This window comes from Mytilus trossulus, chromosome 14 (assembly GCF_036588685.1).
Source record: "Mytilus trossulus isolate FHL-02 chromosome 14, PNRI_Mtr1.1.1.hap1, whole genome shotgun sequence".
NCBI classification, from domain to species: domain Eukaryota; kingdom Metazoa; phylum Mollusca; class Bivalvia; order Mytilida; family Mytilidae; genus Mytilus; species Mytilus trossulus.
The window spans coordinates 5,360,268-5,504,446 of NC_086386.1; the positions used below are offsets into that span (position 1 = coordinate 5,360,268).

The 144,179-nt window shown below is 31.5% G+C and overlaps 4 protein-coding genes and 2 long non-coding RNA genes across 7 annotated transcripts in view; 3 read left to right on the plus strand and 3 right to left on the minus strand.

Annotated features, from left to right (window-relative positions):
* The window catches only part of LOC134696329 (uncharacterized), a 5,095-nt gene extending 63 nt beyond the window's left edge, over positions 1-5,032 (minus strand). Inside the window, exons 1-3 of the long non-coding RNA XR_010102932.1 lie at positions 4,981-5,032; positions 821-957; positions 1-126 (exon numbers count right to left, since the gene is read on the minus strand). The exon at positions 1-126 is cut by the window's left edge and continues 63 nt beyond it. This is a non-coding gene — a long non-coding RNA (uncharacterized LOC134696329). The remainder of the gene's footprint in view (positions 127-820; positions 958-4,980) is intronic.
* Positions 5,033-64,732: 59,700 nt separating this feature from the next.
* LOC134696714 (uncharacterized) lies at positions 64,733-65,832 on the minus strand. Its single transcript, XR_010103002.1, has 3 exons — positions 65,720-65,832; positions 65,177-65,216; positions 64,733-64,798 (listed from the first exon to the last, which is right to left on the minus strand). It is a non-coding gene; the product is annotated as an uncharacterized LOC134696714 (long non-coding RNA).
* Positions 65,833-66,626: 794 nt separating this feature from the next.
* On the minus strand, positions 66,627-78,794 carry LOC134696938 (putative carbonic anhydrase-like protein 2). Its single transcript, XM_063558906.1, has 7 exons — positions 78,728-78,794; positions 71,864-71,911; positions 70,368-70,504; positions 68,769-68,960; positions 68,120-68,215; positions 67,600-67,666; positions 66,627-66,796 (listed from the first exon to the last, which is right to left on the minus strand). The coding sequence occupies exons 1-7, from the start codon at positions 78,792-78,794 to the stop codon at positions 66,627-66,629; spliced, it is 777 nt and encodes a 258-aa protein (XP_063414976.1).
* A 19,581-nt stretch (positions 78,795-98,375) lies between these two features.
* LOC134696075 (uncharacterized) lies at positions 98,376-105,493 on the plus strand. Of its 2 annotated transcripts, none has more exons than XM_063557662.1 (2): positions 98,376-98,456; positions 103,154-105,493. In XM_063557662.1, exons 1-2 carry the CDS (start codon positions 98,450-98,452, stop codon positions 105,061-105,063), a joined length of 1,917 nt encoding a protein of 638 aa, XP_063413732.1. In that variant the 5' UTR covers positions 98,376-98,449; the 3' UTR covers positions 105,064-105,493. The 2 variants fall into 2 exon arrangements, with proteins under 2 accessions (XP_063413732.1, XP_063413733.1); XM_063557663.1 differs by having other exon boundaries at positions 98,381-98,466.
* Positions 105,494-131,203: 25,710 nt separating this feature from the next.
* On the plus strand, positions 131,204-133,172 carry LOC134696939 (apolipoprotein D-like). Its single transcript, XM_063558907.1, has 3 exons — positions 131,204-131,282; positions 131,996-132,088; positions 132,961-133,172. The coding sequence occupies exons 1-3, from the start codon at positions 131,204-131,206 to the stop codon at positions 133,170-133,172; spliced, it is 384 nt and encodes a 127-aa protein (XP_063414977.1).
* Positions 133,173-139,767: 6,595 nt separating this feature from the next.
* The window catches only part of LOC134696325 (apolipoprotein D-like), a 9,145-nt gene continuing 4,733 nt past the window's right edge, over positions 139,768-144,179 (plus strand). Inside the window, exons 1-4 of the mRNA XM_063558047.1 lie at positions 139,768-140,029; positions 141,034-141,164; positions 142,027-142,112; positions 143,685-143,777. Coding sequence (XP_063414117.1) covers positions 139,901-140,029; positions 141,034-141,164; positions 142,027-142,112; positions 143,685-143,777 — 439 coding nt within the window. The 5' untranslated portion in view covers positions 139,768-139,900. The remainder of the gene's footprint in view (positions 140,030-141,033; positions 141,165-142,026; positions 142,113-143,684; positions 143,778-144,179) is intronic.

Consider the following 144,179-nt stretch of genomic DNA (forward strand, 5'->3'; position numbering starts at 1 on the left):
AATTTTGATCTCGTACAATGTATATTTATAAGATAAAGGTCCACCGGTTATATAAAATGGTTTAGTATTGGTATTATTGATTAACAAGGATAAAAAATGTCCATTGTTTCTAAAAAGGCCATCAATCTGAAATTGAAAAAAAGATAATCTGGTAATGGAAGAAGTTATAGGTTACACGACAACATATTTGTAAAATTTGCACAGGATATTAATTCATTTTAAGATAAACATCCTCATTTACAGATGCGGCCACTTTCATCTATGGAAAAAACCATCTGAAAAGTGACGATTAATGGGCATATTTGATAGATTTTTTCATCTTTAAGCTTGAATCAGAACGTTTTAATGACTTTATCAGTTAAAATCTTTCACAGAAAGTAATTAAACCAATTAAAACAGACACTTGAGTGTTTAAAAAGTGTTCTAAATCTTTCGTTAGATGAACATTAAATTTGAGGCCCAAATCTGTCCTTACCGGACCTACACCTTTGACAAAAAATTAAAATGAAGCTGTTGTAATATAAAATATAAATATACTGAAACGTGTATGATTGCCAAAGAGTCAATAATCCATCAAAGTTCACAAAGAGTGGATATTAGCCATTAAAGTCCGGAACACAAACGATAAAAAAACTAGCCCTTTATTGCTACAACTTTCGGGTAAAAACAAAGATATCTTTTCATATAATCCCTTATTAGTAATATATAAAGGTCAGGGTAAACACTTGTGGTCATGGTTATATATTTATAATGTTCACATGGACCATTCTATTGTTAGAGAGACTTCTTTTTTGGAAAACTTAAGTATAGTTTTACTTACTTGATATTGACTTATGTTGAGATGTTTCATATGTGGATCGTGTACTAATATTTTAGGATCAATGTTAATTGGTGATTGATATTTCCCTTTATTACATATACTCCAATCTGGATTATGGATTCCCCAATATCGTGGACCTGAAATACAAAATACTTAATACAAATGATAATTTAACATTTTTTTCAGCACAGTATATATTCAAATACTGAAACGAATTTATCGAAAACATGTGTTACAATAAGAAAAACATACGAATTATGTATGCCTCAAGGTAATCTTAAAAATAACTGCAAGCTACGCAATTTCGAATATTTGTGTGACCGTGGAATAACTTATTGCTAAAGGTCTGTTAGCTTTGGTGCTGTACAGTTCATGAATTGAATTAATATTGGTGTTACATAAACCAAGAGCCAATTTTAAAAGCAGATGTTTCATGAAAAATAATCATGAGTCCTCACAGCCAAAAACGTATTTAACTGAAATCTGAACAAAATCGCTTTAAAGTACTCGTAGAACTATGGATAAAATCTACGATTATTGAATGCATGGCCACGTTAAAATACTAAAACAATATTTTTTTCTAATCCCTCTTATGTGTAAAAAATAAAGGTTTTGAGTATGTTTCAGGTCAATGCAGAAATGGGTGTTGGATGTGTTGGTATCAACATCATAACTTTGAAATATTTCAAAAGTTATGATGTTGAAATCAATAATTCCATCACCCGTTTCTGCTTTGACTTGGAACATACTCAAAAGTGTTCAATCTTACTGTTTAAAATATATGTTCATAATTCCTTTTTTTATATTTTATCTGTTTACAATTCTTATTTCAAACAATAATTATGAACATATATTTTGAACCGTAGGATTGAACACTTCCAAAAATGTGAATTTATAACATATGAAAATTCAAAGGGCATAGAAATGTTGTTTGTTGTTCATCTTAGAATGAAACTTCTGATCCACGTTATTCAATTTCTTTGATAGAAGTGATGACATGAGTGTATCAGGCGTTGGCTTTACTTTTATGCTATGCTTTGTATAGTGTGACATTTTATGAATGTTTAGCATTTGTTTATAGCATAGATGTATTTGTCTTGTGTAACCTTTGTCAATAGTCGATCATTATCAAAGGAAAGATGAATCACCTGTATCAAGGGTTCATGAAGTTGTTAATGCCTTATAAAATGGTGAAGATTTGTTAATAGGAGCAATCATAGACAAATATGCAGCCCCATGGACGTAATAGAAGACAAAGGACAACCAGCCCATAAAACTTCAAATTGCTCAACAATTACCATTTTTCAGTTTTTCATGTTCAGAAAGATCTGATGCATATTGTAAGACATTGTCATTTGCTTTTGTTTCTATTGTTTTATGTGCAATAATATTCATCCTATACGTATAATCTGCCATTTCTGATAGGTCATTGCATTGTCCTGTATGGTTTTGACATTACAGCGCCAATCGTGTAAATCGTTTCGACCTAGTTTGTTTATTGCGTTTCTTTATAGGAAATCAATAATCATGCTATCCGTATTAATTGAATGCTACCATTAATAGTAAATTAATTGTTGACATTGTTATTTTATAGTCTTACCGCTACATAAATCAATTAATCATTTCTACTGAATAAACTTAACGCCAAGGGAAGTGTGTCCTTATGCAATCATATCAGCAGGGATAAGATATACCCAATTACAGTAACACAAATTATATTTGACTATGTAAATATCAGCATAGTGTAATATTTAATATTTGTCAATTAAACATATTAAACATATGATGTTATTTCGTGCACAAAGCCAACAAGGTTCAAAAACATTCATTTCACTCTAACGCAAACAGTATCACCCAACAGAATAGGTGCAAAGGAATTACGTTTGATGTTTCATGAAGTAAAACCAATTTGATGAATACGACTCAAACAAACGCATATATTTAACATTTTCAAATACCAATCTGAGTAATTATATAACATGAGGAGTAAAATGAACAAATAGTAAATCGCGAAGGTAGTGTCAAATAGGACTGTCATCTTTCTGGTACATTAACTTGTACAAACTAGTTTTGACCTTTGATATTGGGTTCAGGTCAATAAGACATATACGATATAAAAGTATTGCTTGCTGATTCAAGTAACGTTTTACTCCTCGCCTTCGTCTTTGGTTTTAGGTATGCCATGGTATTTTTCGGGGATTGTGCCACTTACGTAACGGAGAATATAGTTCATAACCATTTAACTGATTGGCTTATGGCGCTTAAAGCAATACAGCTAAAAGCAATACAGGTTGAGTTGTCACAACGTCAAAGAAGCATGTTTTGAACTCTGGATGAACAATATATTTGGTGATATATCTATATATTTATATAATTTATGTAAAATGTATACAAAATTGATAAGCTCTACTAAAAATGCAGACCAACTGAATAGTATATAATACGCACACATAGACGCAGGACATATTTTAAATAACAAATATCATTTATCCGTAAGATTGCACAAATGGAATAGCTACAGTGGTCAAAGAAAAAACGTTTCGGATCTTCAAATGATCTTTAAATAAAGTAACCACACAAGCTGGAAGGGATAACGTTAACGAGAACACCTAAAGAAAAAATATATATACAGACAATGACACATAAGTACATTGTTCAAGAACACGAAAAAAAAGGAACATGATATAAATGTATTTATAACAAAGTCAAATTTAATATAAAATAGAAGATGTGGTATGATTGCCAATGAGACAACTCTTCACAAGTGATCAAAATGACACAGCAATTAACAACTATAGGTCACCGTTGATGTTTAGATACATTGGCCAGTTATGCAAACTCTGAAAGCATGTATTTGCCACCATTTTTACATGTATAAGTTAAACTGATAATATAGGGAACAATAATTTAAAAAATATATCAACCTTAAAAAGTGCATTTATAAACCAATAAACCAACTTGATAGATAGATACACAATCATCAGACAAATTTTATGAAAAGAGATGATAAAGAAAAGAAACTGACAACAAATGAATGAAACACTTTACGAGATTAAACGGTATATTAAAGAAAGTTTGTCTGCTAGTCAGATGTTTATGTAGTACGATACAAGACTATAATAGAATAAAAACATTTGTACGATAAATTTCCAGATATGGTCTGAAACTATAATTGATGCTATAATAAGGTAAAATGCTCTCAAATCCTCTATACTTTAATGTTGGGCAAAATGGAGATTTTATATTTTGGTACTGTAATCATGGTAATTTAAATTTCATGTTTGTCCTGAGAGAACAAGGTTAACAATGTTCAAGCAACTATTGCAACAATGAACACATTGTCTGAATGTATAGCAAATTTGCATGACCGGTTGTTTTTTCACCATGACCATGAACTTGTTAAAAGACGAAGAAATCTATTGTATCAATTACCGTGCACACAACAAGTGGTCCATCAATAACCTCTTTCTGGTACCACCAACAGCACATATTTAATTATATTCAGTTTGTATGAACACTAAGTTATTGAATTTACGGACTAAAAACCCTTTTGTCTTTAGTTTTGTGTCAGGCAATAACAAATAATTACTCTGTAGAAGAATTCTATTGTATTTGAAATTAAATATTTCAACAAGATTACTCATCAAATTGGTCTGTGGCACGTCCATAGTGACATTTGTAAAATGAAACAAGATTTAATTACACATTGGAGTACTTGAAAGGTAAATTGGAGTCAGTGAAATAATTCATTCTTTAGACAATGCTATATTGATTGATTGATAGTTATATTGGTCGTTATGTTATGAGATGTTTTTTATTCGGAACACATACAATAGTATAAATGTTATACATGAATTTAAATTCATATCATTGTCACTTTCAATAACTATGAAAATTATGTTTTATATCTTTATCAACTAATTAAATCTGTTATATCGACCTTTTTGTAATCAAAATTTGCTGTTAGTTTTAAAATTAAAAGGCATATAGGATGAAGATAACATTTATGTGTGTTATCCTGAGTTTCAAATAGGACCACATAGGAACATGTATAATGCATAAACCGAGTCTATTTGTACTTTTCGAAACATTGTATTCGTTAACGTGTTTTTCACAAATAACTTCAATACCAGATTGAATGTAGATAAAGAAATAGTTACCCGAGACACCACTGTATGTCCACCACTCTGTCCAAAGTGTACCAAAGGCTGTAAAAAAGTAACTTTATAAGTTAAAATGTAAATAAAAAAGAAGACAAACAAGGATTGATGAAAACATATTTTTTATTTATACTTGATTAAATAATTCAATTTGAATATTTACTCTAATATTTCATAGACAAACGAACACAAGCATCAACCAATAGAAATCGAATGAACTCAAAACAGAATAAGACAGAGATTTTAAGAGGGTAAAGATCGCGCACTCCAGACAGGAGCGTAAACTGGGCAGTTAACTGCTCTCAATTGTATCAAAAATTGTTTGTACAACATTATTTTGCACATTAAAGGCAATCAGGTGAAATTACAAATAGTTATCAAAGGTACCAGGATTATAAAAAACTGGTATTGAAACTCTAGATTATTTACTTCTTCGCCCATATATCATCGTTAATAATCTGAATCAATGAAAACATAAGTCGAACATTACCCTATATATGTGTGTCTTGCCCTGACATAGACGAAACAGATAATCATTAATACAATGACATCTTTTAAATGTGTCCTTTTTATTAATTGGTTGTTATAGTTAACAAAGGTACCAGGATTAAAATTTTGTAAGCCAGACGCGCGTTTCGTCTACAAAAGACCCATCAGTGACGCTCATATGTGTCTGAGTAGAAAGTTGATGAACCAGGGGTATGTCAAAGAACGTCTCGTCCTTTTTCTAAAAAAGTTCATCGGAAGGTACCAAGACCTTGTTGATAAATATTCCGTATCAACTTCTCAAATAATACACGATGGTCTTGATGTATAGATTCTGCGTACTGATGTTGTGTATCATCTTAACAACATGTTTTATTGTTCTTTTATTTGTTTTTGTTCTATTATTAAGATTACTTTTACTGTTGAATGGTTTTATGTGATATCCGTTTGAAGTGGCTCGGTACTTATACATCTCGTCAATGTGTTTGTATTGGCTTTCATTTTTTGGTGATTTGTTTTGTATATGTGACTCTTTGTATTTCTTTTGTGCTTATAACGTGACTCTGTACTTTAAAAGATCACGTCAGTATGATATTTGTCTATAATATGTCATTATGATATATTTCTATTATGAATTACTTGTATACGTTGAACCACAAACGTCAAAATCAATCAATGGCGTAGTGGAATTGACAATTTTTGGATTCTCATAAATTCTATGTATAACTTTTGAACTAGTTTGAATCTCGGTCTATTTCTGTAATTTATTCTTACATACTTTTGATTTTTTAACTCTGTATGCGTACATTGCCTATGAAATTTTTTTTTTAAAATTGTTTGTATGCACATTGAACAACAAATTTATGTGACGTATATAATTTTTCTAACGTCAGACACTCAAATCAATCCATGTGTTCTTAGACAGTAGATGTTATTGTGTCCTGTTAAATTGTTCCCTTTAAAAAGTTTTGGATTCTCATATATTCTATGTATAATTTTTGGACTAGTTTGAATCTCGGTCTATTTCTGTAATTTATCTTACATACTTTTGATTTTTTAACCCTGTATGCGTACATTGCCTATGTAAATTTTAAAATTGTTTGTATGCACATTGAACGACAAATTTATGTGACGTATATAATTTTTCTGAAGTCGGACACTCAAGTAGATCCATGTGTTCGTGGATAGGTTTTTGTGTCCTGTTAAATTGTTCCTTTTAAAAGTTTTGGATTCTCATAAATTCTATGTATAACTTTTGGACTAGTTCGATTTCTGTAATTTATTCTTACATACTTTTGATTTTTTAACCCTGTCTGCGCTCATTGCCTATGTAAAATTTAAAATTGTTTATAATCCAGGTACTTTTGATAACTATTGTATGCACATTGAACGACAAATTTATGTGACGTATATAATTTTTCTGACGTCAGACACTCAAATCAATCCATGTGTTCGTAGATAGTAGATGTTGTTGTGTCCTGTTAAATTGTTATACGATGATGACTGATGTTCCCATATTTTGACTATTTTATTGATTGTGACTGTTTATTTAACGCATCATGTAAATGTAACGGAATTTGATGAGACTGTTATTAAAGTGAGAGGGTTAGCGCTATAGAACCAGGTTTAATCCACCATTTTCTACATTTGAAAATGCCTGTACCAAGTCAGGAATATGACAGTTCTTGTCCATTCGTTTTTGATGCGTTTTGTTTTTTGATTTTGCCATGTGATTATGGACTTTCCAAATTGATTTTCCTCTGAGTTCAGTATTTTTGTGATTTTACTTTTTTCATATCAAAATAGTTATAAACGAAACAAATACAAAGTTGAAGAGCATGAAGGATCCAAAATTCCAAACAGTTGTGCCAATTACGACTAAGGAAATATATGCCTGGGATAAGAAAATCCTTAGTTTTTCGATAAATTCAAAGTTTTATAAAGTTTTTTGTTAAGTGCTTCAATGCAACCATTTCCATGATTAAGGTCCTTATAAACTAAAATACTTTAAATATCCAGAAATCAAGAATATTGCAGGACATGTTGGAAAAGTAAAATTATGTATACATTTAAGTTCATTGTTTAAGCTAATTCAAAACTTGTATAAGCCACATATGACATTATATTTGTCCACTGTTTGAAGACTGCTGATTCTAAGACGATATGTCCTTCATGAAAAGTATTAAAATTTTGAATAACAGATTTAGTGTTCATATAAGATAGTTATATTGAATTACAACGACTGGTCAAATCCCTGTATACCAATATGAGGTTCTTTACAGACAACATATATATCTAATTAACTCTCAAATGACTGCCAAATGAAGTTATCTATATCTTGTTTAAGATTTACCTTAAACATCATTGGATATTATATTTACGTTACCAATATGAAATATATTTAAGAAAAGACAGAGTCTCTACTGAAAAGGATTTAGCTGAACATTGTAAATTGTTGACCCGACTATGATAATGCATTTAAGGGATAACAGAAATCTTTAAACATGTTACATATCAGTACAAAAGATCACAATAACAATGCGTTGTCTTGTGGTTACGCTTTACGCTTTTATCGACACAATCAGCTCTTCCTCTCTACATATTAGAACACACGCATTAATGTATTTATATGCAAAGATTCATTATAGTATGACAAAGATTTAATACATTTGCAAAATCATTGCACACAACACGAACGATTGACCAAAATAAACCCGACTCAACCTTGGCGAAAATGATATCTGTCCTAAGGAGAAGTATAATTCCTGCCCACAGTTGGTACCCTTCGTTTTCAAATTATTTTGATTCTCTTAAAACTGCATTTAATGACTAGATATAATCCGATTGAATCTTACCAGTATACGATATATCGTTTACAAAAATTGATTACAATCATACCACACGTCCTAATCAAAGCGTTATGTTATGAACAAACAGTTATTTGCTTTACTGCTTCACACTATGGTTAGTACTTTTCATTAGAAATCTACCCTGGAAAATCATAATTTAGAAGATACAATTTCTTACGTGTATATCTTAACGTTCTTGATAAAATAAGATTTGACACAGACAACTAGGATACTACACACCAATGAAATATACTAGAACTAGAAAATACATGAGTGTATACTTAACAATGGGGAACCAATACAACCACAATATATTTCAGATTTTCACAGAATGTTAATAACATTGATCATCAATAATACCAAAGATCATCATAGTTTAAATATGCAACGGGTGCGAGAAACAGTTGCGATACAGCGAACACCATAAATGACCTATTTCTATTCAGTTTGAAGAGTTTGAAGAACATTGTAGTTCGAAAAACACCTATCATGAAAACATTTAAATTTTAAACAAGTAAGCTTTATTTATATATGGATGTGTCGTATACAAGGTTTTCAGACTAAAAATCAACAAAGCACTCTGAATTTACTACATAACATGGGAACAGTGAATCAATGTTTTTCTTCTCTTTAATACGGGAATAGTAATAAGACACACAACAATAATCTTCTTAATTAAAATTCATATTTGAATATTAGAATCCTTATGTTTTTAAAGCGTCCGTTAACAACACAGAAAAGGAAGTAAATGTTGAAAAAAACCCGCATATTTTAATAAAATAAAAAAAAATCACATTACTACACGTTGAGTAAGTGCTTCTATCCAACAAATGTACTTCAGATTTTGATTTTGTTTTGGATATATACTTTGTAAATGCAAGAAAGGACCACGCATTAGCATGACACAAAACACTATATTATACGATTATAGCGATTATATAGCTATATATAGAGTCCTTCATAAGTTATTTATGTACCTTACTATATTCTTGTTCTTTAATTGAGTTATCATTTCCTTATTATCTAAACTCTCCCTGCAATGTCGATACAATGTAACGTGTTCTAACTAAATATCCGTAACAGTTCTTAATGACTTGGTGTTGTTTTCAAAGACTTGACGTTCTTTAATATTACAGCAATAATTGTCTGTTTCGTGATAAATGGGGAACTCACTTGCTGTTCATTGAAACGAACTTCCGATTAGAGAATATAGCAATTAAAACGATTTCAATAAATCAGCCTAGTGTTTTTATTTTTGTATTTCTTATTAGAAATCGAATTGGGTTTGCAGTTATCACGGAAAGTTACTGATTTCGAAACCATGTTCGTGTCAAACTTCAAATCTATCATATATTTTTCATATTTAAACGTAAACTCGTGATGGTATCGAGCAAACATTTGGATTTTAGTTTTCAAACAAAATACAAAATTATCAATCATGATGAAAGTAGTCAAGTGAGCGTTAAACAAATGTAAATACTAAAAAAAAGCATAATCAGCAATCTTCGTAAGTGGTATGAATTTTAAATCAATTTATAGAGATGCCTTTGAAACTCTTTAATGACTTATGCATGGATATCGATACCAGTTTGTACTATGGTGTCTTTGTTTGTTTTATCACATTCCACATTTTTATGAAGGTGTAAGTACATAATTTTATGTTGTATTCATTGAATAATGTCGGTTTATAGATTTCGAGTGTTTTTTATAAATTGGTATATGACAATGAGTAATAATTAAGTTCTTTTGGTGATACATGTATACAGCTGTATAACCACAAGTAATGATTAGAATCATAATAGTAGAAAACAAGTGGATTTTTTTTTACATTTGTGACATTTAGACGTATGATGCTATAATAAATTTTGAAGATAAATAAATATGGACCCATGATAAACTGGTTTACCCCTCAGCATGTTCTGAAGTTATTATTATTTTTTTTGCCTTCAAATAAGATATCTCATTTTGTAAATGACTTTGGAGGTTATGTAAATAGCTATACATGTTCTTACTTTCCATCGCACCCAGTTTTACTTCGTTTTAGTTCACGCAATTTGATTGTGTTTGCAATGGTATGTTAAACTTCTACTATAATGGAACAACTATCGGAAATGTTTTTATGAATTTCATATGGACGGTGAACTTTCGAACTTGTTTGACCATATCAAGTAATCAAAATATTTTTTGAATAATACATGCCTTTTTCCGTCTAAGCCTTGTTATAATCCCGAGATCTTTACACTAAAGGGCATATAGTCGATCGACCTATAGTGACAGGGCAGAGTATTTAAAGGCATGAACTAATCTATTCATCATTTGTTTGTTTGCATTAATAATGATGTATCATTTGTAAAAACAAATATCGAACACTAGAATAAAAACTAGAAAGTGCAGTTCAAGTAATATAACAGAATAGTCGAAGGGTTTCTTTGTTTAAACGTAAATTGTTGCATCAATTCTATAATAAATGAACCATTCATTATAAGATAAGGTTTCTTCACAAAACGCAATTAACTCAAATCGTTCACTGACCACAGTCCTAACATTTTAAAAAAATCTGTTTGGGGTCTATTGTTTCCCTAATGGTAAGTTCGCCTCTAATAAAAACCATTGCAAAACATGGTTAGGAATTGACAATCCCGTTGCAAATACGATATATGAAGGAAAGGATACTAGAGTCTCATATCTCCAACTTGATTTCACGCTGGCTGCACAAAACGAGTAAAAGGCAACGAAAACATGTCTGTCGATGACATGTAATGCAATGATCGCCCATATGAGAGTAACACAATTATTCATAAGACTTTGTATACTTGAAATAAGGTTCAATTGGGTAAAATTTAAAAAAGGATTAAATCGATTTTTTTTTAAAATGGTAACCAATTGGAATTTGGGAATATAAACTCCTTTTAATCTTTCAGACAAGACGTAAAAGGGGAAACATAAATGAATGTACTTAACACAAAGTTTAAAAGAACAATGTCTATATTTACTTAGAATTGGTGTAGGTGTCAAATTTTCTACAAGATGATCATCATCGGAATAATTGGCCACTTATAGTTACAGTTGCGACTAAATACAGTTTTTTGATGCCATTTACACCCTTTAACAGACACATTTTAAAACCACATGCCAAGCATTTGTTTTTCATTCAAATCAAATCTGAGAATGATATGCAAAGGTTATAAAGATAGCAGAATATAATCACCCTCTAAAATATTGGAAACACAATATGTAGATACATGTATATGGCTTAATTAAGCAGTAAACTTGGAATATGTACGATAGGAAATTTAATGTTTTCGAATGAGATGACGGGACACATTTGAACGTCATGTACGTATCCCTTTTGGCCTATTAGTCCTCACTCCTGGGGGATCCATATTATAAAATGCCCTGTACCGAGTCAGGAAAATGGCCATTGTTACATAATAGTTCGTTTCTCTGTGCGTTACGTTTCGGTGTTGTGTCTCTGTTGTGTCGTAGTTCTCTTATATTTGATACATTTCCCTCAATTTTAGTTTGTAACCCGGATTTGTTTTTTTCTCTATCAAATTTATAAATTTTGAACAGCGGTATACTACTGTTACTTTTATTTACAAATATACATATAGCTTGTGTTACTTCATCTTCCTAAATGTCATCACTTTTGAGTAATACATTTTTCGCTAGGTACAAAAGCGTTTTACAAGAATGAATCTACAATCTATTATTTCCTGTTAGGTATTCCAAACATTATTATGACACTTCTAAATACAAAGTCAATCACAGTAAATTGACCAGATATTGCAATGACCTCTGTAAATAAAATAAGATCACCAAGGAGTCACTATAGAATGTGGCTGTAATAAAATAGATACAACAACATTCTCCATGATTAACGTTCTGTAGTTAATCGGACTTTTATTGAGTTAACATTATGAGAAATGGGATTTTACTTCTCAAACATACGTAATACGATGTTTACGATGTAAAATAGGACAAATGGTGATTACAGATTTAAAGGTAGAATATCGTTTTAATTGATTTTATCATAAAATTAAATGTTACTGAATGGTATTAGAAAAGATACATTTGAAATTCTGTAAATTACTTTTAAATCTAAAATCCTCAACACCAAACTATATGGTTTACGGGGAACTAGGTCGCCATAGGTTGACATAGATATAAAAATTCGAGCAGTATTATTTTGGGCAAATTTGATATCCGGCAAACAAGCAAAGTTTTCCTGTATATTGTATCAACTTTCTCGCCATATGGACGTTCATTTTAACATGCAGACTAAATGGATTCTTTTTGTCAAAAAAATATTTCAAGATTGTGGTTTCTCATATATATGGGAAACACAAAATTTTATAGATAAAGATTGGTGAAAAACTGTAATAAAGCAAAGACTGTTGGACCAGTTTCTTCAGAATTTGAATTCGCTAATTCAAAATTCGCCTAAAGCTATTAACTACAAAATTTTTAAGAAAAACTGGGAATTTGAGGAATATTTTAACATTTTGAACTTTAAAGATGCCGTTGTTCTTTGTCGATTTCGAACAACCAATAACAAATTGCCGATTGAAACAGGAAGGTGGTAAAAAGTACTGAGAGAAAACCGTGTTTGTCATCTATGTAAAAATCGACAAATTGGTGACGAATATCACTATCTATTGGAATGTACTTTTTTTCGATCAAAAACGTACAGAGTATTTATCCTCCTATTTTGTGCAACGACATAATACATTTAAATTTTTGGAACTTATGTCGAGTACACGAAAACCAGTCCTGAAGAAACTTTGTTTATTTATAAAACATATTAATACTTGTGTTTGTCCTCCTGGCTAGAGACTTCTGTAACCTCTCTCCTTGTTTTGTATATATTGTAAATAATTATTGTTGTTATCTCTGTACTGATGTTATGCATTGGCTTTATGAGAATAAAGATATAATGGCTTTCGTATTTGGTACTACCATTTATATCTTATAACTAAAATGTTTAGATGATCAGTATCTCTTAATATCTATTTCACAAGTATCAATGGAGATAAATGTTTCCGACAAATAATATTGATTTTACTCAAAATATTAAATTTATCATTTTTACTGATATTTTTTAAAATTAACTAAAAGAAACAACCACTAACTGCAAACAGTACCACTATTGTAAGACAATCATTAAGGTTATGTAAGTTCATATGATTCCTAAGTCTTATACCATTAATGCGTATTCTATAGGTAATAGGATAACAATGGTAAAAGAAAAGTAATTAAGAGACTGATTATTTATTTGGATTTACTTCAGTCAAGAAAAAACTTTTTATTAGATAGATACTCGATATTAAATGTTTAAAATTTTAGGACTTAAAGATTTATAATATACGAGTCTTACCTGTAACTCTCTGAAGACCAACAACTGAAAGAAAAGTAAGAAAAATCCCAAACTCTTCCATGATACAGTTACACTTTCATTTTAATATATCCAAACAGTCAATTTATAGAATTGAGGAAAATAAATGTTATGTTAACAAGAGACGATTTGTAGTGTGAGAAAAATTAATCATGCAGAGTAGATTTATATGATATTGTTAATCAATAAATCCTTATATGGCTTCTTTGTTTAATCAATGCTGAAGGGGAGGGATTATAGTAACACGCAAATCAACATTGTAAACGTAGCTTTACTAAATACATTCGGTATTACTGTACTAAGAAGAAACTAAACACAAACTGCTATGAAAGGCTCAACGAAATTAAGCTTTCAAATGATTGCTATAAATACACTTTAATGCGATTGGCTATGGATACATCAGATGTAGTAGGTAAAGGTAACATAACATAGATGCAAACTGTATTATCAAAACAATCTCCATAAAATCGCAATGGTAATCTAAACGTCCGACACCGATCTAATGTACACAATAGAAAAACAATTTGATACCGTTAGAACCGTCGTAATGTGAGATAGTCAAAAGTTGCACATATAAATTACTGCGAATTTTTTGTCTTCAGCATCACTAAACTTTCTGGGAAAATTGACCGTATCAAACATATAACACATAACCTTTAATGAGCTATTGAAGTCATCTATTTTAAAAATTGGTGATGATGGGCAAAATTGTTTGCCCTGTAACATAGAAAACCCCTCAGGAGTCTGGACATCTCACACAATAGTGAAATACCTGATATGACAACATCATAAAGTAAAATAAATATGTTACTATTTATTTATTTTTTTAAATAAAACACCACTTGTTGTTATATAATATTTCTAAGAGTCATTTGGTAAAAAATGTAAACAAACAATGTTTTTTTTTATTAAAGTTGTAGTTCAAAATCTTAGATACAGTTGTGGATCACCAAGTCACATTATCGTCCAGTACATTTTTTTGATATACTAGTATATCAAAATGGCCAGATACATATTTATTATGAACATGATGTCTTCATACTAAAATAGAAATGATTGCGTATTCGCATATACCTTTTCTTTTTGAGGACATGTTACATCGAGAAAACACGCTTTCAATTTTGACAATTTAATATTATTAATGCATCTGGTTCAATAACATAAATGTTATCATTTTATGTTCATCGAGCCATAGTTGTATGCCAAATTTTAAAGAAATCTGTGACATAGCCCATTTACTTAACTTGACCTTAAAGAAACGATTTGATCTGGAGGTTATTTTAAATATATATTTATTCTTCCACTAAAGCTGGCGAGTGAATACATATTGTTTGACAAGAGTTCCTGTAGTGGAATCTGACAATCATTATCCTTTTTTTCCGAATAATCTGCAAAAATATGTATTCCTTCGATGTGACGTCATGAACCATGGTCGCCTTTTTGATGACGTTACAATAGGAATTTTGATGTCAGTTAAAAAAAATGTGATTTCATTATCAAATTGTGAACTTGAAGCAATTCTGAACTGCGATAATACGAACCACTAATTGATTAAATAAAAATAATTAGCAGTTTAAGAAAAGGATAAATCAGATAAGAATATTATTAGAAAAACAGTTGTTAACCAGTGTTCAAAGTTCATAAATCTGTAGAGAGAAAACACATATGGGTAACAAACTTAACCAAGGGAAACACATCAACTATGACAGAAACACAAACGAACAACAACAATTAGACTGAAGTGACCAAGTCCAAAACCCGCTTACACACATAGAAACGAGCAACCTGTATAAACAATATAACATCAAATGAAAATTACACTAAATTAATGACGTTAGCCCAATTTATATTGATAAGGTAAAATTTGAAAGTCAAGGGATGAATAAATATGTGATTTTCAGTGATTGAAGATCGCACGCTTATCAACTTTTGATTTTTTTTGCCCAAATTTACCGAATAGTGACATTAATAAACAATATCGACAGACCACTTATAAATCTTTACAAATAAGTGTATTGAAGCTCCATGATTTCCGTTTTTACAGTTGTTCATGTGTCCCCGTTCATTAATCAAGCCTTTACTTAACAGTTGTTAAATGATGTTGAACTACATTTCCCCATAAAGAATCAGTTTTGATTATTCAACTTCCAGACATTCTTTCATCACGACCCCTCTCCCCTGCACTTACGCTCTTCGATGGCTGAAGTTTTGACAAGATCTCTCATAGTTAAGGTCGCTGCATACGGAAGGTATCGGTTTATAAGTGTCTCGATGTCAATATTTCAATATCAGTATATGTAGATTTGAATGGTTTTACACTAGTAATTTTGGGGCCCTTTATAGCTTGTTGTTCGGTGTGAGCCAAGGCTCCGTGTTGAAGGCCGTACTTTAACCTATAATGGTTTAATTTTTAAATTGTTATTTGGATGGAGAGTTGTCTCATTGGCACTCACACCACATCTTCCTATATCTATTTGATAAGTTAAAGGATTTTCTTTCGAAAACAATTCACGTTGAATTCTTTTTGAGTTAACTAAGCCATTCAAGTAAATAAAACATTTAAAAAAAAATCTAAAATTGCATTTGATCTTAATTCATTTACATTTTGAAAAACGCATCTAGTACAGTACAGTTTTTACCATTAATGATTGCGTTGGTAAATTAAAAAATGTACCACCGCAGCATTTGTCGTCATTCAATAAACTAAGCGTATAAGTGAGTACACCAGACGCGTGTTTCGTCTTCATTGTACTCATAAGTTGCGCTCGACAATAATAACGCAGAAGCAAAATCAAAACGCAGTTGAAGAGCATTTGATAATCGTAAATTCAGAAATGTAATGACTATGGCAATCTTAACAAGATATTAGAAAAACCTTAGTGGTTCGAATGAATGGTGATAAAATGTATATTTGTATATTGTAAATCTTGAACTGATATCCTTTTACTTTCTATAAAATGTTCATTTTAAAAGGAATATGGTGTCATATAAGTTGTATAACTAGACTGATGTATTCATTAGAAACAATCTAATGTGATCAAACAAAGATAAACGTCTAGAAAGTTTGTTCTTTTTATATTCATAAATGTTAATTAAACCATTATGCGGTAAAAGCGCTGTAAAAATGAACCAAAGCGGGATTTGTTCACGTCTTTACCACTATGTAGCAGACAACACGCAACATTTTTCTACAGAAGTACCCATTACAATGTCTGGCGTACTAAAATCCTTATATCACGATATTATGATGTCATTTTTTTTTTATATCTATACTTAATTACCTTATCATCTTCGCATTTGATAAGGAAATGTACAGAGTAACTTAATTCTCAAGTCATACGGGACTGTTTAGTCTTAAGCGGTACTTCTTGCAAAAGTCTCGATAATTAAATGATCTAAGCCATTACTGTATGAACCTGAAGGAATAAATATGTTATACAATAAGTGTCTTCTACACTTGAATATATGCATATTTTTAAAGATCTATTAAAAATATCTTTTGAAATTGATTTTGATTATGAGATTAACATGTTCTCGACTGTAGAGTTTATGACTTGATACTATGTTAAAGATACTTTCCATTGTGCTAAATGATGAGTTGTCGTGTGGACGTTTATATTCACATCTAAAATAACTATGCCACTGCATCTTATTCTGAAATCTTGAAATTTTATCACTTGCTTATATTCAAAGAATGTTGGAACTGTTTTTAATTGGAAATCAGTTTATATTTAACGATATTGTATGTATCCTTTTGGCTCTGATACATATTAATTTGCATCGTTTTAAAAGGGAGAGACATGTTTAAGACATGATAGGTTAATATTCATCTGTATGTTATTTTAGGTAAGTTAACAATAGATCTCTTAATTGAGTGAAATATGATCGGTGTGCTCTCTCCGTAATAAATGTCAATTTATCAGAAGTCGACAACAACAAGAATAGACGAGTGATATATATGAAGAGCAGGGAGGTGTAAGCGACGTCTAATTATAGCGCTCACGTTATACTACAATACGTCATGAGTAAGCCATGACGTGGTAAAATTAAATCATGATATAAATATTTCACAAAATATTACAAATCTAGAAAATCACTTACACCTTTAAGCGTTATCTTCACAAAAACAATTGTCATTAAATATTAATGGAATGAAAATATAGGTGAGCATAATTATGGATTCGAATGTAAATGTGTTTGTGGGCAAGACATGTTAACGTGTCTCTTAAAACGGTATTAATATAATTTGATATTTACCCTGTATGCTGAGATAAATGTCTTTTATAATTTGATTCCCATTCACATTTGGAACCGACATTCCCATGAGTGTACTTACAGGGACTTGTTTTAGGTATAATGTCAATTGGATTTTCAGTGTTGCTGAATTATCTTCGATTTCTAATTCATAAAATTATGTAATCGTTATAAAACTATTGATGATAATAACTTATCAAAAAACATTGTTCTAAGACTGGTTTTGAAACGTCTTTCAATGAGAGGAGAAAAATAAAAAACGATCATTCAAACTCATTTATCTAATATAAACATAGTAATGACTACAAAAGAAAAAGCTCAACCAAACAATAGTACACAAAACACAGCATAGAAAACTAAAGACTGAGCAACAAGAAACCCACAAAAAAGTTGGGGTCATCACAGGTACTCCGAAAGGGTAACCAGAACCTGCTCTGGATGAGATAATAATCATAACAACGTATATAATTATTATATTGAAATAATAAGTGTTTAGAATCTAGAGCTTGTATATTGACTAAACACACATCTGTGGCAGAAGGTATTGTGACCGAACAAAAGTTGATGTCCTCTGTGTTTTGTGTCGTTAGTAGACTACTTCATCGACTCATTTCCTAAATATCCTTTTAGTTACTTTTTTTTGTTTTTTGTTGTTTAAACATTTTATAATAATGTTGTATGGTTTATCTTCAGCTGGTTATGTCGAAGTCAAAGTAGTTTTATTCATGTACGATACAATACATAAACAACTTTCGAAAATCATTGCCTGCTTTCGTTGAACATTGTAATACTGTTAAAGAAAAGATAGGTTTGATGTTTATTAGTAATGAATATAGTCAACTGTCAGTTTATAAAGAAACAAAATCCTTCTTGACGCCATTTAATGATCATATTATTGAAATTGTAATTTTTTGCAGCACATTACTAGTTCCCTTAATTACCATGACATGAAACAGATGAACTGGCAATAGAAATATCTTAAAGAATATCTAACTAGCAATGACATAATAAACATAGAACACACGTATGGAAACAATGAATTTGCGCTTTAAATGTCCAAGTTCAGATTGCAGTCTTCTTTCTCTGAAATCTAGACGCAAAAGATAAGGAACTGTATATGACTTTCATGTGCATAACGTGTAAATTTGGAATCATATGTGCATAGCGTATGAATCTTTCTGAAAGTATAATGCAAACTATTCGCAGAAAGAACAGAACATTATGGTTAAGTGCATAACTAATGAAGGAACAAAAGAAACAGCCAAAACTGTTAAAGTGTTTCATGTAAATTTAATACTTTTCTCATTTTATCTTAAATCTAAACAAAACATATATCGTTCATCTCCTATCAAAATGAAGCACTGAAATCCTTTTTGTTTAATTGGATCATTGAATGGCATTGCAAGAGCAAAGGAACCAACGGGTTGTTGCAGTTAGTAAAAACATTTTCTGTTAGACCTGGCCCGAGAACACAGTTATTTCGTAGTGCATTTCTTTTAGACAATAAATTGGAATTAAAAAAATCGCACCTGCTCTTTCTCAAAAATATTTTTACAGTGTAGTGTACCACCAGTAAGACAAATAATATCAAAATTATAGAAATTCTCCCAGCTCTAACTAAAAATATTGACAATTCTGTGTTAAGGGGGTGTAAAATTCAGTTTGACAGCTTCAGACGTGATAAAATTTGACCTTTTAGAACTGGACCAATTCACTACTTAACATAAAGTTTCAGCACCCAAATTTTGTTGACATGTAATTACATCCCACTACTTAATATTTCATGCATTTAATATAAAGAAATAAATTGGGAAAATGTATTAAATAAAACATGCAAGTTATACACTGTTTACACTAGGGACTATATTCGTAGACAACGAAAACCAAAGGACGATAACTGTGTCCTTGGACCACCTATATTTAAGCACAAAAGTTTCGTTAAGGAATTATATTATCGTCTATTTCTTCAAGTATTTGCTTTTAAATAGAATAATTGTATATAAAGCATTGAAGTCGAATATACTGTGGTTACTATAAACACGTTTACTGCCAATTTGATAAGGGTATCGTGTTGCCAAGTTTTCAGTATAGTGCTCTGTTATAGGTTTCATTTTTGTCTGACAAACAAAGAGGTACATACCCGTCGTTTAGTTGTAAATAATTTTCTGTATTTGCATTGATTTTTCAACTGTTTTAAAATTCGTGCAGACGTTTCACAGAGTTTTAATTTGTACATTTTTGATTTGTACTTGTACAAATCTTTACAAAATCCCAACAAACAATTTTAATATGCATATGATAATATTAAGTAATGTCTAGTCTATTAAACACATCAAAGCGTATGATCTTTTGCAATTAGCTCAAATTTACAGCAAAACAAACAATTATAAGTAAAACCGTTCTGGCAAAAAAGACCATGACGAGACGTCGAACAAATCCGTAAAGTACTACATGAAAAACAACAGTTTAGGCAACGCGAACCCCAATAAAATCTGAGGGTTAGATAATTAAAACATCAGGTATTGTTATTTATTATATAAAAAGAAGATGTAGTATCATTGCCAATACGACAACTCTCCACAAGAGACCAATATGAAACAGGAATTATTATTAGTTGGCTTCAAGTACACCTATAGTTACATAAATATTTGCTGCTAACATAATGTTCTAAAAGTTTATAAATTAGTTGTCATTTTTTTATTTTTTTTTATCTCAGTTTTTATTGCAGATTGACAGAAGAGATCATAATTGAAAGACCAGAAAATGCCCGGTAAAGCCAATCCACAACAAGTTAATTGAACAACTAACAGCAAAAGACCAGTTGTGTTTGAAACACAAGTGCTTTATGTTTTGATAGATATAGTTAATACAAACGGACTTTGGATGTTGTGCTATTGTTTATTCCTGGAGTGATATACATGTCCTAAGTCAGGAATCTGATGTACAGTAGTTGTCGTTTGTTTATGTAATATATACGTGTTTCTCGTTTCTCGTTTTGTTTATATAGATTAGACCGTTGGTTTTCCCGTTTGAATGGTTTTACACTAGTAATTTTGGGGCCCTTTATAGCTTGTTGTTCGGTGTGAGCCAAGGCTCCGTGTTGAAGGCCGTACTTTAATCTATAATGGTTTAATTTTTTAAATTGTTATTTGGATGGAGAGTTGTCTCATTGGCACTCACACCACATCTTCCTATATCTATTTATCTCAAGCAGGCATAATTTATCTTAGTGTAGTGTCGCATTGAAAGTAGTTAATACTAGTGAAAGTATTTTCCTATAAAATTCCTGAATAAAGAATCGTTTGTAATCATATATCATTTCTAACGTCTACTGCCTCTCTTGGGTAAATTACATTTGTAGGATTAATTTACATTTAGATAATTAGCTGTCAAAATTCTTAAGTGCAACATGAATAATGCGTTTATTTTTACAGATATATCAAAATCTAATTCTTTATAACCAAATAAATGACAATATATTATATCGTGGCCCATCTTCTGTGTATGGAAAGTGTAAACAAAGTAGAAATATTGTGTATCTTAGGTGTCAAAATTAATTAAAATATAATCTAGTGGAGGGATATATTGAGTTATGGCAGTACTTAATATTGTGCATACTATAGGGCGTACTAAAACGTACAATTATGATGAGTCTTATATTTTGATAACTTATTTTGTGTTCCCTTGAAATATATATAAGGCCACAATATGCGAAAATTTACTTTGTCGACATTTAAGAATAATACACAGCTTGTGTTTACCCTCTAACATTCTTCTTGTTGATGACGGTGTTTTTATGTGTCCCGTGTTACGTTTAATCTGGCTATTGTGTCTATTTGCTTATCGTGACCCCTTTGATTGAATATGCATGGAAGTTGATTCATGCAAATCAGCAGTCGGTAACACTGTCGCGAACTTGGTAGCGCGTCTTATATTATTTGTGCAATTTACTTATACATTTTATCTTGGTGGTACATTCAAATGGTTTTACGGGTTCTGATAACGTGTAAACTATTTGTCTGAGTTATGTGTTAGTAGCAGGATACCCCAAAACAGTAAACACTCATTTATCTTCTTCATAATAATTTGTAGAAAAAATTTATCAGAAAACCAATTTTACATTCTCTAATTTTGTGTTTGTTTAACCAGAGCATGGGCACGCAGGAAACACTTTAAGGGACAATTTTTATTTTACAGTGAAAGTTTGTTCTAAAACACTTCAGTTGCTCTTTCCGTTACATTTTACGAACTAAATCACAGATTATGACGAACCATAAAGTTCAAGTTACGACTTAATTAACTTGTTCAAGCATAGTTATAATTGAGTCAAAAACAGTTCATATCATCATTAAATCTTTTTAGAGTTTTGGTTTGTAATTATATTATATTTTGTACTGTTAAGATATCGGTTAAGAAAAATGAATTTCTAGACACACGTTAAGACACTAAATCGTACAAAAATGCAGGCGTCTGCTTTCACTAGTATATTGAAAAAGTTATGTAGATTCATTTTCAAGTATTGTAATTGGTCTATAGAATACAGTATTATTTCACCTCGAAATTTAATAAAAGCACATTTCCTTGCATTGATATTTACCCTAGATTCCATAGTCCTTCATCAAGAACAAATGGGATGAAATACTATAACGAGTTAAATTACTTCAATTTGTAAGAGGAAGTTAACTTCCTTGAAGGTTGGAATAGTTCCACCTCACACGAAACCAGTTATTATTGTAGTTGACGTTTAAAATGTCACAGTATTTGAAATCTATACTGCATTACCGATGACTGATAATTTAATTAGACCTTGTCACGACATCATGTCAAATCATTGAGGAAAGATTTGTGACATTACCAGAAACAAGACATTATTGGATGTGGTTTCAATGAAAAAAGTGCATGTATCTAATGCATGAGGAGAAATTCTATGGAATGATTGTAAAACAAATGCATGCTGTAATTGTATGCATGATAACATCTACTAATGTGTCCGTGGAAAAACCAGGCAGTGGATGGCACATGACATATTTTGTTTTCAATTATTTTCACCTATTTCATATCACAAATTCATTCTTTCTCAAAGTTAAATTTTGTTTTTTTTATTAACTGCAACATATAAAGAAGAAAAAAATACATAAAAAGCACTGAAAACTCATTGAAAAGGGAAGATAACTCTTCATTTTGTACACCATTTTGTTGCATTGTTAGTGAGCATTAAAATTATTTTCTGACCTAACTACTGTTGATAAAAAATATCTTTGACATATAGATCTTTTGTATGATATAAACATTGCAGTTGAACAAAAAATTCAGTGTGAAAAAAATTATGTTGTGACACCAATATCATAAGATTTGCCTGATATTAACTTGGACATGCACGATAGGGCATTTATATAATTTGATTTTATCTTTTTGACCCGTAAAGGAACGTTGAACTTCCAATATCTTGACGTAAGACCAGTCTATGACTGCCGTGAATTTGACTCCTGGTTAATTTTACTTATTTTGTTTACTTACATCAAGATTTGCCTGCAGGTTAAGAAGGGAAAGGATGAATATGGCAAATATGTGTATATATCACTTCGTTTCTTTTGCAAGTTTTATATACTATTTTAAAGAGGTCGTTGAACAAAAACTAAAAAAGATTTATTATTTAGAAACATAGGGAAATTTGAAAATAATAAAACTTTTACAGCAATCCACTGCCATTCATAATAAAATGCAATACATATTTTTCCGTAAAATTAAAATGAAGAGTGTCTACAGAACATTTGACATTTTAATTTAACAAAACATAAATTGACAACTGTTGTTATAAAAGACTTTACTATTCACCATAGAACTAATATTAGCAGTTTTGTAGCATTTAATACAATAATTCCGATAAAACATTGATAAACGATTTAAAATAAAATTTCTGTTTTAGACTTAATAAGATACTAACTAAAATTCCTTTTATTACAAATGACACTTTAAAGTGTAATATTGAGAACGGCAATGTTTATTCTATCACTTGGAATCGCATTATGACACAATTGTATATGCTAAATTCAATACTGAACTACAATTGCCGTATGTCGGATCGTACTGATCTAGTATTACAAGACTTGTAACGAAATATCGACATTTCCCTCTGAGAAATGGACATTAGTAGATTGAATAAATTAATTGCCTGCTATAATACTAGGGTTTGTCAATTACTTTCTATATACGTAATCCGAGCGCCAACTGTTTAGTTTTTTTTTCTTCACATTTCTGCTTTAGAAAAAAAATATATGTATAGATAAGGGTGGCACAGATAGAAATAATTTATTTTACCCCGGAACCGTTAAAAACAACTTCACTCTGGACAGAACGATGTGTCCGTTTTGATACATTTATCTTATTTCGTATTATAATGTTTTTGCACTTGAATCTAAATCATAAAAACCTACCTTGTCTTCAACAAACGTTTTATCAAGTTTACAATATTTTATCAAAATACTCATTAGAAGTGATATGTTTCGCTGATCTAAATATTTGTTCACAAACAGTATGATAAAACAACACCAAAAAAAACAACCAAAACCAACCAAACCTCAAAGCAAGAAAAAAAAACCGAAAAAACAAAATACGTAATAATTTTAACATGTCAAATGCTGGAATCGAGCGAATAGAGAAATGTTTTATATTGTACATGTATGTGATGCACCTGTCTGATAATTAATCAAGCCTGCTAACGATATGTATGAAGACTCCCTTCTTACAGTAAATGTATAACAAAGACTCAATTAAGAGTATATAATGAGATTGATCAACTATCGACTTGAGATACATCAGTATTATACTCATCAACTGTTGGACTATGCTACGTCAGCATTGTTTTCACTGTCAAAGTATGGTACGGAAGTAATATATTCATCAACTGTTGGACTATGCTACGTCAGCATTGTTTTCACTGTCAAAGTATGGTACGGAAGTAATATATTCATCAACTGTTGGACTATGCTACGTCAGCATTGTTTTCACTGTCAAAGTATGGTACGGAAGTAATATATTCATCAACTGTTGGACTATGCTACGTCAGCATTGTTTTCACTGTCAAAGTATGGTACGGAAGTAATATATTCATCAACTGTTGGACTATGCTACGTCAGCATTGTTTTCACTGTCAAAGTATGGTACGGAAGTAATATATTCATCAACTGTTGGACTATGCTACGTCAGCATTGTTTTCACTGCCAAAGTATGGTACGGAAGTAATATACTCATCAACTGTTGGACTATGCTACGTCAGCATTGTTTTCACTGTCAAAGTATGGTACGGAAGTAATATACTCATCAACTGTTGGACTATGCTACGTCAGCATTGTTTTCACTGTCAAAGTATGGTACGGAAGTAATATATTCATCAACTGTTGGACTATGCTACGTCAGCATTGTTTTCACTGTCAAAGTATGGTACGGAAGTAATATATTCATCAACTGTTGGACTATGCTACGTCAGCATTGTTTTCACTGTCAAAGTATGGTACGGAAGTAATATACTCATCAACTGTTGGACTATGCTACGTCAGCATTGTTTTCACTGTCAAAGTATGGTACGGAAGTAATATATTCATCAACTGTTGGACTATGCTACGTCAGCATTGTTTTCACTGTCAAAGTATGGTACGGAAATAATATATTCATCAACTGTTGGACTATGCTACGTCAGCATTGTTTTCACTGTCAAAGTATGGTACGGAAGTAATATATTCATCAACTGTTGGACTATGACTAGTCAGCTTTATATGTCTAGGGGTATTTTATATAACGTATATCTAAACTATTATGAAAAGGAGATTCTATATGTACGACAAGAGGACAGCACGGCAACGATCATAAAACAACACACTCATCAGGGTACATTTGCAACATGCTGTCTTCGTTTATAGAAACTTTGCTATGCAAACATGCCAAGTTATAAATTGTTACCATTCTGAGATTAGAAGCAACTGTAGATTACCTATTTGAAATATCATAAATCCGTTAAAATATGAATAAAGAAACAAACATAAATCAAAGTCCCAGGTTCAACTACTATGTTTGACATAAGGAAATCCCTATACCAGGTAAGTAATATCAATATAAAAAAAGATGTGGTATGAGTGCTAATGTAACAACCCTCCAAAAGAGACCAAAACGACACAAAACTTACATTTATAGGTCACCGTACGGCTCTCAACAATGATCGAAGCCCATACAACGTAAGTTGTTTGTCATTCATTTAATGTGTTTGAAATTTTAAATTTAATTACAATTTGATGATGAAATTTCCGTTTTGAATTTTCCTTGATTTTTTTTTGTCTATTTCCCTTTTTAATCAAGGTAGGACCTCTATGTAAGTCGCTTGATTTGTTATCTCTATCTCGGAATGGCTGTGGAATCATTTATATCATGAAGACAGTCAAATCTGTTTATACCTAAACAATTAAGATGAACGTTTTGATTTTTTTTTTTATAATAATTATCATTTGAAAAAGTCCGAGTACATTGTATAATATATTTTGAGCAGTTGAACATATATTTACACACACTTGCGCAATATGCGACTGTCATACTATCGATAGCTTTTAGCTTTTAATTTTACAATTTCATTAGGAAATTTCCGTTTTAAATTTTCCTCGGAGTTCAATATTTTTTTGTTTTTGTTATAATACTTTTATCTAAGACTCCCTGTTTAATTATATTGAAATTAAATCTGCTAAATAAGAATCATCTATAATTATAGGACTATATTTCCTTTTGACATATGTACTTAGTAACCGGATCGCTAAATGTACATTATTATATGTGATCTAGATTAAGATTCATTATGAAACAGAAATTAAGTCATATTGTAAACAGATGGAAATTTTTACGTTGATAGTGATCCTAGATTAAAATCTTAAAAGGGATGAAAATTAAAAAGCAGTGCAAGATTTTAAAACTATATGAACTTGTCTTATAATTTAAAGTTAATACCATTATTGTTTTTTTATTTACAGTGTTGACAGAACTACTTTTATGTAAGTGTCAGCTGTATAATAAATCCGCAACTGCACCTGATTAGCCGTATATTATGGATTTTTGAAGAGCATACTCGAACTACATTTGTATAGAAATTTAAAAAAATCATCATTTCTAATTAAGAATACTTGGTAAAATATCATAGACCGCCTCGTAATTGTTACAGCTGGATTCATTTCTTTAAATGCTTAAAACATAACGAATGGTGTGGATCTGATACTTTAAGTCGAGTAGAACATCACAAAGCAATTTTATCATATATTTGAATTACATATATCTATTTTGAAGAACAGCCATGTATGAACGACAACTGAAATAACTAAAAATGGAGATTTTCAATGTTACAATCTTTCACGTATTTAACCAAAATGCTTGACTTTTCATTTAAATTGTTTTACGTTTGTCAATTTGGGGACTTTATCAAACTATTTTATATCTCACTATTAAACTTTTGATCTCACTATACGTCTAAACTTACTTCTAGAAACCCTTATTTCCACAGTTTTAAACCGTTGACGCCGGATAAAGCTTCTTCTTTCAAAGATCTACATTAGAACCAGTTTACATTATAAAAAATAATAGAAGGTTTAAGATAATTGGTGTTTGAGAAATAAATAAAGGCAACCGGAGTATATCGCTAATAAAAAGTTATTTATCGTTTCAAATGTAAAACACATCAACTATAAGAGGGGGAAAACAAACGGTAAGATAAAAAGACTGAACTGCAACAAAAACAAACTCCATTTTAAGAAAAATGGAGAGTTGAACCTGATTTAATGGCTAGCTAAACCTCCCGTGTCGAGAACGGATTTCCTAATTGACTACAATCTTGTTTGCGTAGACACAGTCCCAATATTAACATGTTTTTATTAACCGCCCCTTTTCGTTTCATTGTCAATCTATATAAGCGACCTACGAAAACTCAGTATTTATATATATCAAATCAAAAAAGGTGTATTTTGCTATAGCAAACAGACGCAAGGAATGTCGAAAGAAAATGGTTAATTATAGAGTGAAATGAAAACAATTCTTTCAACTTTTCTTATTACCTACATTTCATTTCCCTGTTCACTGAATCAGTTATTTCGTAAATATTAGATGTTTTTGTTTCGTTGCCTGTGTCGTTGTTCGGTGTATTTATCGATTTGTACCCAGCTATAAAAAATCCAATCTATTATTAATGATGAGATATGTTGTATCTCAAAATAGAAAACCAGTAACTTCATTCAAGACGTCCATGTTAATTAATTCCCTATTGTATTGGTTACTTTGAATAGTGTACTACTTGGATTTAATGATATTTTTCTTTAAGTAATCATATATGATTCATTTCCGTACGATGTAAACAAATTGTTTTTTCTCCTTTAAATAGTTTATACATGCAGAACTTCAACCTGGAACTAGACTAGCGTTTATATCCTACAGCATCCGTTAACCTGTTGAATTACCCACTGCTTGTCAATAATATTCTTTCATTATCACAGTCTAAAACTTCCAAATATCTTTTTGACAAACATACTTGCTGAAACTGTTTTACAACTTCAATTCATTGTAGAAAACAGTTGACAATATTGATATTGTCACATTACTGTTATATCAAGGCAAATTTGCATATTGAAGTAATATTCATAACCATATTCAACAGTGTCTTAAAGTAAAATAAGGAATCCATGGTTTGTTTGTATTGTTAATTTGCTATCTATTTGATTTCAACATTGTATGCCCCATGTTTCCTTTGTATGACGTTTGTATTCTTTCAATATGGTAAAGAAGGCCTTATGCATTTCTAGCACTTCTAAAATGACCTTTTCTATTGTTTTTTTTCTTTAAATTCTACATTTACTTTGGTATTTCATTTGGTCTATTTCAGTGCAATATTGATGAATCTTATGTAGAAAACGGTATGCGTTTAGCTTTCGATATAATTAGCCTTCTATGATTTTTGTCTTGAAGCGAGTACCATCTTACGTGTTTTCATCGTCTAACGTTTCATTTTTCTCGAGTATGGTGGACTTTTCTTTTTATGGGATTTAGATACGAGTTCAGTAATTGTGTATAAAAATTTTGCTAATGTCAACTTTAACGGCATTGTATGTAACAAATTGCTGAAAGTACACACATGGGATTGTCAATTTGAAATCTGCATAGGAATGAAATTATAAAAGACATTTATCACTTCAAATGTAGAAAAATATCAAATCCTACTAATACCATTAGAATGAAGTTAATATTTTTGTTCTATAAATGCATTTGCATTTCCACTAATGTAATGCGCAAATGTGTTCATTCTTCCTCATTTGATACCAGTAACGTGCATGTGCTTTACAAAGTTAATGATTCATTGAATAATTTTAGATGTGCTATATGTTTTGATAGATTTATACAATAACTTTTTTTTTGCCAGGTTCTGACGTTTACAGTGTGACATGAGCACCACAGGTTAGCCTCTATTACACCATCTGTGTCTACATATAAGTCCCTTGTCTGTTCATGTGGTTGTCGAATCTTCATAAATTGACTTATTTCAATATGATAAATAATAAGCAATAACGGCTTACTTTGTTCTGATAAATGTATCCTTAGCTAACCTTAAATGAAAGACGTATGAACATAAACGTTTTGTTGAGCATTTTGTATTTAAAATAAGTTATATGTTGAAAAAAGAGGGACGAAAGATACCAAAGGGACAGTAAAACTCGTAAATCTAAAACAAACTGACAACGCCATGGCTAAAAATGAAAAAGACAAACAGAAAAACAATAGTACACATGACACAACATAGAAAAATAAAGAATAAACAACACGAACCCCACCAAAAACTAGGGGTGATCTCAGGTGCTCCGGAAGGGTAAGCAGATCCTGCTCCACATGTGGCACCCGTCGTGTTGCTTATGTGATTACAAATCCGGTAAATAGTCTAATTCGGTAGGTCAAATTCATGAATGGGAAGGGGATTGTAGTTACGACGTAAGGAACATATCCGATATCATTTGTATAACGGTTATTCCATAACGGTCAACCAACTCGTGATGGCGTCCGTAAAATTTACGAAGGGATGATTTCAACTTCACCATTTGGAACTCTTGGTTTAATAGCTTCCTTGTGAGCAGTAACCCTCTATCAAGAAAATCATGATAGGAAATGCAAGCACGGGAATATCGTATCAATTGGGAGATATATACCCCGTATGCAGGTGCTGCTGGAATGTTGCTACTTAGAAATGGAAAGTTCACAATTGGAAAGCTGAAATCATCTCTTTTGTCGTAAAGTTTTGTCTTCAACCGACCCTCATTGTCAATTTCTAGATGTAAGTCAAGATATGAAGCCGACTTAACTGTATCTGTAGTATCCTTTATCTCCAATTCGATGGGATAGATGCGATCCACATAGTCACCAAATTTTGAATTGTTTAGTGAAAGAACGTCATCTATATAGCGGAAAGTAGAGTTAAAGGATATTGCTAACTTCTTATCTTTCTTCCTAAGAAGTTCCTGCATGAAGTCAGCCTCATAATAATAAAGAAACAAGTCAGCATGTAGAGGGGCACAGTTTAAAAGTTCATTGTTTAAAGATATGAACATGATTAAAGGTGGTAATGAGTTTTTCTAACATGATTAAAAAACTGATGAATGCTACTGTATTAGAACAAAATAAAAATGCATAAATCATTGACCAGTTTTAGGAAAAGAAAAGTAACCAACACTAACAAAAATATGCTATGTTTGACCGACACACGAATATACAGTTCAAACTATTGAATAGCTGTCAATATCTGGCACGATTTCCGACTCACCTGAAATATTTAAAAGAAAGTTTTGTTAAAAGACACATTACAACTTTAGGTTTCAAAATAAGTTAATGTACCAAGAACTTTCTTCTGTCCGTAATTACAGTATCACTAAGGAAGTGAGATAAAGGCACATGTATATCATCTGTCTAATCTCAACTTTGAACATCAAGCGAAAGAATTTCATAATTGCATCTTATAATTTGTACTCCTAAACTGAATGAACTTTCCTCGTCACTACAACATCTGAGGACTATAGCGGAAATAATTGTACACGTTATTCCAATTATTTGTCATTACTTCGGAACATATCGATACTTTTACATTAGCATTACAGAAAATTGTAAGTGATTAAGAAATGCTTAACCTGTCAATCACTTACTTTCTTAGATGTCTTGGTTCATCAGACAAAGACGTTAGACAGCTGAGAATGTTTCATGTTTTATGATCGTTTTAAATTCGTTCAAATTACAACATTATGTATAACGAACATTTTCTCGTCTAAAATGTGTATTCTCTGTGATTTATAATATGCAAAAACAAGGTGTTGTCTCGGTGTAACATTTCCGTAGGGAAAATGCATATAGTATTTGGAACATAATGTTTTATAGACTTATCGACAACTTAAGACAAAATGCAAACGCAATTGAAAAATACATACAAAAGAACTGTACCTCGGGAAAAGAAAAAAAACGCCAAACAAAATTAGAAAAATATAAGAATCCAATAATGAAAGTTAGAGCATCATAATAAAGGTGCTTAAAATTGACCCTAGAAAAAAAGTCAAGACAACAAATAAATACCAAGATTCAGACAATACTCATTTGGTCGGGAATGGATACATTATTTTCATAGTTGCTACTTCACTTGTATATATATCTATATCAATGGATATTATCTGCAGTTGTTTGAATTATTTGTTATTTCGTTTCGTATTAAATTATTTACGGAGTCTGTTAACGTGTATTATTGCAGTAAACATAAATATGCGACAGTGTCTAATATTTTATGAGATGATACGAAAGTAATCTGGCTATCTATGAGTTAATTTCTACATGTTTGCGTATAAGTATAACGATGTACTTCGCTAAAACGATTTATTCTTTAAAAAAAGACTAAAATCTCTAAAACACTCATCATTAAGTAGATCCTACGCAATGATACCATAACATGCATAAAAATGATAACTGCTATAATTAAAACATATCGAAATTTTAATGTTTTCATTTATGTGTTTCGTGTGGTAAGTTAAAACCACAAGCGATTATTTATATAAAGAAAAATATACTAATATAATAAAATGACGCTTTAGGATCATAAAGAAATATGACATGTGAATTCATTCGTTATATTAGATATGATACTTGTCATATCTCGAAAATTAACCGACATCTTGTATTACAAATATGCATTATGCATCATTTTAACATTATATATAAAAAAAATAACATTTGAAGTGCTCAAAAGTTAAATTTACCTAACGAATTAATATTGAAAACAAAAACAGCAAAAAAAAAAATGCTATTAGGTTTAGAAACACTGAAGAACACAGATTAAAATAAAATTGAGAATGGAAATGGGGAATGTGTCAAAGAGACAACAACCCGACCAAATAAAAAACCAAAACAACAGCAGAAGGTCACCAACAGGTCTTCAATGTAGCGAGAAATTCCCGCACCCGGAGGCGTCCTTCAGCTGGCCCCTAAACAAACATATACTAGTTCAGTGATAATGAACGCCATACTAATTTCCAAATTGTACACAAGAAACTCAAATTAAAATAATACAAGACTAACAAAGGCCAGAGGCTCCTGACTTGGGACAGGCGCAAAAATGCGGCGGGGTTAAACATGTTTGTGAGATCTCAACCCTCCCCCTATACCTCTAACCAATGTAGAAAAGTAAACGCATAACAATACGCACATTAAAATTCAGTTCAAGAGAAGTCCGAGTCTGATGTCAGAAGATGTAACGAAAGAGTATTTTCTATACAATTGATCTTGTACAAATAAAAACAAATCACCACAATCATTTGTACATTTGAATGCCAACTGTAAAAGTACTGCTCCTAGGGGCGTCTTGATTGACTAATAAGAATTGGATGAACTGTTGTTGTTGTTTTACAGAAAGTAAATATAATAGACCCTCCTCCCTAATTTATGTGATTGCCCGTTTTACCTGAATCTTGAATTTTGTAACACGGTCGATTATAGCGATTTGTCATTACTGAGTTTCTTACAAAACTTTATCAGTTGCTTATTGTACTTAAACATGCACTCACTTATATTCAACATGCTGCCTATATTGTCAATGAATAGCTTAAGACACATTTGTTCGCATGCGTAGAAAGGATAAAAAAGATTATTCTAATGCTGAATGTTTTATTGAAATCATGCATACGATTGAGAATGTTTTTGTTTTTTGTGTGTGGCTTGTTTTTCCATAACAAACCATCGGGAACTTGGATATCAACCCTTAATACCCATCATGATATATCAAAGGAAACTGAAAAATAATATCAAAACAAACAAATTTGCAATGAATATACAACAGCATTCTTACTGAAACAAGTGTTGCTTCGCTTCGCTTCTCGCCGACCCTTTCTTGTTTATTCTTATTGGCCACACCTTCGTTTTAAATTAAAAAAAACCTTAGTAAATATGTTACTTCACGTTTCATCATATAGTACATGTTTTTTATTACACAATTCAAAATTATTTATCCATCGGTCATATTGAACTTGCAATGAAGTTGAACAAAAGACATATTAAGATTGTTCAATACCTTGACCTGCAACTTAACATTGAGTATGTATGTCGGGGGAGGCAAATAAGATGATTTCTTTTTTCTCATCTCCAGAGCTTGCATTTATCATTGATATTTTTTATGAAAGGGTTTCTGATCAAAAGGTACGTAGCAATCGAACCTTTGACTATGAATAGGAAAGTTTCTTCAGTCATCTGTTGGGAACTCCTTTTATGGATTAAATGGTGCCATATTTACTATGAAGTTTCGATAAAACTTAAATCCTACAATGGCAATTTTATAGGCAGTATTGATTTCTTCTACAAGTCAAAAGACAGCCCAGTGCTGCACATATGTATATGCATCGACATTATGTACTACACTTTTTTCATGGTGGCTCTATCGATGTTGGTTTATACTGATTAATAACATCGAAATGCGACCGTGACTTCATCAGTTTTTTTTCATAATTTGAAACTTTAAAATATTATTTAGAATTAAGTAATAAGGAATCAGGAATAATGTGATATTTTCTATTCGAAAAAGAAACCCCCGTCAAAAATGAGGTGCACTTCTAAAATAATATTTTGAATAAAAAAACACAATACATTGGTTTTGAATACTGTAATCTATTCACAATTCTAGTCTTATACATTTGTAGACTGCAGTTCCCTGAAATAACAAATGTATCTATAAATAAGTGAAGTTGTTGTTAGCTGATTTTTAATTATTTTAATTAATTGTGCAGGCGTTATGACAGTGTGTATAATCTTTACGATAATTTAGGGACTGCTCAAAAACTAGTTTATACCCCATAAAACCTGGGACATAAAGTATTAGCCCAGATAAAACGTATCTGTTCGATGTCAAGCTATACAATGTATATAACCATACAAGTGTTTTTATGCATAAGAAGTCAATGGCCGTTATTTTTAATATTCCGGAATCTGTCTGACTTGTTGACCATTTAGATGCATATCAAAGCCACGAAAGACCGTGCAGACTGATTATATATCTTTGATTCATCGTTTCATTAATATAAATCGGTTATAATTGTAAATTAAGCTCTCCTGTTAATATGTCCATGTTAATACACCAGGGAAAAATATGGTAAAACTGAATACACAAAACATGTAACTATCAACTGATATAGTAGAAATAAAAAAACAGTTTAATTGAATACAAAAACATACAAACTTGGTCTATTTCTCAGAATCTAAATTGCTTCGTCAAAATTTTAATAGAAAATGATAAATATGTTGCTGTGTTATCAAACTGTATCTACACGAGTCTTAGATTATCTTCTCATGTTTGTGTAAAAAAATCATGACAAAACGTCAATGTTTTATTCAATTCATGAATATCTTTTATAGTTTATTATAAACAACGACAACCATCGAAACAGAAGCGCTCATAACTTGATTTGGTATAGAAATTCACCTTCTTATCAAAATTCATGCAATGAAAATGGTGATTTTGTATAGTTAAAGAATTAAAAACATCATGTTTTAAATGTCAGGTGTCCGAAGCGCGTTTCTTGGATTATCTTCATTCGGCATGCTTAAAGTCGAATACTTGAAAGCCAAGGACGTACAAGTGCCGAAATAGTTGAAAAGCTATATAACGAAAAAGAAACTACACATTACCAATGCATTTAAGATCAAATTTGCCAGAGTATAGGACAGAGGATATTATAACCTTAATCTCTTCATAATATCAACGAGTAATGAACAGGCATTATAGGAAAAATCATGTCAGAACCGCATAAAGACTAATAAGCTGATGATATCGTCGGTTCACCAACAAAGGTTGCACAAATGACAAATTGTGATCTAATTGATCGTTAAATATTTGTATCATTGTATATAACCTAAATATGTATGAGGGGCTATACCACAACTACTGTATTTTGCACCGAACGTATCTGCATTTTAAGCAGTTGGTTCAAATAAATGTAATCTGGTATAATCGAGTCTAACTTCAGATTGTAAAAATTTAATTGAACCACCGTTTTTTTAATTAAAGAAAAAAAAAAAATTCCATAGCATCCTTTTTTAAAAAAAATATTTCAACGTTAATACACCAGGGAAAACACAGAAAACGACCAACACATACAACAAACATTTAATAAAAAAAATACATGAATAGTAATGCATATTTGTTGTAGTTCTACACAATTATAAATTACTTCATCAAAAGTTTAAAAGCAAATAATGAATATGATGTCGAGTTATCGTTACGATCTACATGAATGTTGAATTATATTTATATCATGTTTTTATAATATAATCATGACAAAACGTCCATGGAACAATTTTCAATTCATTTTATGAATAACTGTTGTTCATTTGAAAATGCAATCATTGACATAGAATGCTTAAAAGTCTTTTTGTCATTGAAACTAACATTGTTGGAAAAACATAGCTAACTCGTGTAGCGACTACATGGACTTAGTACAATGAAAATTTTGATGTCAAGTATTCTATTTTTAGGACAGTTTCAGTTCCTCATTTAAGTTATTTTTTTAAACCATGGTTTTATTAATTGAAATACATAGCTATCTTATATCCCTTAAACGTATCTAAGATGTCAATCTACACAGTGTAGCTAACCATAATTAGAGCATTTGTTTGACAATAGACTAGTCATTGCAGTGTTTTTATATAAACGTTTGACCATTTAGATGCATATCAAAGCTAGGAAAGAACGTTCATATATTTTAATAAATGTAACATAGAATGGAAGGCAATTGTAATACATAACATTTGTATGTTATAACATCAGGAACGAATCTTAATTACAGGTTTACATTAAACAAAACTATTAAAATTATTTAAACTATAGTTAATGAGAAGAAGAGAGTTGAATTGAATTTGTAAAATGCTTATAATTTGAATTTGTAAAAACAAACTAAATTAATATTGATTGCTTTATCAAATTTTAATTGAAAATAAACATCACTGTTGTGTTATCATAAGCATCTGCATTGCTATGTTTTCTGTTATTACTGCAACCTGATACCTTTAATGAAACCACAGTGTTATAAATTTTAAATATTATAAAGGAATAGTTGCACAGACTTCTCTTATGTTGCTATTTCAATGTTGGTTCACGAGGGAATAATCATACATGCATGCACACAACAGAAAACGATGAAGAGATACAGTATAAATTAATAAAAAAAGAAATAATTGAATATCAAAATAATGCATATTTGTTGTATTTGTCAAAAATTATAAATTGCTTCATCAAAGTTTTAAAGGAAAATGATTAATATGCCGTCGTGTTATCGTTATGATCTACATGAGTGTTGAATTATCTTTATATCATGTTTATATAATACAAACGTGTCAGAACATCAATGAAACAAGTTTTCATTCAATTCCTGAATATCTATAGGTCATCTGAAAAGGCATTCATCGACACATATAACGCTTAAAACTAATTTTGTCATTGAAATGAGCATTGTCAATCCTCATGAATCGATCGAATTCGTACAATAAACAACGTGATGTTGAATATCAATAGGTTATATCTAAGTTACGATTCCCTTAAATCGTTTGGCTGTGAGGCTTTTTTAACTGGTGATGCTATGAAATTTTGAATCAAGATGAATGTTATATGGTTCCGTCTTTTATAAAAATTACACAAAAGAAGCTCGTGTCGTGCATACTGAATCGGGGTCAAACATTTTTTTGTATTAAAATGTATAGTGCTAGCAATTCATATGTGTATCTATTTCGGAATAAACGAGCAGACTTTAGAAGGAATCATTTTATTATTGTCAATTTATAACAAAAATTTAAATCTTTTGAATTTCCTATCAATAATTATGATTCTTAATTTTCTAGTTTTTCTTAATTCTGCCTTACCATTTTTAAGTTTTTCATATTTTAACTTTAATGTGCATTATTTATTCATGTTATTTAACAGATTTTGCTTAAGCTTTGACAAATTGTAATTCATATCGTTGATTATTTTACGATGTAATAAATGTATACGTTGAAGAGCTTGTTTTTAAGGTACAACTCGTAGAAATTTGCACATTTTATAAAATGATTCAAGAATGTCATCTTCACGGCCGAGTGTCTAAATCAATCGCTAATAATCGATTGATATTGATAATTTACCATAATTATAATGTATATAAGAAAGAATAACATGCAAGACAGGTACACCTGCATTAGGTTGAAGAATATAAAACATCAATTGTAAACTGTGGGATAGATCTGATAGATCTGATATGCTACTGTCTATAAAAAAAACGTCAATAATTTGTTGCAGAGCACATGGAAGTCACCCTAAACAGACGATCAGATTTAACGTCCCGTTTCTTCTAGAAAGTAGTTACGAATCATACATCCCGCACAGTCAAACGGTAATCTTGCTTTGTCAGGAATATGACAGTTGTTGTTTATTCGTTTAATTTTTTTTATCCTTTGATTTTGGCATTTGATAAGGGACTTTCCGTTTTGAATTTTCCACGGAGTTCAGTAGTTTTGTGATTTTACTTTTTGTTTTGTAATTGTTTGATGTTTGACTGGGTGAATACCAAGCCACATTACAATACTTCTGTTACCCTTGGACTGACAAAATGTGGAAAAGTTTATAATAACAATTAATTATTTCATTTGCACATATGAAATGTATACATGTTGATAAAACCCATGTTGTGTTTACACTTCTCGGATATTCACTTAAGTGGAATGGTTTACAACCTATCTAAACAAGTTCAATCCACCATTACCTACATGATAAAATTAGAGAATCAAGTCTGAATATGACAGTTTGTTTCCGTTCGTTTGGTGTGTTTGAGCATTTGAGTTTCTTTGGTATTTTTGGTAATTTACTTTTTAATATTTACAATTACATATCATAGACAAAAGTTATATAACGAAATATAAATTGTACCTATCTCTAGAAAATGTTGCAACAGAGGACAACTTAAGTTAGTAACTCCTTAAATGCAGGATTTTTCTGTCACGTTTAATACATTTTAACATCATCATTGGCTTAAGAGACTTGTGAAATTCCCAGCTCCAGATCTGCTATCTTACATTGTCTGTTGTGTTAATTTAACGCTTATAATTGTACAAGAATTTCCACTTAAAGCTTTATGCTGTCTGTATTATCGATAGTTCTTTTGTTCATATCTCCCAGGTATACGTATTCAATGATATAATAGAATAATGATATCTGTCATTGTATTTCTATTGTAATGAACACACAGAGGAATATTGTGTTCAGAAATTTTCACCGAATTTAAAATATGGTAAAACATTCTTAGTTGGTTTTAAGATTTCGACGACTCATCTGTATTTCCTGTAATAAAGTACATATCAGGCAACTTTGTTTGGCTTTATAAATATTCCGATTTGAGCGTCACTGATGAGTCTTGTGTAGACGAAACGCGCGTCTGGCGTACTAAATTATAATCCTGGTACTTTTGATAACTATTAGGCAAGGTGCGCGTAGTGAGAGTCAACATGTAGCTGCCTTACATAGACAACAACTGTTCAGTGTCCTTTAATATCAGCTGTACATGTACGAAGCTTAGAAACAGTTGTAATTCGAGCCTTAGCGAGCTATTACCTCCTGTTTCGATTGTCTTCATCATGCAATTAATTTTGTATATTGATCAATATTATTTTGTGCCTTGAAAGAAACTAAACTCACATTTTGTGCATTTATTTTCGATTTGCAATCTCTTGAGGCCCGCCTAGTAATATTAAAATCACACATTCAATTTTATCATAGGTATAAGGACATCATTCGTAAATATAAGTCAACATGCAGACGTCTTTAACGTTCAGGTATTTCACATCCATTTTTTTATGGAAATATTCGATATAAAGCACAAAGGTGTCAGTATTCACCTCAGAAACTAACAAAACCTTTGAATAGACTTATTAAGAAGGGATATAGCTACGAAACTGTTGTCAAGTCATTAGAGATTGCATATTTTGGAGTTAATATTGATTCACTTATAGGGTCTTTGCATCGGAACTAAACACATTTATTCAAAAACAAGTTGTTGGCATGACACGGGTTATGTTCTTCTCATATATGTTATAATGGTATGATACTAAACCCCTAACGGCAAGGATTGTGCCTGATGTTCATATGATGAAATCCTCATCTTTTAGTCAGTTTAATTGAAGTCTGGAGCTTGCATGTCAGTTAACTGCTCGTATTCTGTTGTTATTTATGTATAATTGTCATTTTGTTAATTTTCTTTGGTTACATCTTCTGACATCAGACTCGGACTTCTCTTGAACTGACTTTTAATGTGCGTATTGTTATGCGTTTACTTTTCTACATTGGCTAGAGGTAAAGGGGGAGGGTTTAGATCTCACAAACATGTTTAACCCCGCCGCATTTTTGCGCCTGTCTTAAGTCAGGAGCCTCTGGCCTTTGTTAATCTTGTATTATTTTATTTCAGTTTCTTGTGTACAATTTGGAATTTAGTATGGCGTTCATTATCACTGAACTAGTATGTAGCTGTTTATGGGCCAACTGAAGGACGACTCCGGGTGCTGGAATTCTCGCTACATTGAAAACCTGTTGGTGACCTTCTGCTGTTGTTTTTTTCTATGGTCGGTTTTTTTTTCTTTCACATATTCCCCATTTCCATTCTCAATTTTAATTAACTGTTTACAAAATTTTGAATATTTTAAATACTAAGGCTTTTCTACCTCAGGCATAGATTACCTTAGCTGGATTTGGCAAAACTGTTAAGAATTTTGGTCCTCAATGCTCTTCAACTTCGTACCCGAGTGTCACTGATGAATTTTCTGTAGACGAAACGCGCGTCTGGCGTATATACAAAATTTAGTCCTGGTATCTATGATGAGTTGATTCACATGTAGACGGGTGTGCAAATAAATAATCTTGAATAGTCAACAATGAAATATCGCTCAATGTGAATTATTATCTGTTGTAACATAATAACTATTTTCAACAGTAAAAACAAATTACAGAGCATTGTCCAATTTGAAAAAAAGAAATGTACAAGTTGTCCTACGCACCAGAATTTTTAACTGATCTTGACGTTCACTAAAAATTCATTGTGGAATTGACATGGTAGATTTTGTTACACATGTACACATTCAAGTTTTGAAATTGATGATTGTCGTCGTATACAATAATGCTGTTTATGTTTGTCTGTTACCAGAACATTGGTTTAATTCTTATTGCTCTAATGAAATATTTGAAAACAAACAGAACGTATGAAAGTAATCATTAATTCGCATAAGGTAAAACGATACGTCATTTGAAGTCGACTGCAATACACATTCTAAGTTCACGCAGGTTCACACAACATTCGTCAACAGCAATATATAAACGTAGTCCGGCAGTGGGCGGAGATTTAAAGCGATATCTGTATTGTACAAGATACAGTATAGCGATATCTGTAGGGCTGTATCTGTATAGTAAGACACACAAATTCAGGATAAATATGTATCTTTCTGTAGCAGTCAAGATTTTTATATATTTTTTCCGGTATGACAAACATTTCTGAATAAACGTTACCAGTATTACTTGCCTTTACTGTATATTTCAGCATGTGTTATTTAAGGAACGGGCGTCGATTAGATACCGCATCGGGTTTCTTCATTCTAAAGTCTATTTGACGTTTCCCCCTTTTTTGTGATGGTGTTGTCAGGCTTTCTTTGAATTATTGTTTTGAATTGCCAGCGTTGGTATCTTCGTTACTTGTTTATTTGAACTTGAACTAACGTAATTGTATACCTTTTCGGGAAGCGCTCAGAGCTGAGACCAAAAATGCAGTTATTAATATGTGTAACATTTATCAAAATTATTAATATTTGTTTATCCATCGCGTTTGATAAACTATATTAATTAAAATAATGATTGGAAATTGAATCCCAGTCGAGTAATAACTTAAATCAGTATTTTCTATAACTTTACTGGATACCTCAATGTATATGTTGACTTTCACAACATAAAATTAATTGTATAATGATTCAAAGCATTCGATCCCATAGAGGTAGATATTAGTCGATGGTTTGTCACCTGCAGTGCATAATTTACTCATAATTGATGAGTATTTGATAAATATTGTATCAGCACAATTTATGTATGCCTTTGTCAATAATTGATTCAATGTAAATGACAAAACCGAGTAGATAAAATAGAAGAAATTATATATAAATATATGGTTGTAGTTACATATTTAATATTACAGTTAAGATAACAAATGCATGTCACAGTAGAGGTACATGTATATGTAGTAGGAACATATATTATATACTTGCTTTGAAGCCTGTTGTTTGTTTTTTTGTGATTTATTAGTGTTTAACGGAACCTTCGAAATGAAAGCAATATTTTGCAATGATAGAAACACGTGTGCTTAAGTCCAACATTAAGAAAAAAAATATTGATTATCTTATAAAGAATTTCGAAAATGTTTTCTGCATCATAAACTTGTAAGATGTATTTTAAAACAGCCGTAAGTGTAGAAAAAAACTTGTTAATACCACGATTTCCTGGAAATCCAACTATTTGTACTATTGTTTATATACATAGCAATGATATTTTTTTTAAATATAAAAAAGAAGATGTGGTATGATTGCAAATGAGTCAACTGTCCACAAGAAACCAAAACCAAAACCAGACATTAACAGTTATAGATCACCATACGGCCTTCAACAATGATCAAAGCCCATACCAGTATTAATAATAATAGCCATTTTGAGGGTTATTACTTTTATTTAACTGTCTTACTCAGTTGTTGTTATTGTTGGATGCTGAATATCATACTTAGTTTTTCGTTTGTTGTATTGTTCAAACATCAGGCTGTTGGTTTCGTGATGTGTGCATGTTTTCTGAGTGCCTTTTAACGCTTTCTTTACGTTATGGCTTTTGAAACCTGTTGAAGGCAAATGAGGACATTTAGTGTCTTAAGTGTACATTATTTTGTCTCAGGTGGAAATTTGTCTATTCAAAATCATAATGAGTAATTCGGATTGCGCGTGTCAAAATGAATACGTAGTCACGTCATTGGTTGGATTGTTATTTGTAATGATTTTATTTACAACGTTTTGGTGTACTCTTTAAAAGCAGGATCTACTTTTGAAAACAGGATCTACACATGTAACATGCATTATATATAGATTAGACCGTTGGTTTTCTCGTTTGAATGGTTTTACACTAGTAATTTTGGGGCCCTTTATAGCTTGTTGTTCGGTGTGAGCCAAGGCTCCGTGTTGAAGGCCGTACTTTAACCTATAATGGTTTAATTTTTAAATTGTTATTTGGATGGAGAGTTGTCTCATTGGCACTCACACCACATCTTCCTATATCTATTAGAACCTGTTTTTTGATAGAATGCTGGATATTGATATCTAAAACATTTGGTATGTGTGATGGAAGAAAACAGGCTTTTGTGTAGTAAGGCATCGGGAATTTATGATCACTTATGATACAAAAAAAAAGTTGTTTATTATATTGCTTAACCCAATGCTATTTCTCTTGGGATTATGTTTAGGAAATAAATTATGGTATAACTAGTCTTATTAATTAATCGTCTTTGATATTATTTCCAAGACAGATGCTACTTCTTGATATTTCCAGGCTAAAGTACACAGTTGTTTGTCTTGTCTTTTTGTTCGTTGTTTTTTTGCTATGACCTTGTCAGTTTTTGCTATGACCTTGTCAGTTTGTAGTCTACTTTAAGTTCGAATATCCCTTTGGTATCATCCAGCTTAGAATTAAAATTTATATAAATGAAACGAAATGAAAGCCTTCATCTGCGCTACTATAGATTGGAAATTAAATATTGCATGTTTATTTACAACTGACATTTTGTGAAGTCATAAATTCATATAAAAGTTCACCACCATCGGTTAGTAATAATATTAGAGGTTTTGTTAGATTGCAGTACACTTATCCATTGACGTATATATATACAAATGCAACATTTCGGGTTTTTTTTCATACAAAATGTAACAATGTCAATGACCTTGACTGGAAATTAATGTAAATTATTCATTTGTATTATGAAAATAACTTTTTCTGGTCTGACCATAAACATTTGCAATTGATGTATTTGCAAATAACATAAAATTGTTAGCTTCTATCAAGATAGAATATTAAAGTGTGATGTGTTTCTAAAAGTGGCCGTAGGTGTATTATACCGTGACGTTAATACACTTGTACGTTATTAATGTCACCAACACATGCACAAATGCGAGGGTGTATAAAAGGAATAACCTTGCAGCTACTCTTGCAGGTACACAGATGACAGTTGTGATGATTAGATTAACAGAAATATCAATCAGATTCCTCATGTAGGTGTTATTATATTTTGTAATGTCGCCATTGTCAGAACAGCTGGGGAAAACCTCTTAACCCGCGGTGCATGTAAAACATCAAAATTGGCTCAAAATCTTATTTTTATGAAGAATTAGAAATATGAAGTATTGTTAAGAGTGTTTGGTGTTTAACAATATCGTTGTTTTTTATATGCCTCTCACTTTATGCAGCCGCTTAGATATACCAGTTACTCGACGCAGTCATACTGTTTAAACCTGTCACTAAAGGTAGCCATTTGGAATATGTATGTTACATCAGGCAACCGTTCTGAATATACCTGCCACACAACTCAGGACAGCCTTTAAAAATATGTATGTCGCTCCAGGCGTCTGTTCTGAATATTCCTGTCGCTCACGAAAGCCTTTAAGAATATGTATGTCGCTCCAGGCGGCCGTTCTGAATAAACCTGCCACTCACGACAGTTTAAAGTTAATAATATGTATGATACTCCAGACGGCCGTTTTGAATATACCTGCCACTCACGACAGCCTTAGGAATATGTATGATACTTCAGGCAATCGTACTGAATAAACCTGCAACTTACGAAATCCTTTAAAAATATGTATGATACTCAAGGCGGCCGTTCTGAATATACCTGCCACTCAAGACAGCCTAAAGTTAAGAACATGTATGATACTCCAGGCAAACGTTCTAAATATACCTGCAACTTACGAAATCCACTAAAAATATGTATGATACTCCAGTCGGCCGTTCTGAATATACCTGCCACTCAAGACAGCCTAAAGTTAAGAATATGTATGATACTCCAGGCGGTCGTTCCGATAATACCTTTCACTCGCAGTAGCCTTTAAGAATGGGTACGTGACTTCAAGCATCCGCTATGTTCAAAAGTCATGAAATACAATGACTTAAAAAAAAGTAGCTTATTTGTTATAATATATTTGGACTTATCAATGGTTTCAAAATTTTCAACTGATGGTGTTCACATTTAGCCATTTGAAAGGGTGGCCAGAAATATCATGCTCAAAGTTGTAAGTAAAAAAGAACTCAGAGTAAAATTTAAGCTTAAAATCCTTGACGAGTACATGAATATAAAAAGACACCACAGCCCAAAACTGAAGTCTTTTAGTTGTATTTTTGTCTACTTGTATGTTCTTCAATGTTAGTTTATAACATACTATAAAACGTCCGTCCACCTTACAATTTTTTTTTTTATTAAACTATTAACAATTCATGAGCTTGCTATAATGTATCAACACTTCGTGTGTATTTCTAGACCAGACGCCATCTACATATCCATCGCAATGACCTTCGAAGACCTTCGACAATTATCATATGGCCCTATGTAAACATAAAAAAATGATAAAAGTAGATAAAATCAAGTGCAATCTGATTGTTTCCAGGTCGGTTTCTTTCCTAATATACATTTTAAAATATGTGTAATCTTCTTTATGTGCCGGATCATCCAACGCAATAGCAAGTTTTCTCCCTTGTTTTACTTTTCGATGTTAAGATACTTTATTTTAAATGTATAAACGTGATACATACTGTCTACCATATGCTTAAAATATGCACGTTAAGTTCAAACTAAAGGAGTATTGATTGAAATTGGTTGAATTATTGATTTGCACGACAACGATATACAAGTGAGTTTTTTTCATTAATAGAACTAAACTGACTTCTAATAGCGAACTATATTTTTTGCTGTTGTCCGCTTTGATAAATGTTTGCCACAATACGATTGTAATTTATGCTTTTGTCGAATGGATACCTATTGCTTCCTTAACATCAAGTGATATTTTATGGACTGCTTCAAGGGTATCAATGATAGCAGTATAGGAAAAAAGTAAAATTACAAAAATACTGACTTTAGAGGAAAATCAATTCGGAAAGTCCATAATCACATGGCAAAATCAAACAACAAAACGCATAAAAAACGAATGGACAAAAACTGTCATATTCCTGACTTGGTACCGGCATTTACAAATGTAAAAATGGTGGATAAATTATGGTTTTATAGCGCTAACTCACTCACTTAAATGACAGTCTCATCAAATTTCGTTATATTTACATTGATGCGTTAAATATAGAAACACAATAAATAAAATAGTCAAAATATGGGTACATCAGTCATCATCGTATAACAATTTTAAAAGGAACAATTTAACAGTTCTGAACACAAAAACATCTACTATCTTAAAAAAGCGTACAATGATGTAATTTATGAGTGGCCGTTCGTGTCATTTGCGCGAGATTCTAACGCGTTATTTTGTTAAACTAACGCGTTTTTATGTTAAACTAACGCGTTATTTTGCTAAAATAACGCGTTATTTCTTCATTTTAATGCGTTATTATACAAATCTATCGCGATATTTCATTTTTGCTTTTACTTTAAAATATTATCAAACTAACGCGTTAGTTTTCACTATTAACGCGATATTTATGAAAACTATCGCGATAATACGGAAATAAGCATCAGCCAATGAGAGATTTTGTTACTTCTATGTTTTGGAATTAATGCAAAATAGCTGGAATCCACGGAGACCGAAATAAGTTTTTACAAAGAATTAAAGAGACAGTCGATTATTGCTTGAGATTGGGATCATCAGATATTTTAGAGACAGACAATCTAACCAACATTAACTTCAGGTCAAAATTTGAATAATTTTAATTGATTTCATCGAAAAAACAATAGTTTGATGTGTAATATCCCTTCGTCCGGCAGTGCATTCGGCTCAGTGGTTGGGGGTTAGGGTCTGCTAACAGTTAACTAATAATAATAATCAATTTGTCTCCTGGAATAAAATCTTGTGTTCATATTTTTGATCATACCCTTAAACTCATTCTGTTATATAATTCAGAGGTATGGGGAGGTTATATTGTTTCTTGTAATAAATTACAGTCTTCCTTATTTAATCTTGAATTTTTTTTTAAAAATCTTAAGTAAGAGAGTCTCCATCTTAAATTTTCTAACTTTATACTTGGTGTACACAAAAGGAGTGTCAATTTTGCTGTATTATCAGAACTGGGGCGTCTCCCCTTACATACATTATGATATTGTAAAGTCAATTGTAAAATACTGGTATAGATTTGAAAATCTTACAACTGAATTCAGTCTATTGAAAGATGCTTATAATTGCAGCCAAGAGCTTCAAAAATCTAACATAACTTCTTGTTTCTCATTTGCTAAAAAAGTATTAGAAGTTTTTGAAATTTAATAAACAAGAAGTGAAACATTTCGGACAACATACATTTTTGAACATATCTAGCAAATTAATTCACACTAAATATATAAGCAATTGATATGCTAGCCAAAATAAAGCTTCTGATGGAAAAATGTTAAATTATGTGAAATATAAGCAGAATTTTGGTTATGAAAATTATCTTTCTTTAATTAAGGACTTTGATTTTAGAAGATCTATATGCAAATTTCGTATTTCTGCTCATAAGCTTCAAATTGAAGTTGGACGTTTTTCAAATATTCCACGAAATGGAAGAATTTTCTAAATATGCTCCTCTGGCTGTGTTGAAGATGAATAGATATAGGAAGATGTGGTGTGAGTGCCAATGAGACAACTCTCGAAATCCATTTTTTAACTAAATGTGAACATTTTAAATCAGATAAAGATGCTCTCTTTGAATTTGTTTGCCAAAGAATTTCAATTTTTTCTATACTTGATAATCAGCATAAATTTATTTATTTATTAAACTGTGGAGACAATCAGGTCCTTAATGATGTTGGTAAATTTATTAAAGTGAATATGAGTTAGTAAGTGTATTGTTACTGTATGTAAAAAAAATGTTTGTATCTATGTATCTATGCAAATCAATTATCTTTTTCCTTATTTTTGTATTCTCTGTATGCCCCTTTTGGGCCCTTAATTGGAAATAAAATATGTTCTGTTCTGTTATGTTCTGTTAATGTTATCTCCCTTGTCTCTTCAGATTCAATCTAGAACCGTGCTTGTGATTGGTTAACATCATTGTACAAATATCAAAAATTAACGCGTTAATTCCAATAATATATCGCGATAGATTACATTTGTACAATATAAACAAGTATCGCGATAGTTTTGTATAATAACGCGTTAAAATGAAGAAATAACGCGTTAGTTTAGCAAAATAACGCGTTAGTTGTACAAAATAACGCGTTAGTTTAACAAAATAACGCGTTAGTCGTTAGAATATCGCGCAAATGACACTAACGCGTTATTTTGTTAAACTAACGCGTTATTATGTTAAACTAACGCGTTATTTTGCTAAAATAACGCGTTCTTTCTTCATTTTAACGCGTTATTATACAAATCTATCGCGATATTTCATTTTTGCTTTTACTTTAAAATATTATCAAACTAACGCGTTAGTTTTCACTATTAACGCGATAGTTATGAAAACTATCGCGATAATACGGAAATAAGCATCAGCCAATGAGAGATTTTGTTACTTCTATGTTTTGGAATTAATGTAAAATAGCTGGAATCCACGGAGACCGAAATAAGTTTTTACAAAGAATTAAAGAGACAGTCGATTATTGCTTGAGATTGGGATCATCAGATATTTTAGAGACAGACAATCTAACCAACATTAACTTCAGGTCAAAATTTGAATAATTCTAATTGATTTCATCGAAAAAACAATAGTTTGAGGTGTAATATCCCTTCGTCCGGCAGTGCATTCGGCTCCGTGGGTGGGGGTTAGGGTCTGCTAACAGTTAACTAATAATAATAATCAATTTGTCTCCTGAAATAAAATCTTGTGTTCATATTTTTGATCATACCCTTAAACTCATTCTGTTATATAATTCAGAGGTATGGGGAGGTTATATAGTAATTTGCCAATGTGAAGACTTTTCATCAGACACTACATAACGTGAATGCAAGCAACAGTTTACTACTGTCTTCTTGGAATTCTCATGTTTTGTTAAAATTGATGTCTCATGCATTGTTCTTGTCATTTCGTCCACACCTATAACTGATTAGAAGGTCATGATTATAAATACTAAAATGATCAATGCGTTGTTGTTAATCATAAACAAAACATATCTTAATTAACCTTTCGCAATTTCTGCGTCTTATCGATAACTATTCGTATATGTGCATGTAAACACCATCTTGATCTTAAATTGTCAGTAAATCAGTCGTTACAAAATGTATGTGTTATAACTCTCGTATACAATATGAAATTCTGCCATTTTTTCACCATTGGCTGTTTGTAATTTATAGCATTGGAGTATTTTCTACAAAGTAATTGAATTTCAGTCTATCTTAAGATTTAAATTAGGTTGACAGAGGAAGAACATTCAATGTTGAGTCAGAGGATAAAATTATATAGAATAAAATGAAGTCAATTATACAGTCAATTCATCATAATATAACTTTATTTCAGTTTGTTTCCCTGAGGATGTATATTTAAAATTTGATATTGGCAAAATAATATGATAACTATAATTTCATTTGATGGTTATTTTAATTACTCTTTGGTGTTTTTGTACCTTTCTCTGTTAATTTATTACAAACTGAAAACAGATGTGTTGATGATAAATAATAAAATGTAATGCTTGCACCAATGTATTTTTTATGGAATCCCTATATTACAAGCTATAAAATGTCGTGACTACGGATAGTAGTAGGTAGTAGAGATATGTTATTGGTTTGGTCGTTTAGCCCTCCAACAATATTAAATGAGGCCATTTATATCGTCTTTGGTAATTTTTTCGTGTATTTTAAGCACGGACGAGAAAAAGAAATTGATCGACACATGGACAAATAATTTAGTTTTGGATGCAACGCGTCTTCTGATTGACTGACATTGTTTAGTTTACCAGCCCATAGACATAATTTAGTCATTATTTCTTTACAGACATAAAATATATTACAATCATTCCTTATATAAAATATAAAACTTCATTGACGATAGTCAGATTTTTTATGAAGTAATTGCAGTATTTGAAATAAAAGTTTTTGTAAGATGATTTTGTATCATGTCTGATATATTGATCGGTCAGTGTTTTAAATCATACTTGAATTAGTAAATGCTTGGAGATCATTGCTTCTCTTTTTTTAAAAGAAAAAGAAAAAAAAAAAACAATTACAGCTGTAATAAAAATGATAAACCAAAATAAGTATAAAATATCGAATGTAAATAATCAAAAATTGAATTGTCAAGATGCCCGTGCTCGAATCATACGAATAGTTAACATATCTATAACCGAACACCTAGGATGTTGTAACAGCTTCGTTTGTACACCATGCTTATGCAACATTTTGAAGAAGAATGGCAAAAGAGCCATAACTGTGAACTTATATTGCAACATTGTGAGCAGATTTTTGTTTTTAAAAAGAACGCTATTGACATAAATATAAAAATAAGTAACTATCTAAAATGATTTGCTGTTTTCTTTAGTGCACAAAAAAACTTTTTTTAAATCGCATAACAGATGTTTTATAACTTCATCGGTCTCTAGTACTGCTTAATAAAATGGCTGCTAGTATTTATGTGAAACTAATTTATCAAACATCGTAGTGTCCCTACTAGGTCGTCTCTAAATTAGCAAAATAGCTGCTGGAAATGTTGAAGATATGCTACTTCGTCTATCTGTTGTAATGTGATCAAAACTTGGCTGCAATGTTTGAAACTGAAATATTTTCCTATGAAATTGGTAGAAAAAAGTTTTCTTTGAAAAATACTTCAGATTTTTATGATACGCAGCACGGCAATACTGTGGAAAATCTTGTTTTTATTTTTTTTAATTCGCATATTCATTTTGAAATAAATGGGAGGCTAACTTAGTGGTTTGACTTCTTATTTCGATATGAAGATTTTGTAACGTTCGAAAATATCATTCCATGTGCAGTTCAGTTGAATATGATTCAAAAGTTGCATAGAATGTAATAATTTCCATATTGAGAGGACATTGAAGTGCATTCTGCTTGATTTTGAAATAAGTGTACATGTTCAACAAACGTAAACTATGCAGTATTTAGAAGTTTCCATTGCTTTCCTCCCGTTCATTTCAAAGGCAAAAAAATGATACTCAAATTAGACAGCTAATTTCATTAAAATCGTTTTAAAATACAATCTATGGCATGATATTCTGTAGGATAACTGAAAACTGCTTCGCCTATAACGTGTTTGGATAAAATGAAATAAAAACTTAATTATATATGTACTCATGTCAAACATTAACCATGATTTTCTTTTATATAATTATGTATATTTAGCCGATAAAATAAACTCATGTTGTTCAGACTACATATTTGAACTACTGTCGATCTACTGATTCATACTAGAGTTGTCCTTCTTCTCCCGCGATATATTACCGATTTTGTTTATAAGAACTGATGTATCATGTAGTAAATTAAACTTATTTTTGAAATAAAAAATACTATTGACACATAATTTCATAATATTTGATACACTATTACAACTCGTTTAAGTTAGTTTGTATTTGATATTAAACTTTAAATAGATGAATTTTATGAAATTGTGCTTTATTTTTTCCAAGCATACAGGAAAATATATTGTAGGATTTTTGACTGTTGCACGTCCTTGTATTTAATTTTATTATTAATTGAAAAACTATAACAATCCCTAGGCATCACCGTACTAGCTACTTATATTTCGTGAGTCTACAGGGAACAGACCCCACAAATCCATCATTGCTTTACATTTGTACACAACGTGTTTCACAACTCATCTGATATCTGCTTTTGTATATATACTACGTGGAAAGAAAGATAACTCATTTTCTAATAATGTTATATTGATGTTGAAACTCACACTTACGTTTTATTTTATTTTCAGTTTGTCAAAAATATGTGTTTTGAATTTGTTTACATGACAATGAAGATTATCATTAAGAGGTAGATATTTTAATAAAATATTTGGCACTTTTTTTTCTTTTTAAACACATCTTCCTCTTCATATGCTTGCATAAAATATATTCCAAAATAAATATACATTTGAACTAATTTTCGTCATTTCTTCAAAAATAAAAAAAAAAAATCGTCTGTTTATTTATCATTCTACATCAGAAAAAATACACTTGATAAATATAACTTAATTTATATAAAAATAAATTCCCGTAAACTTGTTACACCAGAGTAATGAGAAAAAACAACAGTAATCGACGAAAGTTTTACTGTCACCATCATGCATTGGTTGACCAATTGGATGTTTTGGTATCTAAATTCAGAAGGGAGAAGTTGCGTATAATACTCGGTACAGTGTGAGACAGAGAGAACCGATAGCTTGGAATACTTTTGACTGAGTGGAGACTACAATGCGGGTTTAGCATGCATAGATGGAGAAACTTATTCTAAAAACTTATACTTACATGTACATGTATACCTTTGAATATAGGCATAGTCGTCTGATCTGATGTTACAACTAAACTATACACACGTACATGCACATACATGTACATACAAACGCACATAATTAACAATAAATAAACATATTGCACTCAAATATACTAGCCAAATAAGTATGACATGCATTATGTTTGGTTTAATAAAACATTATCTGTTCAGATGTATAATGCCTCCGGATGCGAGATTTTTTCGCTGTATTGGACACCCATTGGTGACCTTTTGTTGTTTTCTGCTCCTTTGCCGGGTTATTTTCCCTTTGACATACCCTTTCCATTCTCAGTTTTTTTTGTAGACATGTTGTAAATGAGTTTAATGGAGCAAGCGAAAAGCAGCATAAACATAGAATCAGAAAAAAAAATTCAGAGGGATAAAAACACATAAGAGGTATTCGCTTATACAATGCATACATGCTTTGCAAACATCTAAATAAAGCACAATACTACGTAGCTTTTATAAGTATGTGCAAAATAGAGAAAAAGGCTTAAATCTAGTTTTGTGGATCGTATACTCATGCAAAAAATTACCTTAACCTTTGACGCGGCCTTGGTGAATATATCAATATTCTAGATGTATAGACATATGTTATTGTGTTACCATTTCGCCGTGAGACATTAACTTTATAATGTAACAATACTTTTCATGGCGCTGTGTGTTTCATTCTATACAATAGTGGATCTCATTTACAATGATTTATTATGTTGTCGTGTGTATACATATTCTATCGCTGATTTGGAGAAAGGGAAGATGAGAAATCACGAATTAAATATAAAACCAAAAATGTACTTTCCTTACGATTTCAATTGTAGCTGCATTTTCCAAATATTTATAAAATGTATTGCTGATTCCTTGACTAAGTGTATCCATCGATTTGATTAACGAATTATGTCTATGATTTTATGTTATTTTATTAAAGAAATATTTTAAGTTAATGTTAATATCTTTATTTGTTCACAATGTGCATACATTTCACACCGCACTTGTTTCTTATAAATGTGAAATCGCCTTTTTTTGGCAACTGCTGAAATTGCACATATATTTTTCCCTAATATCATTGTCCATCATTTAGAGATAATAGAGGCACTAGTATTAACACACGGACATTTTTTATTCTGTGTAATTATAGAGCTTGGGAAACTGTCTGGAGTTTTAATGAAGTGCTTTGAAGTCTAAAATGAGCTACGATTAGAACGTTGACAGCTATATGACCATGGATGACAGACCACAAATTACATGTATTGATCTGGAACACAAGAATTGTAATCTTACGTGGCTAAAGGATTTCTTTTATGGCTAGATACCACCATCAACAATCAGGAGTAAATCGTTAATTATTAACTGCAAGAAGTACTGATGCGGATGAACACTTTTTGTGCAATGGACAATCTTAAACCAAAATTAGCTGTTGTCATTCAAAATATAATACCATTGTAATTTAAAAATTCTCACATTGTATTTGCTGCTATTACTGAACATCAAACCTCATCAGACAGTGCCTCTATGTAAATTAACTCATCTTAGATATCGGGACAATTTACATTTGCGCCAGGCGAGCGTTCCGTCTAAAAAAGACGCACGAGTGAAGCTCGTAAATAAGAGTAAAAACAAAAGCCAAAAAAAGCACGCAATTGAAGAGCATTGAGGGCTAAAATTTACTTAATATTTTGTCAAATACTGTAAAGGTTATCTAATCCTGGGGTAGAAAAGCCTTTAAGTTAGAAGTTGAAAAAAAAGTTTGGGAAACAGTTGTTATTTTATAATTTTGACCATATCAATGATAATTCATGTCAATACAGAAGTTCTGATTACTGCATTCGAAAAATATAAGATGGATACGAACTTGATAAAGGTTCTCGCTATGAATGATTGAAGACATACAGCAATGCAACAGTTATGGTTATTTTCGAACAATGAATATTATAAAACAATAGGGTAATATAAATCTTACAAAAATACACCCATTGAACATACAAAGAAATAATCCAGACAAATCTTATATTTACTTGATACTATTAATATTGGTTCTGGAAGACAGATTTTCCGTAATTGAACTTAAGAAACTGTTAAATATGCCGCCTATACACCAGACATACGTTTCGTTGACTACAAAATGACTCTTATCGCAACCGCGGGTAAATTATCACGTTGTGATTGGTTTAACGCCGTCACGTGGTGACCACCTATGAGACCGTAGGGGGTTAGTAAGTTTCATTGGGGGTCGTGACGCGGTAATGGTGACGTCATGTATTAATGTTGTTGTGTTTCTTTGATTATTTTTCAACAAAACGCAGCAGAAAAAGTCCAGCGTCCGATAAATTCGTTATACGGTTAACTACTGACCCCCTACGGATCCATAGAGGGTGATTAAATTCATAGGGAACTCGGCCTCCGGCCTCACCCCCTATGGATTTTACTAACCCTCTATGGATCCGTAGGGGGTCAGTAGCGAACCATATAACTCATTATATGTGGCGCTTAAATTAAAAAAAGAGAATAGGCCATAAGTAAGCATTCAGGACCAAAGATTCCGAAGAGTTCTGCTGGATACAGCTAAGATCACGTATTCCTTGGATCAAGAGACGACACGTGTATTCTTGTCCTTATACAGTGCACCGATACCGAAATTTCACTTTATAGATATATTTTCATCATATATACAGATAAAATATAATCTCTTCAACAATTCTGTTTTTTTTTAATAAACGCGTAGTCAAATTAAAATTCATTTATTGGACATCAATCTGAGTAAGTCAAATTTCACAAGTCAATTTATTCTTACTAAGTCCAAATACAACAGTTTAACAGAAAGAGTATGAATTTATGTAAGTTATTTGAAAGCGGCAATTAATCGGATTATGATTTATAAATTAAAGTTTGCAAGTATAGTTTATGATTTACAAAGTATACTTTGTAATTCAAAGCTTTCATTTTGGCTAAATAGATCTATTTAAACGGTTCTGTTGTTTAAGGAAATAACACGAATTTGCTTTGGTTATATTAATTTGAAAAGTAAGGATACTGTCATAGTGTATTTACTCAAGACACAAAACCCTACATAAACCTGAAAAGAAAACAAACATTGGAATATCCGTATATAGCGCTGTTCTACATCTCAGAATCAGAGTAAAACCTTCAATCAAAAATTCCCGACTACTCACGGTATGTTAAAATCGACCCCTGTCATACAGAATCTTGGCGATACGGTCGTTTATCTTAGTATTCAGCAATAAAATGTCATATCGACAAATTACTAAATTTAAAGGCAAATTGTCAAATCCTTTTATAAAATGCCCAACAATGTTAAGAGTCTTTTCGGTAAATTTAATAGATGTATACTGGCCCTGGTATATTTTAGTTTGGATAACATGATTTATTCATCAGATTTACTTAGCTTCGAACTGCGAGTTCTTTTAGATCAGTAATTTGCGTCTACAATCTATATTACATGTAAGTTCCGTGTATCGATCTGATGAATCAATTACAAGCCTTTTCAACTTAAGTTTGTTCTAAAAAAAAAAAATTGTTTTACCACTGTCCATGGTCTGGAAAGTTGTTGATATGTTAACCATTTATGTAAGTTAGTATCCTGAAATTCGTTGGTGGTTTCAAATTCTTACTTTTTTTTTATCTTTAAATTGTTTCACATTTTGTTGTACCGGAGCTTTTTTTAATATCGGACTTAACGATATTGGTTTTTACACATTTTTTAATGTCGTCCTGTGATACATTGGCTTATATTTTGTCTCTGCTGAATAGTTTTCTCAGTGGCAATCATAGCGCATCTTTTCATTTCACTAATATTGCAACAACCTGTTTATGGCTTTAACTATTTATTTTTGTGTCTTTCTGGTTGTGTATATTGTTCATCTCTTATATTCATTCAATTGATTTGTTGAAAAGAACGGCGCTGCAAAAATATATCTTATATATCATAGTCTGTTCAAACTATCGATACGTATCTGTTCCTAGATAACATTAACAATTACAACCATAAGAACGTATACTTTAGTAAAACAGTTATCAAACTACGGACGCCTCCGGGTGCGGGAATTTCTCGCTACATTGAAGACCTGTTGGTGACCTTCTGCTGTTGTTTTTTTATTTGGTCGGGTTGTTGTCTCTTTGACACATTCCCCATTTCCATTCTCAATTTTATATAATACTAAACTAGTTTACGTGCAACAAGAGTGGTCAAGGGTTATTTTCATGCAGCAGGTCCAAACTATTTTTAATAGTTGTTTATACTGCAATGCAGGTATAGTTACTCTTGTGTATTGCAAATATACAGAATTGTACCGTTCAAAACTACATGTTTATATATTCCATCCCTAGTGGCATCACACTTTTATTCAACGTTTTTTCATTATTCTCACATCACTCTTAGTCTTAAACATTTCATTGAAGGTTCTGATATTATCCCTTTGAAGTGAAACACGCCTAACAAAGATTTGACTTTAAATAAACTATAACCAGAACTACTACATGTAGTACATATTTTATTTGTTAACGGTTAAACCTAGGATGGCTATACCACGTAGCACTCTTGTTACAAATGTATGAAGAATGATAGGTTATTGTCATTAATGATATTGATGGGATGTTTATTCAAGAGAATTTAGATATTGCTTTAATCAAATAAAACCGCAAATATCGGTACTATATAAATATTAAACAACCAATGTTTGCTGTAATACCATATTTGCTTTCCTGTGTTCTGGTAACAACACTCTAAGTAAATGGATAGGATTTCAAGATCTACTTGTCTCATTACATTGTTGCGTGCGTTTACCAAATAACAACATACACTGATCTCTCAAACAAAGGACTTGATTAACTCAGTAATGTATCATTGCTTTAACGGAAGAATTAACAAATGTACAAATAAAGAAATGCAATTAAAATGACGGAAGTTAACCATCTTACAATAATTATATATAAAAAGCATAACAATAAACAACATGAAAACAAACCATTTATTATTTCTAGATGTATAGACGATTTTTTTGGTATAAAGACAAATCAGTTTTTAGAAGACATCATTTCTTTTGTATCTATATTCATAATTCGTAGTTACATTTATATTAGTGGTGCAAATTAAAAAAAATCTACAACTGTTACAGTAATAATCTGAAACTAGTCTTCTTTTTTAGATTTCAGTTTCATCTTAATGGTTCAGAAATACGGCAAATGCTATCTATTCCAGGGCTAGAAAAACTTCAGTGTTTCGAATAATTTAACAATAAAAATAAACCAACTAAATTCACAGAAAATGAATATAACAATGTTATTAAATTATGTATGCACACTTTAAGTGTCTGTTTCATCATTTTACTTATGAACATGTAAATTAAAGTAACAAATTTTTGTAGTGTTAAAAGTAAAGTTGTTTCATTTGATTTGTACATCTTTATAGATATAAGAAGATTTGGTATGAATTCCGATGAGACAAATCTCCATCCAAGTAACAAATTATAAATGAAAACCATTATAGGCCAATGTACAACCTTCAACACGGAAATGATCAAATGATGGTTCAGACACTTGACGTGTACTAGCTTAAATCATATATGCGGGGAAGATTATTTTAATAATCTATACTCAAGATAGGATTTTCATTTTGTATACATATTTAGATAAAGAGAATGTGAACATAAATTTTTCCAATAAAAAATGGTTGATGTTACTAGTATAGCTAATGGATGTACCGTGCCCATTTCATTTTGATTTCATCCGAGAGTAATCATAATTGTCCTGACTGTTCTTGGACTGTTGATTAAAAAAAAGAGTATAAGCTATAGTGTATTTGTTATGAAAATGACAAAATATGACATCATAGGCAAACACATTTTACACTTGTCTTTCAATTAAAAAACATCTTAATCTGAAGAAAATGTTGTCAAGTGAAACATTTTGTTTATTTCATATCTGTGTCATTTCAATCATCTCAGAATTTGTCTCATTCTGGTCTTCTGTATTCATTGGTTCTGTTGTCGATTCTCCAGATTGTTCTGAGTTCTGATTACCTTCGTTTTTATCATGATTCCTTTCCTTTAAATCTGAATTGTTTCTAAGATCATCTAGCGTACTCATTGAGTCCAGCGTATCAATGGATCCTTTAGTAGTTCGACAAACACTATCCATAGGGATTGAGGCTCCGGATGTGTCTCCTCCACTACTCTCAGATGGTTTCCATTTAAACGAGACGAGTCGTTTGATATGTTGCCTGAACCGATAGTCGAATATTGCATAAATAAATGGATTCGCTACATGATTTACGATAAAAAGCCGCTCAACAATTTTAAGGAAAGAAAACGTAGCAATATCAAGTTTTTCTTCATGTAAATGTTTACCCACTGATTCAATAGACCATACCGGTAGATAGCTTATTGCAAACACTATTGATATGGTCAATGCTACTTTAGTTGCCTTACTCGATATAGCATTTCGTGATGAAATACTTTCTCCCATTTGTTTACGACTCTGGCGGTAAACTTTCCATCCAATGAGTGAATACAGAATTATTAGAGCTAGTGTGTACGACGAAAATAAAGTGACGGCACAATACGTATAAGCAACAGAATATATCGAGGGATTTCTTAATGATATTGCACACGTGTGTCCCGTCAAATTATATCCGAGATCTATTGCCTCAAATTTAGGTATAAATATTTGCGGTGCTGCGCATCCAAATCCGATAACAAAACAAACTAACACCCAATACTTTATGTTCTTGTTAGTGAATTGAGATTTAAGTGGCATACAAATCTTCCGGAATCTGCAGACGGACAGAAGCAGAATTAGATTTGAAGAATACGCTAGAAAAGTCATAGTCACGACGATAAACGTAACACATATCCATTCTGCTGGAAATGAATAGTACTGAGTCACTCGGTTGATATTGAACGGTATACCTATCATACAAAACAAAAAGTCAACAACGGCAAGATTCCAAACAATCGTTCTATAAACACTCTTTGCATACTTTCTCCAATAAATTATCAAGACGACAGCATTCCCAGGTATTCCGATAATTAACATAAGTATAATAAACACTAGAGGTGCTATAAGTTTCTCTGACACACGATGGTTGAAATCATCTATTGTCAATTCTTCTTTCTTTACAGTGAAATTGCTCATTTTGGTCGTAGATTTTGAATCAATATCAAAATAGATTTTACTACAACTGAAAGGATTGACTTTTTATATATGCATGCTAAAAGGCAAACGCATATTACAGCGACAACATGTTGGTTCCGGTAGACAAGGTCGGAACAAGTTCATTTAGAAGAAATATTATTATAACAAATCTTAATCATTTTATAGTTAAAATACAGGACATTTATCTACATTAAATGTACGGGAAATCTTCTGAATAAATGCCAACTGTCAGATAAAAAAAAAATATATTTGATGTTATTATATTTTCTATGTATATATTTAAATGACAGGTGGAACAACACAGGAGGATATGCACCTGGTCTACCTCCTTTTAAAAGTGTTGTTTTAAAAAAGTGTAGGCATAGTTTACTATCAATGATGTACCGGATGAAGAATTACCCTTACAAATGTTTAAGAACAGTTTGAATGCATCAATTAAAATATATATTATAGTTATAGTATTATCACAATAATGAAAACTCGCTTATTATGAAATTCCAACACGCTTCCTATATTTAGGATAAAAAGTAAAACAGCAAAAATTATTGAAAATGTCAAATTTTAAGGACAATGTTACATACACTGAAATCATCAACCAATATGATTTATTGAATATACACATTGTCGTGTCGTCAAATTGTTTCAATACATAGTACGTAGAATAGGTGACCAACGTACCTAGGTAGCGCATCTACAGACATCATTAGCCTGTCAACACTGATAATGTAAGTTCGAAACCTGTTTTTGAATATGTGCACGATTCTGAATTGATCATGATTGCCAGTTTGTATGCAAAAATTAGAGGTTGTCTCCTAGCACATCGACCCCATCTACTAATACAAATACCTGCCACAATTACAACAAAAAGTGCTGACAGCGGGTTTAAACATTATTGATTTATCAAACTGTGGATTGCTGATCTCAGTAAACCTCACACAAGGGTTTTTGTGCATTCTGTTAATATGTAATTTTAATAATGAACGTTCTTTGATTACCATCACCATTTATAACAGTATTCAACTTTTTTTTTTCAAGAATCTGTTATAAGTGAATTTTTGAGATATTTATACCTAGATATAAGATGTGGTATAAGTGTCAATGAGACAATTCTTCATCCAAATCACAATTTGTAAAAGTAAACCATTATAAGTCAAAGTACGGTCTTCAACACGGAGCCTTTGCTCACACCGAACAGAATGAATTAAATACATTAATTAAAAAAACAATTATATTCAAAATATTGAAGTTTTTAGTGTGCTGTTTTTGGTTCACTGAATTATAGTGACGAAAACTGCAGGAATACAGCCAAAGATAATACGATAACGACATTTCCATGACATTACTGGTGCAATGCAAGAGTTTTCGATTACATTCCAAGTCAGTATCATTCAAAAGATTGGAAATAGTTTATGCAATTCATGATACAAAAATTCTTTACAGGCTAATCACAACACTGAAACAAAAAATTAGAAATCATGGCATTTGAACTGTAGACATTTTCTATTTTATTATTTATAAATTTTGTTACATTGTATTATTAATTTTACATATTGGTTGACAAATGACAGAGAGACTCCTTGATATATTCAATCCCTTTAATAACTGTTATTATTTGTGATAATCAATTCCAAACTGTTGTATATCATGACATTTATTGTGGAACGATAATGCATTTCCTCGCGTTATAGGACATTTGTCTGAAAATGATATAACACAGCACAATGAAACTAGCAAAATGTTGGGAATAATGTGACTTTATAGGTCTCTGGAGGAGAAAATATCATTTTTTAAATAACAATCACTGTCAATGTCTATGGTAAGGATCTTAATCATAACAATAGTAAACTTCCATAGATCGCCTTAAATTCTGTATAAAAACTTCCATAGATCGCCTTAAATTCTCCATAAAAACCGAAGGCTTACTGCAAATCATTTCAAATGATTATAAACCACTATAATTTTAAAATAGACATACATCATACACAGCTTGTGTTTGCTGATCAGTGTAGACATACATCATATACAGCTTGTGTTTGCTGATCAGTGTAATGTATGGATTACATACATAACCATTACATCAGCTGGACTTTGTTTATGGTGTTAAATCTGTCCCAAACAGTTTAATATTACAATATAGTACTCTGGAATGAAAGTAAAACGACACTAATTTATCGACCATATGTATGCACATGATGAGTATTGTTTATGGATTTGTATTGTTAAAACTCATACGTGTTGTAAAGTATACCATATGATATAATAATGATCACTTTATTATTAGCTTTAGGGTATCCGCCAATAATCCTAATTAGTAGCAATGCAAACCAGGAAACAAAGCACTGGGAAATAATATAGGCACTTCAATAACTTAATAAATAATCTGGAAGACATGGATTTATCTTTGGAAGACTGTTCTTCTTACTCTGAAAGTAATAACAAAACCATGCATTCAAAAACTAATAATTTTATTTATTTTCAAATTAAGTAACTCATCGTGCTCTTATCACTTTATCTGCCAACACAACAATGACAATTCTAAATCAGAGAAATGCAGAAGACTCCATGATCTAAACAAGTTAAACCCACAAAAAAAGTCGTTAACAACAAACAGGAATATAATAAAAACATTGTGTGAACAAATTAAAAGTCTTAACATAAACATGAACAAATTTATCCCATAAAGAACATTATATTCATCCCCAACTTTGCCCTGTACCATCGCCTTATAAGGTCTTGACTTTCGTTTATAATGGAATTTGATGCGACTGACATACAAGTGTGAGGTTAAACTAGCTTTAAAACCAGGCTCAATTCACCGTTTCTACATAGGAAAATGTCTGTACCAAGTCAGGAATATGACAGTTGTTATTCATTCTTTTGATGTCACCGTGTAGAACGCCACATGCGGGGTGTCGGCTATGCTTGACACGGGGTGGCAATTTCGAAGCGAAGAAAAACTGTCAAAGTAAGTTCAAGTATCAAAATTTCTTTATTTAGAATTTTTAGTACCCTATAATGTACTGCACGGAAGGAACTGAAACACAATCTATTTCCTGCAAGCAAAATCAGTCGTTTTCAGTGCTCTGTTTTTCTCAAACACCTCTCCCTAGTTTTCCGTGTTGCAGATTTTGAGGCTTAATATGCAAATTTCTTGATAAAAATCTACTTTAGACGACTCCCCTCTGCTTCATTTATATAAAATTGAATTCCTATTATGGAATTTAACAAAATACTAGCTTCATAATTAAAATTACCTGGTTTTAACACTAGTTTTTCATCAAAATATACAGTGTCGCTCGGGGTGTCAGATTTTGCATCTCAAGGGGTATAGGCTTCCAATAAAAAACGAATAGATTTGCATATGAATCATGTAAATCGGTCTTTATCTGATCCTTTTTAATTCAAACACCACTGCTATATCATGATAACAAATAAAAAAAACTGAAAGTACTTCATTTTGCCTCTTTTTTAGTCACATAAGACATGTGATTTTGATTTCATAAATAGTTAAAAATGACTCAAAATATTTTGATTTTAAGCTAGAAAATGATTTCCTGTCCTTTTCAGTCACTATCATAGTCAGATAAAAAGTCATTGATGTGGCTTAATGCACCGAAAGATGTAGGAAAATCTTAGACTAGATCTCCATATAAGATTTTGCCGAAGCCAACACTGAACAGTTAAACTCCATCATTAGCTTAACATGTTTTCATCAGGTTCTTCTCAAAAGCGCTTGTGCATGCTTTAAAAACCACTCACTCCGAAACAAAATCGATTTATCTCTCAAATGAAAAACTCACCGGCATCTTTATCATCAAATGAAAATACTGCTTGAAGGGGACCTGAAGCCGACGACACTAAATTCTCAACAATATTAATAAGCGATTCAAAATCTTAAAAAACTTTAAGTATATGGCTGTTGATTTCTATCTTTTATCCGAATGATAAAAGCAAATAAATATCATGGCTTTTCGACAATATTTCTCTTCGGCTTTTCTTTGGGACGTTCAGATTTATGTCAAAAAGAATAACATCGGAACTATAGAAACTGGCTACAGACTTTTTCACGTTATTTTTTTATATTTTATGGGTGGACCAAAAATTATTGGATACATTACCGAACACTTGTGTGAGCGCGGAATGGGCGATCCCCAAGATGCAGGAATTAATAGTGCAGTTTCAAATCAAAAGATACTATCATACCTTATCGCAATAGACATTGATATCCCAAAGAATTACCTCATCGCATGAACCTTGATATCCCAAAGTGTGACCTCTGATTTAGATATATTGGTTCTAACTTCTCCAGGCATTCCTTATCCTGTATTGAATATGTTAGGTAACCAACAAAACTATGAGTTTATGTTATGTGCTGATTCATATGTCTATATCTATTCGTTTTTTATTGGAAGCCTCTACCCCTTGAGATGCAAAATCTGACACCCCAAGCGACACTTTATATTTTGATGAAAAACTAGATTTAAAACCAAGTACATTAAGTACAAAGCTGGTATTTGGTTAAATTCCATAATAGGAATTCAATTATATATAAATAACGCAGAGGGGAGTCGTCCAAAGTAGATTTTTATCAAGAAATTTGCATATTAAGCCTCAAAATCTGCAACACGGAAAACTAGGGAGAGGTGTTTGAGAAAACAGAGCACTTAAAACGACTGATTTTGTTTGTAGGAAATAGATTGTGTTTCAGTTCCTTCCGTGCAGTACATTATATGGTACTAAGAATTCTGAATAAAGAAATTTTGATACTTGAGCTTACTCTGACAGTTTTTCTTCGCTTCGAAATTGCCACCCCGTGTCAAACATAGCCGACACCCCACATGTGGCGTTCTACACGGTGGATGTGTTGGAGCATTCTCACCTATAATTATATTGAACTACCCGATATCAAATGAACGTTAGATTTGATAATGTTTCATAAATTTTCAACTGGACGTGAATTCAGCAACAATGAATCATCATAATCGCATGCATTGTTGTATTTCTGCAACCAGGACAGCAATCAGACACATATTTCATGGCAGTTTTTGTTTCACTATGTCAGTCTTTTTGGATGATAGATGTGTATATTCTATTTTATGATATATTCGTATAGATAATGACAAGATATGTGCGATCAGGTAATTGCATGGTAAATGTGTATTGATTATTGCCCGATAGACGTGTTAAATTATTTTGCATGATAAATGTGCATTGTTTATTGCATCATTGATGTGTCTGGCTTATTACTTGATGCGCGAATTTTGCCACTTGCAAGACAAATATATTTCATGATTCATGTAGACGTGGATATGACGTATTGTTCGAAAAAGGTGTTCAAATTATAGTCTTAAAAAACTTAAGCTTATATATGATAGATTTAACCGATTTCCCAAAATACTTACAGATTCTCTTCACTTTGGACTATCTTGTTTAAACTGTTTATTTACTGAAAAACATAACACAAACACAATATTATTCGAATTTATAAGACGTTATAACGTGTGTATGTTAAACCTTTTTAAATGGAAGCAGTAACGTGCATTTTTAATTTAAGACGGTAATTCCTACAGGAAGTTCTTACAATAACAAAACATATAATGAATTTTGCATTTTTTACAGTGCAGATAAATAACGGTTGACAAAACATGCACATTTGTGTTGCAATGTTTAACATGCGTAAATAGAACATGTAGAATGTCAAGCATCAAAACAAATGCAATATGAGTGAAACTTCATATTGAAACCAATACCACAATAGTATAATTCAATCAACTAAAAGAGTTGAGTAGGTACTTTACCATAATAATATACTTAATCATCTCACCTTCGTACGATGTCAATTTCATGGTATAACAATCATCATCCTGTAAGAAACACGTAAACACCATTTAAATTACATTTGTTCACAAACGTACTCCAGTGCAACAAAGCTTGCTTTATTACAGCTGTAACAATTACAGGTCTCTCAATGACGATTATTTATTGATGAGGCTCTAAATGTTTTAAATGTTTAATTAATGTTCTAATTCCTATCGATATTTTAATCAGGATAACTATCAACAGGATTTAACGATACAAAATAACTTTCAAAAATAACTGACGCAATATCAATACAAGTAGTTATCAAAGGTACCAGGATTATAATTTAGTACGCCAGACTCACGTTTCGTCTACATAAGACTCATCAGTGATGCTCATATCAAAATAGTTGTAAAGCCAAACAAATACTGAGTCAAAGAGCATTGAGGATCCAAAATTCCAAAAAGTTTTGCCAAATACGGCTGAGGTAAGTCATTCCAGGGATAAGAAAATCCTTAGTTTGTTAAAAAAATTCAAGTAAAGGATATCTGGCAATACGTCAACGTACCTTTACTTTTGATTTGATGTTTGTTCTAATCAGTCGACCGTGACCGGATGTTATGCTTCTGAAGTTGTTTGTTGATAGTGGGTGTTGACTACCATTTGAAGTATTAAGAATCCGGAGAGATCGCAGCTGAAGAAAATTAGTTAAAGACAATAAACAGCCGACTCAGTAACTAAAGGAAATGAAAACGCTAAAAACAATTTAAGCATTTGAAAAAAAAGAAGATTATTGTACACACTTGAAGACAAATAAAAAAGGAATCGATAATGTTTTAAAAACGAGTCATGTCAGGTAACAATATTCTTTATGTTGGACACAAATTCATTATCCTTTGGCCTTAACTTAAAAGAGGGACAAAACATCCCAAGGAACAGTCAAACTCATAATTCGAAAATATACTGACAACGCAATGGCTGCAAATGAAAAAGACAAACAGATTATTTCATAACGGTCAACCAACTCGTGATGGCGTCCGTAACATTTACGAAGGGGTAATTTCAACCTCACCATTTTAAAATTCTGTCATCGCACTCGGCTTCACTTGTTTAGAGTTGATGCGATTCCCCTCATGTAAAGTTGAATGTATGCACACGCATTAGTTCGTAGAGAATTTACATACTGCTATAAAGTAGGTTTGATATTCAAAGCAGTATTTATGACATAAAATAAAACATATCCGGGTTACAAACTAAAACTGAAACATATATGTTATGTAATAGGGTTTTATTATATTTCAATACATCAGTAAATTGATTAATTAGAGTTTTTGTTTTCGCCAATTTCTAGCAGTCTAAAAGTAAGATAAAAAGTGACAAGCCAATGTCGAACCAGCTTTCCTTAGTAGTCTTTCACTTAAAGAAAACAGTATGCAAATTCAGGAGAAACAAACCAACCATTATAAATATCAACTTTAACTATTAATTACCTGTGAAAAGGATATATGCAGTGGTTTGTTCAGTATAATCCATGTAACGGTTTCCATACATCCTGGTTGTGTTAACGATCCCTCGTACGTAACAAAATAATCAAGGGGTGGCAAAATAGCATTAACAGAAAATCCATCTATGGCGATTGATGATCCTGTAGAAATGTTGAAAAAGGTTTAATATTGAGCTAAAATCTCACACCATTTTTTTTTATCATAATCCACCATTTTCTACAAAAGAAATGCCTGCACTAAGATTATCTCCAACCGTTTGATGCGTTTAAACTTTTGGTCTTATCGTTTGATTAGGGACTCTCCGTTTCGTATTTTCCAACAAGTTCAGTATTTTTGTAATTTTACTTTTTCGTATCTGTATAAAACTGACAAAAGAAATATATAATTACGAAATCTTTTGACTAAACTATGAGAATAGTATTACTATATGTTTTGTTGCCGTATATAGTGTTGAATGTCGATATTGTGAGGTTGTGGGTTCGTTCCCTGTAATGAAAATAAGGTTGGATATGATCATATACTTTTTGCAAAGCTTGCTTGTTTAGAGCAATGCTTTCTCAAATCCAAAATGTATTTAGACATATACTCCCTTGATTGAAATACGATGAATTATGTGTAATGAACGTTTGAGCTATATTTATGCTATTAGCTTTAATAGTTATCACTTGTATGTATTAATCTTACTTGCAAGTATGGAATAGAAGTTGTCGCTTTTTTTGTCGTCGCATCTCACTTTGCACTTTTGTGAGTTTAAATATTTTTTTTCTGTACGTTGATGTGTACGATTATTTAAATGATTTTAGAAATTTCAACATCGGTCAATTACTTTCGCCTCTTAAGATATTTGTCAGTTTTCTGTTAGACATCATAAATAGAATTACTTGCAATGTTTATGCTATTTTATTTGACTAACTAACACTACGTCCAAATGAACTATGCTGACCTTTGAAATGAACTTTGTCGATGGGTTGTATCAAGGCATCAAAATTAACGTTGTCCTCTTCACTAACCTGTAATTATTAATCAATTTGATATTGAACATTCCGCTTAAAAATCTTATGATGTTCAATACTATTGGTTTGGTACAAGTATATGCAAAAATATCAGTAAGTTAACATTATAAGGATAGAACATTTAATAAAAATATTGTTTTGGTTTCTTTTACTAAAATCATTGGTATCGTTTGTTAATTATTAAACCTTGGCGTCTCGATTTAAAATGGCAATATGTACGAACCGGTGTTCTTAGAAATATTGTTTGAGAACGTTTGCATTCAGGACAATCTACAAGAGCAGTTTCACTCTGTAGAGTTCTTTAAAAATGTTTGAACACGCTGCAATCTACAAAAGTTCAATGCATGTATAGTATGTATTGCAATTAAGGAGTTTAATTGCTTTACCTTTTCTTTTTAAAATACACATTCATTTACAATTGCAAGAAGTGAAATTAAATCAAATACAAACCAGTGCTAAGATAGAAATAGAAGCGATACCATTTGGCGAGTTTAATGCTTGAGTACTGTTTTTGTGAATTTCAGCATTGTAACCATACAACTGGATCTAAAAAAAGAAGTGATGGACTTATTACATTTCTAAGAGGAGAATAATTTTGGCTATTTTGTGTCTTCAGGTTGGATAAGTGAAAAGGATGGTAGATAACCAATATTTGAAAGACAGACAAAATTATATTATAATACGGTAATTTGAAAACATATTTGATTATAAAGCCAATATATATATTGAGTTAAAAAGGCAATGTAAGAATTGAATAATTTTCTCGTATGTGTTGATCATCAAAGACAGACATATTGCAAACATACTCGAATAGTACAATTTACCTCTAAAGGGAACTTTTTACCACCAATAGAATAGTACAATGTACCTCTAAAGGAAAAATGTTACCACCAATACTATGCTCAGATCCTAGTAAAATTTACCTCTAAAGGGAACTTTTTATCGCCAATAGAATAGTACAATTTACCTCTAAAGGGAACTTTTTTATAGTACAATTTACCTCTAAAGGGAACTTTTCAATAGTACAATTTACCTCTAAAGGGAACTTTTTTATAGTACAATTTACCTCTAAAGGGAACTTTTCAATAGTACAATTTACCTCTAAAGGGAACTTTTTTCCACCAATACTATGCTCAGATCCTCTCGTGTTATTATCGCCAAAATGTATTTTTATTTCAAATAAAGTATATTCATAAGACAAAGGTCCGCCTGTAAAGATGAAAGGCTTGTCATCTGTGTCTTTCACTTCAAGTTTTAGATCTCTGCCTGTATTCAATAAAATGCCTTTAATCTGAAAAAAAAACAAATAAGAATGTTAACTTCAATTATGTTTTAAAGAATTCATCAAAAGAAGATACATTTGCTGGAGAATTGATGCAGAAATTTTCTATATTTTCTATGTCCTTCGGTACAAACATCATTGCTTGAATTTTGTTTTCATAAACGTTGTTTACTTTCGTTCTTCTGTTTTTTTTTGTGTCTAACCTTTTCTGACCTTGACTAAGCATGCTTCAGTGGCTATCAGCAACTCTCTAAACAAATCGCTGTTTATGATATTAAACATTTATAACTTAAATTGCACAATCCATGTGGATTTTTTCCTTTTCACCATGAGCTTGGTTATAGCATATTCGCTAGCCCAGTGTATAACAATTCAAGCCCCTCCTCTCTTTGCTCTGCAGATTAAGCCAATATTTGTGATTTATATATGGCGTCATAAACCTGTAAATAAAAAAGTCAAACCAATTCCGACTACATCAGTTTACACCAATGGTTGCACTCGGACTCACTTCACTTTGGAGCAATAAAAATATATGTCTTTAGTTTTTACCGATTGTGTGAGGAAGACACCTTTAATATTCTATGACATTCAAAAATTTGCGCTACAAACATATCCAGGAACTCCAATTAGTTGATTAAGGACATTAAAAGTGTCACTTAATATCGTTCTATGTTTTTGGGTATAGACTTGTTGTACAATCAGCATGTGGCAATTGTTTATGTCAAAGATTCTTTTTGATTTAATGCAGCGACCAATTCATATCAATATTTCATGGATCAGAAATTCTATCGTAATCCACCATGAAAAGAGAGGAGGGGACTGAATTGTTACCTTTGGATAGCGGAGATTGGCTATGACTATAACCAGTTGTTGATGTCGATAGGAATTTTATATCTGCAAATATCTGAAATAATCTTCTAGTTTTCAACAAACGTGTAAACAGTTTTCAATATATGAGCAGTCACTGTGCATATTTTACTGTTGTGTTTTCGTCAAACAGCTGTTCTGGTAAACAAACAAGAATATTTTTTTCTGTTGCAAATGTATGCACCTAAAATCCGTAGATATGAATGGAAAAAAATAATCCACATGCGGTCTACTCAGTGAGTAAATGAAAAAGGAACAGACGTTCATCTATGTCAAGGAGCAACACCAACGACTGTTTTTCTGAATAAACAAAAACGATACTAAAGCGGATTGAAAAAAATATATATATATATATATCAGGTCACTGTTGAATGAGAGCGCGATCGAGTTTGAACCTTGTTTTCTTTATAATTTAAAGACTTTTTATAAAAAAAAATTTTTTTTTTTATTAAAAGAAAGGCCAAGAAAATTTTCAGTACAGGAGCACTGACTACTGACCTGAGGGGTTTTTGAAATTAATGTTTTCAAAAGAATGGCTGATAAAGTTACCTTATTCTGGCTAACATTCAACTGTTTTAAGTTTGGATCATGAACCAAGCTTTTTGGGTCGATGTTAATAGGTGACTGGTACTTTCCTTTGCTACAGATAATCCAGGCTTTATTTGCTTTTCCCCAATATTCGGCACCTGAAATACAATAGAATAATGATAAAACAAATATGTTAACATTATTTAACTGCAATTTGCAGTATTATTAACTATAAAAAAACGTTCTGATAATTTTGAATATTCTATTCCTCTAGACATGTCATAGTGTAAGTAGTGTTGTTCTATGCATGAGTACCGACACAAGTTTTATACATAGTGTTTGTAAAAATCATTAGCTTAGCATAACTTTGGGTATATTCAGATGTAAAACCATCATTGTTTTCTGGTCTGCTTATAACATTTAAAATTAAAAGTCCCTACGTTTAAATTTAGAAAAAATACGATATTTCTCTAATAGAGACCCTTTTTAATTGTTTTATTTTAAGATTTTTAATATTTTTTTAAACTTATTTCAAAGTGGGATGAAAGGAGCAGTGGTCAATGTGCAATGGTATAACATAACGATTGTAAGCCTTTATATAAAGACGCACTTTTGACGTTCTTTTCTTTTTTATCAATATGTCAGCAGGCATTGCGTCCTGTTTTTTTGTTAATTTTACATTAACTTTGACTTCGTAAAAGTTAAAAGTATCACCTTGTCATATTGTATGCTCCATTCTGTTCTTTATACTCCCGCCTAACGCTGCGCAACTTGTACTTATAAGAATACTAGTACTTATTTTAAACACTCCATGCAATGGAGTATTTAGGGTATGGTTAACTTAAGACACCTATCTATTGTGATAGGCAATATAGGGCTATCTCTTGATGCAAGTTAAAAAGCCAAACAAATACAAAGTTGAAGAGCATTGAGGACACAAAATGTAAGTCTGTTTCGTTGTAAAAATAAGCTTCATAGCTATAGAATTAGACATTATTATGTAAAAAATTTAAGGAGAATATATATCGAAAACGGCGTAAACCCCTAAAATGTAAGACGCTAATTTAAAGGCCGAATATATTTAATTGGTAATTCTCTGAAGGAAATTGATAGAAAAAAATCATACTCTGACATTTTTCAATATTACCGCCTTTATTGCTTACAATTTTGTGTTCTATTTATAATATAAGATTCTAATGAAGCGATGGTCGTTGATTTTAGATTCATATGCATGTGTATAACTTGTATAAATGTTTTTCAGCATTTCTGTTAAATATTCAATCATACAAAAACAACGTATTTGTTTTCGATACTATTTGTTACATCGATTAAACTAATGAAGTAAAAGTACAAGGTGATAAAGTCAACAGAGGGCTACTTAACAGAGAATGGTCAAAGGTAAGTGAAGCCTAGTGTTCTTGTATTGTTCTCCGACTAATTAATAAAACATTCGATCCATGATTTCAAGAAGACTCACAGAATAAAATATATGAATTACTATGACAGATCGTATATACCTGATACACCACTATACGTCCACCATTCTGACCAAAGTGTTCCACATACTGAAAAATTGGAAAATAAATGTTAAGTACTATTCAAACGTGCATGATTGATTACTGATATGTAAAACTCGTTCTGAATGTGTATCATTTTAATGCCGTCAAAGGAAAATTGAGAAACATTTAAGTTATTCATATTAAATTTGTGGTTCATGTTCTATCTCTCATTTGTTTTATAAATTAAGCAGTTTCTGAACGTTCTTTTATTCTATAATGCACGGTTGATTAACAAGTGTCTGTTTAATTAAAGCTATGATCCTTCTCTGAAATTACAGATAACGACCACACGGGTATCATCAACTTAGTAATTTTTAAATCTAGAAATTGTTTGGAAACTAAGATTGTAATTAGGTCAGACAAAGGTGATCTCAGAATGATCATGCTTTTGTGTTTTATTTTGTGCAATTATTTAGGAATTATGTAATAAAAAAGTAGTACTTTTATGCCAATTGAATTTAAAAGAATAAATATTTGAGCTCCCATGTGAAGGTTTTTCATAAAACGCTTGGAACGCATCAATTGTAGAGATTAATTCGGGGGCTGTTTATCCTATAATTTTAAATGCATCGTAAATTGGATAGAGAATTGTCTCATTGTCACTCATAATGTTATCTTCTTATTCATAAAGTATTCAACTTATTTATAGCTTCGCACATTGTATATTTGAACCTCTAGCTGAAGACTGTACAATTTATGTTCTTTTCTGATTGTTTTTTGTTTAATTTTATCGTGAGTTTTCTGTCTTATTTATGTATACCACACATATCTTTATTCATTTGACAAAAAGATTAATCTCATTTCAAGTTTAATACTCTCATTTTCAATCTTTTCCGGAAATAATTTGTTTTTGGAATTGCATTAACAATATATATAGCAAATTGTAATATGCATCAATGTATAAATACTGATAAGACGAATGGATATCTCGACAGCTTTATTGTTACACTTTTTCTAATTTCTAATTTTGTTTGTCTTTCTTCGTATAATTTGTTTTATGTAGAAGTCGCATTACCAATTTGTTCGAATATTTCTTCTAATATCAGCGTCAGATAGCAATTCTCATTTTATAAACGTAAATGAGAAATATCAACTTTGAAGTTAGAAATTACAAAACGTGATGGGCAAATCAGAGTTTGTTAGCGTAACGTCTAAGATAAAATTGTTATATTGATTTGGTCGTCTCGTTTAACGAGGGAACTAGTCTTTGTTTCTGTTCTGTCAGAGTTAATAAGGAGCAGAATTATAGACAAACTCCCAGGAGTCTTAACAAGGTAACACAATATATGTACAGTTATGTTTAGCTAAGATATCAGTTCTGTCGCAAAGTTGTCATTCCTTTGACACATTCCTGGAAGATTAATATATATTTTCTTATTTAAAACATTCATCTGTCATGAGTATCTGTGCCTTTACAAATTATCATGCAATGAATTGATTGCACAAATGCTTGACTTGTGTATCCATAGTGTATACTGCTGAAAGCGTAACAAATATAAATGGATAGTGGGGACTACTTTTATTAAGACTGTATTATACGGAGATGAAATATACTCACGTTTTATACTATCGTTAAAGTTGGATTAACATACTTGATGGTAAAACTAGTAATGAGTTCCACACGTCGGTATTACTTCATTACGGTATTATACACAAGATTCTTAATAATGGGAAAACTATAATCTTATTGTGATATTATGTCAAATTATAATTTGGTACACTAAATGTTGAGAAATGATGTTGTAAACTGGTATTTGAGTAAAGAATAATACACAGCACTTGGTGTAATGCTGGCCACTCATTCTTATAAATCTCATTAGCGGAAAAAATTAAAGAAACATAATCTCATGACATCGAATAATTGAATGTAAATGAACAGAAAATACATAATACGGTGTTGTCAAACAAGGTGGGATGAGGCTTTCGATACATACTTCCCACACATCAATGTCCCTCGAAAGTAAAATGTTCTATTTAGGAAACAGTATCACCATACAAACGATTGTGACCAAATAAATTACTGTGAAATGAGTTACAATTAAGGTGATTTATTGATTTTTAGTTGATATACGTCCAGGGACGAACATGTCATGCATGTTTAGTGCGACTTACAATGAAGACCTGATATTTCATTTCTTTTCTAATTGCAGTTTTCTGACAAATATTGAACCATACATATAAAAGAAATCATATCAATCAATGGTAAAAGTAATACTATTACTAGTATGTATATTTGTATGAATCACATACAACAGTAAATAGGAGTATAACTGTATTTTCTTTCTGTTAGTCCGGTCGTCTGTTAGTCTGTCTCAAATTAGACTTGAATCTAGGTTAACAGTTGTTTTGGATTGAATATATGATTTGAGATGTAGAAAACATTTTCATTATGATTTAAACGTTTAAAAAGATATGACATATTACGGTTTTTACTCAAATTATATAGTTCACTGACAAGGTTAAAGTTTTTTTGATTAAGTTTACCCTGGCGTTACTTTAACACTAAGTTTATGCCAAATGAAGATACAACTGTTTTTTTTTCATATAAATACACAGAAAAACTAGAATAAACAAAGAAACATGTAGCTAAAAGTAAGGATTGCGAAATTATAAAGACTATCATGTATTTGAGCGGAGTTCCTGGTTCAACGCTCCGTTTTTGAAATGGCAAATACTATATAAGTCAAAAAGGTGGAAACGTGCATCAACTTAAAACAGACACAAAAAAGGTCAAACGACGGCAACAAATGATAAGCAGTAATTAAAGCCTCTGAATACAAAGTAATAAAGAAAAAAGGAAGAAAAACTTCACAGAAACAAGAAAAAAATACTTTTCATAAAAACAATTCATGGTTAACCAAAGATTGAGTAACATTACTAAAACAATATAATATGTTATAACTTCGTTCTTTAAGTAAATAAAAATTATATTTTTTTTTTTTTTTTTAAAATACATTTATATAGAGAATAATACATGGCAAAATCCGTATCATATGTCGTATCATCCCGAGACATCAATAACAGCCCAAGGGCCTTTAGGCCCGAGGGATGATATTGGTCGAGGGTGATACGGCATGTGATACGGATTTTGCCATGTATTATACGCTTTATCATATATTTCAACAGAAGAGTATTATATTATATGAACTGTTCTCTGATCCACAGCACTGGGTTACCTTCAGTTCTACTTTTGTCTTGTTTCAAAGGCATTAACAGAACTACTCAAATACTTATCCGAAGCATCTTACAATTTGCGTGCTGTTGTTTTAAAAAAAAAATTGTTTATTATTGTACTTATTTGTGTGTTTTGTACTTTTTATAGTTGCATTTAGTGTGCTTAGAATATCAAAACTGGACGTTCGTGACGTCACATACAATATAGAGAACTTGACGTTCGTGACGTCACATACCAAACAATGACATCATTAAAAAAATTGACCTATTTTGAGGAAAATTTTTCTTCTACTTTATGTAAAAAAAAAAAAAAAAAAAAAAAAGTAGGGGTGTGATAAAGAGTAGGGGTGCGATAAAGGGTAGGGGTATGATAAAGGGTATGCGATAAAGGGTGCGCATCAAAGTTGCACGATATGGATTAAACAGCAGGCTATTTATCACATATGCAAAACTACTGTATTTACTACTAAACATATGATAAATATTTATATCGAATGCATTTCTGCTAACAGTACGGATTTCAAATGTATATATATCGGTATTACAGTATCAATCAAAACACACAGTGTCAAATACAAAATGATAATGAAAAACATATCCCCTCTTTATTAATATTATATTTTGATGGATGTCAATCTTTTAAAATTTTGTAACGAAAAATAATGTTAGCCATTGAGCGCACCTAATGCATGCAGATTATTCCAGGAACAAATGTTGTACATACAAACGTCATATGTTTTTTGTATACTTCTTCTCTTTACAATTATTTTTTTATTGACAGATTTTTTAAGTTAAAAATTAAATATAATCTTCTTTTCCAACTGGAAACATATAATTATCTTTATATATTTTCAAATACGTTTGATCCAAGCAGTTGTTTTGTCTTTGCAGAATGTTAAGTACACTTCATAGAAGTCTGTGAAAGTAGATAGCATTGACAATATGATTAATAAATCTAAATGTCATATGAATATATTACAGAATATATATAGGCATGGGTGATGGATACTAAATTGGAAGTAATGACTTGTTAGATGATTTTTGCATGTTTTGTTGTAGTAGCAATTCAATCATGTTTCTTTAAAGGGTAATATGGTATAGAAGAATTAAGCTGTATGAATATCTAGATCAGTATTGAATTTGAAATTTTTTATATTGTGCTATACATTTTTCTAGATTTATGAATTATTCATATTTTGTCATAGTTCAATCAGCTACTCTTAATTATTACGTGTTTGGTCTGACGATTCATAAAAAAGATTGACTAATTTAAATTACCGTTTGAATGTAGATATCGGCAGATAATCACTTGACACTACTACTTGAGATTGTCAGATCCTGAGAGCAGCATTTCCAGTCAGGAAGTACAATGTAAGTGCTTAAAGAAGATGAGCCAAATAGACATTTAAGTCTGGGTTTGAAAACTGGTCATTGAATGAACCTTCGGTCAGTATAATCAAAGCGAACCTGGAACGAAGAGACTTCCACCACTATGCAATTTGGGCCATACATTAGGTCTTTTTATTATTAAAAAAAAAAACACAAAAAAATAACAATTCGATTTAATTCAACAATTAAAAAAAATCAGACGTCTTAATTCGTACACAAATAAATAAACAAAACCGTGATGATTATTGCTTAAATGTTACAATAGTAAATGACATCAATAAAGACGTAACTAATTTTCTTTGGCTTATTACGGGTACTTTTAAAACAAGACCTTTAAACAGATCAATCTAACCCTATCCTTCGACAATTAAAATGTTAAGATAAGTTAAAAACTTCCACAAGCACTTAATGTAATCAGGCATATATGTCACGTTTGCATATTAAAAATAGCTTCTTAAAACAAATGAATTAAATAATAGTTCTGCAATGTCATTTCCCGTCAAAGTCTGAATGAATATTTTGTTAATCCCAAAGCGAAAATAAAACAATTACCAGACCCGATGTCCTGTAGCAATGAACTCAATAATGTTCTGTAAAGTATTATATAACTATCATAAAATGTCAATAACTCACTCATTTGTAACCTTTTAATGAGTTTTCTCTGCATAAAGATGATGATATGCTCATTGACTGTAAAACTGATAATGAAATGTTCAAACAACTTGTTGAGTAAAATCTGTTTAGATAATGTTGTGATTGTTTTATCATAGTTGTCATTCAAATAAACTTAAAGGGTATCTGCAGCTTGGTTCACTTTACAGGAAGTTTATTGTATTTGAATCGTTCACACAGGAAAAAATAAGAATGAGAATCACTATTAGGCCCTGGAAATTGCAACAAGTGTAAAATTCCTCAAGCTTTTCAAAATGTAGTTAATTTAATTGGTAAGAGAAAATTACTTGAGGTCTGACTTCATATCATAACAAGTGGAACCTTACATATTTGAATATTAATTGCTTGCAATTGATGTCGACGCCTTTCCTTAACAAATTGGTATCGCGTCAACCAAATTTTGATAATCTTATGAACATCTACATAATGATCTGTGATAGAGGTTTAATACTTTTTTAACGACTTCTAGGTACCATTAGACCAATAGTCAAATCACAGCGGTTTTACTGATCCATTTACAAGTTGACGTATTGCTAGGAATAATAAATTTAAACGTCAATGAGATTAAAACAATCTTAAAAAACGCATAAAATTCGACACCTGTGTCGCATCAAACATTCAACAAAAAACTAATGTTTATGCCATATGTCTAGGTTGGACATTAGAAAATCGCAATTAAAGAAACATGTTAAATGAACACATGTGTGTATTTCTTGTACTCTATATCAGTAGGATAGCAAACACAAAGAGGAATACAAGCAGTTTGAAATGTACTCCCTCTATAATGCATTCGTGTAAATGCCAATAAACAAATGAACCAAAATAGTTAGTTATACTGTATTAGAGAAAACCTTAATTATTGAGAGAAAACTTACAACATAATCTGCAGATTTAAAAGCGATGTCCTGTAAACGGAGTGTGGCCTAACATGTTAATACTTAACTATTGTTGAATATATAATAAAAAAGGTGGTGTTCTTGACAAGGAGACAACTATCCACAAGAGACAAAACTAACTCAGGAATTAACATTTACGAGTAAAATCATACCGCATAGTCAGCTATTATAAAAAGACCCCTAAAACAATTCAAAACAAAACTAACGAAGACCTCTTAATAGACCGATTGGGTTTTTCTTTGAGTTGTGTAGGACAGGTGCTATAATTTCCAAAATCAAAATGTTAAGTAATTATTTTACAAATCATACCTGTCAAAGCAATCCAACAAAAATGTAATAAATTTATCAACAATCTAACTATTAAATAGCGGAATGTGCCCAAAAATACATATATTAGATAATTTGGCAAACAAATTCGTATGATAAGGTCATAAAGATGTCACAACAATGCAATAAACAAACTGAGCGAAAGCAAGACAAAAATGAAGTTTAATACAAATAGAGAGGCTGCATGAGTATGTTACAGATTGTTCAGTTGACGATTTCAGATTCGTGGAATAAAACAAAATAAAACATATAATAATCAAAACAAATAAACAAGCAAAACAATACGTAACTAAAATACATACATTGTATGTGTTCATACTGAAACGTTAAATATCTATAGGAAAGTGTAATCTAATTGCCCTACCTGTGTCTAATTGAGTATCTATAATTAATGATAAAACTGCTATTTCCAATAATCGCCATGAATCCATTTTAAATATACTTTTACAATTAATTATAACGTAGGAAACTATGTAGTTATAACATTCACACTGTATATTGGATATTAGATTAATTCATATATTAATTTAGTTAATTTCTTAACACTGGTATTTTACCAGCTGGAATCCCAGTGTAAAACCATTAATCTGTTTCTGTAGATTTATATCGTTTAGTTAATCAATAGTTCCTTATATGGAGAGTTTTGTGTGGTTAAATATTCCAATCCTAAACTCGCACAGTTGCGTTGGGAGGGATTAGTGATAAGAAAACACTCATTATATTTAGATTTTTTCATGTTAGAAGCATAAAAATGGATAGTTAACCATTTTCTAGAAGAAATAGTTTATATTTGCAGGATATGCCCGAAGGTACGATAAAATACATTAGCTTATTGAAAAAGTGCTCTCTAGTATTACATGATATTAAATTTCAGAACACTATTATTCCATTTCATTTTGTTATACTATGCAAAAAATATACACTAACCTATAAAAAGAAGATGTGGTATGATTGCCAATGAGACAACTCTCCACAGGAGACCAACATGACATTGAAATAAATAACTTTAGGTCTCAGTACGGCGTACTATTTTGGAATAAAATAATTTGAAAACAAGTCTTATGTAGTTGATTTGTATTTTTACTGCTATGGGTCGTATGACTTTACCTTGTGCAGGGAAAATCAAACACTAGATATCTAAATAAAAAAAACATTCAGATAACATATAAGATAGAGTAGTTAATTATTGTTAAAACCTCATACATGAATTTAGAAGATACACAATGAAAAAAATAACAATTAGATGAACTCAAAAATGCGTCGACTTAAGATTATTAATTCCAATTTAAAAAAACAGAACGATCAGGAAGTATCAAACGAAAAAATTAAAAACTTATACGTCTGCCACATTACTATTAATATTGTCGAAACGGATATACCCCACAGAACCAGTAGTGCTTAGGAAAAGTAGGCAGATAAATCTTAATAAGTGGCACCTAACGTTATGCTCATAGGGATTTAAATATCAGTGATAACATTAATATACTTAGTGTATATATTATTCAAAACATTCCCCTGTATAAATCCTGATGTAGGAATTTCGTGGGGGAAGTTGTCTTCTTGTTTTGTTTACACTTCGTTGTCAATGATATGGCATTTGTCGACTTTTATTCAAGTGAGATGATTATTTAGATATAAAACCAGGTTCATAGATAAAAAAAGATGTGGTATGAGTGCCAATGAGACAACTCTTCATTGGAATAATAATTAATAAAAGTAAACCATTATAGGTCAAGGTACGGCCTTCAACACAGAACTTTGGCTCATACCGAACAACAAGTTTCAAAGGGCCCTAAAAATTACTAATGTAAACCGATTCAAACGGGAAAACCAACGGTTTGATCTATATAAAAAAAACGAGAAACGAGAAACACGTACAAATTACATAAACAAACGACAACTACTGTACATCAGATTCACCATTTTCTACATAAGCTTTTGAGACAATGCCTGCCCCAGTTCAGGCTAAGATGTTGATTTGCCATTCATTTGATGTGTTTGAGCATTTGATAAGGGACTTTCCATTTTGAATTTTTCTCAGAGTTCATGATTATTATGTGATTATTTTTTTTTAAATACAATTTGATGATATATTTTTTTAATATGTATGTTCCAATTTAAGAAAATAACGAGACAAAGATCAATCATCTTTTGATCGACCGTCAAGAAAGAATCTTTTTGTCAAAACAAGCGTAACACGTATACGTTTATGTTAATCCTGGTATCTATAATGAGGTTAAGTTATCTATATACCAAACAACAAAGAAGAGAAGTACTACATTAGGTACAAAAAACAACACAATGACAGGATGTATCAGTACAGAGTCCCTTCAAATGGATATCATCAAATACAGGTTAAACAATTACAGTGATTTTCGGAAAGACCAATTAAAGAATACTAAAACACGTTATCAAGATGATTAACAATGTATAATACATTTTCAAATCACATTTCGTTTTTTGTTCCACATCATATCAATATTTATTTAATCTTAAACGTTGGATAAACCTTTGTTTTTATAATAGAAATGTACAAATCCGTAATTTTTTCTTCATTTGTTTGTTTACTATTTTATTAAAAACTCAGTTATTAAAATCACATGTTGGATTATTTAATTATCACCCAGAATCTAGTATTTTGTTTAACAAAAAGAATACATTATGTTTTGTATATATAAAAAAATGTTAACTTGCAAGGTTGTAGAGAAATCTTTTTATTTTAGGAATTTTGGTCCTCAATGCTCTTCAACTTCTTACTTTATTTGGCCTTTAAACTTTTTTAGATTCGAGCTTCACTGCTGAGTCTTTTGTAGGCGAAACCCGCGTCTGGCGTATGTGCAAAATCTAGTCCTGGTATCTATGGTGAGTTTATTTGTGTATGACATTTTTTACTGATCTCAATTGCATTTTGTTTGATCTTACTTTATATTATTGTATTTATTTTGTGATTTCAAATTGGTCAAACTCAAAATGTTCTTAAGGGGAATCGGAACTACTTGTCTGCACATAATTTCACGCATGAATTACCATGCACTAGAACAGTTTGTGTCGCAAATTCACTATCATTTCGTTATTATTTTGATTGATTGAAAATGTTAAGTTATTGTATTTTTGTTACTAAAAATCATTACCGTTATCATGTGTGACTGGTAAAGATAAAAATGACAATACACACAATTTCACCATTTTCCCGTCAACATTTTAGGTTTTAGGCAAAATATATTTTTTCCATATCGGTGACCTTTATTTTTATTTGCTCATTCTTTGAAGAAATATTTCAGCTTTTGATATCACAGTTTTGGACCAAGTGTTATAAAGCGGTTTTTCTATATTCCAATCAAAATATATCATTACCTCTATTTTCTCTATCAATTCATTGAAAAGTGGTCCCTTTTACATAGATATAGGAAGATGTGGTGTGAGTGCCAATGAGACAACTCTCCATCCAAATAACAATTTAAAAATTAAACCATTATAGGTTAAAGTACGGCCTTCAACAAGGAGCCTTGGCTCACACCGAACAACAAGCTATAAAGGGCCCCAAAATTACTTGTGTAAAACCATTCAAACGGGAAAACCAACGGTCTAATCTATGTAAACAAAACGAGAAACGAGAAACACGTATATATTACATAAACAAACGACAACTACTGTACATCAGATTCCTGACTTAGGACAGGTACATGCCTGTTTAAAATTAATTTTTCGAGCTGAAATGGTCTAGGACCTCCTATTTTTGTCGACCAATTTTATTCACTCTCTGTAAAGAGTAAACACATACGGCCTTCTGACAGAAACTTCGAATAGGCCTTGTCCACCTTTAATTTCATTATACATGTGTATTTTTATTTGGTTTTCCATCTTTATACTGTATTATATATACAAATTAAAAACTGTGTTGCAGTAGTTCAAAATATACAGAAAAGTCAATTTATCAAAACAAAACAATGACCCACTTAACACATAAACATTCTAAATACAAAATGGTTTTCTCAAAGGAACAAAGATACATAAAAAAGTTGTAAACAAATTGTTATTCTAAATTATAAATATTAATTGTTTTATTTTTCTTTGCTCTTAAAATCGAAATCAATTGTCATGGAACAAAACATGAAAGCAAATAAGCAAAGCTTATCAATCGATATACGAGCGTGAAAGGCAAAATACCATGCAATTTATTAACATACTAAATTATTTCAAAGAAACTTTAAGTCATTGCAGGCATAGTTTGTTATCATACTTAAATCTGGCTGCTATTTTGCAAATATAAAGACTGCTAGTTGAGCGGATTCCACTGTTCTGTATATAGTGTTCACTAATTTGTATGCTATTTTTACTTTTACTTACTAGATGTTGTCACACATAAAGAACACAATTTTCTGCAAATGTTTGAAAAAGAAGGGAAAAAAAGCATAAGAGAAACAGATTCCAATACTTAAATCTTGAATTATCATAGGTCTCCACTCTCATCAAGTAAACTTTAATTATTTAAAAAGGTCGGCAAACCTCGGGCTTTAAATATAAAAAAAAAATAACTGTCTTGAGTGGAGAAATATTTTAGCACACTTGTTGCAATTAAAGAATCCATATTTATAAAGTCAACGATTTAAAAAATTAATAAAATATGATTGTTAAACTTTGCTTATTTCATATTGAATGGTTCCGTCTGATTTCTCCTCTTGTTTATTGAATTTTTCACGAATTTGCAACTTACTTCAGCTTTTTAATTTCGTGAACAAATACAATAATACACGAAAACAGATATGTTTAATAGTAGTTTGACCACGTTTCATGGCTAAAAGAATATTTGAACGGAAAAAGGGTTAGTTTTTTAAAAGGAAAAAACTTATCGTGAACAACACAGCGCCTCAAATAACTTCACAATGCAGGAATTTTCAAAACGCTTTTCTTGTACATGCAATATGTAGAACATTTGAAGAGTTGCTGGACTTTTTTATTTCCCGTACAGGGAGCGGGGAACTCCTATAATAAAAGGCATCAAAGCTAGCAAGCAGTTTGGGATTTTTTTTTTATATTCATCAAAATCAAAACGGACATTTTCTAAGAAAGAGAATTAAGGACAAATTGAAAAGTACAGATTACAATATCTACCTTAGTGAACCCTTTACATATGATAAGATGAGGATACCCCATTTCGGCTCTAATAATGCCTTACTTAAAGAGAGACACACATACAACATTCCCCCTAAACTCAACACCTCACATTGACAATAATATATTTAATCTCATAAAACCACATGAATTTGCAGTGAACTCAAGTTTAAGACCCTCATATGAATAATCGTGAACAAATAAAAAGGAAAAAGTAAAACAAAGACTGGTGGTGAATAGTGAGATTATATAAACACATCAATTACTTACAAAATGGATTTCAAAGTCAATTCGATTCAATTTTGTAATAATAAGCCCCCTTTATATAACAAAAAGGACTCACTTCCCAGGCATAATTTACCTTGGACGTATTTTGGCACAAATTATTTGGAATGGATCATCAATGCTCTTCAACTTCATACTTGTTTGGCTTTATAAATATTTGATATGAGCGTCACTGATGAGTCTTATGTAGACGAAACGCGCTTCTGGCGTACTAAGTTATAATCCTGGTACCTTTGATAACTATATTCCCTCTTCTGAATATATAAAACTGATTAGCACAATGTCAAGATGTAGAATTATTCAATTCCTCGTTAATATGATCTCATATCGAAACTTTCCCACTGAACCTAGTTGTGATTAGATGAATTTCAATGGACTCTTTGATTTAGTGAAAAATCATTCGTATCAGACAAACATCATTCCATCCTTCATTTTACAATTTCAGAGTTTGACAGCTGTACATTTCATGATAAAGTAATCTGAACAATATACATTTTACTGGCGACAACAAATATTAGAAAAAGATATACGAGTTTGTTTTCATAATTCTACAGAATCTTTGACTGATTAAAAGCTTTGTGGTGATGACTCGGCGTAATATTAGAATGGGACATTTATTACTTCTGTTTATACATCGTCCATAGCCATTCATTTTCTGTATCATCAAATTAATTGTTTGCCATACAAAGTGTCTTTTCAAACAAAGTGTTTTATCAATCATGTTTTGTTCCTTTATGAATTTAGGAAAATGTGGTCATTAATAGAATGATACGATAGCCTTTATCTTGTAATTCGACTAAATTTGCAAATAACAAAAATCATTACAACATTGGTAAACAAAAATATTCTCTTTTTGTCACTTGTTTTGGTATATTTTCATGGATTGAAATAGAAAAGACAGTTTGTAGGTTTGAAAGGTAGTAAAAATACAAAGCGTCAGTATACATTTGTACAGCTATTAATAATCTGCAATGTCAAATATTATATACTACACACCTGTCTCTGATATTATTGGTGTATTTGAAATGCGTTACTAAAGTTGTATTCATAATATTATCTTTACATGTTATTCAACATTTTAAGTCCTTACTATTGAAACATGTTTGAAATACATTTTATAAAATAAAACTGTAAATGAAAAATTCATTATAAGTATTCAAGTACACTTTGAATGATAATACCTGTTCTTTAAGTCCAAGTAGGCATTAAACGCAGTTGAACTCTTGGCTTATAAATATACAAATTTCAGATGCCAAGAAGTAATTGTATTTGAATCCAACATAGCAATTATCGTAAACGAAAAAAGACGTGGGTTGGATTTGAACGCCAAGAGATACCATTCACGAATCCGAAAGCAAAATATATATCATCTAATTACGTTATCTGCAATTTAAAATTTTCTAAAAACAATAAATATTTAGAGTAAGGCGAAATAATAAATTTATAAAACTACCAGAGATCTTCTATCATTACCATAATTCAAATAAACGACAAATACATTGAAAATGTAAAATATAACTGAAGACAGCACATGCAAAATAATATCATTTTGATATGCAAAGAGAAAACTTTGAATTTGTTCGACATGCTATGTGAACTACTGCGGATTCATTAATATTTGCATGTTCATGGATATTTAGTTTCGTGGGTTTTCCAAAGTCTGCATAGCAGCCTATATAAAAATGTGTCATTCGTTGTACGTTTAAATTCATGGTTCACTTGAAATATCGAAACCAACAAATACTTTTGAATGTATAGTTACATTTACTGTAGAGGCGGTTATTTTTGTCCTAGAGATGTTTACAAAAGAAATCCCTCTAGATATGATTTGTCTTCTAAAAATAACGAGTTATATTTTTCAACCTCAATCTACTATTATATACACTCTAATTAAAAGATAGTTGTCTTATTTGTTTGTTAAATATTCGCTGTTGTTTATTGTAAATGTACCGTGAGTTCTATATATTCTAAAAATGTGTTTTGTTCTTTATTCATTTTACTTTGTGGTTAGTATACTTTCAATCTAGTTGAGAAATTTATAGTTGCTGCATCTATCGGTTTATGAGTCATTTCAATTTTAAACCTCATATATGAAAACAAGGTTACGTCATTGGTTTAATTTCAAATGTTTAGGACCAACGTTTTGTTGTAATTTAAAAAAAAATTAACCAGAATGCATTAGGTTTTGAAACTACAAATTGTAAAGATGAACCAACTGACTGATTGCTTTACTTCCAGTTTTAAAAAAAGAATAGCATAGAAAAGACGCTGTTCTGTATACATATTTGTTATTTATTTTTAGTATTTCGCATTTTCGTCTCTAGTACATCAATTGCATTTCCTGTCTTATTCAATCTTACACATTGCTATTATTTTCTACTCGACATTGGCAAATATTAAAACATCATGTTCTTTAATTTTTAATTTCGTTTTATCACATAAATATATGACAATATACAACATAGCAATTCCAATAATCTATTTCTTTTATCCAATATTTCATACAAGTGTCACATTTCAAATAATAGACCGTAATGGAAACAATTATTAAGCCTTGATATTTGAAGTTGTTTCTGACCTTTCGATTAATTACCATTGTATACAATGTAATTAAATGTTATTACAGCGTTCTTCTCAAATCTAATGACCATATTGTTTTGTCAACAGTATTGTATTTCATTTCCCTTTAATCATAGGCGTTTAATGATAATGAAACCTATAATTAGGAATAGGAATATCATAAACACTGTCCCTTCTCAATATTAGATTAAATATCCTACTTTTAGAAATAAGCTGTTTTATGTTTATTTGATAATGTTTTCTATATAATTGATTGATCACTTTATTGTGTGTGTGTGTATGCTGTTGTTCTTCAGTTGAACTTATTCTTTGTTTGTTTACCTGCTTATTTATGTGATATGTATGTTCAAACATATACAACAAAACGACGGAAAGTTTGTTAGTTCATGCCAGTCAAGTTTAATGTTTAAGCAATGCCACGATTCAGCTATATATTTGGTTGTTCAAAAACATCATTGAACAAAACAAAAGGTGCGAGGAATTCAGACAAATGTGAAATCAATAGCTATAGCCTGTGGATAAGTTTTAATAAAATGTAAGCATCAGATAGAAAAAGCTTTGGGATTTTTGTTGTCATCTGCAAAGCCTTCTCTAGGTGAATTAATTAAATAAATAATTAGTAAACTCAGGTGTTCCATCAATTTAATGAATTTTATTTTGCTCTTAGCAGTAAATACAGTCTATTAATAAAAAAAAATCCATTACACTGAGGAGACTGTGTATCACGTATCGCTATATATTGTTTGACAATGTGGCCATTGATTACTGCACCTGAACACATACAGACGTATTATTATATAGGCAAGGTTTTTGTTAGTTTACCGAATAAGTACGAAGTCTGATATGCAAAATCGAATAATATCCGGGGTTCTTTTTATCATGTTTGGTGTAACACGTTTTTATGATGATATCATGTATATGTTTATTACAACTGTCAAACTAGTGGGAAACTTAGCTAGGTATTAATTTGTGTTAATTTTCGTTGGAAATATGGCAGTTATTTTGGGCTTGTTCCGTTGATTGAAAGCGTTTGATTTTGTCGATAATTGACTTCCCCAATTTGAATTTGATCTGGATTTATTTCCATATAGGATAGTGAACACCATCTTCACATGAGTAGTTGGATTTAACACAATTATATTGTAAATAATCCTATTGTTTTATTTACTCGCATCATATGTCCATACCCTGAAAGCATAACAGTAGCAAATACTAATACTACCTACTCATTAACTATCGATTTTGACATATCATTATATATCATACTTTGTTTGTACGACTTCACCCATCAGAATTAATGACTAGTGTCCATATGAACTATTAACTTCTATGCTATAAATAACTGGCAAAGCAAAGACGTGCACACACACTCATCAGAGATACCAGGCTTATATTTTGTACACCAAAGTCGTAAATGATATTAAAATGTAATTGCTTTAGACATGTACAAGTCTTTGTAATGTTTTGAAATAGAGGCTTTAAGTATATGATGCATTGTCTCTTGGTTTCTCTGTCTATTTCTTTTTAGATACAGCATGCGTTAAAAATAACAAGTAAGAATTGCCTCGATGTTTTATTTTCGTTTAGTGCAACCTTTTCTTTGCAAAATACATTAAAAAAAAATTCGATTTTAATCCATAATCATAGCTAGACCAATGTTGTTCAATATTTACCGTTATTGTATAGCAATATAATATTTTCCACAGAAAGTAACCAAAAGTTAGCGTGCAATAAATTCTATTATTGCACTAGTGCAATAATTCTTCACAATTCATGACGTCATCAACGACAAAACGTTAGTTTATACCAATTTATACTTTCAAATATTATATTGCTATACAATAAAAGGGTTATTGCATGAATATTGGGGAATATTTTCCCTCGTAGAACATATATTGCACTCGCAAGCTCATGAAATATAAAATTCTACTCGGGACAATATTCCCCAATATTCATGCAATAACCCTATATTATTATAGTACATCAAAAAGAACAAGCCAATGGGGATAACGTTCTGTTACATAATATTTAACCAACGCTTACTTCATCAAATGACAAAAAAACCAACCACAAGACTTTTCAGTATTATAAGCTCACATTAATTGTCTTTAAAACTAATATATGTCAGAGGAGACTCTTTCTTAACCGTGATTTATTAGATATTGTCTTCATATTAAGGAAAGCTTATTAGTTACAGATGACAATAAACTCTTATAAGGCATTAAGTTTGACGTTCCATTATATCCTATGCTGTAGGATTCCAATAGGTCAGTGAAAGTTATCTAGTATAGACATCAAATAATGTAATCAGATATGACCAAACAAAACAGGATAATAGAAACAGTCATAATATGTTAAAATAAAGATTGTCATCATTTAGTTGTGCATGTATTAAGAATATAGTTATTAGTAAAGTAACAAAGTGCATATATCTTCACCCCAATGTTTTTATTTAAACATAAATTTCATCGATTTCTGCTGTGTATGAAATTTGACTATACTATATCTTTCGATTATAACCCCATTATAAAAACGAAAATGTCGTTAATTATTAATGGTTCTTTTTCAGAATTGTTCATGTTTTTCCTCAGCAGATTAAAGACCAAATATAGTTTACTTGACTATGATAAATATTACATACAATTATAAACAATTAGTATTTGTTGAGACAATTCTGACTGCCATAGTACTCAAGAAATGATTGGTTTATTTCATTCAAATTACAACTTTATTGAACCTGTTGTATTGGTGCTTTTCTAAATGTTATGTATCGTAAAACTAAAAGCGTTTTGCAAATTTAGATTTTATGTTATCTACTGTTGGGAGTTACTGCTAAGCGTCAGGAGAAATTGAAATATTTAGAAAGTAAAATTTATTCTTCTAAATTCCTTACAAGGAGTAAAGAGAAGCAATACTACTAACAGTTCGAATTGTGTTTATTCTTAACATGCAACATGTCCATTTGTATTATTTGTCATGAATTGAGAAAAGGAAAATCCGTAATAAACTGCTTGATTGGACATAAATAATGTGAGCTGATATCATGGACTACTAAAACAACTACACTTCAACATGAAATTTACAATCAGGGCATCATTGTCAGAACCAGTTAATCGTGCAAATACATCACTAAGACTTTGCTTTTATTTTTTTGCGTTATATTTTAAATCGTAAAAACCCAATTAAGGAAACCAAATTAGAAAGAATAAAAGTAAACAAAGGTGGAATTTTGTTCACTTATGACTAAGTCTCAAGTACTGATTAAAACAAATCAAAAGGAGATTTTTAGGAAGAATAAAAAAGAAGCTGACATTATCCTTCAATTTCACGTTCCGCTATTAGATAATGTCCTCTCACCCAATAATACAAAGTAAAAATTTTTAACACATAAACACGTAAACACAGATACAGTTAAATATATCTCAAATACTTAGGTTACCTACCTATAGACATTGACAATAAAGGTAGTTGGGAACACAGTTTTCCAATTGTGCACCTCCTATGTAATAACATTTCAGTAGTGACGGACCTTATCTGAGTTATTTAACGGTTCTAAGCTCCTTACAATGCTCATTATGATTTCCGTCATATATACTTGCTACTTACAATAAAACTATTAAACCAAATCTCAAGGAAGCTATTAAAGGCTTCTTATAGTGTAAAGGTTAATAATCATCAGATTTGTTGGCATACATACCAAAAGTTACAGTTGAAGTAATTCATTCGAAAATTACGAGTTCGTTGACCGTTATAGTATACGTTGTATTTGTTTTACAAATAACGAGAGCTATATTCCAAATTTGTAACCACAAATTCCTCTTTGAATGTGACAGCACCGAATTAGACTTATTTGAGCAAAGGGCGGGTTTCATATGTGAAGCAGGACTTGCTTATTTTCTAACATCACATAAAATATTCCCTTGCTTTAGTGGATCTGTGTTGCTATGTTTTGAGGTTTCTATGCTGTGTTTTGTATACTGTTATTTGTCCTCTAGTCGTTGTTCGTTTTTTTTGTATCATGGGGTTGTCAATTGTCATCGAATCATTAGGTTAGAACTTAAACCAATGTCATCATGATCAAACACGGTAAGACAAAAACAACAACATAAAGTTAAAGACTGAGCAACACTTTACCCGCCAACAATTTTCACAAATTGAGATTTAAAAAAAACAAACTTATACAAATATTTAAAAGAAACAAAAACAAAAAACAAACCGCGCATATGTGGTTTTTTTGGGGTTTTTTTTGTAAGCAAGACAATCATTATACAAATTTGAGACATATTCTTTCAAAATGCAATGAGTAAAACAAGTTTAGTATTTTCTAAAATTGTGAATTTTATGATTATTTGTCCAATATATATACTTGAGTAAAAAACATTATTTGTATATCTTTATGTACATTGACATATAATTTTGCTGATTACTTTGTAACACATTTGGTGAATGTAGATAGTGTTCAAAATTATTTATGTAAACCAATACCAGTTATTTATAAGACATGTATTACCAAAATAAGACTTAGTAGTCATGATTTAGCTATAGAATGTGGTCGCTATTCTGCAATTCCAAGAAGTAATAGAATAATGTAGTTTTTGTAAAAACGACATTGAAGATGAGATGCATTTTATTTTAAAATGTCCTACTTATCAAGGTCTTAGATCTTATTTTATAAAACCATATTACTGGAGAAAACCTTCTATGTATAAATATATACAATTAATGAGTTCTAATAATCTTAAGGAATTATGTAATTTGGGTAAATTTATATTTCGTGCACAAAAATTAAGATCTAACATGTTGTAATATGTTTAACACATTACCTTCTGCTATCTATGTATACTTTTGTAGTTTATATGTTGTATGCCTATAGTTGTTATGACTTTGGTAAATAAAGATATATAATTCTTTTAAGCTCAGCTTTCCTATGCTCTACAAACAAAAAGTAAATGTGAACTAACTATACGAGTTATTAAATGTATGCAAAGTATTCAATTTTCTTCAAAGAACTTACTGTGTGAAAAAGGAGATTTTTTACCACAAGGAGCTACGTCTAGAAATGCTTTCACTTCGTATCCCAAAAATTAACTACAAGTGAAAATGTATCAGCTTCATGAGTAATCATGCATATTCAAGTTTAAGATATGGTCTGCGCTACAGAAAAAAACTTTACCATTACCGCCTTTCCAAAATCAATTATGCGTATTGCCCCATATGTACTAATGACTGCCACAGTTAGGTACCTATCACTTGAAAGTTCACTGTTTTGAAAATAAACCTAATGTGATGTCGATGATCAGACTCCACAATAAAGTTTATCGAAGACACTGTTAGTAACTTTTAAAGTGTCATAATATTTACGTTCTAAAATAAGCTGTATGTAGCTTATACTACAGAGTCAGTTACTGAAATTGTAACACAACTCGTCTTTAGCTGTATAAGCAAAATTATATGTACTTATATATACAATTTTTATAATACATTTTCTGCAAAATTAAAAAAAATGACCTTTCCTTTTTCAGCCAGAGGCTTATAATATAATTTCTAAGTAGCTGCATTGTAAACTATAGTTTACAGTAAACGAATATCACCATTACATATATCTTGAAGCAGGGAAATTATATTATTAGATATTCTGTTCTTAGTCTGAACACAAACGAGTGTCATTTGGTTGTGATTTGACATCCGTTATTTGTAAGAACAGTTATATATATTATAGATTCTTTAGAAAATTGTTAGGAAAGGTTTTAACTGATTCAAACTATCTGTAATTTGTATATACAATATGGAAATAAGATAATACATATAATAATACCTACATATAAAACAAACAATTCTATTGAATAACAAGTAAACACGTGACATGGAATAATTCGGTTAATTTTCATTTAACTGCAAGGGAGGACGAATAACCCTTAAAATTTACATCAGCGGTAAATAACCCTATTGTTCACCGGCGAAAAACCTTTTTTAGTGTCTAGATTTACACTCGAGTTACCTCCAAAGAAAATAATGTCACAGACGTAAATAAACAAGATGGAAGCATTCACGTTACTGACAGCCCATCGAGAGACGAGGAAATAAGGCTTTGTAAATGAGTGCCAGCAGCCGATGTTATCTCCTATAAACGGTCATTTTCAGGGCCATTGATATTTTACAAAAAGATTCTACCTTTGTTGTACATCTGAGAAATTCTAGATAACAAACATGACATATGTATTTTCCTGAGCTTTTTTAAACGTCAGCTTGTGTTTGTTATGTAAAAAATATAGTGTTCAAAAGGCCCTTCCACTGTTAATTCGGTATAATAAAAATATGTGGCCCCTTAAAATCGATGAATATCCAAAATTGTCAACCCTTAAAAGTTATTTCACTTCGGGCTGCGCCCTCATTGAAATAACCTTCTCGTGTTGACAATTTTAGATATTCACCTTTTCAACGGGCCATAATTGTATATTATAACATTCAAAGTTTGTATAGCTTAAATGTTGTTTATTCTTTAGTTTTCTATGTTGTGTCATGTGTACTATTGTTTTTCTGTTTGTCTTTTTCATTTTTAGCCATGGCGTTGTCAGTTTGTTTAAGATTTACGAGCTTGACTGTCCCTTTGGTGTCTTTCGTCCCTCTTTTAAATGCTAATGCAATTTATGTTTATTTTTGCAACATTTGGATAAACTACTATAATACGGAAAATTAATTCATTACTTCCATAATAATAGGCATTCGTGTTTATGCTATAGCAATACGAAAATAATGTATTAATATTAGACTAATACAAGTTACAATGTTGTTTGAAATATGAACAGCGTTTCCTTCATTACAAAGTTGATACTATTACGCTTTTGATGATATTCATATATAAATTTTATGTTTGCATTGCACTATATAGAATATACCAAACAGTTAGAATATTTATCAGGTAAACATCAACTTTAAATCTGTTTGGGCGACTCATACATATATTTACAGAGAAATAATTTTACACTTCCGCGATATGCAATTTCAGACTTATATTAATTTCATTGTTTTCCCAAATATAATTAAGGGTGAGTTTATCCAAATATATCAAAAATAAGTCATGTCGAAGGATAAAATTAGTTGGTCAAGATAAAAAGAATATAAAAATAAACACCACTTATGGTACCAACATTTTCAATGTGTCTGAGCTTATATTTACCCATTTTATTAGAAGGGATTTTCTGTTTTGATTTTTTTCTCGGTGATCATTATAATTTTTGTTATATAACTTTTTAAATTTTTCTTCTGTGTGTTCGTTCTACTAACCCGAATTAAACAAATGAATTATGCATATCCTCAAACAAATTCTGCATAGATTCATTAGGTTTTTGTATTTTATTACTGACATCAAAATTTCATCACATAATCAAAGACGCCATTCTTAGTTTTTTTCTAAGATTTAATAACAAAGTTGTATAAGTTATTGTGATAGAGTTTGTAAATTAGGTAACTAGTATCTGTAATATAACGTCTACGAGACACTTGAGATCTGATGCTGCAGTATCACAGTGATTGACTTATCTATTCTAATAGGCATTACTGGGGAAATTTCATATGACTTTTAACTACCTTTCTCTATAAATATGCCAACATTCCATAAGGAAACATCACCGCCTCCGTTTCGATACGTTAATTTTCTTTTATAATTATTTGTCGGGTATTTGTGGTTAAAAGAACTTCAATGAAAATGTCTGTTGAAATAAAGCAACTAATAAAGACATAATTGAACAAGACATTGTATTGTGTATGGTACGGATAAGCCAAAACATGTAGTTACCCAAAACACAATATACAATCTAACAAATTGTGTTAACTACACTGGAAAGCGTTATTAGCAAAATGTGTACTCCGCATAAATCAAAATTAATATTGCGCATACTATAAAAATGTATGATACTCAGATAGGTTGTATATTCTGTCTTGGATTACAACATTTTTTGGCTTCTCGGCTTTCCACAATTCTGGATATGTAAAGGGAATCGCGTTGTTTGGTTGCTCAGTCACTAGGTAATGCATTCCAAAATCTTTTGTCACCTTTACATTAATATTTAACAGTATAACAACGACAAAGTTCCATTTACTCTTTCAGATATTTAGATATATATTATATTTAGTTTTAAATGTATTAAAAATAGATTAAGCGACTTTCTTTCATTAACCTTTACAAATATATAACGCTTAGTCACGATACAATAATGAAAAAACTTGGGATAAAAAAGTATTCTAAATTTTAGTCCAAAAAATAAATTTCAGGAAGCAATGTCCTTCGCGTAATATTTATAAATATATTGACCCATTAAGGTTGTTTGATCGCTCCATATCAACAGTTTAAAGTTATAATGCATCATTTCTACAGTTTTGTCGTTCAGAGTGAAGACAACAACATATAATATCTTAATACAACAATGTATTTTGCCTTATTAGGTAATTCATTTTAAATATGGAACATTGTTTGACATTTGTAGGACGGTATAATAATTCATTACACAATTCCAGATACTGAATGCTTTGGGAATAGCACAGCTTTTCCCTATCGAACATATATCATCCATTTACCAATTACGAATTTAACAATTGAACATCTGACAGACTTATAGAAACAATGTACATGATGATTGCTTTAAAAGATTCATTACTATGTTGCAGTACATATTAAAGAAAGTTTCCGATATTTCAAAAAATATCCGTTGTAATGGACAATAAGTTAACGTTAATTTGGTTTCAACAATTTAGTTACAACGTATTTAGTTTTATTTTATCTTTCTACAAGTGTATATTTGTAAACTTTTATTTTAAATTCAACGAATGTTTAGAATTGTTCTGAAATAAATCACCAAGGGGATACTTATATTTACTAGCATATGTAGCTTGCAATACTCTATTCGTGAATCTGAAAAGATCTGCAGGCTGATATAATGATTATACAAAACAAAAAATGTAATGCATGTACGTAACATTATCATATACTTTTAAGCTACAGGCTAATTAAATACAAACTACTTCGTATCATTGCAGCTGCACAATAAGTTTATTTTTGTCATTTGAACGAATGTTCCGCAAATGATGGCAATTTTTTTAAGATCATGTGCAGGGGTTGAAGTCATAAAACTTGGCTCAGTGCTCGGAGCAACAAAAAAAACATGCTCGAAACATGAAATCTAGCATTTTGTTTGGTTGATTTTGATGTATGAGTACAAAAAAACTGGCTCGAAAGTTTTATGACCGCAAGGCCAGGCCTTGAAGAAATAAAAACTTTGCTCAGTACTCGGAGCACAAAAATCATGCTCGAAACATGAAATCCAGTAATTTGATTGGTTGATTTTCTAGTCTGAGTACAAAAATCATGCTCGAAAGTTTTATGACCGTGAGGCCAGGACTTGATATTCCAAAATATTAGGCAATGCCGTCATGTATAAGTGCAGCGACGTAGTTTGCTTTATTCGAGTCAATTTGTCAAGGAAATGCAAGTGACGTTTTACCTACAACGAAACAATAATCCCAACATTTTGTGCGCGTAAAAGTAGTTATACTAACTATTTCATTCAACCTCACATTCTCATCCACAACAAAACCTACAGTTATGACATATTATCGATAAAAATAATGATGGCATTTTATTTGTCATATTGACTTCATCAGATCGATTATCAGCTCGCCCGAGCTTGCTCGCTTGCTATGATTGCTGATACAAGCAGTATCAATAACAAAAATGCCATTATTCTTTTAGTATGTAGCAGAGTAAAGTGATGTAAAAATGCTCGCTAGAAACTAAAGGGCTCATGTGCTGTTGTCAATGTTAACGTCAACGTTGTAATAGACCAACAAGCAATAACCAGATTATCATTAGTCATCTCAACTCGATTGCTTTTCTAACATTCGCCATAACTGCTCAAACAAGAGTATCAGTCCTGTTTCGATGACCAATAGTAATCTCAAATAATCATAAATTCCCTTATAATACTTGATTTAAACACGAGAAATTCATTCAGGTACATCGAATATATACTAGGCAAAACAAGAAACGTAACATTGGTTTTTAATTTGAAAATATCACATATATTAATTTCAAATATTTTTATGATTAAAACTAGTAACCAGAATGATTTATCTATCAAGTTTACTCATTTATAAAAAGAAATTATAGGAAATGATGTGACGTCATTTTCTGATTTCAAACAAATTAACCTGTATAGCGTGGGAGTCGAGTTGTCTTTTTTGTCATTTAGTGTGTCGAACTCGATTGTTAATAAAAGGTTGCTTTAAAAAATTGAAAATGTTACACGTAAAACAATGCCCCGTCTACGCCAAAACAAACTATTGGGATGTTGGCAGCAGAAATGACTCGAGTGCAGGTTGCAAATCATTTTAATGTCTCTTGAAATTATTGCAAGGCTTAAGACTCGTCTTAGAGATACTGGCACAACAAATGATCGCCCCCCGTAGTGGCAGGCCACGTGAAACGACGTTACGTCAAGACAGACACTTCCGCATTATTCATCTCCGGAATCGATTGTAAACGCGTCACAAACTACACGAAAAACCCACGGAAGACATAACAACAGAATATCTGCTCAAACAGTTAGTAACTAATTGCGTCAAGTTGGTCTAAGAGCTCGTCGTCCATCAAAGGGACCTATCCACACGCAGCGTCACAGGATGGCGCAACGTTAAAAGAGGGACGAAAGATACCAAAGGGACAGTCAAACTCGTAAATCTAAAACAAACTGACAACGTCATGGCTAAAAATGAAAAAGACAAACAGAAAAACAATAGTACACATGACACAACATAGAAAACTAAAGAATAAACAACACGAACCCCACCAAAAACTAGGGGTGATCTCAAGTGCTCCGGAAGGGTAAGCAGATTCTGCTCCTCATGCGGCACCCGTCGTGTTGCTTATGTGGTTACAAATCCGGTAAATAGTCTAATTCGGTAGGTCAAATTCATGACAGGGAAGGGGATTGTAGTTACGACGTAAAGAACATATCCGATATCATTTGTGAAACGGTTATTCCATAACGGTCAACCAACTCGTGATGGCGTCCGTAAAATTTACGAAGGGATGATTTCAACTTACCATTTGGAACTCTTGGTTTAATAGCTTCCTTGTGAGGAGTAACCCTCTATCAAGAACATCATGATAGGAAATGCAAGCACGGTAATATCGGATCAATTGGGAGATATATACCCCGTATGCAGGTGCTGCTGGAATGTTGCTACTTAGAAATGGAAAGTTCACAATTGGAAAGCGGAAATCATCTCTTTTGTCGTAAAGTTTTGTCTTCAACCGACCCTCATTGTCAATTTCTAGATGTAAGTCAAGATATGAAGCCGACTTAACTGTATCTGTATTATCCTTTATATCCAATTCGATGGGATAAATGCGATCCACATAGTCACCAAATTTTGAATTGTTTAGTGAAAGAACGTCATCTATATAGCGGAAAGTGGAGTTAAAGGATATTGCTAACTTATAACTTCAATGGACACGGGTACGATGGAATAGGCAAACAAGGAGACAGGTTCTTTTTACAATTTACTCAATTTATTCAATTTATTCAATTTTTCAATTTATTCAATTTACTCATTTGTTTCGATTGTTATTAAAGTACTATTATAATTCATATGTGAAAAACATGATAGAATATTAATTTTTTAACTATCAAAAAAGTTACATCAAAAATATTCATCACCCAAGAACATACAGAATCGTATTAAATGGACAGGAAATCTTCAATGGACTAGCGTAGGTCATCATTATGAAACATTGTGTTTAGTGTTTTTAAGTATGTTATATCTTTCCATGTATTTTCTTTTTCACGTCCTTATAGATTTTGTAGATTGTAGATTCATCGAACACAGTTCAAAGGTAAACATATCTGGGCCTTTCAGTTATCAAATATTGACTGTTCTTGTTTAAAATCTAAAAATACATCTCAATAATCAAGACTATATAATCATTGTAAGATGAGTTTATTTTTAGATATTAATGTCATGTGAACTTACAATAGAAACGAAAGTAAAAATTACACGTATAGGATTTCCAGTCACCAGGTCAGGGTTATAGGTCATCTTTTGTTCAACTACAATGGCAGGTAATTACATGTATTTATTACTCTTTTATCAAGATAACATGGTTATTGTAAGGTCATTTAAATAACTTTCAGGCGAATCATTATTAGGAACGAAAACAGACATTATACGTGAGGGGTATTCCGTCACCATAAGGATTTGCAACCAACATTGCAGATGATGCTTATTTGATAACCCATTTTCCCCATCTAATTCCTGTAACAGTGTTCCACATACGATTCTTCATTAATTAAAAAACCCTTCAGCTTAAACCTTTCTCAAGTTAGACAAATTGCGATCTGCGTAGCATAGCAAAAAGATACTGCTGAATAATAGATGTTTGTATTGTCACCGGAAACATTAATAAGTTTTTTTTTTAAATACATGTTATCGTTGTACTAAAACACAGATCCAAGCCGAATGAAGAGTAAGACAGTACAGGAGGGACAAACTTAAATGAAATTTTTTCTAGTATCTATCTTTTTTAAATGATTATGACGGTCGTCAAAGGCTATTTAGGGAACGGTCATTATTTATCAGCTGAGGGGGTCGGTTCAAATTTGCACATCAAAAAGTTTTGTTGGCAAACCCCCCCCCCCCCCCCCCTAATTTTTATGAACCACACAATGACCCCTCTTACAATTATGTTATTATGTTCATAAGTATGACCCCCCCTAACTAAAATAGAGTCCCTATTAATTAACAGTGGACAAATAACTACAAATATATGACAAGAATGTGGGCATTGACACTATCTGTTCAGAGTATGCATAGTAGAAAGAGATGTTATTTTCTTTGATTTTGTACTGATTTTTTATAGCACATTCTACAATTATAAGTTCATTCTGGTATCTTTCGTCCCTCTTTTCTATTATATAGTATAAGTAGCTTGAACTTATTAATTTGATAAAGATAATGCATGTTAGCAGTCATTAATAACTGATATTCTCTAATCTCGTAACTATTTTAGAATATTTTTATTGGATAAAGCAAAAAACTATAAGGTAAACTACTAATTTCATATTCCCTTGATATTCATCATGACCTTCAATGTTCTTTGTTTAGAAGCTGATGGAACCGATTTTAGTTAATATTTTTCAGTTTAATTCTACTTTGAAAAAAAACCAGCCTAAATACATGAAATATCACATCGAATTTTTTCCAGATTTTTTTCTGAAACACGAATTCTGACACATGCAAGAAGAAAAAAGTCAAAATAAGCATTTAGCATTTAAATGAAAAAATATAGATCTCAATTTAACTCGAATGTTCGTGAATAGAATAAAGGAAAATGTTCCTTTACATTTAATAACTTTATTAAAATTTTAAAGTTTTATAAATGTTTCGTTGATTTTAATTTTCTGATCATATAGTTCTAGAAAGTGCAACTTATGGTTCTGGTCTGTGGTGCTTCAAATATGAACATGCATTTATTTTGGAGCTTATATTTATATATATATATATATCATGTAAATATTAGTTTATAATTATAAGAACTTTCAATTTCATTTCAATGTTGAAATGATTACAAAATCCCTGAGTGTACTGTTTTTTGTATGTGAATGCCATGCTACCCAACAAAATTAAAGGCTCTTACTTGAATCATTAAATATTCTTTTTCTTAATCGATACCTTTGTAACAATTTAATGAACTCATAATATATATTAACAAATGATTTTAGAATGTACACACCTTTTACAGTCCTAAAATGTACATCTATCCTAAGAAATATCATCAACATGATTTTAACACTTTAGAAAGTTGAAATAACATGTTTTATTGCATGTTCAGAAACTTTTCATGTTTTATACAGTTTTTAAGATAAGTCAGGTTGTAAATTTTCACATCCTAGGGATAATGAACCATAACAAATGAGTGATTAGATACACTTTCCTTGAGAGATTAGTCATACTGCTGGTGCTGTACACTATCAAAGATTTTAAAATGACAGAAATTATCAAAGAGATTGCACACTCGACAACAATTTATATACTTGACTGACATAAAAACTTTCATTGTATGACACCCCCCCCAGTAAAATACAAATTTTGATGGCAACCCCCCCCCCCCCCCTCCCCCAGCTGTGTGATATTTTTGGTTATGACCCCCCTAAAATGCACCGTGCCCCTCAGCTGATAAATAATGACTGTTCCCTTAAAGTCAAGTTACAGTAAATGGGCTATGTTACATATTTTAGTTAAAGTTTGCATATAACTCTAGCTCAATTGACTACAAACGAAAATCGAAAAAAACATGCATTTTTCTCAAATATCCTTAGAAATATTACAGATTGAATTCTTTTTAAAAGGTGAATATTTGAATCAATGCACACAAATCTTCGAAAAACCTTTTAAAACAAATTTCTGATTTCTACTCCATAGATTTTTCTTTAAAAAAATACATGTTGTTGATATTTTCCGTTTTGATAATGCAAAATAAAGATAGGGTCACTGACATCGTTTTTAAGGTATATATACCATTCAAAGTTGTTATGAAAAAATCCCACAAGACGTAAAATTAATCGTAATGTCATGACAATAGAGGTCGTAAACAGTAGATGTTTGATGTTTTTCAATCGCCATAAGGTAACACATTGATTGTTTGACAAAAAAGGAAGTTGTTGGCCATTTGACTATTTCCTATTAAAACAGAAATTTACGTGTCAACAACATACGGTTTTTAAGAAAAATCTGTGGTATAGAAATTACAGATACAATGTAAGATGAGTTTTAGAAAGTTTTACGCCGATTAAATGTGCGTTCTAAACAAGTATTTAAGCATATTGAGACATCAATTTGTTATATTTCAGATAATAAAAGAGATAAATGCATTATATTTCCAAATTATAGTTGTCAAGCGAGTCACTGTTGTTTGCAAAATTCTAGCTAAATCTGCGACATAGCCCATTGACTGTTCCTTGACCTTTATTATTTTTTTGGTTTAAGGTTCTTATAATAATGCAGATGCTTATCAAATTTGAATGAAGCTATTAAGTGTCCGTCTCCTTTTGTGCCATCGTTATGATTTGGGGCATTAACACAAAAATGCCCCCAATCATCAAATTAACACAAAAAGTTATATGCGTAGCAAGTGTGTAAACGTTTTCCCAATGTCTGCTTGATTTTAGAAGTCTGTTATTAAAATTGGGAAAGGAAATGGTGAATGTGTCAAAGCGACAACCACCCGACCATAGAGCAGACATCAGCCGAAGGCCACCAATGGGTCCTCAATGTAGCGAGAATTCCCGCACCCGTAGGTGTCCTTCAGCTTGCCCCTAAAAATATGCATACTAGTACAGTGATAAGAGAAGTCCGAGTCCGATGTCAAAAGATGTAACAAAAGAAAAGAAATAAAATGACAATAATACATAAATAACAACAGACTTCTAGCAGTTAACTGACATGCCAACTCCAGACCTCAATTCAACTGATTGAAAAATTATGTCTTCATCATATGAATAGCAGGCACAATCCCTCCCGTTAGGGGTTTAGTATCATACTATCATAAAATATATGAGAAGAACATAACCCGTGTCATGCCAACAACTGTTTTTTAGAAATAAATGTGTTTAGTTCCGATGCAAAGACCCTATAAGTGAATCAATATTAAAGCCAAAATATACAATCTTTAATGACCTGACAACAGTATCATAACTATATCCCTTTTTAATAAGTCTATTTAAAGGTGTTGTTAGTTCCTGAGGAGAATACTGACATTGTTGTGCTTGATAAAGAATATTTCCATTTACAGATTGGATGTGAAATACCTGAACGTATAAGATGTCTGCATGTTGAGTTATATTTACGAATTATTTCCTTATACCGGTAATACCATTTGTAAATGTTTTGACCTGTTTGTGATATCGAAAACCCTGGTGTAATAATTTTGCAGTAATACATAAATTTCTCTCGCTTAAATCTTGAATGTTGTTATTAGCCAGACTTATTTGAATTTATATACCTTTACTTCATTTTTTTAATAAAGGACCAGTTTCATCTTCTAAAATATCGCTTTGCATTCTATTTAGAACAAAAAGTACATAAAGCATTGTTAAGGCCATTTGGTATATAAAATGCTTATTTATACGATACTTTAAAGGCTACAAAAAGTACGACATTTTGGAGATGCAGTTTTTGTCCAAAAACGGTGGCTGTGTTAATTTTTGAGCCATGAAGGTCAGAAAAACTATGGTCTCAAAATACGGTCCATGCATAATATTATGTAACCTTCACTATTATAGAATCTACGAATCGATATGTACCATAATCAATACTGTTAACAGTGTGAAACAAATATTATGTTACCAGCACTACTTACATACATGTAGTTATAGAAACGTTTTAAATTACAATATTTATTTTGAATCTGGTGTTGCCGCCAAATTATTATATATTTTAGAAACTATTTTATGAAAAATTTGACCAAAAATTATGGAGGCATAATAAAGGAGTCATTTAAACTCCAAAACTTCATTTTTTTTATAAAACACACACACGTTTAATAGTTTACATTGAGGATTACATCACGTCTATTTCTATATAAAGTTGTTACCGCATTAGTCAGACATATAAAAAAGAAGAAGTGGTATGATTGCCAATGAGACAACTATCCACAAAAGACCAAAATGACACAAAAGTCATTGTCTTAAATAGACCAACATTGTTGGATTAATTTTGTTTATATACCCTATGTAAACCTACTCCATTTTCATTTGTACAGATGCAGCCGAACAAAAGTCATCAATAGATCTGTATTATTATCTATGCAAGTACATTGTTGGAACAGAAGAACATGTAAAAACAGTCAGAATGATGAACAATGTCAGAGACAATTCAGAGAAGGACGATAATATGACATCCATCACCAGTGGAAGTTTCGGAGAGGGACTACAATTGCGAGGTAGCGATTTAGATATTATGTCTGTTACGAATTATATCGAGGTATGTGAAGACATACATCATGTACATATTGATTTAAATGCTGACAAAGTATATGTTATAATGGAAATGAAGGACACACAGCCAGGTTTCTCTAAGTTACGTCTACTGCACACCGGTATGCAAAGTATCTTTCGATTCTGTGATAAGATAGATAATGATTTTTACCTTTCAAGCCATGTATATAAGCACAGTACAACGAATAGCTGGTTGTCGACTATACATGGGCCATGTTTATCCGATAAATATGGATTCCTTGACCTTGTATTTTGTTTACGAAGTAAATTATGGATAACATCAGGAAGACAATGGTTAACACGATCAAATAGTACATGGCCGTCATACGATGTTAAACAGGCAATTGTAAAACACGGGGTTTTATTTGTACCTATTGGTGTGAAAGGATCGACAAATGAAGAATTAGAATGGCGCATATCATTTTCTGTTGGAGAAAAACTTCTTTTTTGTACATTTACACATACACAATTACTATGTTATGCACTAATGAAAATCCTTCTGAAAGATGTTATTGCGTTAGATATAGATTGTAAAGAACTTCTTTGTTCATATTTCATGAAAACAGTTTTGTTTTGGATAAGTGAGGAATTACCTTCTTCAATATGGAAACCTGCAAACTTGATTCATTGTTTCATGAGATGTTTTAGGAGGCTTATATATTGTGTTGAATACGCAGTTTGTCCGCACTATTTTATTCCCGAGAATAATTTATTTGAGAATAAGATACATGGACACGCGCAGGAAACACTTTTAAAAAGGTTACACATTCTAAACAGTTATGGTTGGCAATGTATCTTGCTGTCAGATCAAATCTCGAATGTCCATGTATTAGCATTTGATATTATCAAGGAATCAAATAATTTTTATGTCAATAGTATACAACAGATATTCACCCCAACTATGGTCACAGCCGAATTTATGAGGGTGGCTTCCGCTTTTCACTTGGAAAAGGTGATATACAACTTATTGTCCTGTAATAGTTCGAAAATCAAATACCTGTATATATATAATATGTCAAGGAACTGTCTTAAAAGTGGGCGTTTCCTACCATTCGATGAGATGTCTGGTAATAAATCAATTTACACACATTATACTAACTATATAAGTACTCTGATACTAAGCACACGTCATGACGCTGTATCTGGATGGCTGATGTTAGCTTCGTTTTTCTACAGGAGCCAACAATACAATAAAGCGCTTCATATTGTCAATCATTCTCTATTGAACTGTTCTCCTGAACAACTTATTCACTTGAATATGTCAGATATTTATTATGACCTGTTAAAATTACATGTAACTAGGCAGATGAATATTGTTCAGTTGTTGAATTTTTTTCGGTTAGAATTTGTCATATTTAAATCAGACTCTATGTTAGTTCCGAAAGAATTAGAAACGGGCGAAATGTATATAATACCTCCAGTAGTATATCGACATTTCCTTCGTTTTTTATGTCATTATCATCTAAGAAATAGCAGGCAATGCCGGGAAGCACTCGAGGATCTAAAGTTAACTATTGCAGAAAACTTTTTTTTCATAAGAAATCCTTTGCCAGAAGCTTACAGTTATTACATCCTAGGTATAAGTTGTCAGTTAGTAGGAGATGAAGAATCTGCAAGACAAGCTTTTATGCGAGACAAGTTTTTATGCGAGCAAGTTGGGTTGTATACAGAATAGCATTTAATACATTGTCATTGTTTGGGTGAATGTGATTATTTAAGAATCAATTGCTCCTTTTTGTAAATATATTAGGAGTGTAAAAGCGTTGAACGAAGTCCTTTTTGTATGAAGAGCGAAAGCTTCATTCTAATAAACGCTTTTACAACCCTAAACAAATATTTAAAGAAATATTCATTACTTATAATTTCATTTTTTTGCTAGGACAGTGAAAATACGATTTCTATCATGTTTTTGTTTTCTTTAACTGTGCACTTTATTGTGGAAAATCATGTCATTATGAATGTTACATTTCATTTTGAAATGGAGGTTGATTTCTGAATGACGCCAGTTTGATGTTAGCCAATCATAATAACGTAATATCAGTGAGGTATACATGTTATGTAATTATTGTTGTTTATCAATATATGCAGGCGACTATTCTTCTAATGTTTTTCTATATAATATATGTAACAGTTGTATTTACTTATTACTTATTGAAATAGTACTTTTTTGATATTATGTTTTAATGTTTAAAAGATCGAGGTAGTATAAACATTATGTTTTTTCATTATTTCATTGTCTTAAAGAAGTTTCCAGTTCGAAAATTCATTTGTCCCTCCATTGTTGCTTTTATTAAAGTTCTTTATGCGTTCTTTGGTATTTAAAACGGGCTAGTGTTCAGGGGCCTGTTTATCGAAAATATCATAAGTTCCGTCCTAAGAATTTCTTAGGACAGGATTAAGGATAAAGTTAGGATCGACTTAGGACACATCTCAGCCTAAGTATTATGGACTTTCCTAATTGATTTTCCTCTGAGTTCAGTATTTTTGTGATTTTACTTTTTACTGTGTTTGTATAAGGTAAATGTTATTTCAAATACGAAAAACAAATCACAACAATACTGAACTCCGTGGAAAATTCACAACGGAAGTCTCTAACCAACTGGTATAAATAAAAGCTCAAACACTTCAAACAAATGTACAACGACTGTCATATTTATTTCAGAACTATATTTATGACATTTGAAAACATACAATTTTCAAATTCATTAAAATAATAATGTATAGGTGAGTCATTATGTACTATTTAATCAGAATACATTTCCTATGGAAATGCATCTTCTGAATTCCCAACTGCATTTGTCATGTTTACATGTATTGTATACTTAAATGGTATTTAGGTGTGACTGTATCTAGCCTCTTTTAAAAAAAAATATACGAAGGGTTTGAGGGCCGCTGATGGCCCCAGAAAAAAAACTATAGAACAAATGATGCAAGATCATGCTTTCTGGTCGTTTCCCAGACCCTTTCTTAATCTGAAATAAATTTCTGTTTTGGTAACTGATTGCAATATTTTGATCTCAAAGCAAAATCCATAGATTCAGTGTAAGAGTTAAGTTTATAGGGACAACATCAACAGACAAATTTGTAGGATAAAGCAAAAAAGTTATTCACATAGTTAAATATGTGGCTGCTGTTGTTTTTTCTGTTTTGTTTTTTGTGTGTTTCGGCTTGCAGAATGGTGATATTTTATACCTGTAAATTATAGGTTTTGTTTCAAATCATGTCAAGAGGGGGCTGACTACCATTGATATCACTATGTCAAGAACGTTTTTATAACACATTTGTATTACAACTTGACTTGTTCCTTACTGATATACAACGTTATAAAAAAAAATAGCTAAACAGTCTTAAATAAAACTCATTTGTAACAAAATTACTAAATTATAATTGAATCTGGAATAATATTGGAAATAAATAACTCGGCAGCTTTTAAGCCATTTTAAAAATGCTATTTAAAAGTAGGAGATGGCACCAGATTTGTTTATAATTTAGTAATTTTGTTTCAAATGAGTTTTATTTAAGAATGTTTGGTCTGAGTCAGATTATTTATTTTCAAATAACCACAGAACAAACGATTTATGTTGCGATTATCAAGGCTGCATTATTCATTTACAAAATCCTCTGGCACCCACCCCCTTTAAATATATTAAATGGTCGTCCCCTAAAGATACTGGAAAAGAGTAATCTGGTTTGAAGACATGAATGGGATAGATTGTGATTGATCTTTAGTCTGTGTTATTTTTCTATGTTTTATTTTAATTTTTGTTTATTGTCGTGTTTCGTGTTGATTCGCTGAGCATATATAAATTCTTATCTAGGGGCTAGCTAAACCCGCCTTCAGTTGCTGTATTTTCACCATGATGTGTTGAATATCCTTTCATGTACTTGTCCTGGGGGATTATGATAAGAACTAGAAAGACGAATAATCTGCACTGCACACTTTACTTCATTCAATTAATCAGTTTGTAATTCTAAAAATGCATCATTATATGCGAAGTTCGTTTCATTCAACATTTTGATATACACGTACGGTACTATTAAAAATAAAATCACAAAAAATACTAAACTACGAAGAATATTCAAAACAGAAAGTCCCTAATCAAATGATAAAACACATCAAAGGAACGGACAACAACTGTTATATTCGTGACTTGGTACAGGCATTTTAAAATGTAGAAAATGGTGGATTGCACCTAGTTTATAGCGCTAAACCTCTCACTTGTATGCCAGTTGCACCATATTCCGTTATATTTACAACGATGTGTGAATAAAACAGACATAACAGGTAGCATTGTCAAAATATGGGTACAACAGTCATCACTGTGTCACAATCTTAAAACAGACAAATATTTAACTATTTAACATAGAAGCACAAAAAAGATATTACACTGCTCACTGAGTACTTTGAAGATATTGTGGATTCGTCATTAGTTATATTTTCAATCATTTAATAGATCCACGTTCAAGCTCGGCTATCCCGGTTCTCAACCATACTTGACCTGGGGATTCTGACAAGAACAAAAAATACGACGAATAAACGAATAAACTGCACTTCACTATTTACTTCATCAAATTTTGATATAAGCCATGCTGCTACGTATACATGCATTTGTAAACTGACAGACAACCACTTCCTCAATCATAATTTTCTAAACATGTTCCATCTATTTGGACATAAGAGCTAAATTTAAGGAAGAAATTGTGTGAGGCAGTTCTGATAACCACAGGACCCAAAATAGAAATATAACTACACATTGGTGGACTTGTACTATGTTTTTTTCTCGGTTGGGTGGTTGTCTCTTTTACACATTTCCCATTTTCATTCTCTGTTCCAAATCAATAATTGTGTTTGTTTTAACGCACTTGTTTAGATGTATGTGTGATGTAAGCAATTCACTTTTGTTTCATTAACATTTAACTAACAAATTGCTAATATGTGTACTGTTAAGTACCTTTATCAGTATATCAGTTTGGATTAGACCGTTGGTTTTCCCGTTTGAATGGTTTTACACTAGTAATTTTTGGGTCCTTTACAGCTTGTTGTTCGATGTGAGCCAAGGTTCTGTGTTGAATGCCGTACATTGACCTATAATGGTTTACTTTTTTTTTAAATTGTTATTTGGATGGAGAGTTGTCTCATTGGCACTCACACTACATCTTCCTATATATATATATATATATATATATATATATAGTATGATTTCATTTGAAATAAAGCTTAACATCTGATACTTTTATAGTGTTTAACCAGAATTACAGGATCAAACAAGTGGTATGGCATTGTTTACTGCTAACACAAAAGACAATAGCCATGATGAATGTTAAATTGACAACCTAACAAAAACTAGATCCGACAGAATGATAAAAACTCTATTCGTTAATGGAAGATGCAGTGGTCAAACATAACAATTTATAGTACCGTCATATTTCGTTAGTAGGACCCATTTAAAATAGACAAAAAAGAAAACTTACACACGTCTAAAGTTGATTACAATGCATAAGTTTCCTTTCTTGATACCTTCCAGTCTCGCACTGTTGATAATATTATGATATAGTACTAGTACTTCAAGAGTGAAAAGATTGTCTGCAACAAATGATGAAACTGGTTTGTTAGACTGCTAACTGGATTCTTGTAACAGTTACAGACATCAGATATATGTCATTCTAAAAATTATCTAATTGTATGTCTGTTGCACATCTGTTAGCGACTGATTCGAAGTCACGATTTAACAATGAATTAAGGTACAAATGCTTATATGGAATTAGAAATGTACTTACTCAGGAACAAAATAATGCATTTGTCTAACTGAGGGATTAATCTATCATTGACAAAATATTTTAACTATTCGTAATACCCTAACATAATGAATTAAGGTTATATCTTATCAAGTAGTGCTTCCCTTCACTGTTATGAAAATTAGCTTCAGGGATACTAAGTTTAAAACTGTAAACTTAAAGTAAATATATTGTTACAGCAAATGTGCAATAAAGAAATGTTTTTGTTAAAAAAATAAATGGACATAATAGTGATATGAATTATCTTTTTCTATTTGGTTACGGATTCATGTGACTTCTCGTAGTTATATAGGGAGCTACCATTTTATTTTTATGAGAGGCTGAGATGAAATTTGAAAAAAAAGCAGGACAAGAGTTTTAGCGAAAAAAGACAGGATAAGCAACTTTGCCCCCCCCCCCCCCATAAAAAGATGAAAATGTAAGTAAAACTGTCTGGATAAACTAATAAAAAAGGGCAGAACCGAATAGAGTGAAAAATAAAAAGACAGGACAGAGATGGCAACCGAAAAGAAATCTTGGACAAAACTGTTTGTCCTAGCGCCCGCCCCCTTTACACGTAATTGGTAGCTCCCGCACTCCTCTTCTCTCTGTATATTCAAAACTAAGTACCGAATTTAAAACTACGTTTATTGCTGTCATTTATGAATCATGTGATATGGTATTGCTGATTCAAACATATTTTTTATGATTTGTGCCTTTGTAGTATTCATCCATGTCTTTGGTTTGAGCTTGATAAGTGAGCTTTTGAAGAATTACATTTAAAAATAGTTATCTTAATCTTTTAAAGCAAGGAACGTATGATTTTGACGTATGATAAGACGTGGCACGGTACTTGTCTATCCCAAATTCACGTATTTGGTTTTGATGTTATATTTGTTATTCTCGTGGTGTTTTGTCTGTTGCTTGGTCCGTTTCTGTGTGTGTTGCGTTTCGGTGTTGTGTCGTTGTTCTCCTCTTATATTTAATGCGTTTCCCTCGGTTTTAGTTTGTTATCCCGATTTTGTTTTTTGTCCATGGATTTATGAGTTTTGAACAGCGGTATACTACTGTTGCCTTTATTTGACTTGCATGTGCACGTCAATTGTCTTCGAAATAGACGTAATGACTAACAAGCCAAAACTATCAAATCATTTAAACCTAGACAGGAATAACTAGACAGAAACCTTCATTTTAGTAATAACGACATTTTTGATAATTTGGGAAGAACTTTACAAACTCAAGGACTAAAAAAATCACACACACCAGACCCGAACGCACACTTGCAACAGTACTGACCAAAGGACTATACAATACATATACTGATTTGATGATGTGTACGATAAGACATAAACATCATCAAATCAGTCTTATAAATAACAAGTTACTTTTTTAAAGACATATTTCGTCTTATGTCTTAGTTTTGTGATGATTTTCAATGTCTGAATTCATTTAAAAAAATTTAAACTAGTTTTAAGATCAGTTAGTTATTCTGCCTGTTAGTCATAACAGATAATGATTGAACAAATTACATTTGCGAAATGATTTGAACGCTACATGCTGAACAAATATTGACACGTTTAATTATCTATGTATTGCAGAGTATTGTCTGGCTGTAAATTGTCGTAATTCAGTTCGGTGGTTATTACTTTTTGATCCAAGACATGTGTCGTTTACTAGATGTCAAATTAATTTGATTTGAAAAATTACAGCAGATGATTTCTATGAAAGATAACAATCATTATTTGGCTAATTGTCCAATTATACGTAATTTGTGACACACGAGATACAAATATGCTGACATTAGTGGATATAATTATTACTTTCTGTCAAAATGATGTGAAAATGATTGATGGAATTTCCAATGGAAGACTGATGAATAGCCTCAATTAATTGAAATATTTCTTAGAACGTAACCCCTATATAAATGCTGTCCAAACTTACAAAAAGTATTTGATTGCATAATACTTGCGTAGGTCGAGTTTTGATAGTAGTTTTTATTATTACTTTAAATCATTTATGATTTGCTGAATAATCACCTAACATCTACACATATAACAATAGGTCCGAGACCACAATTGTCGTCCCTTGATTTTCGTGTCACGAATATACTTCCTAGTGTTGACAGTGGGTATCTGCCATTAATTTTTATACCCCTTCCAATGGAGTAGGTCCGGTAAGCACCAATTTCGGCCTCAAATTTCAAGTTCATCTGACGAAAGAATTTGACCCTTTTTTAAACACTTAAGTGTCTATTTCATTTGAATCAATTATTTTATGTGAACGATTTTAACTTATGTAGTCATTAAAACCATCTGATTCAAGCTCAAATATGAAAAATCTACCAAATATGCCAAAAAATGTCACTTTTCAGATGATCTTTGTCAAAAATGAAAGTGGCCGCATCCGTGTTCATCCTCAATCTTTATATATGTCATGTTTTATCATAAAATACAACTTACATTTCAATATAAAGGATGAACACGAATGCGGCCACTTTCGTTTTTACGTTTTGAAAACCGTCTAAAATTAAACTAAAATGCTGGAACTGTGAAAATTTCAGTAATTTAGCACGACTTAATGATGCAAGTACCAGATATATGTGCATTGTATTGTCAAAACCAGCCCATATTTATGTAGCAGAAGCATTCTACTGGCTAATAAATAACTAAAAGTTTACATTTTAACAATTTTGTAAAACTGCTATATTTTGGGGCCAAAAAGAGGTCTTACTGAACCTACTCCTTTATTTCTCCATGTTTAATGCCTCAAATTGCAAGAAGGGGGGAACTAACAGCACTGTAAAAATTTTGGTCCTGAATTTTAAAGGAAAGTAGTGATTTAGTCAAGTTGAAAAGGTTTAAAAGCTGTCAAAAGATTTCAAGACGCCCTAAACATAAAATTGTCCATACTTTGATTTAAAGCCGATGAAGTTTTCTATAATTTTGATATAACTTATCCCAAAAGTAGTACAACACACTGTAAAAATTTCATTGCGAAAGCGCAGGTGGGATTTTTTAAATTATTATTTATGTTCTAAAAGAAATGTACTACGAAATAATTGTGGTCTCTGAACAATACATTAAGTAAGTAAATACATGCATTTCATCATACACCTATTAAATCATAAATGTACCACATCTCTTTATTTATTAACACATGTTAACCCTCTAATCGGGTAAAAGAAGAAATTTAAGGTTTAGAGGAGCATTATCTTCGATTTAGACCAAAAAAATAATCACGATTCTTTTTATTTCAAGAATTATTTTAGTGGAATTTTAAAATAGTATTTCGTTAGGAGCAGTTGATTTTGCCAAATTTGTCAAAATAAATATCAAAGACATGATGATTGTTGTGATAGACAATTATATGGCAAGACAGATTAGTCATCAGATTATGAGTTATACAATGTAAGTGACAAATTTAAAAAAAAAAAAAAAAGACATATTGCATGGTACATGTTTACTTAAAAAGTCAAACTATGCAAAGAAATTGCAATATAACAAACAATCATTTTACTTTATAAGTCATTTGATTTATAAAGTTCGCATCTATAGTAAACACACGAAATTGTGCTACGAAAAAAGTAAACCGATTTTCGTAACATTGTTCACAAGTAACAATAATAATGATAACCTTTAAACATATATCTAGTTACACGCGCAATATAACGGCCTTGTTTATTGGCAAAATAATACAGAGAAACACAACAGAAAATGGCAACCATTTGAATAAAATTTGATAAAATAAGAGATTGAGTTGGTTCGATTTAATTTAAAGCTGGATAGAGTTAACACACTTTAGAAGTATATTATCATTTATTTATTCGAAAAAGTAAAGACAAAAAATAATATACGATTATTGGGTTGTATTGTATTTTCAGATCGTGTGTCGTGTAAATGCGTGCTTTAAAACTGTCAATGGTAAAAGGTTGGGAAGAACTGTTTAGAAAAATAACCAGAAACAAATATAAGGCAGGCAAGTCACTTTACAAAAAAAAAATAGAATGGAAATGGGGAATGTGTCAAAGAGACAACAACCCGACCATAGAAAAAACAACGGTAGAAGGTCACCAACAGGTCTTCAATGAAGCAAGAAATTCCCGCACCCGGAGGCGTCCTTCAGCTGGCCCCTAAACAAATATATACTAGTTCAGTAATAATGAACGCCATACTTATTTCTAAATTGTACACAAGAAACTAAAATTAAAATAATACAAGACTAACAAAGGTCAGAGGCTCCTGACTTGGGACAGGCGCAAAAATGCGGCGGGGTTAAACATGTTTATGAGATCTCAACCCTCCCCTGTACCTCTATGAATGAATAATGTTATGCCGATAAGTAGTATACTACCTCAACAGGGTTGTTATATTCAAATAGCTGTAAGTAGCATAAATCAATAAACGACACAAGAAAAGGGATGGACTGAGTATGTGCCAATTTGAAAATTCAATGTATAAACACTAATTTAGTCTGAGAAGCGTGATTTTTCTTGTAAATTGCTATTGACTTTGAAAAAAAGCTGTAGACAACTGCGAGTACGATCAAACCTGTATCTAGTGCCTTTTGTTGTGGGGTTGTATTAAGTTCTCGTCCAAATTCACACTCGTCCTTTTTCAACTGATCCGTACGGTGACCTGTTTTGTTCTGACATGAATTATCATTGATAAGGTTATATTTATAAATTAACTGTTGAATTTAGAATTTAGAATTTTTGAAATATTAAGGCTTTTCTACCTCGGGCATAGATTACCTTAGCTGTATTTGGCAACTTTTATGAACTTTTGTCGTCAATGCTCTTCACGTTTTTAATAAAAAATTTTATTTTTTATTTTTTTGGATTCGAGCGTCACTGACGAGTCTTACATGTATGGCGTATATACAAAATTAAGTCCTGGTATCTATGATGAGTTTTTCTACAGTAATTGTTGTTAATTTCTGTGTCATTTGATGTCTTATGAATAGTTTTTTACCACGTCTTCTTATTCTTATATTAATAATCATTACATGAAGAATATTACGCGATGATAATCTGTTTATCGTTATTTTACCTATAATTTCATTTGGAAAGCAACATGCCATCTTAGTTTCCTGCGACAATTTTCCATCTCAAGCAAGTAGCATGATATGTAAAATTATCACAAGAAAAGGTCAAGAGAAAAATGCACAAAATAGCGATAAACGATTATATTTATGGTTTAACATTTTTAACAAACACGTGATTACCAGATGACACACACAAGACTAACAATAGTCACCCCAAAGATACATCTCACCCCTTGCAATACTGTACAGCAAAACACGGATTTCGGAAAACACATTTAATTCTTAACGATTAAATAAAAAGCCAAAATAATTTCGGGAACACATTTTATCTTCGTAGCAAACTTATGAGTATAACTTTATAACTGCTCATTATTGATATTATGACTGATTCACAGGGAGTTCCTAAAGAAGCAGATGCAAGTATTTCTTTAGAATTTTAATATTAACTTTGAATATATTTTTTTGAAGACCGATATGAAAGTGGTCAAAAATTTCTTTAGCGATATGTGAAATAGTCATGAATATATTTCAAGTAAATCTATTGAAATAAAAAAGCGTTGACAAATACAGCATTTGAATGGTATAAAAACTTCAAAATGTCATTTGACCTTTAGTTCGGGTTGCCTATTTTCTTTGAGAAGATAGTTAAATCGGTTTGTTGTAATTTATTCATCTGAATATATTTTATAAAGTAATGATAAAGTGTTGTAATTGTCACGAACGAAACGATGATGCGATTCAAATCCAACATATTTATCTCCAGCCTTGTCTGTTTGCATCTTGATTCTTGAAATGCATTTGGCATATTAGCCTCATTCTTAATATAAGTACCATATCTAAATGTTGTTAAAAGCGTTAAAATAGACAAGGTAGATTGTTAACAACTAGTATCATTCCTCCATGTTCATGTTTCTGTACCATATGCTTGCCAGTAATGATGGTCACATATATTTGTTTTATTCAAACTTGTAGAATATGGTATTCAGCTGATCGTTGGTATTTTATAGATAACATCAATAGACTAGTGACGACGATGAACAGTATGACATTTTGCATTAACACTTGATGAAGACTGATTGTTGATGTGGAGACGAAGTTCTGTTAACTTAGTTGTTTCGTTGGGTTGCAGACTAATTGTTGTATACATTCTTTGACACATTTTGTTCCTTTTTTATTTACCATCATCATCATGTATATTTTTAAGGAAAATGCAACATATGTTTACCTGAACAACTGTTGTATAACGTTTTATGAATTGCGTTTCATTTAATGTTACATTTTGAAAACAAATATCTATAACTCTAAAGAGACATACTTAGCTTTGGCTTTAAAACACGAACAGTAAAACGGATTTAAAAACAGAGATTGAAAGGTTTTTACCAACTTTATTGCAAACTTCAATTTTCTTAATGATATTTTCACTGTATTTATTGAGTTCACAGAATTTTCTAATCCTTGTCTTTATTATAAATCCTAACACATTTTAGTACATTACTTAAGGAAGAATTATCATAAAGTACAATATACTCAACTGACTGGACTCAGTTTCAGTTCATGTAAGAAGAAACAAACTATACGATAAAATAAATTACACTGTTTGATTAAAAAGTACCACTTACGAGTATCATTTAATCGAAACTCACCTCTGACAAACAAAATTATAAATCTAGTATATTAGATGGTGTATTTTTTAGTTTTTGTTATCTTGCATGTTGAAAGCCAATAAGACGACACATTATTTGTAAGCTTGTGTAAAACATTGCTGGTTTTGTATTGTTAGATTATTGACTCAACCAGTATGTCCAGCACCTCCATCCATTAACATTGAACTGAGATTATTATTTTTAGAATTGAAACAGTACATACGTTTATTAATAACGACAAACCTGTTACGAACGATAACCTTATGTGGTTGAGTTTTACCCCGCATGACAATCTTATTTATATATAAACACAATTAAGTAAAATGTAACTCTGTATTTATACTTTTACGAAGTATCAGAAATGCTCAAAGATTTCGTGGGTTGCAGATAATTAAGATTGAAGGTCATCACCATAACAATAACTCTTTCATGAAATCACGATACTTACAAATAATCTCACCAAGCATGCATGCTTTTAAGAATCATTAAAATGTTGATAGCATTCAAAAGGTTACACAAACGTTTGCAAAGAAGACAATAAACTTTCAAATAATGCACGATTTGTAATCTGTTAAATATTATAAAACATGCAGCATGGACATAAAAATTCAACCTTTCATTCATTTTAATGCATGATGCCATGCAACATTCTATTTTAGAATTCCCATTTAGAATAAAATCAAATAGTTCTGCATCTTACACCAGTAAGAATTTATTTAAGAACATCACGTGACTATTTATATTCAAACTTCATTTCTATCTTTTATATTTTAATTCGTAAACTCAAACAAACATAAAATATTTATCAAATGACCTCAAACTCTTACACGAGAGACGCCAGTTGCAGAGGCAAGCGCAAATTTAATAAAAAATATGAGTATAATATTAATGAAAGTTCATATGAATATATAGCTATTAAGCAGTTTGTACTGGTTTCCCCATACTTGGGGTCCACAAATCTGAAAGAAATAATATGATTAATAATATTACTCATTTTGCAAAATGCTACTGTACACTTTGACTGCAATGGCTCGAATGACTTTAAACCACGTGAGTTCACTCGTGCATGAATTCAATATCCCTATCGAACCGACCTTACTATAATTAAGCAAAAACGTGTTAATTATAAACAAACAACATTTTACATGTTGGATTTTTACAACTCTGATAAACAAATATATGATGTGTCAATTTACCAGTGTTATTCTATTCCCGACTCTTTTACTTTAATATGTAAGATGATGCATGAATTGCAAGAGACACCTACCCTATCGACACCTAAGTCTTTATCCGTTTGAAGGTTATGACATTTTCACGAGTTTTGTTTTATCTGGATGTTTATATTCGAATTGAGTCATGAAATTTTACATGGGCTAGCAACTGTTGCATCTAATAACATCTTGACAAATTCTGACTTTTTTTTTTATCCATGTACAATGTTACATTTACAGAGAGCAGATAAAAACTTCTATTTGTTGTCACATTTTGTTTTGTTGGCATTATATATTAACATTCAAGTTCGATTTGTTATATACATGCATTTGTACTGGTTTTATCTACTTTAATTTGTAATATTTATTGTTTATTTTGACTTCAGAAATATAAATCCTAATTTTTTATGGTTTCTGAAGAAAATTAACGAAACAGAGACGACAAATTATAATTAACCATAAAATGTTATGTTCGACCCAATATAGTGCAGTCTACTGTTTTTCAAATGAAATGTATGTTCACCAGATTAAGTAAGACAGAACTGGTTCGTTTTATAGAAAATAGCTTAATTCAATTTCATGTTATCATACATGTATTTCTCTCACATGAGATATAAAAGCACTTCAGAGAATCCTTAAGAACAAATCAATAGTAATTCTATAAATTCAATTATTAGTACCATAATTAATAGGAAAATCTGTGACTCTTACAAATAAAAATGCCACAACGTATACACATAGGGTCATCCAAACATAGACATGAACACAACTTACTGTCAAATGATCACATTAGAATGAGTAATTACATCTGATATCGTAAGGAAATATTCAATCTAGTCGTGTAAATCAGTTTATCTCTGCCTGATCGGAATGACTATTACTTCTGCAAAGGACGAATAATATTGGTTACATATAGAAGAAGAAATAAATATGTTGATTAAGTGGGTAAAAATCACAGATATTCAATGTAAATCTATATTCCGTTGGGAAGAATGAACTAAGTCTTTTATTCCGGCGTGTTACATGTAAATGTTCAGCAAATTGAACTACCGAGTAAGTTTGTGTCTTTTGTCCTCATGTTGCACACTAAATACGCCCAAATGTTAGTAGAATGTTTAATTCCGTAAGAAATGAAATTGCAGAGGAACTTTAAATGTATATATTTTACTACCAAAATATAAAGGAGATGGCCAAATATGGTACATGTAACTATGATAAGACATGTAACAACCAGAGTCTTAATGTCGTTGATGTAAGCGACTACAGGTCATCATGGTTTTTTTTATAATTAGCAAAATTCATACCGTATAGTCAGCTATAAAGTAAATCCGATAAGACAAAATGTAACTGTAAACTCAGAAATTATTGCGTGCATTTAATATTGCGATTTTATCATTTGAGACTAAAATGCGTTTTTTTATTTTCGCGGTGTTGAGAAAAATCCTGTTGAAATCATATAAAAAATTTCTAATTGCGATTTTTAATAATTACGATTATAACCCTGTCGCATTTTTCGCAATAATAAGAACATCGCAAAAATTTCTGAATTTACAGTAAATAATTCAACCCATAAAGCTGATTCATAATAAGACACTAAAAGAAAACAATTGTTAAAGACCTAAACCACAGAATTAAATGTTCCTTATGTTGGAGCTAGTTTTAAAACATCCAATAACCAGAGAATGCTATATGGTTTATTTTTTTTTTGTCTCTTTTTTTTTTTATTTTAATCGGGAAATTTCACCTTGAGGTCATATTATAATCATATCGGAGTTCGGTCGCCTTATGACGTATATGTCTCTTGCATTTTTATGTCCAGCACGTTAATGGGTCTAGAGGTTCAATTAAGTATTGGTATTATTTCCGTTTATCCTCACTGTTTCAGTAAATATTATATCGATCAGAGGACTTCTATGACACGAGATAATCATGAAGCCGAAGAGAGATAACCTTTTTTTCAAAGAATCTTCAGAGGAAATACGTAGTTTATTTTGCAAATTTATTAACCGCAGTTTTATTTGTTGTTTTCACCTGTACTCAATAACATGTACTTTGTAGTTAATTTTTGCCATACTAATATGTAAAGTGTTTACTCTGTATATTATCAGTAGGATTGTTCTAATGTCCCAGCATGGTGTTTTTAAAAGGTTTGTGTTACTTTAACGAATTCCTTAGATTCTTCTGAAATGTCAATTTAAAACTTACGAGTAAGACCTATAACAATGGGCACACAAGGGAACATGTACATTTGAAGTCACCCTTTTGAAATTTTACGGACGCAATCACGGTTTGGAAAGTCTTTCTTTCTGCTTTTTCTGTCCATTACTTTCAGCGCTCATTTATAGGCTCAGGTCAATGTCAGTTCAGATTTTATATTTTATCAGGTAACGTATTTGTACGAATGTTGATATTATTTGTTAGTATGTAATTGAAATTCCCAATAATTAATCAGATTTTTATTAAAATATCATAAACAATAAAAGGACTATTTTGGAAATAAGTGTTTAACATTCATGGGTCATAATTTGGTTTATGCATTAAATATACGTTACGTCAGAACAATAACTTTATCAAAAGGTTTTATTTAGCAATGTCACTTCTAAATCAAATATACATGTGTATGTTATTGCCAAACATAACAATTATCTACGGAACGCCATACCTGTCTTATGTGGAGCTCTGATATTACGTTTTATCTTATATATAGCATTAATATGATGGCGTTTGCATATGTGTAGTGAACGGAAGTACACCAGACACAATTTCTCATCCGTGTTGATAAATATAAGAAGATGTGTTGTGAGTGCCAAGGAGACAACTATCCATCAAAATAACAATTTAACAAAAGTAACCATTATCGGTTAATGTACGGCATTCAACACGGAGCCTTGGCTCGCACCGAACAACAAGCTATAAAGGGCCCCACAATTACTAGTGTAAAACCATTCAAACGGAAAAACCAACGGTCTAATCTATATAAATAACGAGAAACGAGAAACACGTATACATTACATAGACAAAAGACAACTTCTGTACATCAAATTCCTGACTTAGGACAGGTGCCATTATTTGCAGCGGGATTTAACGTTTAAATGGATCCTTACCTTCTCCCTTTTTTTAAACAATAGCACAGCATCACAACATAGAAAAACACACGATATAATATCAATTGGCAGGCTAACTTAATCAAAAACGTAAATTAATACACTATGAACGAGTAAATTTGATCTGCGATATCTGAATGCAAATGCATAGTTAATAAAATATTAGGGACAACCATGCAAGGCCAAAAAGCAAACAAGCAAGTCCAAACAAAGCCATGGAAAGACACCACTGATAAATAGTTAACCCTTGGAAAATATTCACTTTAGGAAAACAAACGGTTTCAAAAACATATAGGTAGATCTTGAAGTTTATACAAATGTAGTAAAAAGAAGTGAAAATAAGAAGATATTCCAGATAATCAAAGCTGGTATATAGACAAGATCCATATAAATATAAAATAATAAAAAAGCATTATAAACAGTATTAACAGGTCGAATTAACACGGAAATACGATTTGAGAGTACTGGCAGTTACTGATAGCTAGTTAAAAGCCAAAAACAATTAATAATAAAAAAAATCATGCATCAGGGACTAAAATCAACTAACACACATCTAAAGGATTTAGTATTTTAACGCCATAAACAGTCAGAGAAGACATGAATTGTGCAATGCCAAAAATAAATGTATTGACAGGTAGTAGAATATTCGGGAGCGACTTCGGCAGAGATAAAAATTAACGTGTCTGTGTCTATATACACCCCGCCACATACCAGGGGCGTTTCGGGCAAAAAATGTAGTAATAATGATCATAAAACTGTAAATACTTCGTCCATGCTTCCAGCTTTCAAATTTTCAATGCTTTGAAATCCCTCAGTGTATAGGAAATTGTACCATAATATATATGGAGGTAGTGATGCTATTATTGGATAATTATAGTGTATTTGTTGGATTCATGATTTTACTTCTTCAAAACGTTTTTGACTGTTTTAGTTATTTCATTTGTATATTTGTCTTATATAAAACAATTGTCGGAAGTATATGATAAAGAGATTAATACATGTCCTATTTCTTATCAGCCTGGGTATCATCCCTCGACCAATATGAGCATCTTGACTGCATCTCGGGCTGATAAAGGGGGTATCAGGGGGATAACCGGCCGATATGGAAAAGGCAATGTATTAATCTCTATTTATTGTTTTATTATTACTAAATGATGTTTTGTCTTTACATATTTATGGTTTTGACATTATGTAATAATGTTTCGATATGATGTTTTAAAATTTGATGATTTTACATGACTTGCTGTGTTTCTTTTAGTATTTGATGTGGTCCTGTCATTCTTTGATTTGGTAATCACAAAATAATTGATGAGGTAAATACCCGTGACTATATTGGAAAAAAATATGTTTAATATTTAAACCGATTTCCATATTCGACGTTTATTTAATGTGCTTAGCATTTTCAACTGATTTTTATAGTTTGATCTTATGTTGTACTGCTGACTTGTTTCTTTATTATTATGAGGCTGATTTCATGTAGGAACTTCTTAGGAAGAAAGATAAGAAGTTAGCAATATCCTTGAACTCTACTTTCCGCTATATAGATGACGTTCTTTCACTAAATAATTCAAAATTTGGTGACTATGTGGATCGCATCTATCCCATCGAATTGGAGATAAAGGATACTACAGATACAGTTAAGTCGGCTTCATATCTTGACTTACATCTAGAAATTGACAATGAGGGTCGATTGAAGACAAAACTTTACGACAAAAGAGATGATTTCAGCTTTCTAATTGTGAACTTTCCATTTCTAAGTAGCAACATTCCAGCTGCACCTGCATACGGGATATATATCTCCCAATTGATACGATATTCCCGTGCTTGCATTTCCTATCATGCTTTTCTTGATAGAGGGTTACTGCTCACAAGGAAGCTATTAAACCAAGAGTTCCAAATGGTGAAGTTGAAATCATCCCTTTGTAAATTTTACGGACGCCATCACGAATTGGTTGACCGTTATGGAATAACCATTTCACAAATGATATCGGATATGTTCCTTACGTCGTAACTACAATCCCCTTCCCTTTCATGAATTTGACCTACCGAATTAGACTATTTACCGGATTTGTAATAACATAAGCAACACGACGGGTGCCGCATGTGGAGCAGGATCTGCTTACCCTTCCGGAGCACCTGAGATCACCCCTAGTTTTTGGTGGGGTTCGTGTTGTTTATTCTTTAGTTTTCTATGTTGTGTCATGTGTACTATTGTTTTTCTGTTTGTCTTTATCATTTTTGTCGAGCCTGCAACTTATGTTGCAGAAAGCTCGACATAGGGATAGTGATCCGGCGGCGGCGGCTACGGCGGCGGCTACGGCAGCGGCGGCGTTAGCTCACTTCTTAAAAGCTTTATATTTTAGGAGTTGGAAGACCTGGATGCTTCATACTTTGTATATAGATGCCTCATGTTACGAAGTTTCCATCAGTCACATGTCCAATGTCCTTGACCTCATTTTCATGGTTCAGTGACCACTTGAAAAAAAAGTTCAGATTTTTTGTAATGTTGAATTCTCCCTTATTATAAGTAATAGGATAACTATATTTGGTATGTGCGTACCTTGCAACGTCCTCATGCCCATCAGACAGTTTTCACTTGACCTCGACCTCATTTCATGGATCAGTGAACAAGGTTAAGTTTTGATGGTCAAGTCCATATCTCAGATACTATAAGCAGTAGGGCTAGTATATTCGGTGTATGGAAGGACTGTAAGGTGTACATGTCCAACTGGCAGGTGTCATCTGACCTTGACCTCATTTTCATGGTTCAGTGGTTATAGTTAAGTTTTTGTGTTTTGGTCTGTTTTTCCTATATTTTATGCAATAGGTCTACTATATTTGTTTTATGGAATGATTGTAAAGTGTACATGTCTAGCGGACAGATGTCATTTGACCTTGACCTCATTTTCATGGTTCAGTGGTTATAGTTAAGTTTTTGTGTTTTGGTCTGTTTTTTTTATACTTTATGCAATAGGTCTACTATATTTGTTGTATGGAATGATTGTAAGGTGTATATGTCTAGCGGGCAGATGTCATTTGACCTTGACCTCATTTTCATGGTTCAGTGGTTATAGTTTAGTTTTTGAGTTTTGGTCTTTTTATCTAATATTATATGCTAAAGATCAACTATATTTGGTGTATGGAAATATTTTATGATCCTTATGTCAGTCCTGCACGTTTTATTTGACCATGACCTTAATTTTACGGTTCATTGCACAGTGTTAAGTTTTTTGTGTTTCTGTCTATTTTTTAAAAACTATAAGTAATAGGTTAACTATATTTAATGTATGGAATAAAATTGAGAATGGAAATGGGGAATGTGTCAAAGAGACAACAACCCGACCAAAATAAAAAAACACAACAGCAGAAGGTCACCAACAGGTCTTCAATGTAGCGAGAAATTCCCGCACCCGGAGGCGTCCTTCAGCTGGCCCCTAAACAAATATATACTAGTTCAGTGATAATGAACGCCATACTAATTTCCAAATTGTACACAAGAAACTAAAATTTAAATAATACAAGACTAACAAAGGCCAGAGGCTCCTGACTTGGGACAGGCGCAAAAATGCGGCGGGGTTAAACATGTTTGTGAGATCTCAACCCTCCCCCTATACCTCTAACCAGTGTAGAAAAGTAAAAGCATAACAATACGCACATTAAAATTCAGTTCAAGAGAAGTCCGAGTCTGATGTCAGAAGATGTAACCAAAGAAAATAAACAAAATGACAATAATACATAAATAACAACAGACTACTAGCAGTTAACTGACATGGAAGCATTGTTAGCTGTACATGTCTGCCTGGCATGGTTCATCTGACCTTGATCTCATTTTCATGGTCAATAAGTCTTTGTTTAGCTGTCTTGGTTAATGTTAAGTTTATGTGACAGTTGTAATAAAGTTTTATACTTAGGACTATAATCAACATATCAATGATTAGTAAAGAAGGCGAGACATTTCAGTGTGTGCACTCTTGTTAACCATGGCGTTGTCAGTTTGTTTTAGATTTACGAGTTTGACTGTCCCTTTGGTATATTTCGTCCCTCTTTTATACCACTGTCCCATGTTAGGGGGAGGGTTGGAATCCCGCTAACATGTTTAACCCCGCCACATTATTTATGTATGTGCCTGTCCCAAGTCAGGCGCCTGTAATTCAGTGGTTGTCGTTTGTTTATGTGTTACATATTTGTTTTTCGTTCATTTTTTTATATAAATAAGGCCGTTAGTTTTCTCGTTTGAATTGTTTTACATTGTCTTATCGGGGACCTTTACAGCTGACTATGCGGTATGGGCTTTGTTCATTGTTGAAGGCCGTACAGTGACCTAAAGTTGTTAATGTTTGTGTCATTTTGGTCTTTTATAGATAGTTGTCTCATTGGCAAACATACCACATCTTCTTTTTTTTATATAAGGATGAGTATATCGCTATCCGTTGAGTTCAATTTCAAATTAAAGTTCGAGTTGTTGATTTGAGTTATTTGCACTGGGACTTTTTTTCTCTCTATGGGAAACTCCACTTTTATGGGGTCCAGTCAGTTTTAAAAGATGTTTCCCAATCCGGGAAAAACCGGGTAGGGGATTGGTTCCAACCATGTGTCCATATTCAAACGCAGTGATATTCTTAAACGGGGTTTTCAACACCCGTAAACCCCCTTTTTTCCATAGATTCACCCCTTTGGAGGATGCAAACCTTCAATTTATTGTCTAACTCTTCTAGTTTCCTGTTTCAGTATATGAAATTTAAATCCATTGTCCACACTCATAGATTCCTGTTCCAGTTTTTGGATCCTCCGATTTATGTATTTGTTTTAAAAGAAATAACTGTTATTTATTAATTAATAATCATAAAGTGAGAAAAGAAAACGCCATTTCTTGTTGTATATTAATTTATCCAATTTAAACAAAATTGCATTGTTGACTTTGTCATGAAAATTGGGTAAAATAATCTTCATAAATAATCAAACCAAATGTTATTATACAAAAGGTGTACATGATCTCATTTTCTAGTTAAGTCAGTTTTTTAAATTATAAAAAAAAAGTCGAAAAATGCTTCTTTTCTCGATATCGCACAGTTTGAGGTTGCGAAAATAACATTTTATGTTAGCAACGTCATAAGCTCTCCTGTAACTGTATCGTATGTCCTTAATTAGGAATGAGTCACTTAAAGTGTTACATTATGTGTTGAAACAAAAATGAATACTTCAGATTGATGTACATAACTCCAATGCAATATTTCTGGTCATTTCTAATTTGAGAAATAAGGACTTGTATTCGCCGATCATCTTAGTTCTACATCAGAAGGAAATTTATTTTTACTTCCTATGACATCATATCAACTTGGTTGGTACAGCAGTAAGACAAAGATAACAAGAAAGATATCACTGTTTAAAAAAATCTGAATAAAGAAAAGAAAATGTCACTGCTAAAATTCATATAGTAATAGAAGAAAAGTTGAATAATAGAAACTTTCAATGTCAGTATCAAAACCAATATAATAGATATTGACAACTATATGTGTCATAGTTTTCATAGTTTTCATATATCATATGCAGAGGTATGTCTTTAGTCTATTAAAGCGTTAACACATAGCTATTTCCACCCGTTGATAACAACAATAAAATAACGCTTTTTGTATTATTTCGGTATTTGTTGTAAAGATAATGCTTGTACCTCACAAGAGAAGGCCTTAATTTGACCTTTTGATATGCAAAATATGGAATGATTATTCTTACAAGACATTCTAAATTATGTTAATTTTATTGCCAAATGGACACTACAGATTGATATATTATGAACACTTAACTTCAGAGTGGTCATTTGCTTTATCACTTTATGTCATAAACATGTCCGAAATGGTCACTTTACCTATTATAGTTTTTGATAAAGTGGATCGGCCCGTGCTTTACCAACAACGATATTCTGTTGCAAGATATTATTACGACCATGTGCTTTGCTCACAAATAAAAGAAAGGAGAAATATTTAAATGTTTAAAGTACAAAATGTTGTTCAAGTCATCATGGAATCTCTGAAGAGCATATATCAGCCGTTTACTTGTCAATAAGTGACAAAATACTATAATTATAATAACTTTCCTTCTAACAGGTGACCATTACATTACGTTACTTCCTGTGTGACGTTTTTTGCCCTTGATATCTTTCGTCTCTTATTTACATTCTGATGTCAAACACGCAAATGTAGAGTTGATGTGAATGTAGTCACAGGACTTCAAATATTCAAATCCGTTATGGTTTATGGTTTATTTGAAATAGATGATGTAAATGCAGTCACATGACTTCAAATATTCAAATCCTTTATGCGTTTATTTGAAATACATATATAAGTAAGCAATGAATGTGATTGGTAAATTAGATAGATGCTTTTTGTGCTTCTTCGTTGATTTTTTTTTCTAATTGAGTTTAAAGACACAGTGATCACTGCTGCACCCCTATTTTGACAACGTTACCTATTGTGTCTTTTTGTTCAAGCATCGTAAATATAACGGAATATGATGCGACTGTCATACAAGTTAGAAGTATAGCGTTATAAAACCAGGTTCAATCCACTTTTTTTCTACAGAAGACAATGTCTGTACCTAGTCACGAATGTCATAGATATCCATTCGTTTGATGTCTTTGAGCTTTTGATTTTTGCTATTTGATTATGATTTATATATAGATGTTGACTATAAGGGCTCAACGACAAAAGAGATTATTTCAGCTTCCCAATTGTTAATTTTCATGTTTAGACCATGAGTTGAAAATGGTGAAATGGAAATCATCCTTTTGTAAATTGTATAGCGCCATCACGGACAGACCGTTGTGGAATATACGTTTTCGCAGATGATATTGGATATGTTTCTTATGTCGAAACTACAATCCCGTTCCCTTTCAGGAATGTAACCTATCGAGTTAGACTTTTTACCGGCTTTGTATTAATATTTCTGGGGGTTTGTGTTGCTGTTGTACACTCACTTGTGTTAATTTAACGTAGTGTGTCTTTGTTTTGTTCACACATCGCTGTCAATATAATGGCAATTGATGCGACTGTCATAAAAGTGAGAGATTTCGCGCTTTAAAACCAATGTTTAATACATCATTTTCTACCTTTGATAATGTCTGTACCAAGTCAGGAATATAAAAGTTGTTGTCCGTTCGTTTGGTGTGTTTGATCATCATTTGATTTTGTCATTTGATTAGAGACTTTCCTTTGGGAATTTTCTTGGGAGTTCAGTACTTTTATCAGCAGTTTATACCAAGTGAAAGTTGGTCATCGTCTACAAACAAGCCATACAATATTAGAAAGATATCAATCATAAGTGTTTTTTTTTTCTCATGATTAAAAAAATGTGATTGGCCAGTTTGATCAAGGTAGAACAAACTCGTTGGTTGTAATAATGTATGAATACACAGCCAAGTCCTGCTGGAATAGTGACGAGAAATGTTCTGCCTTGTATAGGAAGAGTTTCATGCTCTCAGTGTTGTTAAGTAAAAATATCCCGCTAAAAATCTCAGATAGGTTTACCGGTTCCTTATATAAGATAAAACCACTATAAAACATAATTATTTTCCAGGTGTAATACCACCATTGATTTCCCCTACTAGTCTTTGTTAAATTGGTACTTTAAAAAAAAATGTACAGTATTCACCTTTATTTCAACCAAAGAAATACTTTGCATGTGTAAAGTTTAATCCTTTCCAGTGATACAGTGAAAATTTCACACAACATTTCATTGCACATAAGAAAATAATCATCACCAGAAGTAAACAACCCAATTTTTACATTGTTATTTACTGGTTACCTGCTTTGGTAGCTATGTAACCTTAACGTTCCAAAATATTTTATAAGACCATCAAATAAAAAAAGAATGATGCTTTCAGACATCCAACATACATATTTACGACTCAGAAAAAATTTAGTGCATTGAAATGCAGGGTTAATTTTCTACAACTGTCAAATTCAAGGGAATATTTTTTTAGGCCTACTTTTGTATGCAACCGGATGTGACGTACCATGATTTGATGGTATTACACCTCCAGTGGCAGTCCAAAACCCTATATTCTGGTGACGTTACTTTAAAATCCCACTCGTGTTGAACATGCATGAAATATTTGAAAAACAATGATATTCAGAGGTAAAAAAGATTTCAATAATTTAAATGTGTTCCCTCTAAATGAGGGCTTCCAAACAGAGTTTTTAAAGATTAACATCTTGAGGGTATTTAGGATTTACATGTCCGATTCGGGGGTTTTGGGGATTTAATTTTATATGTCAGATTTCTGGTGTTGTATGTTAACATATCCGATTTGAGTGTTTTGAGAATTTCTGTCACACAAATATTTCAATGAAAGACTTGTATAACGTGAAAAATAGCCTGTAAATTGTGTAAAGAGTGATATAACTTTATCGTGTGTCTATTTAAGTAAAAAAGATAAACGATTTGACAGATGACTAAAACTAATTGAACCAAACAAATATAAAACAGAATCTGGTCATTTTATTTTATTCCGAACATGATTGACGTTTATTGTATTATTACCGGTTTATGATACTAACATAGGTAATATGTGGTAACGTAGTTCACTTTTATCCTTGACCCAATGAATTAACATATACGAAAAGGTGTACAAGGCAGTTCTCACTAAGATGGTCGATTTTAATTTCATTTGTAAACTTTTATGCCTTCTATGCTTACTGGTACCTATATTTGGTCAGGTAACACGCCCAGGAGTTTGTCCGAATGTCCGTCCACAACCTGGCTTTGATTTAAACAGGGTAAGTTAATTTTCAAAAATATATTTTCTATTCAGCTTGTTTGCGAAGCTAAATAAGTTTCCTTTTAGGCTTCATATTGAGGACCATACTTTGAACTATAATAATGGATATTTTTTTACAAATTTTGACTTCAAAAGAGAGTTGTCGAGTTGACACTGATATCACATATCTAAAAAAAAATATGAAGTATAAATATTAAGATTAGAAGATTGGGTAGCATTGCAAATGAGACAACCCTCCCTAATTATCATGACTCTATAACAAAACTTCAAAAATGAGGAAAAAAAAAACATACCACATTGTAATCTTAAAAAGGCCTCGAAATGACAAATGTTGAATATTGCAAACGAAAAAACAAACGGTCTGTACAAATAATAAAAGATGAATAATTAAAAAAAATCATTTATGTATAAAAAGATTTTTGAAGTTAGTAAGTTTTTGATTTATTCATAACAAAAAAGAATTTCATACCGTTGAAAATAATATTCAGAGATATAATTACAGTGTTGTATTGGTAATATTTAACAGTGTTGTGTTGGTAATATTTAACAGTGTTGTATTGGTAATATTTAAGAATAAGTTTATTTAAAGGATTGATGAGTTTACCCCCATGCACAACGTAAATAGTTATCAAAGGTATCAGTATTATAATTTAGTATGCCAGACGCGCGTTTCGTCTATATTAGACTTATTAGTACAAAGTTGAAGAGCATTGATGATCCAATTCATGGGCTTGGTGAACAATTACACTGTAAACCTTTGGTTAACAGTGCTGTCCTGTTTTATTATAAGTTATCTACAGGTTTGGTCATGCTTCTAAACCAAATTGACCGTACGGTGACCTATAGTTGTTAACGTTTTAAAGTCACCAAAATCTAAAGAGCCACTACAGCAACAGGCATAGTGAACTGTCCCGAGTTGGCATATATCAACACTTTAAGATAATCTCAAAATAGTACCAAAGGAATATCACTATACATAAACTTTTTTGTGAAGAAAATTCTTTAACTGGTCCACATTTAGAAAAAAATTCTTCTTTATTGCTTGATTCCAGGAGGCAAGTTACTGACACATTTTTCGTATGCAAGTTACCTTATCGTGACTTTTTTTGTAAACAACCGGTGATCACAATACGCATGGATATGTTACTGAAATAAACTATTTTCTTATTGTACATGTTCTTCACGTACTCAATAGCTATGCTTCTTTTTTTTATTGTATACTCTAAGATTATAATTTGTAAACTAATGATAAAACCGTGCACAGAAAACTTATTTCATGGTATATACATGCATGTTTCGGGAGTTGGATACACATTGGTTTCCCCAGTCACTCGTTCAATAAGACTTTAATTCATAAGGCACTGTTAACTGTCTTTGGAACATAACAAGCTTTAAGACGAAGGATTGCAAATGTATACGTGAACTTTGCCTTTGTATTATACACTCAAAAGCTTTTCTAAAATTTCTTTGAGTTAATCTTTTAATATATATTTCAATATTACCAACATTATCTGTTGAATTTTACACGAGTAGCCTTTACATCACAAATACATTCAATGCAATGTAGTAAGTAAGAGAGAGTAAAAAAATCACAGATGTACACATGCAATAAGAAGGACTCCAAATCAACTCTGTACGTTTGTACATAATTACATACCAATTTATTTATGTAGATTTTCTATCAATGACACAATTTGTCAATTAAATTGTATTAAATTGTAGTTTGTAAAAGAATAACCGATTAAAACATTACAAGATCGGGTTGAATCCAATTGATACCATAAGTTAGATAAAACGAAAGGACGAACATTCAAACCGTTCAGTTTAATTCTGTCTTTATCCACAACAAATTGTTAAGTACTTATGAATAATGAACATATTTATCTTTTTAGTTTCTCGGACAGTGGTACGAAAGTGAGAAATTTTTCTTCATTCCGGAAATTGGACTGAGATGCAACTCTGCACTATACACTTTGACCGGCAATGGGGCTGTGCGTCTCGTAATTTCAGGCATAGAAGCAGGGTAACTCTTTGTACAACTATTCAAATTTACATTATGTGTATCGCTCCAAAATGAAACATATTATTAAAGATAAAAGGGCAAACTTAACATGCATAAACATGTTAATTTGATCAAATTCATCATTCTCAGTAGTCAATATACTCCTGTGCAAACACATTTTATTGGATTTAGAGCATAGGTTTGTTAACAAAGCGAAACACGTCATATTAGAATAACCTTGTTTGCTTACTTTGCAGTACTGGAATGGTACGCTCAGTTTCTGGAACAGGTATAAGTGCTAGTGCCATAGATCCTGGAAGATTTATTTTTCAGTTTTCTCCTGGTAAGTTTAAATAATAGAGGTGCAAGTTTAATTTCTAAGTTTTTTTCAAATGATTTTTAGTCATTTACTAAAAATATATCGCGTTAATATGATAATACCTATTACTGTTCTAAAGGAACACATTCGTAGAAAAAGTACATATATAAATATATTATTAATATCATTCTATAGCTGTTAAGTTGCGTTTCTATCATATGCGGTACAATTTGAACTACAGTTTAAAATGTATACAACTATTCCGACCCATGCTATTTAAAATGTACAACATACACTGTATTTAGAGAACCCAAGATAACGCCGACTAGGAAACATGGCAACCGAGTTTCACCATCTGTACTCGTATGCATTTGGTGGTAATTTGACCGAGTTATATCTGATTCTTGGCAGAGTGTTTAAATATATATGACTCAACTTAATTGACATCCAGCTATAACACAACTATAAAAATAAATTTGTATCTTTAGATATCTCTTAAATATACTCAGAATATGAAGTATGTCGTATGTACTGTAACGGAATAAACAAATTTAATGTAACGGTTTTATGTTTAGGAGTATGCGAATTTGCTGAATTAAGGGATTTCTTGTTACGGAAAATACGAATTTTAAATACGAATTTTATGTTTACGGACTTTCATGTTATGGATATATTTGATGTGTATGGGCTTTTCGTCAGCATTTGACTCTCTTAACTTATTTGTGTTCTACATTAAGTTGCACCACCAGAACCGTATTGGATATTAGATACAGATTACGAAAGCTTTTCCTTGGTATATTCATGCAGACAAGAAGGCTTTCAAAAGATAGGTAAATATATTTAGAAAACACAGAACAAGTCACAATTATATAAGCATTGTAAATTTGTTAAGAAAATCTGAAAAGACAGATATGTTGATTTGAGTAAGCTTTCAGCGGCAAGAAAATCATGCAAAGCATGACGGAACAAAATAATATAATATAAATATGAACAGTATGTTGTACTAGACCGGCACAATAAGCTTTGGTAGTCTATGAAATATGACCTTCCAAAGCCAAAACACAAACAACAGCCGAACATCACCAATGGGTATTCAATACAGCGAGAAACTCGAAGGCGTATTTCATCTGGTCCGTAACAAAAATGCAGTTCAATGATAAAAGACGTCATTATAAACTCCATAATATTCACAAGGAGCTAACATTTAAAAATAGCGCATTCTTCATTCTTTCATCAAATGTTAAATATGCATAGAGTGTTACTGCTTACATAGACACTGCAAAATTGCTGACACTTGACATCTCAATAACTTTGATAGACCCCAGGTTTACAAAAATGAAAAAGACATCCGAAAAATACGGATTTGTATAAAATGCTTATGTGCTTTTTTATACAAATCAATTATATTAGAAGACATAACATACCTGTTTATTCGACAGGTACAAGCCTTACTCATTAAAACTGAATATAACTGACAGCTGAAATTACTATGCGTTGAACTGTATAAATACAAAGAAGTGGTACACACTTTACGATACAGTCTAGAACAGACTCATTCATTTAACCAACACAACATCCCGTATAATCGAAAACAAACAATGTCGAAATTTAAATAAAAACAGACGTGGATGTTTTTATTTCTTTAATCTTTATAAGTTGAATTATTTACAAAATTCTTGTTCAAATTCATCTTTTTTTCCAGAAAGTGCTTTTATTTTAACAAGAGCAAGGGCAGGTTTACCAGCTGCTATCAGAATACAATTGTATAGTAAGTTATTGGCCTCAGGTATCAATGTATTTGATTTATTACCAACCGACCAGACTAGTTGTCCAGCGCCGTCACCTTTCCTTCCGCCACCTCTTGCTATACCTGGCGTGCAGATCATACCACCAGTGCCTGAGATATTTGTTTAATGACCCTGTTAAACAGAGGGAAGAAAGAACGTATTGATAGATAGAACATTCTATAAATCTTCTTTGGTAAAATATATGTACGACTATAACATTTGCTCATTGTAAGTATAGGTGATGTAAAATTGAATACTGTCTGATTAAAATCAGTAGATATATGTGTAGTTGTAAAAACAATAATACAGGATCAAACATGTCAAGTATTTTTTTTAATTTGTAGCAGTATTTGAATTTAAATCACATTTATGTATCTGAATGACGATGTTAGTTGATCAGCAGAGGTATGCTTTTTTTGCAAAGCCGCTTGCGTATGAAAATATTATGATAAAACGTTAGGACACCTGATTTTTTTTCAAAAAAGTATTTGGCTCAATTCTGTCAAAGGGTCATTATAAAAAAAAAATCATAATTTCATGAGAATTAAACGAGTCGAACTAATTTTAGTTAAGGAGTTTGGTACCATCTTCAAAACTATAAGTACCCGTATGTTGCAGTTCTCATGATCATCCATTACAAACTTATTTTTTATAAAGATTCTTATGATATTTATGTGGTTTATATTTATTGTCTCTTTTTTTACTTTATATCGGGAAATTTTATCTAATGGCCGTATATATGTTTATTATAAGCTTCTCTGATTTTGGTCCCTTTTCACATTTGTACTTTTTTAATGTCAAGCACGTTAATGGGTCTAGAAGTATTTATTTCCTTTTATCCTCAAATATTTATTTAATATTATAACAACCAAATTGGCAGAGGATTTCTGATTAATACCATGTTTATCGGTTTATATGACACGAAATTACCACGGAGAGAGATAATCTTTTATATCAAAGAGACTTCAGCAGATAATTAATATTTGGTGTATTTTGCTAAATTATTAACAGCAATTTGATGTGTTGTTTTCACCTATGCCCAAAGGGCCAAGTGAGCTTTTCTCATCACTTGGCGTCCGGCGTCCGGCGTCCGGCGTCCGTCGTCCGTCGTCCGGCGTTAGCTTTTACAAAAATCTTCATCTCTGAAACTACTGGGCCAAATCAAACCAAACTTGGCCACAATCATCATTGGGGTATCTAGTTTAAAAAATGTGTGGCGTGACCCGATCAACCAACCAAGATGGCCGCCACAGCTAATTGGTAATTTTGAGGAAATTTTGCTGTTTTTGGTTATTATCTTGAATATTATTATAGATAGAGATAAATTGTAAACAGCAAAGTTAGATTAACAAATAAGTCAACATAACCGAAATGGTCAGTTGATCTCTTTAGGAGTTATTGCCCTTTATAGTCAACTTTTAACCATTTTTCATAAATCTAAGTAATCTTTTACAAAAATCTTCTCCTCTGAAACTACTTGGCCAAATTAATCCAAACTTGGCCACAATCATCTTTGGGGTATCTAGTTTAAAAAATGTGTGGTGTGACCCGGTCAACCAACCAAGATGGCCGCCACGGCCAAAAATAGAACATAGGGGTAAAATGCAGTTTTATGCTTATAACTCAAAAACCAAAGCATTTTGAGGAAATCTGACATTGGTTAAAAATGTTTATCAGGTCAAGATCTATCTGCCCTGAAATTTTCAGATGAATCGGTCAACCCGTTGTTGGGTTGCTGCCCCTGAATTGGTAATTTTGAGGAAATTTTGCTGTTTTTGGTTATTATCTTGAATATTATTACGTATAGATAGAGATAATCTGTAAACTTCAATAATGTTCAGCAAAGTTAGATTAACAAATAAGTCAACATGCCCTTTATAGTCAACTTTTAACCATTTTTCATAAATCTAAGTAATCTTTTACAAAAATCTTCTCCTCTGAAACTACTTGGCCAAATTAATCCAAACTTGGCCACAATCATATTAGGGGTATTTAATTTCAAAAATGTGTCCAATGACCTGGCCATTCAACCAAGATGGCCACCACGGCTAAAAATAGAACAGGGGTAAAATGTAGATTTTGGCTTATAACTCTGAAACCGAAGCATTTAGAGCAAATCTGACAAGAAGTTAAAATGTTAATCAAGTCAATATCTAACTGCCCTGAAATTTTCAGATGAATTGGACAATCGGTTGTTGGGTTGCTGCTCTCCAATTGGTAATTTTTAAAGAAATTTTGCCTTTTTTGGTTTTTATCTTGAATACTATTATAGATAGAGATAGAGATATAGTCAACTTTTAACAATTTTCATTAATTCGGTAAATTTATGTAAATTTTTACCAAATATTTTTCTCTGTTACTAATGGGTAAGGTTCATTATAGATATAATTGTAAGAAGCAAGAACGTTCAGTAAAGTAAGAACTTCAAACACATTGCCATCACCAAAATACAATTTTGTCAAGTATTTTTTTAATTTGTAGCAGTATTTGAATTTAAATCACATTTATGTATCTGAATGACGATGTAAGTTGATCAACAGAGGTATGCTTTTTTTGCAAAGCCGCTTGCGTATGCAAATATTATGATAAAACGTTAGGACACCTGATTTTTTTTCAAAAAAGTATTTGGCTCAATTCTGTCAAAGGGTCATTATAAAAAAAAATCATAATGTCATGAGAATTAAACGAGTCGAACTAATTTAAGTTAAGGAGTTTGGTACCATCTTCAAAATTATAAGTACCCGTATATTGCAGTTCTCATGATCATCCATTACAAACTTATTTTTTATAAAGATTATTATGATATTTATGTGGTTTATATTTATTGTCTCTTTTTTTACTTTATATCGGGAAATTTTATCTAATGGCCGTATATATGTTTATTATAAGCTTCTCTGATTTTGGTCCCTTTTCACATTTGTACTTTTTTAATGTCAAGCACGTTAATGGGTCTAGAAGTATTTATTTCCTTTTATCCTCAAATATTTATTTAATATTATAACAACCAAATTGGCAGAGGATTTCTGATTAATACCATGTTTATCGGTTTATATGACACGAAATTACCACGGAGAGAGATAAACTTTTATATCAAAGAGACTTCAGCAGATAATTAATATTTGGTGAATTTTGCTAAATTATTAACAGCAATTTGATGTGTTGTTTTTACCTATGCCCAAAGGGCCAAGTGAGCTTTTCTCATCACTTGGCGTCCGGCGTCCGGCGTCCGTCGTCCGTCGTCCGGCGTTAGCTTTTACAAAAATCTTCGTCTCTGAAACTACTGGGCCAAATCAAACCAAACTTGGCCACAATCATCATTGGGGTATCTAGTTTAAAAAATGTGTGGCGTGACCCGATCAACCAACCAAGATGGCCGCCACAGCTAATTGATAATTTTGAGGAAATTTTGCTGTTTTTGGTTATTATCTTGAATATTATTATAGATAGAGATAAATTGTAAACAGCAAAGTTAGATTAACAAATAAGTCAACATAACCGAAATGGTCAGTTGATCTCTTTAGGAGTTATTGCCCTTTATAGTCAACTTTTAACCATTTTTCATAAATCTAAGTAATCTTTTACAAAAATCTTCTCCTCTGAAACTACTTGGCCAAATTAATCCAAACTTGGCCACAATCATCTTTGGGGTATCTAGTTTAAAAAATGTGTGGTGTGACACGGTCAACCAACCAAGATGGCCGCCACGGCCAAAAATAGAACATAGGGGTAAAATGCAGTTTTATGCTTATAACTCAAAAACCAAAGCATTTTGAGGAAATCTGACATTGGTTAAAAATGTTTATCAGGTCAAGATCTATCTGCCCTGAAATTTTCAGATGAATCGGTCAACCCGTTGTTGGGTTGCTGCCCCTGAATTGGTAATTTTGAGGAAATTTTGCTGTTTTTGGTTATTATCTTGAATATTATTACGTATAGATAGAGATAATCTGTAAACTTCAATAATGTTCAGCAAAGTTAGATTAACAAATAAGTCAACATGCCCTTTATAGTCAACTTTTAACCATTTTTCATAAATCTAAGTAATCTTTTACAAAAATCTTCTCCTCTGAAACTACTTGGCCAAATTAATCCAAACTTGGCCACAATCATATTAGGGGTATTTAATTTCAAAAATGTGTCCAATGACCTGGCCATTCAACCAAGATGGCCACCACGGCTAAAAATAGAACAGGGGTAAAATGTAGATTTTGGCTTATAACTCTGAAACCGAAGCATTTAGAGCAAATCTGACAGAAGTTAAAATGTTAATCAAGTCAATATCTATATGCCCTGAAATTTTCAGATGAATTGGACAATCGGTTGTTGGGTTTGCTGCTCTCCAATTGGTAATTTTTAAATAAATTTTGCCTTTTTTGGTTTTTATCTTGAATACCATTATAGATAGGGATAGAGATATAGTCAATTTTTAACAATTTTCATTAATTCGGTAAATTTATGTAAATTTTTACCAAATATTTTTCTCTGTTACTAATGGGTAAGGTTCATTATAGATATAATTGTAAGAAGCAAGAACGTTCAGTAAAGTAAGAACTTCGAACACATTACCATCACCAAAATACAATTTTGTCATGAATCCATTTGTGTCCTTTGTTAAATATGCACATAGACCAAGGTGAGCGACACAGGCTCTTTAGAGCCTCTAGTTTTTTTTTATACAAATAAGGCTGTTAGTCTTCTCGTTTGAATTGTTTTACATAGTCATATTTGGTCCTTTTATAGTGGACTATGCGGTATTGGATTTGCTCATTGTTAAAGGCCGTACGGTGACCTATAGTTGTTAATATCTGTGTCATTTTGGTCTTTTGTGGACAGTTTTGTCATTGGCAGTCAGACCATATCTTCGTTTTCATATTGTATTTTCCAATCATCTTATTTCTACATCTCAAGAAAACCGAGGTTTACTTCACATGACGTCATATTAAATTGGTTGATAGAGTAGAAAAAAAAAAAGAAAACAAGAAAGAAATACACTGTCTAAAAAAAGCTGAATAAAAACACTGTTACTGCTAAAATTTTAATATAGTTTTAGAAAAAATGTTCAATTTAAGAATATTTCAGGTTAGTATTAGAACAACTATAAGGTTATTGAGAACTATATGTGTCTTCGCGTTCATATATCATATGTACAGGTATGTTTTTAATCTATTGAAGCGTCAATATATAGCTATGTCCACGCATTGATAACTATGATAAAAGGATGCGTTTTGTATTATTTCGGTTTTATTGTAAAGATAATGCTTGAACCTCACAAAAGAAGGACTTAATTTGACCCATGCTATGCAAAAAGTAAAATTATTCTTACAAGACATTCTAAATTATGTTAATTTTATTGCTAAATGGACACTACAGATTGCTATAATATGAACACTTAACTGCCTAGTGGTCATTTGCTTTATCACATCAATGTCATAAACATGTCCACAATGGTCATTTTACCTATAGTGTGCTTTACCCAAAACGATTTTATGTTGCAAGATATTATTATGAATATTACTGCAAAATATGTTTGCAAAACATCTCTAGTGTACTCAAAAATTTAAATTCCACTTTTATAGTAAATGTATGAAGTTTTAATTATAAATAAATCTGACAAACTTCAAAAATATAACACTAAAACACACGAAGAATTTAAGGGAAAAAATCTCTCTGATGGGGGTTTATCTGTGGCCTAATTAAATCTCAGCCCTTATCAAACATAACTAATTTTCCAGTGGCAGTTAAAATTCCATCATTTTTGCGACCTGACCTTGAAAATGTAAACATGCATTTAACATTTGACAATCGAAGATATTCAAGTTTAAACCGATCAATTAAATATGAGGTGCTACCTTAAATGTCAGCTTTATACTAAGACGATGTCCTATATATTGATAGGTTGTTGGTTGTTTAACATCCAGTGGCAAATATTTCATGCATGTTCAGAACGAATGTCCTAGGCTACATGATTATGTAGGTTATTTGTTTTGACCTTACTGATAATCGAATGTGTAAGCAGACGAAAAATGGCGTCAGATGTTGTTGTTCTGTAATTCCCGTGGTACAATAAAATTTAAATAATGTACACAAGTTACAAAAATTTCTAAATTCTTGTTTTATCAAACAAGTAAAAATTCATGTTGTATTTAACATCGAAATTATTCCAATCTATCCCGTTTTTTCAAGATCGCGTTGAAATGTTAAATTCGGCCGCCATTAAAAAAAAAATCGTACGAGATTTTACGAGAGTGATGAAACTTTGCAGATGGGTCATGTACAGAGAGTTATCGTTCCTTATTCCAAAACGATGCTTCTACCATTCTATTTAATTAGGCACCCATCTAAATGAGGAACTGCATGACTTGAATTTCATACACAGTATCTCGCTTCTAATTTTGTTGAAAGGCGTCCAACATTTGAGGATAAACATGTCTAATTTGGACTGTTGAGATTTTTTTAACAAAATTTTCGCCACTTTGTATTTTTATTCGTAAAATCAAGGACAGCCTAAAGCTTATATAATTTGACAAATATCCATCACATTTAATTGTAAAAAATAGTTTATATAACTGCCTTTAACACATGTAGTTCTTTATCTACTGTATGTTCTATGTGTTAAATTGAATGAAAAAAGACAGATTTGACAGATGAGTCAAAACTAATCGAACCAACAAAAGCTATAAATGAATCTTGTCAATGTTTTTTTTACAGAGCATGATTGACGTTTATTGGATGTTTCAACGGTACACGATCACTTTATTACTGTTAGATAGGTTATATTTGTAAACGTAGTTCACGTAAACTCTAACCTAATGCATTAACATATAAGAAAGGGTGAGGACGGCAGTTCTTTCAAAGATGGTCGAATTTAATTTCATTTTGAATATATTATGCCTTCTATGCGTACTGGTACCTATATTTGGACAGGTAACACGACCAGGAGTATGCCCGAATGTTCGTACACAACCTGGCTTTGATCTAAACAGGGTAAGTCAATTTTGCAAATATTATTTCTCTTTAGTTTGTTTGCATCATGCAGAATATGTGATATGAGAATAAACATTAGAAGAGGTGGTATTATTGCCAATTGGACAACCCTCCTTCAAGATTCAATGACATAATTTCACAGGGAGCAATACCAATACCGCATTGTAAGCTAAAAAATACAAATGTAAAATAATTCAAACGTGCATGAAACCAAACGGCCTGTATATAAAAAAAAGAATAATCGAAAAGGTGCATTTATGTGTATAAAAATAACATCTAGTTGAGTTTTAATTTATTCATTACAAAGTAAATTGTTATACCGTTAAAAAAATAAGGGCAACAGTAATATACATCTGTACAAAATTCATAAATCGATAGGGAAAAAAACAAATCCGAGTTACAAACTAAAACTAAGGGAAACGTATCAAATATAAGAGCACTACGACAGAACAGAGACACAACACCGAAATGTAACACACAGAGAAACGGACTTTTATGTAAGGATTTCTATTGTCCTGCAGACTTAGTACAGGATATTCACAGATCTCATATCTAATTTTTCATCTAGATTTTTTATCAATGACACTTTTTGTCAATAAGTATCATTTATAGTTCGTAAAAGAACAATCGTATAAACAGTATACACATATATTAAGAAGATCGGGTTGAATTTCAAGACAAAGGTTAGGGTTACAAAACTTTGAATTTTCGAAAAAACTAAGGTATAGATTACCTTAGCCGTATTTGGCACAACCTTTTGGAATTTTAGATCCTCAATGCTCTTCAACTTTTCTTTGACTTTATAAATATTTTGATTTGAGCGTCACTGATTAGTCTTATGTAGACGAAACGCGCGTCTGGCGTACTATGTTATAATCCTGGTACCTTTTATAACTATTAGCCAAGACAAAAGAACGAACACGTCAACAGCTCAGTTTAACTTTGTCTATATCCACAATCCATTGTAAAGTACTTATAATCAAGAGACATATTTATCTTTTTAGTATCTGGGACAGTGGTACGAAAGTGAGAAATTTTTCTTCATTCCGGAAGTTGGATTGAGATGCAACTCTGCACTATACACTCTGAACGGAAACGGGGCTGTCGGTGTTTTGAATGCAGGAATAGACGCAAGGTAACTCTTTGAAAATTCAGGCATGGAAGCAGGTAACTCTTTGTAAATTCCATTCAACTTTTTATAATGTAAATCACAGAAATAAGAAGCATGATATTAAAAAAATGATCCAGGAAACTTAGATTGTATACATAACAGTAAATTAGTTTCCAGAAACATTTTTAGAATACATTCAAGATTCAAGTATATTGCAATTTTTTGAATTGTAATTACAATGAGTTTATGATATCGTAATTTAAACTTAGGATGGATTAAGATTTTTTTAAATCTGATTTTGTTCATCTAGCTCAGTCGGATATTTCTGCCTGCTTTGGCTCTAATTTTTGTGAGTTTAGATTTATTCGGAGTGTCGCTCTCTTGGCCAAGATAATTTTAATAATATTTAACTTTTACAAAAAAGTTTTAAGTATACATTATACTCATTGGCACTCACACCACATCTTACCATATATATTATAAACAAAAAGACTAAAAAAAAGCTACATTTTCATAAATGATTTTTTTTAAATGTGTATGAACATATATGTATTTCTGATATGAAATAAAGAATAATATATAAACACTACTATACCATTACAATGTATTTTTGAAGCATAATCTAAAGTGTTGTGTAGATTAGTATAACAAGTGTAATATTTCTTCGTGCGTTTGGGTCCTAGTGGCGGATCCAGAAGTTTTTATTAAGGGAAAGGGGGGTATTCTTTGACCTGAAGGGGGCGTTAGGCATGCTTTAGTGAGTCTGTACATTATCAACTATTTTTCCACAAAGGATGGAAGGGAAGGGGAGCAGTTAAAGTAAACCGAATTGAAATTTTCTAGAGTTAAAACATTCAGTACTAGTCACTGTTTTTCTTTTTTGTAGAACCGGAATAGTACGTTCGGTAACTGGAACAGCTATAAGTACCAGTGTCATAGAACCAGGAAGACTAGTTGTTCAGTTTACTCCGTGTAAGTATAAATAATACACACGGAAGCTAAATTGGGTTTCTTCAAACAGTTGTTAATCCACCATTTTCTACATTTGAAAATGCCTGTACCAAGTACAGTTCTTGTCCTTTCGTTTTTGATGCGTTTTGTTATTTGATTTTGCCATGTGATTATAGACTTTCCGAATTGATTTTCCTCTAAGTTCATTTTTTTTTATTTTTATTTTTATATGATGTGCAAACACCTTTATATGATGTGCAAATATCCTTAGATAATGAGCAAAGTATCCTTATATGATGAGCATACATCTTTTGACGATTATTTATTTTCATCGAAATAGGCTATGGGGCTGAATATTTATTTCTAAATTCTGCCAGGCCCCCACCTCAGAGTCGAATTATCGTTCTCTTACATCGGCCTTCGGGCCTTGTATATATTTTTCGTGTGGTACAGTATGTTATTTGATTTTGTCATATATTATTCTAAATAAACATGCATACGGTTTTTATGAAAAAGAGTATACGTATATGATGTATACGGGCTTTCATGTTAAGGGTATTCCAATTTGATGTATACGGGCTTAATTTCATGTTACTGGGTATACGTATATGATGTTTGTGGGCTTTTATGTTGAGGAGTATACTTATTTGATATACACGGGTTTTTATCTTTGAGGTACAAGCATGTGATATATACGGGCTTTCATGTACAGACTATACATAGCATAAGTCATAGATGTATACGGGCTTTTAGTTGACAGTTGGTATCCATTCGTTTGATTTAATTGAGCTTTCGATTTCGCCATTTGAGTAGATACTTTCTTTTTTAATTTTCCTCGGAGTAAAGCATTTTTGTGATTTTAACTTTTTCATCATATTTGATATGTAAAGGATCTCATTTTTACGAAGTATTTCATGAATAAGACATTCATGTTATTGAGTATTTCAGTATTTGAGTGTACGGTTATTCCTGTCAGGTTTTATCAAGTTTTAACCTTAATATAATGAGTTTTTTTCTAAATGGTGACCATTCAATAAAATTGAGAATGGAAATGGGAAATATGTCGAAGACACAACAACCCAACAAAGAGCAGACAGCAGCCTAAGGACAACAATGTTTCTTCATCGTAGGTAGTTTTTAGCTGGCCCTTAAGTACAATTGTGTACTAGTTTAGGGAAAATAAAACTCTCCCAGGTTAGAGGAAGGGTTGATATCCCACTAACAAGTTTAACCCCGCCATAGTATTGTATGTATGTATGTGTCTGTCCTAAGTCCGTAGCCTGTTATTCACTGGTTGTCGTTTGTTGATGAGTAACATATTTGTTTTTCGTTAATTTTTAGTGCATAAATCTGGCCGTTAGTGTTCTCGTTTGAATATTGTCTTGGTACATTTTTCACATCTGGTCCTTTTATAGCTTACAATGCAGTAGTGGCTCTGTTACTCTTGGAAGCCGTGCGATGACCTATAGTCGTTCATATCTGTGTCATGTTGTCATTTGTTGAGAGTTGTGTCAATCATACCACATTTTTTTTTTATATCATTCATTTCTTTGTTTCCTTTGCAAATAATGTATTTAACTATTTTGCATTCAGTTACACCGCCAGGACAGTATTGGGTTTTAGACACTGATTACGAAAGTTATTCTGTGGTATATTCATGCAGACAAGATGGTTTTCAAAAGATAGGTAAATATATTTAGAAAATACAGAACAAGTCACAATAACAAGTATCGGCATGTAAATGTACAATTAGTTAAAAAATTCTAAAAAGATAGATATATTGATCTGAGTTAATATCCAGCGGCAAGTAAATCATGACTATCATGATGAGGACAAATTAAGGTAATGTGAGTATAAAGTTCAACACTCTGCTGCACTTAACTGACACAATAAGCGTTGCTAGTTTATAAAATATAACCGTCCAACGGGAAGACGTATTTCTACTAGATATTCTGAATACGCACACGATCATTCCTTTATTAGGTCTTGACTTCTATACTATTAAACGAGAAGACCTCATTGTGTGTGTCACTTCTCTTCAACCCACACTAAATTAATCATCATGCCTCTGTGTCCTATGCATTGGAC

Coding starts and splice junctions, on each gene's coding strand:
- LOC134696938 (XM_063558906.1), bottom strand. CDS start 78,794: ATGGATTCATGGCGATTATTGGAAATAGCAGTTTTATCATTAATTATA. Junction 70,505..71,863: donor GACGTATAGTGGTGTATCAG/GTATATACGATC, acceptor ATTGTATTTCAG/GTGCCGAATATTGGGGAAAA. Junction 67,667..68,119: donor CTATTTCTATCTTAGCACTG/GTTTGTATTTGA, acceptor TAATAATTACAG/GTTAGTGAAGAGGACAACGT.
- LOC134696939 (XM_063558907.1), top strand. CDS start 131,204: ATGGTACGCTCAGTTTCTGGAACAGGTATAAGTGCTAGTGCCATAGAT. Junction 131,283..131,995: donor TATTTTTCAGTTTTCTCCTG/GTAAGTTTAAAT, acceptor TTCTACATTAAG/TTGCACCACCAGAACCGTAT. Junction 132,089..132,960: donor AGAAGGCTTTCAAAAGATAG/GTAAATATATTT, acceptor CTTTTTTTCCAG/AAAGTGCTTTTATTTTAACA.